This window comes from Argopecten irradians, chromosome 6, assembly GCF_041381155.1.
Source record: "Argopecten irradians isolate NY chromosome 6, Ai_NY, whole genome shotgun sequence".
Lineage (NCBI taxonomy): Eukaryota > Metazoa > Mollusca > Bivalvia > Pectinida > Pectinidae > Argopecten > Argopecten irradians.
Window position 1 is genome coordinate 4,814,177 of NC_091139.1, and position 126,592 is coordinate 4,940,768.

Below are 126,592 nucleotides of genomic sequence, written 5' to 3' on the forward strand. Positions count from 1 at the left end.
TTCGAGAGTTGCGAAAATCGTCAGAATTCCTCTAGTGAGACATTCTTAATGCAGCAACTGTTCCGGATATGAAGTCAATAGCTTTTATTTATGTTTACCCTTTTGAACTGTTCGTATCTTATACATAACAGTTAAGTCATGACCCTGGCTGTTAATTTCTTCAAACACAACAAACATAAAAACATACGGTTTCAGCGAGACTTTGCAAGATAATTTCATGCATATTTCATGTAACGGTATTAGCTTAGCTCGGTGGTGTCTTCTGACCGGAAATGAAGGGCAAACATTTTATGGACGACTGACCTAAATAGCCCAATAAAATATGATAAGATGAAACTTAATGGATTTACATTAAGATGAGATAGACTTTAACCAAGATTAACCCACTTCTGGTATTCATACAAGGGCTAAGCCTTTATTATCATTAAATCTTCAGAGATATAGATGCCCAGCAAAGCCAGGCTTAATATATCAAAAAAGATATATCGATGATGTTCACTCCTATGGGACTTTCAGTACGTACCAGTTTCATACAATTCACTAATTCTACTTGAAGAAGAAAATAATGGTGATATCTTTATCAAAAGAAAATAAAATACTAAGAGGAATAGTATTGATATAAAGAAATAATGTGTAATTAAAGTTTTAGATAACATTAGCTCATCCTCAGAAAGACACTAACAAAAACATTTCACCATAAAAACCATTACTTTTGACATGAACAAAGGGAAGTAACACTGATACATAGTGCCATATAATGGTATCAGGCGAGCAAGTCCTATATTGAAAGCACAGTAGAACTTAAGATGAGTATTCAATAAAAGACTTTTGTAACTGCTATCAGTGATAATTGGGAATCAGCACAAAAGACTTATCATGATTCAATATCAAATGATTTATTTGAGAAAACTATAAAGAGGTCAGATCTGAAACATTTTCATCATAATTACAAAAAATACAAAAAACAAGATATTGTGAACCATGATTTATCTCTTTATTTAGTAAAGTTGACTAATACATTTCATTCTTGTTGTTTATAATCATAACGGAACCATTGATAAAAAAATGCCAATGCTCACCATTAACAATCTCGTGAAAAATGCCTAGTTATTACTACACAATTTAAACTGGCAATTTAATTTATTAATGGCATGGTCATTTGGTGAAATAAATATGTACTAAATTTTAGCATTTTGACTAAAGAATTCTCTAAACGATCATCAGTACCACTCAAAGACTATGTTGCTATCACAGCGGTAACTATATGGAATGAACTTCCAGAGCATGTGGTATTAGCAATTTATGTCAACTAGTTAAATATTCAACAATCAGAGAAAATCATAATGTTGTAGAACATAATGCATTTTGTCTATGCTCAACTCTCATTAGAGTTGCTTCCCTTCACGTAGGCTCTCGTGAGCATCAGTATCAAGCTACCATTGCCGTTCTCCGTTATGATCACTTTTCAAGTTGACGTTAAGTGGCGGTGTTGTGTCTCTCGAAGAAGTTATTTCGAGTATCTACAGAGAGTGGGACGACTGGTTCGCCCGTTGTCAGTATATTGTGATAAACAAGCAATTTGACATTATTATATAGATATCCCATGGTAAGCTACACAGTGGACTAGCGGAATACGTGACTCTCGAGAATGTTTAATTATATTCGTTAAACTATTTTGAAATTTTGATTGTTAACATTATCGCCGTCTTATATTTGCGTATGTATTAATGTTATATCAAGGCGTTATGGGGAAAAACGACTGACTGTAGAAAAACTGATTTCGCTATGAATTTTTTTATGAAACTCATTTTTTTATGAAACTCACCTTACCAAATTTTCCAAAAAATATAAAATATCTTGTGAAGACTCGTTTATGATTTACGTTATGGAGCATTACTGCAAAAAGGGTGGATTGTACTCAAATAATAGGAAATCTTTTTTCTTTGATATCATTGTGCCGTCGTCTCAGCCAATCAGAGACGGCTGTACAAACGACATCATTTTTACGTTTTGTAATGATATATAATTTTAAAGCCAATAAAAATATTCGTTTCAAAGAATTTCAAAAGAAAAAGATGGGGAAAATGTTTATTTCTATAATTTGTTTTTTTTATAAATTGGACAATTAGCCCAGCTGATACAACTCGCTCGCTCTACATAAGAGAAGGAAACATCACCCATCTCTATTTTACCTGCCTACGTTAAAAGTGATGCTTGTGTGCGAAAAAAAGATAATATACTTTTACTTCAAAATGGTATATCTAGGGCATGCTTTGCTTTCCTCACCGAAAACCAAAGGTTTTGTCCTTTAGATCACAATTTGATTGTTTTGTGATAATGACATGAATTATGATATATGGTATATTGATATTCGCATCAATATGACAGGCCAAAAGAGATATGGTTTTCGTACAAATAATGATATTGTTATACTGAAGTTTATTCAGTGGGCAATCTATCCGTCACGATGTGTTTGTTAAAAGAGCGTGGAATTTGATATGGTTGCTGACCAATTTCTATGAAACAATGTTAATTATGCTTATAATGATATACTTTCTGTATGAACAGATCGTAAATGTTTGTTACGAACTTCATAAAGATAACCCAGGGAAACTATTGTTCGTATTTTCCACCATTCCATGTTGTTAGGACTTCATACAATCAAACAAACGTCACATATCGGAGTGACGCTAATGAACTAATTAAGCATACATCCGTATTACTCGTCCTTACTATAACATGAAACAATAGGAAGAAGCACGTCACGTCCACCAGCGTTAGCCATAATCGGTGATCCCATTATCCCTTTAAAATTCGATACCGGTAAAGAAGTCTTTGCATTGTTTATTTACCAACAACACTCCTCAAATGTAGAATCCATTAGCAATATCACATCTGTCATTTAAGTATCCACCGGTTTTACTTCTGACAAGCGTTGTTAGCAATCATAATAATTTTTTACGGCTGCAGTTGCTACCAGGTAAAATAGCCTCATCGCATGTTTTACACCTAGCAGACAGGTCGTTAGCATTTCTATATTCTTTGAAAATTGCTCTACGCTGCCCAGGTGAGTCGTTGGTAATTACGAGCGATACAATTTATTTACATGTATCACACGTGACAGGTAAGTCATTAGTATTTAAATCTACATTATCACACCTGAGAGATGGGATGTATGTAGTTATTTTTTATCTACTTGGCTTACTCTATCTGGCTGTGAAGGCATCACTCCAGGTAAACACATTCTTTCAGCCGCCACAAGCTCGCCCGCTGTCGGCAGTCACTCGACTGTCCTCGCTCCTATCACATAGGAAGTGACATGCCGGAGATTGTGACGCGGACGAAACAGCTACACAGTATAACAGTATTACGAACACTAAAATGATAAGTGGAAGAAGCAATTTGTAATTGGGATGATCCTTAACAAGTTTAACAAATCATAACGTGAATGTTTAAAATCCATCGATCGATGTGTTGAAAACCTTTTTGTATTTGGTTGTTGATCGATTTTGTTGCTATTTCAAGTTGTCTAATCGAAGGGATGTACTGTGTGTGTTTCATTAGATTTAGGTGAGTATTGCATCTCAATCAAATTTACTTTATCATACGTGTATAAAATAATAACATGTGTTACTATAGCGATGTATATTTTGCTCATTTCTTTCATATTTTGATATGGTTTTTTTCTGTTCTTAAAAAATTTGACTTTTAAATACAATATACAGTGGATTAGATAAGATTCTATTAATCAACTATACTGTACAGGTCTAGTATCTAATCACTACAATGCTGATTGATCTAGTGTCGGCTCTGGTTCCACATCTTCTCATCATAACTTCAAATCTTCGCATCATCTATGTATGCATCTACTTTATACTACACCCCATTGTTTACCCTACATTTCATGGACGGTGATTTTTATTCTTAATTTAATAGTGATAAGCTATAGTAGTCAGTTATAGATATGCGTGAACGAAGCAGACTTAACCGCCAACCTAATCCAGGGTGACAAATTATTAGTACAAAGCCACTTAGAAACACTTAGGCCTATGTTTCCGCATCATGTTTGTATGTCTCAACTTTTACAGTAGAGATCACATTAATTGCTTGTACATACCTTACAATGCTTGTACATACCGTACAATGCTTGTACATACCGTACAAGTGATTGTACATACCGTACAATGCTTGTACATACCGTACAATGCTTGTACATACCGTACAATGCTTGTACATACCGTACAAGTGATTTTACTTCTTTGCCTTTAGTTTACTTTTTTAACCATAGACTGCCGTTGTCAGTATCATGTAACCGGGTGGGGTGTGTTGCTTGGTGTCTCCGATGGCATGCTTCAGTGATATAGCACTATAAAAAGGGTAAGAGTTCCACTAACACCCACCTAGCACTACGTACACACTACACACCGTATACATGGGTGGCCGTATAACCCGAACACCCACCTAGCACTACGTACACACTACACACCGTATACATGGGTGGCCGTATAACCCGAACACCCACCTAGCACTACGTACACACTACACACCGTATACATGGGTGGCCGTATAACCCGAACACCCACCTAGCACTACGTACACACTACACACCGTATACATGGGTGGCCGTCCTTACGTCCTTTTAAAGACGTTTGTGTGTCTCGGCCAGGGGACAGAACCCAGACCCTACCTCAAAGTGGCGAACTCTCAACAGAAGGCCAAAAGTGAGATGGTGTCAAGGGAGACGTCAGGAAAAACAAAGTTAGTTAGGGAGAAGAGAAAAGATAAGATACTAAATTTAGTCGTTTTTTACGATCATGCAGTAGGGGCATCAGGTACAATTCTAATGCCCTATATGCAGGACCTTTGCGTGATTTAATTGTCTTTAAACGGTTGTAGGAATATAAAGGTGAGACCAGTTCTTGTGGAAGTGGAAAGCCGGAAAACTCACGAGGTTTAAAACCAGTGATTCGGTGGCTGTTTTGTAATGAGTTCAGGGACATCATGGTCACATTATAAATGCTCACTAAAAGGTCACAGACTGGACGGAGAAAGATGGCACATGACCAGCAGTTCCTAAGGACATGACAACGTATTCATAGACTGTATAATTTCGTTTTGACTAATTCACGTACCACGCGATACCCGATAACGTTTATAAGGACTACTGTTTCTATTGGTGATGATTTCCCATGTGCTTTATGATTTTGACATTTGAGGTGATAATATCCCCAATACGCCAAGGTTACTAATACAGTCCTTTATTATCACTATAAATCGATAGTGATAGTAACCCCTCGAGATTGAGGATGGGGTGATATATTATGTAATATATCTTGCACATAGAGACATATAAAGGTTAAAATAACATCATTTGTGTTCTGGTCTACTGCTTTTGCAATTATTCTTAAACCTCATTTTCATCGGAAAAGAAATCTTTCATTCCATTCTAAAATTAGAATTCGAATTAATCGTAGTGGATTGTCCACGCTGCATCTTGCCTGAGGGCTCGACTTTCTAAAACATTCGTTAGACTCCATTAATTACAATCTCACCTGGTATGGTGTCGCACAGTTTGTATTTTATTTCCGGTAATACAGCCAGACAAGCAATGGCTGTGTTAGTGTCTCAGGAGGCCATGAATTCTACGGTAGTTATTGCTAGATTATACACAAGTCCCCGAGCAATGGTAAAGGTTTACGAGCCAAAATCCACAGAATATGTTCCGGGACAAGTGGGAATTTTACACACTATCAATGTCTTTTAATGATCGTCTTAATGAAAACAACATTCCATGAAATCTATATATAGAACGCAGGCGTATTAATTGTCGTTAAAAAGGAAGGAGAAAATTATATTTTTACAATGAAACATTGCTTGATTTTTGTTCAATGATTATAACTTAAAGATGCTCCACCGCCGATAGAACAAAAATTATACTCATCATTTGAACAATAATTGGTGCATGCGCAATCGTTACTTTATTCCATATAGAACAAAATGCCAAGGGATTTTTTCGGGACGTAGTTAATTATTTTTAATAATTCATCTTCAATCAGTAAAACTAGAAACTCAAACGTTTCAATGGTGTAAAGTAAGTAACTTTTGTAACCGTAGAAAAATACTAATTCGTCTGCTCCTATTTTTCATTGAGAAAAATACTATTTGTCAGCAATGGAGCATCTTTACTAACATTTGTGTGCTGTCAACCCAGTCAAAATAACTACCGCGACTAAATCGATAGACACCAAAGTAAGAGACTTGAATTTTATTTTCTTTATTTATCACTACCACCCCGTTAACCCCAATCAAAAGGAACAAATAAATATTAGAAACATATTTAGTCCTAACGATCTGCGCCACAGGTTAAGTTAGAATATTGTACCTATTGCCCATTGAATGATCGTAAAAGGCGACTAAATTTGGGTCATATGGTGCCTTGGGTATGTGACGTGCGAGGTACGTGTTTTGGGAGACTGTTATATTCGTGTTGTGTCTTTTTGTATAGTGGTACTCTTGCCCTTTCGCTGAAGGATGCTGCTGAATACACAACGAAACATACCCATCCAGTCACATTATACTAACGACGGGAGAGCCAGTCGTTCCGCTCCCTGGTGAGCACTAAGCAGGAACAGAAACTTTTAATAGACTATGGTGTATGTCGTCCAGGGGACAGATGTCAAAGCCTACCTCACATGGGCGAGCGTTCAACTGAAGGCTAAATGTGTGATGTTGTCATGGTAGACATTTAGGAAAAGAAAGTTGGTAGTTGGTAGTGAGTAGTTTAGTAGAAAGTTAGAAAGAAGAGTAAATATAATATTCTAGTCATTCAATAGGGTAGCAGGTATACAATTCTAACTCCCAACCTGCTGTCAGTGACTGTAAAATAGCACCATAAAATGGACAAAAGATTCACCATTACAAAACATCAACATGCAAGGGAGGCCGTCCTTAAATGATCCTTGTTGGTAATTAAGTCAAACTATAATAAAAAATATTCAATTAATTCATTTTTCTAGCAAGCATTGTCTATATTTTACAATATATACTATTTTAAATTCCATACAATTATATTTACTCTTGCTATGCTTGTTCACTATTTGCAATTACTGTTCAAACAAACAAACAAACAATCACTATTTGCAATTACTATAAGAGTTTGTTTGCCATGACGGCATGGCTATAAACGCGCCCCATAGAATATATTTTCAGAAGAATTGCTCCATACAAGCATGGTTAATAAAAGCGAAATTCAATCCCTATATGGTTGTTAAACATCTATTACATATTCAATCGTTAATCCCTTTGTTTGATATGTCTCCAGTTTGTTTTGCAGTTGAAAATTACTCTAAACCGACAAAGGAATTTTGACAGAATATTTTAACGATTATCACCTTCACCATTAAGAGATATATTGATAGCCGGGACCTTTCTACATGCCCCTCCTTTTTGTACACGTCGTTTTCATATCTGTTGCGGTGGTTCGTCTCACGTTGTCATTTATTTGATGATGCTATCTTTGAAAACAGAAATAGAACAATACAACAATATGGAAATAGTTCAGAACATAAAATATTCGATACTAATTGTTCTCGTGGGGGTCCGAAAGTCAATAAAACCCAGCATCACCTATTGGCCTAAATTGGTGAAATCGACACATTAATTGAATACTCCCACACACATGTGCTTTACACATGATCAGATCACACGTGTTCTATAATACATTGTAATGATAAACAAATAAGGAAAAAAGGAATTGTCTCACAATATGAGGACTGTGGCAGTCGAGTGGTTTAGGGGTTACGGCATAATGCCTATATCTCTCAACCTCTTGTTTGGAGTTCGAATCCCACTTGACCGCTGGTTGGTAGTTAGTTTTTCGTCGGGAACTCCGACTTCCCATCCGTTTTAAAACCTAAATATCCTTAAATGACTGGCTGTTCATAGGACGTTAAAATGACACTAATCCACTATATAACAGAAGCCAACACTAAGGATCTTTTTTTCTGAATCCGAGGATTGCATGTGTTTTTCATCTTCCTTCCTTGAACCTTATTTTGACAGATATCACTGACAACACGTTACTATAGTCCTATGGAGGAAATCGACAACTTTTCTGTCACATCATCACGGAGATATTTTCCTTTCAGATAAAACGGCGTTCAGTGTCGGACATTGGGAGTTTTAAAATCGTTTTATTGGGAAATTAATCACACGGCAGTATGAGTACATTATTTGTCGGAAAGGAAACTCCACTTTATTACAACACTCAGGTAATCCTACACGAATATTTAGCACGGGGTTGTCGATAACGTTAGTGTAGATAATATGCCATCCCTTATGATAATGGAGACATATCCATTCCGTGAACGTCTACAATACAACCATGCAACCTCTCGTTTGGTGACACATAGATCATAGAGACATTTAGGTCGCATATCTTCAATAAATAAGTTTATACTCACTCCAAGACATCTGTTTTAACTGAAATCACAGTTAATTTAAGATAGTGAAAAAAGATATCAAATCTACCCTTCATATCAATAGTCATGTTCTTCTACTTTTCAATTTTACGCTATTCTGTATTCAGAAAATACGACATTTTGATCGTTCTAGATTTTAAAAGTAACACTTTGAGACGAAAGAGATCTCTTCCAATTAAGACCAGTGATTACCGTAATGTATGCATTGCATTAGATGAATAGCTCTTCACACACAGGTACGACAAATAGTTTTTTAAATGTGATAGTGATGACGTCATGACAATCATGACACATAATTGCTCCTTAAATATCAAGAATGATTGAATTCTAGACGATTTTGGATGTCATTAGAAAGATACGTTTTTTAAATTTTATTTTGTTGTCAATGATTAAATCGTCATTGTTTATTTATTTACCTAGATTTATTATAACATCATAATTGGAAGGAAATGAGATTATGTAGTTCTTAAAAATGAACTTTTTAGAATGACTGCACTTGTTAATTCTGTCTTTAAATTTTACTATGTATAACAAATGAATTTTCGAATGATTTCTTTATTGCGATTTCATCATAAAAAAGAATGAGTGAATTTTTGAATGTTTTTTTTAATTTCACTTTGTAGAATGACTTGGTTTTTCAATGCATTATTTTGGAGGATAGATGGATTGTGAATTGGTCAGACATTTAGAGACATCATTATCGACGTCGCTTGTTTTGTGGATTCTTTTATCAAAGACAGAAAATTTCCATTGAAGACTATTTACCGATTCGGATTTCTCTGTGTGGGAAACCCAGTTTATTTCCCTTGTTAAATTTTATATTTAAGAATGAAAAAATCATGAAGGCATGGTAACTCTTTTGTTAACAATGACCTCTGTTGGAGGTCAGGGTAGGGCGCTGGTACACAATGGACGTGTAATGCAGGCGAGGTTGTTTACTGGTTAAGAACGTGTTTGTTATTAACTCATGTTTATCGAGCCTTTGTTGCCCATTTATGTAGAATTGCTGTGTCATTTTCTTTATTAACGTCATTCTCGCAGGCTTGGCACGAATAATATCAAGAATACTCCTCATTGCAAAATGATATGGTAACATAAAAAGCAATTAATCTGAATATCGTAAAACTTACGGAATACTCTACTGCAAATAATCTTTGCTTATGACGAGTTTGCGAGCATTCGTTGCACACGTCACTTTCACATACAGGAAATAAATAGTGTAAGGCATGAACTTGTGTTTTGTTTTTAACATTCGAGGTTTTGGCGGATGTCCTTCACATTACTACTATGTATATGGTCTGAAATAAATGTTTATTTAAATGAGATTTAATAAAAACGAACCCATGAAGCGTTTATCGACGTTGAAATTCCGGGCGAGTGTCTCTGACAACATGTCTCAGCCAGGTAGCATTATGAAAAGGGCAAGAGTTCACTATGAAAAAAGAATCAAATCCAGAACATAATACATTCTCCCAAAACACGCAAACACTTCATCAACCCAATTTAAGTCTGTCCAAATGCATTTTTGCCAAACTTTGTTTTATGTCGTGAGACATGGTCGTATTTTCAATTATCTCAAAGAGATCGGGATTTTAAACCAAATATGAACGTTTTCTCATCTTATCATTGTATCAACTCAACTATTCATCGTTTCATCAACATGAGTTACCTCATGTGTTTTAGCCAAAACTATTTTATCCCATGCAACTTTTTTTATCAAATCAACATTTACTACTTGTATTTTAGTTCTTTCTTGTCTTTTTCTTATCCTGATATTTTAGAGACAGCTTTTGTTTTTACCCTGATATTAATGCCTGCCTTGTAGTTTGGCCCTAAATGACCTTTTGCCACCTAGACACATCTACTGAAAACATCATATCGTCATAGCATACACATGCAAGTAGTTGTATTTTGATTTTATGGGGAAATGACTGTAGAAAGGAAACTTATTCTAATAGCTCTTCCAACTTATGTCGTCGCCGTCAAGAAATTTGGAGGTAGTAATTTGATTGGTCAATTTGAAGGTCAGAACGTGACCCCGAATAGAAAGTTCCTAAAAGCTCTTTAGACTTGAGTTTGTGTAAGGATCTGACTTGAGTTGGCAATTATGTAAGGATTCAGTGAATCATGTTTTCAATTTTCCTTCTATTAATGCCGGAGGTTCTTTGCGTTAGAGGCAAAAGGATTCAGTATTTCAATCTAAATGAATACTGTGAGAAGTAAGTATTCCTTCTATTAATACATGAGATACTAGAGGTTAGTAGCATGTCCTTACAAAATGCAAAGTCACTGTTTCAGAACTATCGTCACTCAATCCTTTGTATGGTTTTTATACAACTTATCACAACTTTCGTTATAAAATCATTCTTGTGCAATGAGAGTGATAATATGAAGATAGAAACCCACGTGGAAATAGATGGGTCAATATGAAAGCCTATTTATATGGCTTTGTTACCTAGAATAGACTACATAAATCAGACAGAACAGTACTGGGTTAGGTAACGGGATATGCATTTTTTATTGTATTAGAATGGTAATTGTGTTATGCTATACATCAGTATACAATTAAACTCTATAGTACTATACGCAAACACCATTGTCTATGCTCTGATCGATGAGCTCACAGCTAGATTTAAGCTTCGTCTCTTCCCAACAGTAATTGTTGCGTGTCATTGTCGGAAACTGAGTTATCGACTAGTGACGCAACGATTGGTCCGTTATATTTTTTATCTGCAATCTCATGAGTTTTCTCGCTGGAATTAGAGCCAGGATCGTTCTGGACTTGTTTTATTTTTCGTCATTGAGACGTAACTTCCTGTACATTTGAACAAATCAGAAACTGGCTAGATCATAGTCTGATTTGAAATTTTGCTTTACATCATGACTTTTGTATTGATTTCTGAATTGGTTATGTATTCTATTATTTTATCCAGGTATATATACACAAATATATGTTTCATATAGACAGCAGCGTTTATAATTCAGTCGACACATTAAAATAAAATCGAAGTTTTTTCTAAATACACAAACGTTGTTTTCGTGTATTTTGTAACACATGCGGAAGTAAATTTGTAGAGGGTGTTAGCTTGGTTCACTAGTTGGTGTATTACACATGAAAGATTACGTTTCGGAAGCGATAAGAACACTTCTTTCCTATGGATACTTGACATCTGTTTGTACTGATGGTAGAGCGTGACCTTTTACTATAGAAATGGAATGATTGACACTAGACATTATATAATGTGATACCAAGGCTTACCAGCAATCATATTCCGAAGTATTTAATTTATCAGATATGTGTTTGGACAAATAATATTATATCTCACTAGAGTTTTAATGTATGTAGAGCTAAGGTAGGATTATTTACTTACCATCACAAAAACAAACAAACAAACCCAACAATAATAAATGACGACTTTTGACAGAAATAATGACATTTTAAAAGTAAAAATTGTTATTTCAGTATAGAGATTATAAGGAAGTATATTTTATTTGTTTTTTTTTTTAATATAATTTCACTATTTTATGTTATGTTGGTGTTTGGTATTCGATATAAACATCTTAGATGTTGGTCTGGGTGTCGTGTGTTGGTATGGACGGAGGACAGAGCACCTTGCCAATATCTGACCCAGATGTGTAGGTCAATAAGATGTTTGATTAACTCGTGACATACAATATACGTTAGTATGCTAAGAGGGTACATTTACGCCTTACCGATATCCCCATGTCTGCTTTATTACATTGCATAACAAATTATTTCCTCATTATTTACAATAGTAAATGTCATCCTGACACGTCATTTAATTAATGACTGTTAAATAAGATGTTATATTATTTTTTATTTGTTTTATTATTTGCAAGATATGTTATGTATTGTTATGACGTTACCAAACCTAACGGGGATCGCGATGGCCGAGTGGATAAGATGTCCTGACATATTACCAAAAGCCCTCCAGCTCTGCGTCGCGAGTTCTAACACCTTGTTGAGCAGTTATTAGGTACTGACCGCTGGTCGGTGTTTTTTCTCCGGATACTTTCGTCCACCAAAATACCTGGCACGTCCTTACATGATCCTGTTTATTTTAGGATATTAAACTAATAAAAATAAAACCCATCAAACCAAACAAATTATATTAATAAAACTTAAGACGCTATCCTTTCAACAACACACGGTTCTGCTAATTGACAAGTTTTATTATTTGCAAGATCATTTATGTATTTCATTCAATCCAGAATGATTTGATTATTATGATTCACACTTCATTGCTTTGCACATCTAGGACCTAGCATTGAAGACTCGTGAAACTATCAATCTGCTTTTAATCGGCCAGTAATATTATAGGGACATGTAAGGAAATGGCTTCACAATCAAACAAGAACTCGAAAATTCAGTTTTGAAGCTATTTTAATATTATATTTTAACTCATCATATCTGCCTCTTTACTATGACTGTGTGTAGTGTAAAAGCAATAGGTCGGTATTGTTTAAAGAGACATGGGTTGATGTGTGATGACGGACTAGAGTAATAGGAATAACAGTATACTCTATGTCCTGTAAAACGTTACTCTTTAAAAGATAAGTTCTAGAGCTATATAGTAATTTATCGATAATCTTTCTCGTTAACTTGATTAGTGATTTACTTGTATCGATAATCTGTCTCGGTTACTTGACTAATAATCTAGTTAAGTGTTTCACTCTCACCAATAAGTGGCTTTGTTAAAAGATATTCTTTCTTGTCATCAAGCTCTTACGGTTAAGATTATGGGAGTTTTCCTGTGACATCTTGTTTCTTCTTATATGTAATCTACACAAACCTTAATGTGTTTTACCTTTTCAGTTTGTGTTATATATATAGTAGCAATGTCCGTATTTAATTATTAATATACTTTGTATCATTGACTTAATCATTTCATTTTCAAATCATAATTTTATTCGTCAAAACTATCTTTGTTTTCTTAATCTGTGTTCATAATCATGCTCGGAACATGGAAACTATTCGACAGGTCAAAATATTATATAAATTGGGGCAAATTTCTTCAAAATAAACAAGACTTCAAGCTAAAAGAGTTCGCGTGAATTGATGTTCAGAAATTATGTGTGATTCGTACTTGCATTTATCAATTATAGATTTTAAGACTTGGCAATACGAAGTTCTGGTGAGGGTAGTGGTAAGCGATTACATTATCGTCTTATCAGCATTTAGAAGATTAATATTGCTATGGACACAAATATTCCCAGAGGAGACATTATAAGGACACCTGTCGATATATAGTATTGAAGCGACTGTGACCGTATCGATTCAAGCCTATTTCAGGGCGAGGCATTAAAGGTACAGGCACATAACACTGACAGTGTAGTTTATATCACAAACACAAAACAATTCATGCTTTCCTTGAATAATAAATTCTCGGAATGGCGTCGTCTACAATTTCAGAATAATCGCGAAGAATACAAAATTTTATGGTACACTAACTATCTTGTAATAGGAGTGGGTTAATTTCAATAGCGTTGAAGGTGTGTGAAAGGTGGAATTCATACTCTACAGTTATAAAAACAGGATACACAGTATAAATTTCACTTTATGGTAAATTATTAATCATGTGTATACTGTATTGTACCAAGTAATCAATAGTTATGAATCCATTTCTTTTTTGCGTAACAAGTTATCAGCAGGTGCGAAATTTTCGCGAAAATAGCGTGGTTGACAGTAGTCATCATTTAGAAGAATAATAAATAAATAAATTTTCATACAAAATGATTTTACCAGAAAAAGACTAGTTGTGAAAGGTCGTCTTCGGCGGCATGCTTCAGTGATATAGCACTATAAAAAGGGCAACAGTTCCACTATACAAGAAGACACAACACGAACACACCGCAGTCTCCCAGTACACTCACCTCGCACAACATACACGCAACACACCGCATACATGGGAGGCCGTCCTTACATGACCATAGCTGTTAATAGGACGTTAATAAATCAAACAAACAAACAAACAAAATGAAAGGTCGAGCAGTAATCTTATTTCCAGAAACAAGTACGTTTAAGGACGAAGAATAGCCGTGAGTGTTTTTTCTCTAAACATTTAAATGTCTTTAATATCAATAAATTCTTAATTCCACATTATTAGTCTCATACCTTGTATAGTAATCTACTTTTTTATTTTAACAATTGTAGCGTTATTGCAAATATTCATCTTCGATTTTAGTTAAACGGTTCACTTTATATAATGCTAGTATACCTGTTCTTGTTCTTATATCAATTTTAATCAATATTAAAACCTCTTGCATAATATTTGATTATAATCAATATTAGTCTTGTCTCGCCATGATATAGAGTCTGCAATCAGGTACTCATTATTCCCATGCTGGTTGTTTATGTAGGATGTAAAGTAAATGCCTTGATGCGTAAATGATATATAAGTGTTATAAACATTTTGCAGTAATTTGATAAAAAAATATGTTAAGTATAAGATGCTGATAAATGTAAGGTTAATTAAATAAAAAAAACACAATGATTTTGATTTTGAGAAGTAAACATGACAAGCCTTGTTAATTATCCAACTTCTGTCAGCGTCAGGGTGTCGACCAAGTGAAAATGTGAACGGTTTTGATTTTGAGAATTAAACATCACAATCCTTGTACACATATCTCGCTTCTGTCAGCGTCATGGTGTCGGACATGCTATATTTAAAATACATGTATCACTAATATCGCTCGGTCTCTGCGACCAAGTTCAAAAAATATGAACGTTAACGTATTGTGTTCTCATTGGTTAATGCTGTGATGACATTAATGTGACTTCAGGCAAAGTAATGTTACCTTACTGCATTCGATTGCATAGGATCCACGTACATGTACCATGTGCGATATGATTTTAGATGTTAATCAAACGAAATAATAACCAAATGAGAGAAGTACCCAAAGAGAAATCATACACTGTGTAATCCGGTCATAGAGCCACAAGCAAACTACAAAGTGACGTCTCCTCCTCATCCTCGATGGATTTGATTTGATAAGTTAAACGTCTTATTAATGGTTCGAGCTATTGAAGGGCCTGCCAGCCGATTTCGATTGTGGAGGAAAGCCGGAGTACGAAGAGAAAAAAACTACCGACCTATAGATAATCGGAGAAGAAAAAACCAGCCAGCGATCAGTACCTGTCAACTGCGCGACATGTGACTCGAACTCGCGATCCATAGGTAGAGCATTTGTGGTAATAAGTCGGGACATATATAACCACACGGCCACTCTGGTCCCTTCCTAGATATATACGGTAAACTGTACAAAATGTATTGTCTTGCTTAATTCATTCCTTTTAAATAGATACGATGAACTATATTCGGCAAGAAAATAATACAAACAATTGTTTCTTCATTTGTCTTTTTAATGACGTCAAATTCAAGGAAATAAAAGGAAAGAAGGCTTAATTTCCATATATAATTAATTACTATTGTTGGTTATGATTTACGTACTTGAATATATATAGCCAGGATGTGCAAGGTATTTGCGGTAAATGACCACTAAAGTTGAAAGAGGAAAACCTCGATTTGACGTTACGTGCCACGTAAGCTTCGACTGACGACCCTAAGGTATTAAAGGCTGATGGCAGAATGTGGGACATCATAATATAAACAATTCAACCAACGATAATTATAACACATATTAATTAAATACCAAATCGATGATATTCATGATATCTTTATCCCGAATAAAAACTATTGACTGTCGTTATCTCGAAAGAAAAAATATTGACAGAATCCGTTGTTTTGTTGTTACGGTGTATTTTGTTAAATGCACAATTGACCATTATTTGAATCATCGTGTCCTTGATCTTTGAAAGTGAATACAGTTTATTAATACAATTTATATAGTAAAAGTCAATGTTTTCAATAGAACCTCTCAGAGCTGGTATTCAGTGTCCATTTAGCGAAATGACATGGAACAATAATATTTCTAATGTCTCAGGTCAAGGTTTTAGTAACCCATTCATAATATTGCTAAGGGTCATATACGGTGGTTAGAATTATGTCTGTTCATAGATAAAGGTGACAAAATTTGAGATTTTATCTTTTTCCGTATTCCCAACTTCGTTTTCTTAACGTCTCCCTTGACACAAGGATTTATAAGAGAAGGATTCGTCATTGTCTCTTTACAATACTAAAAACCATGCGAGACGCCTTTGAACCGGAAATTTTAAAAAAATTCTCTACAAATACTTGTCTTGTGGAGTCAATTGAAACACTAATCTAAAGTTAATTAAATTTCACAACATTTATATCTTCTTTAACGATGGAAGTGTTAGGAGAAATATCTTAAATTTTCGTTAAAAGAATACGACAGCCCATGAAATGACAGCACGCTTCAGAAAGTAAAACGGTGACCCTCGCAACCGCAAGCTACACCAAAGGCTGTGCCGGCGGATATCAAAGGGAAATAAGTCGTCGCCCAATGTTACGGTCAGTGCACAAACACAAAAGCTCCTGCACCGCACTTTCCCCAAACCCATTGTGACTTATCCTTCTCATATACGTCCTTGCTTGAAACAACGTCCAGTTTGGCCTTGAGACGAGCGTTCGCATCTGTCGGGGAGTGTCTCTGGGTACTGTCCTCTGGCCAAGACAAACTATAGTAAAAGTGGTAGCTTCTGCATAGCATAAAGGGAGTGGGACGACTGGTTTGTCCGTTGTCAGTATAATGTGGGCTAAGTTGGTGTTGCTTCAGCAAAAGAGCGATATAAAAGGGGCAAGAGTTCCACTATCGCAGAGAGACACATAACAAAACCACACGTATATTCATACACACAACAGAAACTGTCCTTAATTTACCTTGTCTGATAATAGGACAGTAAGTCTAATAATCCGAACTATCTGGTTACATATCCAGTGTTGTTTTGTGTTATATTTGCCGAAGTTCCAGAGTGAGTGAATTTGTCGTTAACGCCACATTTCACAATAGTGTTTCAGCATTGATATGAAATGATAAAATTTGATAGGTATGAATTGAATTTAAATGATTAAATTCACTAGATTTTAGATTGTTATTTTATGTTATTGAAATCAGAATATATTCAAAATGAGTAGTAAATTATTTTATCTCCATTATTCAATCCTGTTTTTATTTCGTGAAATACTAAAATTGTATGGACTTTTTTTCTCTCAAGATATTGCTATGCCGTTGAATCAGACAACAGATTCAACCTTATAAACTTCTTTGTTTTTATATTATGATAACATAACTGTTAACACAATGCTTGTTACAAGAAAGATCGAATTTTGCAACAGTAGTGTTAATTTAAAGAATTGAAATTGGATTGTTTTTCAAAAACTTTTGCATAGTTCAATTGCTGCTTTTGAAAACGAAATGTGAACGATAAATGCAATTCCAGTTGTCAATGAGTTATTCAATTAAGAATAGAGATTGACAATGATATTTTTTTAAGTAACACCGTGAATAAGTATTTCATATTAGTTATAAGGAATAAGATACCGAAGCAGTTTCCTAGATTTATATGACTTATCCATCCTGGTAGGACAAATTACCAAATTATATGGCTCAGTCATTCGTACGCGGTCCACAAAAGGAAATCAATATTTTCATGAAACGTACACAATTAACAATAATATGCTATGACATTATTTTGATCAAAATAAACTTAAATGAAAAACTAGTTCTATCAGCTAGCGACATACTTTATGAAGCTGACGGTATATTAGGTGTCTGAGATGAATCTAAAGAGAAGAATGTCTACCTAGTGCATACATATTGCTAAAGATTGTTTCACAGGAAAACAATTATGATTATCAAATTGACCAAAATCTCTTTTATGAATCAGTGATATCTAGGTACATTCAGGGCAAAATGAAGACCCTTTCCCTATTTTTTTTTAAATTTGCTGCATATTCCTAATTGTGTTTAAATATTTCCCCCCCCCCAAAAAAAGGAAAAAAAAATAAAATATACATGTTTAAGAAAGATGAAATGTAATGTTTTCCAAATTCAAAAGGTACAGGACCCTGAAATTATTGAGTAAGAAAATCACTGTGATCGTATTTTATGTAATTTAGTAAGAGCATGTTCAGATAAATATCATGATCTTATTGGAATATGTTCTGATACGATATATGACTTAACGTTTTGGTTCTGTTTCATAACTTGATAACTCGATTTCAATTTCACATTGTGTCCTTACCCGAATGTTACCTAGATTTGTATTGTTGGTATGCTAGTAGTGCAAATAATTCCCCTCTTCCAATATATCTTGTTATATCCATCTAGCTCATTTACATGTAACTGAACACAGTTTGTATTGTTATTCACTTTTGTTATTTCAGTGGTTCTCGTTAATTTTGAAAATCATCCAAACAAATAATAAACATTATGTTTACAAATTGAACGTTAGAATTCAAAAGATTGCTGTAAAATCGATTGCATAATGGCGTTGATCGCAGTCAGATACCGTAAAATAAAGATATTTTCATGACAGTGACCTGATTATATAGATCTATATCTCTGGATAGCTAGTTCATTATATAATAATAAGCGCTCTCGCTACATTAACGACAGCATGTAAAAATCCTTTAAAATTACGTTTCTGATTAGACATACGGTGAAGTTACCATTAACGGTATTGATGCATCGATCGGTTCCACTCGTCCAATACTACACGTAGCTGCTTAACATTCTGTATACGCAAAACCGTCACCTATATAATCATTACGACTAGTCTAACATTGTACCTTCCGTCAGTACAGTTACGGGTATCCACGTGAGTAGTTATATCGTGTGTACGTTACGGTAGTGACCAGCATAGGTGATGCTTAACTCGGTATGTAAACAGCATACGAGGTCTCTAATTAACGTTTAAGGTGAGGGATTAAATGTAGGCCTTTGAGAGTTAACCGAATTCAATAGTGACTGTGGAAGCTATTGTTCTCGGCTTGTATCATCTGTCAACTTGAAAGGTGAAGTTTCAAATACTGCTTTTATACGGCATGAAAAATTCATTACTCCACAACTCGATATGAAAAGTGGTTTATACAGTGAAGATTCAGTAAATAAAAATGATTGGGAGGAACCTTACACATTGTAACACAAAATCTGTATGGAGACCTCTGTAACAACTCTGTGCGTGGCAATAGATAGTTTCTCGCCTTTATTGAGCATTTTCTGAATCCAGGAACATAAGTAATTGCTTTACAAGTCAGGCTTGGTAAATGTTTATTTTATGTTTCAGGGATACAAAGAACCTTAATCGCATGGATTAAAACTCGAAGTGTCGTGGAATCAAATAGAAAATGGTGATGTGTGATAATGGCGGATAGCAAAACTACACAAATGCACTGGGATGGAATGTTCCCGATTGTGCTGCATAATTAATGAGAGCGAGCTGAACCTGTCAACATGTTAATCGAGTGTCAAACCACAGCAAGTATATCATCTAACCTAATTTAGAAATGATGGGATAGACAAAACATATCAATTTCCGGTGTCCTTGGTGGTCGGTATTGATAATGGCGGACACCTTCCCGAACACGACCGAAGTTGCAAATACCGAGGAATCTGCGACCCCGTGGCCGGCCATTTTAATGTTTACAGCTGGGGTAACAGGGAATGTATTGGCCCTGATAGTTCTCATCAAATCACCAAAGGAACAACGTCGGTCCGTTTTCTACCGACTTGTAGGAGTTCTTGCCCTTACGGACCTTCTCGGAATCTGTGCAACGTCACCAGTAACGTTTATGGTGTACGCCAATCAGATTCGCTTGAGAGAAAGACCCCAAATTTGTAATTATAGTTCTTTTATGATGATATTTTTCGGATTTGCGACTGTATTCGTGGTGGCAGTGATGGGTGTTGAACGATATTTAGCATTGATGCACCCGTTCTTGTATAGTGAAAAAGTTACCACTTCAAAAGTAACGCAGACGTTGATAGGATTCTTTGTGGCAGCGTTGATCCTGGGATCACTGCCTTTACTCGGACTTGGGTCCAATATAGTCCACTACCCGGACACATGGTGCTTCTTTAACTTCAATGGTGATACAATTGAAGACAGTATATATGCCTTTCTTTATTCATGCGTAGGTATATTGATGATATTGATGCTGATATTTACCAATTTGATCGTAACGTGTCTACTGATCAAGATGAGACGGTCGTCTGCTCTGCCCCATTACAGCAGTAATCGGGGAGCACCGGAACAGGAACTCCAAATGATCGTGTTTCTCTCTGGGATTACTTTTACTTTTGTAGCTTGCTGGTCACCTCTAATGGTAAGTCTTCAGACAGCAATGACTATCTTACTTAAGGAATATCACATTTAAACCGATTCGATAAAGTGCACACAAACGTTTAAATAACATGTTCCATTTTTTAAATTTGCTTCACTGTCAGTAGTATGCATCATTCTACGTTGTTAACTCTAGTGCACTACAATGTGAACTCTGGTGCACTAGCTAGTTAACTCTAGTGCACTACAATGTGAACTCTGGTGCACTAGCTAGCGAACCGGAGTTAACTTTACTGGTGCACTCCAGTGCACTTCACCACAAAGTTTAGCTTGCTCCCAACTGTAGCTCATTTTCTGTCCAGTATTTAACGCAGGGGAACATATAATCTTTATGAATGTAACAACCTTACAGACTACAGTTTAAATAATAAGTCGCACATTGATATTTTCACGGTTGTCCATTTTCGTGATATGTACGTGAAATCATGTCACGAGATTGTTATTTTCGCGATAATGATACCTTTACACTGCTAGAACACGCTATTATGCGAAGTGGGAGTGAAAAAAAACAACTTTATAAATAGAAACATGATTAAAATTATACAGAATATACGATGTACGTTTGGAAACAATGCATAAGCATTACATACTATCCTCCAACAAGACAACAAAACTATTACATTATGTATATAAGCACTAAAAAATCACTTAAAATCCATATATTAAACACCTTTTCTGAGTTAAATTTCTAGGGTACAAAATGTTTTGGATACTTAAAATGATGTTAAGGTACTATACCCTCCAAAGAAACTGCATCGCCAATTGTTTTATGTAAAATTCAAACATAAACATAGTCTATTGCATACCTTATTTTATCAATATTAATCATTGAATGGTTGATTAAAAAATCAATCAATGGTTAATTGAATAAACGTCAATCAATATCTCTGTAGCAAGTATGTGTCAATGTGGTGTTAAAGAGAATAGTAAGATATAGCGTTGTAGTTAAAACGATAACCTGGTCATTTCAACTCGGGATATGATTGGAAGAATACACATGAAGCAAATATTTCGTTGAATGACCCTTGTCCGCTTATAGAATGTGACGTATGAGAGGATTAATCATTTGCTTCTATATCAGGCTACTTGAAAAGGTTAATCGGACAAACAAGACGGTCCTTTTGAAAGAAGACATTGACTGAAAAGGTTATCGATCTGCTCTGCCTCTTTGATAAAGGACGTTGTTTCTCTTCTCGTGTTATTCATTGAAAGGATTTGAAATCGTCAGATGAGATTCATTTATTCTTATGGAAAATGGGATAATAATGTCTACTGAGGCGATTGTTGGTGATTCAGGTGTCTTTGGTAGATGTAAATTATTTGAGATCATCATCATCTGGCGAGTACCATCATTAAAAAAATGATCATGTCACCTTATATAACAAACATGAGTGGAAGTCCATATATATTGATTCGTGTCCAAATATAATAAGACTAATGTCACGTCACAATAAGATTAATCGTTTGCGTGTATGTTTTTAATCTTACGGTATAAATTAGGATCAAATCATGTCATGGATTAGAATATGCAGATAAACTTCAGCTTATTTCGAAAACCAATTTTCTTTTCAAACTTTGATGAATATCTTTTCAATTAAAGCTTGTTTGCCCAACAGATAGGGCGTTGGAATTGTACTTGCTACCCCTATTGATGATCAAAGACAATTAAGTTTAGAATTATGCTTTTTTCTTCTTCCTAACGTCTCCTTTTACACTGCCTCTATTTTGACCTTCGGTTGAGCGCTCGCTCGTGTGAAGTATGCTATGGGTTCTGTCCCCTGGCCGAGACATACCATAGTCTATAAAAGTGGTAGTTTCTGTTCCTGCTTTCACTCAGCATTAAGGGAGTGGGGCAAGTGGTTCACCCGTAGTCAATATAAGATTGTTAGGATATATTCTTGGTGTCTTCGGCGGCATGCTTCTGGGCATGAGCCTGGCTTTTATAGGAAGTAAAATATAACTAATAAACCAAAATTAAAGTTGGTAAATATGTAATTATATAGCATATGTCATCTGCAATTACTTGATGTTTTAAAAATAATACTATGCATCTATCATATCAATGTAAATGCAGTCCATGTAAAATCATCATTAGTAAAAAATATAGTTTCTATAAAACCTTCTTAAATTCTGGTTGATTAACTCAAACAGTAAAAGTCTATATTGTTTGATACAAGTAAATACTATAAGAACATAATAAACACTGACCTTCACATAATGATTTTCCAATCAATGAATGTAATTCCTCATTTATGTCTTTAATAACCAATGCTTTGGTGTCCCTTGCTTCCCTCTCGTAGTTCGCATATTGTCTATTGGTTTATGAAACACGATTCCATTAATAAATCAATGAAGAGACACTTACAAAGGAATAACACGAATGCATGTTAAATCGATAAAAAACGGTTGAACAAAAAAAGGTTTAGGGAGGAAATTCGGAAGATTCTCCATATACACAACTAAAATGTACATACATGAACTTCGTAAATTAGCGAGTAGCAGAAGATAACACAATTACAAATCTATAAATCTATCTACTCAAAAAACGATCATGTGCTGACTATTGTATCCCGTTTTTGTGGTGTTTTTTTTATCAAAATCCTCTATACAATCACCAAACAAAGACTACATTACCGTTGTTTATTTTTCATGTTAGAAATAATAAGTATCGATCATAAAATAGGATAAAAGAGTTGTTAATATAATGTTAATGGTTTCATTAACAGAACATTTGTCATAAATGAAATACATTGTATATCAAAGTCACTTATATCCATTGCAGCGGTTGCTTTACAGTTATCTAATCGACATGGGCAAACGAGACATTAACCGCACCACAAATATTTTACATATAATTTGATATGGAACGATCTGTTTCCCTGTTATGTTAAGGTCTGATATGCAATCCGTTTTATGAATGAAATAACAACATGGATATACTAAAGGAGACCATGGTTTGGTCTCATGGATTCAGCAATATTAGAAAATCTTGTCAGCAAACAACTTCTGTAGCTCATACCGGTAATTCGATTGTTCTATTTAGTTCAAGTCAATAAACGATTCATTATACAGTACAAAAGTTATATTAAAAGTCGAAAGCGCTATAATCGAAGGACTTGTGAACGCGATGAACTTCTCAAGTCTGTTTTACTAGTTAAGCGTTGACTATGAATAGTTTATGCGTAGTTGATTCCCAAACGACGGATGAACTCCTCGTATATCGGGAGTCGGGAGAAATCACTGTGTCGGTGGATACGGGAAACCGAAGAGTAGCAACACAGACGTATTGATTGGTCAGTAAAACACCGTATGTAAATATCGATATATCTGTCTCTCAGAATAAGCCTTTAATGACTGTCAGCGAAACAATTAGAGCCTGTGTAATAACTATTGTTTAATTACCATTCATAGACTACAGAGTGCCGCTATATTAAGTGTATTGTTTCTCAAACTTCAGTGACACCGACATTTGCACGTAGAATTACGATCAGTATTATGCCGATCTTATCCTTATTGTCACCGCGTAAATATTCTGCCATCTTGAATACCTTGAACACTTGTACTCCGCCATCTTTGTGTTAACTAGACGCGAAATATAAACAGAAATACACTTTTGTACTTCATTTAAGCATTGATGTCACTATTTTTTAATTTTCATCGGGTTATGAAAAAAATGTTTCCAAACTGTGTGAATCCGTGTAGTAACATCAACGCTTATAATCAATTTTATAAACTGTTTAATAACATTAAGTATTTTAAATGGACCATTTAGTGATTTTTCAAGGGATTATTTTTTTTCAAATCAATACGCAATGTCAGTGTCTGTATTTTGATGTCAGGATAGCGTCGGGGTTTCGCGCCATTCTCGGACTTGTTTTTTCATAGTGATATACAAAAAATATTGACCAATCAGAAAGCCAAATTTAGTATGAAAAAAAAAAGTATAAAACAATGCAAAAGATAATTTTTTATTTAATTCATGATAATTGTGCAACCTAAATATCTGTTCATTGAAACTATGTGCCATAACTGGGAAAATGTCGACATTCTGTTTTTCTTCGGTAATCTTTCGAAAACCTAGTTCATATAATGGAACTTATTTACCCGATAACGTTTGTGCGGTAACTTTATCTCCAGTGGTGATGGAATGTAACTCTTTAGAATCTTCCCGCTGAAATGACGTTTGCGCGGAATAATATAGACACAGAAGTCCCAAACCAACGTTATTAGGTATCACATGGTACGTGAATAAGTCTCTTTAATGTACATATACACAATGAGCGGACAAAAATCTATCCGACATTTCAACAAATTATACAGTATTGTATCTCTCTTTATAACTCTCAACCTGATTAAAATACAGAGCCTTTTCATTATTTAGATTGATAAGAGGATCTGAGAAATTTCCATTAGGGGTTATGTCCAGGTAACTTTTAGAAATGACCAATCAAATTGCTGCTGGCAAATTCTGCCAGTGAATTTTAGGGGACGAAATTGTTTGAAAAAGCTATCAGAATTATGTTCGTGTACGAAGTCATCTCGCCCAAAGAGCACAACATAGCTAATTGTATATTTATACTGGGGCGAAATGACGCTTTCAATTGATGTAGCAAGGTGTATTTGATATGAAGTACACGTGGTATAAAGGTCATCTTGATGTGACCCCTAATGGGATATTGTCAGATCCTCTATTGAACGGAGTGGTTATGAGGATCTGTGTTTTAATCAGATTGTATAACACTCAGCTTTCTCCTAACATCTGTTAGTGAAGTATGTATATGATAGGGGTTTCACTGATGTTTTTAACTAATCACGTCGTAGCTAGGTTTCCGAAGTACGTACACCTCTGAATACATCACATTCAATAACGACAAAAGTCTAAAACACAACTTTTCTTAAAGATGCTCCACCGCCGACAGAGCAATAAATGATATTCATCATTTGAACAATAATTGGAGTTTAATCGTGTATATATATGTCTAATTAACACAAAAAATAATATAAAATAATTGATTTCGCCTTTGGTGCATGAGCAATCACTGCTTCATTCCATATAGGATATAGTGACACGGAATTTTTTCGGGATGCAATTATTTATTTTACATATTTTTTTATGTGAAGTAAAATTAGAAGCTCACACTTTTCATTGGTGGTAATGGTGTAAAGTAAGTAACTTTTTAAACTAAAGAAAATGCTAAATCGTCTGCTACTGTTTTTGATAGTGAAAAAATACCATTTGTCATCCCATTCAATAACGACAAAGTCTAAAACACAACTTCTTTAAGGGTACCAAAAGCTTCCTTTTACAACTTTATATCTTGAAATTTACTCTTTGTTACGTGGTAATATCACTCAGATGTTCTTTGTACTTTGTCTGGTGGTTCTTACGACGATGTAGTGGTAATCAGTGCACCGGATAATTTGTGTAGGGGTGGGTAATTGTACCCGCACTTTTGAAAATGAAGGGTACATCTCAGACTTTTGTGCGAGATTTCTTGGAAAAATACACAAAAAAGAAGCACAGTTGATGCAGACTATTCTTACTAAAAAAATAAATTCTATTTCTGGACGTAAGCGCTCATAATACATGTAGTTGGGTTGCGTAATACAAATATTTGTAATGGTAATCAGCAATTTGTAACGGGTAATACAAATATTTGTAATGGTTATCAGTAACAACACTTTCAGGGGTGATTTACATATTCTAATGGGTGTTTTACCCATTGTACTCGTCTGAACTGGATCACTGACCGTTCGTTGTACTTTATCTGGTGTTGTTGACGACTTTCCCTGACAAAGATGTTCATGACAAATACCGTATAATCGGATATTTACCGTGGCCAAACAGAAAATTAAATGTAAACTATATTGATTTTTGTGATCTGGCTTTCATAGTCTATGATTAACCATTTTTATATAATTCGCAGATCATACCCATGTCTGCTAAATCGCAAAAATATCCCTCCGAATATCTTTGGCTATGCAGTAAGTTGGAAAGACCTTATCTGATTTTATCCGAATTTAATTTATTTTTTGATAACTTGCTTTAGTTTATGCATTTGAATGGCTAACAATATACTTGTTTTTTATATGAATTATAAGTTAATGTTTTCGTTGTTGCAGCTCGTGGTTTTACTAAAGCAGACTGAGATGACAAACTTTGCTGTAGATATAGACCTGATAGTGATCAGATGTGCTGCCTTTAATCAAATATTAGATCCTTGGATTTACATTCTGTTACGGAGAGATTTTGTGTTCAGAATCATAGCAGGTCTTCGTAAGTCAATATGTAAATGTTCAAACGATCATCACACTTCAGACAACTCAAATGATGTGATTGACCGATTTGATATCACATCCTCCACGAGTCAGAATGTGAGCGGACACACCAACGGGTCCTATCTCGACTCGACCCACAGCAGTAGCATTACGCTGAACGGCGTGAACGGCGGGACGTCTATTGCCACAATCAGCAATGGCTCACTTGTGACTTCAAACGGAACTTGTCAGTTGGATCAAAAAGTGAAGGAAAACGGGTCTATAACGAAACCTCCACATGACGACTGTAAAACTAATGGCGGGTTTAGTCATAGTGACACAGAGGAAACTTTAACGATTGGTGAGCTCTCCAACGGCACACTCATTTGTTCTCAGCTTTGACACATGTTTTCGTATAATATCTCCAAGGACGGTTACCGAAGCAGAAAAATGGAGTTCTAGTCAGGAACGGCAAAATATGTGATACCGAATATATTCGTTGGTCGAGAATGTACATTTCATTGTCAACGCGGGTCTTATAGAATGACATCCACTTCATCAACACAGGTTTATCAAAGAAGATCTTCTAATGTAAATACAATCATTCTATCATCTTCATCATTTTTCATCAAAGTGACACTTAAATTGCGTATGTTTGTACATTTTTGATTATTGTTGTAGTAAAACAACGAGGTGTACTGGATACACGACCATTATTTACTATCTTTGAAGTTCATTTATGTATCGATATTCTGTTCTAAAAATATAACAAGTTATTGTAAACAAGTTTATTTTTCTCATATACGATATTTGACGTCTTTGTTAATTTCAACATATGTGTGAACACATTAACTTCAACAGAAGTATGAATACATTAATTTCAACATATGTGTGAATACATTAATTTCAACATATATATGTAAATACATTAATTTCAACATTTGTGTGAATACATGAATTCGCGACCAAAGGGCTGTAAGTATATTCACATGTTGTAATTACGTTTATATGATTATTCACGATTCATTTGAAATTGTGTTTGACGTCTCTCCCGAAAATATGTTAAAATTTTTATATCGCGGAAATACGGTAATTTACAGAATATGATTTTATACGACGAACTATGTGGTTCGCGAAAAACAAAGAATTCCATACTTTTGAACTATTGTCTGGAAATTAGAATTCGATAGTATATGTATAAATAAACTGGAGTGAACTTCCAAAGCTAGCTTTGATTGGTCAGAGATTTAACATGCATTAGTATTAATTCAGAAAATTAGCGAGAATAAAAAATATCTCAAAAGCATTTTCTTTTCGAAAACTAGGCTTTCTTTGAAGTCGCGAATTGTAAATTAAATGTCCTAATTTTTTATCTATAATTGCTAGTATCGGTAAATCAAATGCCTTTGCTTTTGAAGCCGTTTTGTATTCATAACTATTAAAAAGAATCGTGAAAAAATCTTTATAAGTACAATTAAGTTTTTCCTTTAAGATATGTCAAGATAAGCTAGACTAGTAATTCGATTCCTCCGTACTTGAAATTGCTTCTCACTTTGTGGTATGATATGGCCAGACTAAGGTCTAGTATTTGGTGCAATTTTATTTTAAAAAGAAATGTTACTATAATAAGTATGAGAAAAAATAATCAAATATGACTGTGTCAAGTGAAAAGGAATTCCCCAACTCTCGTGTAAGATTTTGGCAAGCCAATAACTTACAGTCTGGTTTGAGGTATCCCTATCCAGTTGAAATCCCGATGATTCATTATACCGCAGTCTCTCAAAACACACACCCGCACTTCATACACGCAACACGTTGCACACATGGTAAGTCGTTTTTACATGACCCTGGTTATTAAGGATGTATTCATCTAAGGTTTCAGTCCCGTTGAAGTCTCGTTTTGTCATAGATCGAAGAAGTTTTGAAATTTTAAAATTCTATTTATCAATATTTGTAGCAAGTTGCCAGTTTCAAATTTATCAAAACAATTACATTCCTAATCTAACTAGATTTTTTTATACGAGGATTTTAAGAAATTACCGATTTGGCGGAAATTTAAGTATTGAGCATTAATGTGTGAAATGATACATTATTGTCACTATAGTTTTACAATTAATGACAATTTGAACCACTTAAATTTTTTGACTTTATAATATTGAAAAACTTACAATTATTTTAAATGGGGGGGGGGGGAGTAAGCACACGGACCTCACCATTTTTCTGCCTGATTTAGAAAGAGAAACATTTTCCCTATCGGTATGAAATTATTTACAAAATTGATACCACAACTTTTCTAATCGGGTTAAATTTGGCAAAAATGTCTGAAAAATATACATTTTCGTAATTCAAAATTAAGGGGTAGAGGTAGCATATGTTGCTATTCTGATAAAACATATGAATCTTATTAATCTTTAGTTGTATATTTTAAAAGAATATCACTGGAAAATGAATTCTGCAAACATCCATACATATCAAACACCTCATTAGAAAATCATGGCTTAAATCTCTCGTGTAAATGGTCAAAATGGCAAAATTCCCATAAAATCAAGTATTTTGTAAACTAGGAATCTTTGAGTGACGATAGCTCAAAAACGAGAACACGGACATATGTTTTTTTCTTCCATTTTCTTTTTTGTTAACAACTAATCAAACAAACAAACAAACAAATTATTTGTACATACTATATCATGCAACATTGTAATGCAATGTATTCCATGTCGAACAAAGCAGGTATTTCCATAGCTTGTATAAAACTGTATATAATTTACATTTAAAATGTACAGTGTATGATCTTCTGAAAAATATTTTGGTTGCCTGTATAAAGATTCCTTTTAAAATCATTAATTACAAGACATAAAACAATCAACTATGAATAAGTAAGATATCAAAATTGTGATGGTATGTTATTCGTTAATCATGGTATCTACCTTATTTTTCAACTAGTCGCGTTCTATGTTAACATGGTGATATTTGCCTTTCAAAATGAATAGAGTAATGACTCAGCGATTTCTATATCTTTGTATATTACAGAGTCATTTCCCTTACGGATAGGTATTGTGACGTCATTATTTTGTAAGCAACGTGTTCATTGAAACGTTTAACTTGACACTCATAAAAAACATAATTAATCAAGTAACTTGGGCAGATATGCAAATTCAAAATTACCGTATTAAACAAATTATTCTTTGGTGGATGATTTCCTTCACTGTAATGAAAATTGTATATCATAGGTATATTATCTCATAGAATTGTATGTAATGAACGTAACATGTTATTGAAAAATGAATGTGATTAATGTTATATGTTATGAAGCCTGTGATGGAATTTATCTCGTATATACAAATATATTTATTTTTAATATATCTTTTTAAAGATGCTCCACCGCTGACAGAGCATAATCGATACTGATCATCTGAACAATAACTGACGTATAATCGTGTATATTTGTGTCTAATTTACAGAAAAATACATATAAAATAAGTCAGTTTGCTCTTGGTGTATGCACAATCAGCACATAATTCCATATAGACCATAGTGGCATGGATTTTTTTCGGAACATAATTATTTATTTTCAATAGTTGAATTGTGAATTAAGATAAGAACCTCAAACTTTTCAGCGATGGGAAAGGTAAAAAGTAACTTTTGTAACTGCGAAAAAATACTAATTCGTCTGCTCTTGTTTTTGAAAGAGAAAATTTGTCAGCGGTGTAACATTGTTAAAATTCACCTCAAGACGTAAGGGCAGATGTGGTCGTTTAATGAATGGTCAGTTTTGGTTGATGATTTGATGAAAGAAGTATGAGAAAAACATCACTTGTGACCAGCATCTGGCAACATTCCAGTATGGAGTGTGAGAAAACATTTCAGTATGGGCCTCAAACATAACACTACAGATGAACGTGGAGAAACACCAGTAGATTTCAACATTATTTTATTCCTAATCAGAAAAGTAATGAAAGTATTTTGTTCAATAATAGACTTTGAGTATATCAAAACATTCGAGATACACTATCATTACCATATTTTACTGCGCATGATGTCCTTATATTCACGTTCTGAACTTATGTCGGTTGGAACATATTTTCGTTTTCATGATCGCATACAAAAGCCCCAAACGATTGTTTTCACTGTATTTGTATCCTTGATTCAAAAGAATTTATTCTTCCAAAGCGTTGTTTTAAAACAAATTCATATATTTATATATATACAGTATGATAAAATTGATAACATTCCATCTTTATATACTAATTAATAAATATCATCATGACTGAAAGGGATTTTTATTTGTTTTAACTGATTACTACGATCGTACTATACAATTATGAATAAATCAATACAAATGTCGCTTCTTTTACGATTTTTCTGTCTCTTTGCCATCTTCCGGCACATACATCATGAATTTACAGTTCTGTTTTTTTACAAATGGTACAAAACGTTTCATTTTTATTGCTATAAGCAGAAAGCTTGAAGTTCCTCATTCTTTAAGACTTTTTTACGTCACGACGTAATTGGACAAATATTCGAAGATTACAACTTTGTATTCGTTTATATAATTCCAAAGAGTGTTGTACGTCATATATGGTAATAAAAGTTAATAAAATAGAGTTTATTACATAACTCACCTGATATTTAAGGGATTCACCCATGTTATATATTTGCTTTTATCACTGGTGTAAAACAACATGAAGTGCTTTCCTTTAACTTGACATCCATCGCGACGTCATGACTTAAAATCACTATACAAAGACGTCACATCAGAATTCGATACCGCCGTGAAATAATGGCGGTCTCTGCTTGGATTTTGCAAAACATTTTGACGTTGAAATCTTTAGGTCGCCTGAGACGAAGTCTCATGGTGCACTATTCTTATCGCCTTTTGTCCATCGTTGTCCATCGTCTGTCGTCCGTCGTTCGACGATAAATAATTTAAATTTTCGACTTCTTCTCCAAAACCGCTGAAGCTATTTCATTGAAAATTTGCACAAACCATCTAAAGCTTTTGTTTATGGCCAATCAAAATTGTGAATTTTATTACCTCACCCCACAGGAAGCTGTGGGAGGGACAAAAAGGAGTAAATTGACTAAAATTTCAAAAATCTTCTCCTCCACTCACAGATGCGGTAGAATCAAATACATTTCATGGCTAGAAAGGTCCCAATGCTCTCTACAAAAATTGTGAATTATATGCCCCTGGGGTCTCGGGTTTTCCCCTGTGGAGTGGGTTAAGTTTACAGTAGTTTCTGTAGGGAAAACACATTTTTGATCAATATTTGGTCATTTGTAATAGAAGATTAGTCCAACATTGTCAGAATTATCCCTATGAAATGGCCATTGAATCCTATTTACAAATTTACCATGACCTCATGAGCCTTATGGGCGGGGCCCAAAGGGGTCAAATTTACTTAAACTTCAAAAATCAGAAATTCTGGAACTGGTAGAATCAAATCTTGATAAATGGAAAGTTCATATGGTCTTTTACAAAAATTGTGAAGTATTTGACCCTGGGGTCCCAAGTTTCTCCCTGGGGAGGGGGTCAAGTTTACCATTGTTTATAAAGGAAAAAAATTGTGAATTATTTGACCCTGGGGTCCCAAGTTTCTCCCTTGGTAGGGGTCAAGTTTACCATAGTTTATATAGGAAAAACTCATTTATGAACATAATTTTCTTAGTTTCATAGGAAATTAGTCAAACTGGGTTAGAGTTATTAACCTGAAATAGCATTTTAACATCATATCCATATTGGTCCTATCCGACGCCCAGGGGCCAGAGGGGTAGGGCAAAAAGGGGTCAAAATGGCTAAAATTTCAAAAATCTTCTTTTGAATTCGCAGATTTGATGGAACCAGATACTCTTCATAGATTGGAAGGTTTTAAGGCTCGTTACAAGAATTTTGAATTTCATAACCCTGGGATCTCAGATTTTTCCCTAGGGAGGGGGTCAAATTTACTAAAGTTTATATAGGAAAACACATTAATGAATATTATTTGCTTAGTTTTCATAGGCAATGTGTCAAACTGGGTTAGAATTATATGCCTTAGAAAGAATTTTAACATCTTATCAATATTGGTCCTAGCTGACCCCAATTGGACAGAGGGACGGGGCCAAAAGGGGTCAAAATGGCTAAAATTTCAAAAATCTTTCTTCTAAATTCACAGATTCGATGAAACGAAATAATCTTCATAGATTAAAAAGTGAAATTCATTAAATCACTGACTGACTTCAAAGGCCTGATGTGCCAGTATATAGTGTTTGTATGTCTTTGTTCTGTATCCGAACTCAGGTGACCGTTAAGGCCCATGGGCCTCTTGTTCTTCGAAATGTAGGTTTGTCTAGTTATTTGATGAAAGGTTTCTTTTTGTGTTTTCTGTGTATGAGATTTTTATGACGCGAGTCTTTAAGTTTTGCTAGCCAAAGCTCGCAAAAATACAGACTTTTTAGACTCATTTTTGTAAAATCTCATACAGAAATGCTATATCATCACTTTAGGTTGAGAAAAATTGGTGACATCGGAGCTGGAGTTGAGAACGTATTGTCAGAAGAAAATGGCTTTAAGTTCACTGTTCCTTTATCTTAGAAGGGTTACTCATATATGGATGCATAGCAGAGCTAGCAACATTTTAATCTTGATTTTTTTATTTACTCGTTTTCTACGCTTGACACACCATCATAGTACATGGACTATATTTATGTAATAGAGTACAAATGGTATTAGGTATCAATGATCCGGTCTATTTCACGTCTGAACATGGCACAAACCTAATAACAATGCAACTAATTTTCCATAAACAATTGCATAATTGCATGAAAACCGATATCAACTGAAAGGAATAATTAAAGCTCATCCTTTATTGTAAATACAGAGCCATTATCTACAATTGCTCTGTTTTATTTTGAAATGTAAAACCACTTAGAAGTTAAATTATGAATTGATAGAATTGGCAGACTTCCAGTAAAATGTAGAATTAAATGGTGGACCACAACTTCATGTCCTTTTATACCGTATACATTTCACTGCCTTGTAAATTTGAATATAACGATTTTTGGCAGTACTGCTAGAATTCATTTTTAGCTCCTATGTATCTGCTAATGTGTAAAATAAACCTGTGCATTGTACGTATATTAATTTATAAAATGTTGGTAACCTTGGATGGTGATTAGTATATTGCTTTAAAAGCTCTTCCTGATTTAATCAATATGAAAATGGCGGCACGTATAACTTAAAAATGCAGGATTACTATTATTCTTCAGTCATTTTTAACAACTCAAACTGGTGTTGTTTACATTTGCAGCATCAACAAAGATGAATCTCGTTGTGATCTGGTGACAAAACGGTGTGACCTTCTAAGTGTTATTGATTATGTGAGCCTTTAAAATTGACTTTGCTAATTGACAGACGATACATGTATTTGTGCGAGGGAGGAAATGATTTCAAAGCTAATTGGATTTTGCTTTTAAATGATGCACGATTCTGTCAACGTCTTAGACAGAACATCATAACTGTAGCGTAATCAAATAATGGAAACAAGCATGTCTTTTTACGAACGTGTTGTTTACAATGTGTATCCAAAGTAAGCCTGCCAGAAGGTAAGTAAATGTGTAATAAATAAGTAACGAGCTGATTTTATCTTAAAATCAACTTTGATAAAGAAGCGCAATGTTGGCATAGAAGTAGATTTTTGCTTGTCGTTGCTGATATCTATTCAATAAATTATATTTGATAGTAAGCTTCATGTTAATAAAAATATAAAATGTCCTTTGTATATTTTTTACTGTATACTCTGTCAAACTGGGCAATGTCTTATCCAGCTCCCTGTCTTTAATTGTACGATATGTTCCTTCTTCTTAATTTCTAGTTGATTTTAATACCTGTATTATCAGGAAACATTCATCTACCGACCAAATATAATGTTCCAAATATCAATCTGATTAGACATGCTGTACTGTTTATCAACGCGGGTCTTTGTTATATTTGTACTGTTCTGCCACTTTTGTCGTATTATTTCTCTTCTTTTTGTTCACCTTATTTCAACCTTTCCGCCCGCTTGGTGTACATGCGATTTTTTACTCATTAACAAAGTGGTTGTAGTAAGGGTGATGTGAGCCTTGTTTACTGAGCAGGTGATCACAGCTGTGCCATCGGCAATCAATGGTAGCATCACGGTGTCTATTGTCACGTTAACATCATGTAGCAATGAGTTCGTGTAAATCCATCCGCTCTATTCTTCTAAAAGGAATATACAAATTAATGAACGAAACGTCGCATTATTCTTTCTCAAATCGATTTGTAAACAAGTAGGTGGTGGGGATGAATGCCATGCTTAATTAAAGATATCTAAACATCTCATTAGTTCATATACATCAGTGGCGTAGGAAGCGGGGGGGGGGGGGGGGGGGGGGGGGCAAGCGCCCCCCTTCCCCAGGACGGGGGGGGGGCAAACATGTCTTTTTGCCCCCCATTTTCGCCGACTGAAATGTTCTAAAAATACATACATGTATTTGAAAGAAAAAAGGGTCCTCTGCACATTTTTCATACTTCATGCTAAAAAAATTTTCGCTGCGCGGCGCATTTCCTAAAACGTTCAAGCACATAAATGTTCAAACCTTTAATAGTAGAAATTCAATACACATGAACTACACTTGAAATGTTCATTAAGGGACTCTACGTACTACATTTGTATTTCAAAAAATGTCTCTTAAAAGATTACTTTGTTTAAAAGTCTTAGCAAGACAATTAATACATTATTATTTTGAGTTACAAAACAATGTGCCGATGGTGTGAAGCCGGTATGTTCAGATCGAGCAGGGTTGCACAATGATATGACGACACAATTATCACAATTATCATTTCTAAATGCAGGTTACTTTAAATCGAAAAATTACCATGGTAAGAACGCTTTGAAATCATTTAAATACATCGTAAAACTCATCTCAGCCATTCTAAATCGTAATTTTTCCCCGGGGGAGACCCCCGGACCCCCAAACACCAAAATCTCGCGCCTTCGGGCGCTCGCAAATTCATCAAAATATATCGTAAAACTCTGCTTAGCAATTATAAATCGTAATATTTCTCCCCGAGGGAGACCCCCGAAACCCCTAAACACCAAAATCTCGCACTTTCGGGCGCTCGCAAAATCATCAAAATACATTGTAAAACTCATCTCAGCCATTCTAAATCGTAATATTTTCCCCGGGGTCGACCCCCAGACCCCCAAATCTCGCGCATTCGGCGCTCAGACACTAATTTGGCCAATTTGCGTATTCGTTAATTTCTTTTTAGCGACCCCACTGTCTATAAATGTGAACAAAGATTACATTTAAAGATATATGAAAAAGGTATATAAAGTATATATGGGTGTGTGTTGAATTAATCTCCTCTTGTAGGTGCGGCGGGGGCGGGGGAGGGGGTTACAAAATATAAATTATTATAAAGATTACGAGGGAGTTTCACGATATCTGATTTCATTTTATTCCATGAATACATGAAAACGTAGCTTGCATATGTATTCGGGTATGTGTGGGGTAGTTCTCGCTTGTGGGACATCATGGCGGCCGAGGCGCCGACTGAGCGGGCTGAAGCGCAAGGAATTATTTGATTGGTCATTAGGTCAGTTTAATTGACAGGTCGGATCTATGTATTCCACTGGATTAGGGTAAATCATAAAAATTGACCTTAATCGTTTTAAAGCGCAATTTACTCTTTTCATAAACTGTGAATCTCATATATAGCTTCGCGGTTTATTAAGAATACATTCTGATATTTTTGTTTTATATACATAGGATTCAAATATTCAGGTTAAATATTTTATCTATGGTGTATCCATCTATCGGTTTGTTGACTGTTGTGTTATAACATTCGCATTCGTTAGTAAAAATCTACTCTACATGCATAAACGTCTCATGAGCTGAAATAATAAACGTCAGTATTGTTAACGAAATGATACACTGAATACGATGCCTATAAATTATCTCCCCTTAGTGTAAAGCTTTACTGTAACAGTTTATATGACGGACATATTAAAATGGTTATAACTGGATGTTCACACCTTTTCCTCGTCTTTCACTTTGTTTCATTGTTAACACATGATACTTTACAGACATCGACTAAATTGTAATATATATTTCCTATTATATTGAAATTTAAGACTTAAATAATGTATTACAGAAAAAAGTAGGTCATTCATATAGTGCGAGTGATGCCAGTTACTTATTAAATTTTAATCACGTAGCTAATGATATAAACAAATGAGTACTGATTGAAATCTTGTGCTCTTAAATGCATCATTATTCCACTTTAAATAATGTTTTACGAAGATGGGAATTTCTTTTCCTTTTCCTCATAAATACAGGATATACTCTGGTCGGATCCGAGGTTAACGACATGTCAGAAAGCGAGACATTGTCTGTCTTGTTTCGTTATATTTTTTTGTGGAATTAAATTACATATTAGACGATCTACCTACTAATCAATAACGGAACAAATACCTGTGCATTTAATGGTCGTTATTTGAAGTTGAATTACATCTTAATGGATCTAGGTATTTGTATAAAACTTCATTATCATCTGTCTATATCCATTAGCAATGTCATTACTGCATCAAAGCGAAGCTAGCTATGTAACTATGCGTCTATAGAATTAAACGATAAGTAATTAACACAGATAATGTCCCGACGATTATGTAATGGTTGGAGTATACCTTTTAGGTCAAAATGACCTATTTGTGGAGCTATGTCTTAAACACTTCGGTAAAAGGATTAATGAAATGGGGAAATATGTCTGTTTTTTTATAACTATCCTAATGTTCATTTCATAGTGTTTGTGGAGCTATGTCTTAAACACTTCGGTAAAAGGATTAATGAAATGGGGAAATTTGTCTGCTTTTTTATAACTATCCCAATGTTCATTTCATAGTGTTTGTGGAGCTATGTCTTAAACACTTCGGTAAAAGGATTAATGAAATGGGGAAATTTGTCTGCTTTTTTTATAACTATCCCTATGTTCATTTCATTGTGTTTGTGGAGCTATGTCTTAAACACTTCGGTAAAAGGATTAATGAAATGGGGAAATTTGTCTGCTTTTTTTATAACTATCCCTATGTTCATTTCATAGTGTGACCTAATCTACATATGGCGTTGGAACTCGCTCTTCTGAAACACCTTTAATGTTTTTAATTAAACTATGTTCATGTTTATTTTTACACAGATTTGATAACCCATAACGAATGCCTTTGACTACCACAAACCACTGTGTTTTAATATTTCGTGTAAGCATTATTTTAACATATCTGCCGATACATAACTTCGCAATCAATAAGTCTTACTGATAACCACGCATTGTACAACTATTTAAAAAAACATTTGAAATTACGCTCAAGCTGGTACACGAATCTACGCGATAATTTGAAACGAATTTATTAGGTTTCCATGCATACTTTCTTTTGTGTTTGTGTCAATTTTTGTTCGTGTTTCTATGGAAGATGCCATTTTTATCCACTGTTGTTCACATTAAGTCAAGCCAAGTACATTCAAAATTTCATATTTGCTGTGTTATCAGATGGAGCTGCAGTGATGCTGCACATCATTCTAAGATAATACATTCATTATGTTTAGAACAACAGTATCAGCGTTTGCGATGATTTTTACCAGTCAGTCTCGCTTTAGTAAAATCTCATGATATAAGCTTGAACACATTGACAGACATTCAAACTCTTAGTCCTGGAATCAGGGTTTGTAAATTCGTGTCCTTTGTGAGGTTCTGATGGCAGATTTTATCAGTAAACTGCACACAATTCTCAGACAGTTCATGTGATTGTATTATTGCATACACAGTTCTGACTCTATACACATACATAGAGCAACGATTCCAACTTCCTAACGATTACATAATACTCCACAAGGTGTGTTAAAAATGAGACACTGATCATTTAAATCAATATAGATACAGTATTGTATCTAATTACCTAAGAATCGAAGAGTGCTAGAGAGACACAATTTCAAACTTACATGTACCGAAGGAATAAAACAAAAGTACGGCTCGGAACGTTGATTATTAAAACTATTGAAAAAAGTATATCGCGGACCAAAATTTTCGCAATTTGATTAAAAAAAATTATATGTTAGTGATTTTAAATTTTCTCGATATGAATTTTATAGGTAGGTATCATTCAATCATTTCTCATGATTTCGCGGATCAAATTTTCGCCATCATAGCAATGTGCCGCAAAATCCCGAAAATATCATCCCCGCGAAAATATCCGGTTATACGGTACATAAAAACTATTTTTACCTCAATACGAATTTTTGAATTACATTGTCTGCTTTAATAAAGTTTAGTCGTTACCAACTGTCTATTATTTGTAAAACGTATACACTTTAACATGATCATAGTTTAATTAAAGGAATTCTATACTAGATACGTATAACATTGATATGAATTTTAAATATTACATATATTTAATATTTTGCAATATCATATCAAATATAAAAAGATTATCAAATGAACTTGTTTATGTAGATTTTTTGACATACGAACCTTCATACCGGCCCTGACCTGAATAGGAACACGTGTTGTCTGCAAGAGATGTGGCTATGCATTATAATCTCTTTCAATCTTATCACCATAATACTTAATATGAAGATTAACCCTATTGAAGGTATTTCTTCTGAACATACAAAATGTTTTGTGGTGTTTTGGACAAAGTCAGAATTGAGAATTTAAATTTTTGAATTTTCCATGAAATCCAACTAGAATTACTACAATTTTATACTATTTTCATAAATGATTGTTTAATGATTTTTTTTTTATTTTTCGTAACCACAAATTTATATATACACACGTATATTTGACCTTTTAACGAGGGGATGCATTCTACATTTGCAAGTATCGTTGTTGCGTAACATTCAATTATTTGAATTAAAAAATACGTTTTAATTGTGAAATATATCGACTATCCAAAATCGATACAGATATCCCGGCAACATGTTACTAACGAAAGTTATTCAAATGGAAAATTCGTGATGAAAATGAAACAACAGTTTGATAATTTCATTAAGGTATTTTTTGGATATTACTATTTAACTATCCTTCAAAGTTATATCTGTTGATATTTTTTCCATTTGGAAAAAATCCTGTCCGTGGTTGAGTATTTGGAAAAGTGAAAGAAATGAGAGAAACCGGGAATTTATCACTGATATACAAAGATATATGATTGATCATTAAACATTTGGGAACTAGTGGCAAGCATTTTCAGATCACGATACCACTAACAAGGTCTCCGAACTATTATATACTCCTAATGATGCAAATATACATTATGCTGCTCATGACAGATGCGTTGAAAGTTACTGATCTTATTAAGAACTAATCATTATACATAAAATCGATAACCATGTAGCATAGGCAAATGCAACATGTTTCCATGGTGACGTTAGTCTTCCTAATTAACGGAGGTATATGCATGTACATCATGTTGATTTTCATGACAATGAACTAATACGATTCAAGAAAAGCTACAAATCTCGAAAGCATCGTCAATGTTTAGATATCTGCATACTGAAGGGGTTACAAATGGCTGCTGTGCTAGAACCAATCGGTAGGGATATTCCTCATTAAAACTGAATTAATTAAGTAAAATTACACACAAAAAATGTTACCTTATTTAATTCTATATAAAAATGCATGCAATTAGCATATATAGGAATTTACTGAGTGTTCATTTCATATAAGAGTTTATGAAACAACTCTAAGACGTTTTTATTCTTTGGGGTCTTGGCAAGCCAAAATCAATATTTCGAGAACACAACTTTACAAAAAAGAGAAGCGCTCCTGGTTAAATTAAACTAGTTACATATACAATATTACATGAGCGAAGTCACTGGATATCATACGGATTATGTGATAAATGGCATTATTTTCTGTTAAGATAACGTGAGGCCAATGAATAATCCAATTTTCAAGTTTATATAGTATCGTGTCGATAAACATGGATTTTATAGACATATTATTCATATATCTAAGTGCACATAACCTTAAATTCCATTCTATTCTAGCAGCTTCGCCATTGAAGCTCATCAAATCAGCATCAGCACATTAGACAATTCATTAGTTTTCCAGAGTTAAAGACATCTTAAAATTGTAAAATTTACATAACGTATGAAATACGAGATGTTTTAAAACTTGTCAATCTGCTTCCTATAGAAATCTATATCGTGACGGCGTATAAACATAAATACTGAGAATCCTACAGGGAAATCATAGTGGCTTTATGTTATAGAGATCCCAGACGTGCGATGACGGGATGCTTCTTCACCGGCTGTATCGATTGAACCCGCCACACTGTAGGTATCTATAGTTCATACTTATCAGAATGTAGGTATAAATAGATGTCCGCTGAAGAACTGATGAAATCATAAAATATTTACTGGTAGCCGTCTTATGTCTAGCTCGAAACGACTCGACAAGAAACGCTCACTTTCAACGAACATGATTTGTGCAAAGCAAACTTGGAATCCTACATTTTTATTTATTTCAATCACAAAATGAACAAAGGCATCCGATTTGTTTAAAATATCTTTCAAAATGGTACAGTAGAGTGAATAATCCATCTGATTTGTATTTGTTTCTAGTACTATCCCCTAGTTCTTGGTTTGTATCATGCTTGCTAATTGCAGGTGCTACAAAGTGATTGTGCTTTCGTTATCGGAATGTCAGCTTATATTTTCCCAATAAAGTTACTTAAAAATTACATCAATTTAAGTTAAGTGATGCTCAACTTTAAAATTTTCTTAACAATAGACAAATCTATTGACTGATGTATTGCATGCATTTTACGAAGCAATCCGGTCAGGTTTCATAATCGAAGCATGGTATGTCCATAAATAATTAACTTGCTCCAATGTAACTACACCGTTTTACACATTAGAGGGTTCTCTGCCCTTACAGGTAGGTATTGATAGTGTTGTATTTTTTTCTAAAAAAACCACGTTGATTTACCGAAAAATGACGCTGTGTTCGTAAACACATGACGTCACAATCAATACAGGTCGACATTGCCACAAGGGCAGATAACTAAGTAATATGAATACAAACTTTACTTTGGTTTACCAACGAGTCATAAAAAACGAACTCTCCTTCATTTTGAGTTTAGTTGTACTCTAATTATCAAATTTTATTACAATTTGTTTATGTACTTTATGTGAAAAAACATTAATGAGATTCTTATCCAACTATAGTCCTGCACACAACCACTATACGGAAACAAATACACACGAGTGTCGAATTATATTTATGTCATCCATTATATTTTTAAAATGTGTACAACCATGTTTGGAATAATATAATAGATTCAACTGCGGAGGCAATAAGTCTATAGTTTATGAAGCATCCATAACTCGTGTGATGCGCAGAGTCATGACTTTGATGGATTCGCTTATATCCTGTTATTTCAAGTGGCCCTTTTATAATATCTCATTACATTCATGTATTCTATTCTGTTATATCACGAGAATATTGTGCGTTCGAACACACTATGCTGTTATGTCGATACCACAATTTTGACTAACAATAATTCTAAAATACTTTCTTCAGATTGTAAAGTATAATTATGTATATAAAATATTTTTACGCAATCAGTGAAAGCGGATGATTTGTCGTGGAAAACCCAGAAAGGCTTACTACATTTTTTAGTTTAGATTTTATTAGATTTAAAATTTTGATAATCATATTTCCTATATTTTATTTATGTTTGGTAATATGCAATTATAGGTATTGTATGATATTTCTATTCTTTATTTGCAGTAATTTAAACTTGTACAATCCGGAAACCTATCTATACCGGCCAAATATGCTGGTCCCGGTGACAACATGTTTGAATATGCCCTACTGCAATTACCATCAACAGTCGTGAACAAGCAATCGACTTCCGTTTGAAAGAATTTTTTTACACAACACCGGGTATTATACTACTGACACAACTTATATGTACGAATATTTATAAATGTGAACCATATCGATGTCACTTTAAACTTTAGGTGATGGTTTTTTATGAGAATTACCATGAAATAGTTAATACCTGTAAATAAAACCTGTGCCATATGTTACTGAACATATTGATTCACGTGTCATGATACATTGTAGCTAGTGTTGATGGATCAGAAAAAAGTATTTGGTTTAAAAAAAGAGCTCAAGTCACACGACATTTGTAACCAGATAAGTAACGTAAAATAAAACACTGAAAACAAATACAGACAAAAATGTTTATTTTTCACACTCATACACATCTGTCGCCACCCATACAAAGTAAACAATTTGTAGAACTCACATTATTTGTAGATGAAAGTGTTTGTAGGTCAGTTCAACAATTAATCAGAGCACCAATGATTCTTCAATATTGAACTATTGTCATGTATTTCTGCTGTTAAAATAATTAGCTAAAATATTCTGTATTTGCACATTACACAGTTATCTGCCCCTGCGGGTAGGAATTGATTGTGACATAATGTGTTTGCGAGCGTAACGTCATTTTGTAGAAAACGATGTGATTTGCGCCCATTAAGAAATGACATCACAATGGCTGCCTCCTTGCAAGAGAGCAAACTCTATAATATGCAATCACGGGATATCTTCATATTTCCTTGGAACTTTGCTTTACACTGCTGTAAATCAAAAAAAGTATTTCCTTGGTCCATACATAACGCAGTATCACACATTTAACTTAGAACATATATTGTTTTGTTGATTCATACATATATTGATTCATATTTTTAATCAGACATTTAACTTTAAAAAAATATATAGATCTCTCTACAAAAATAAACGCTTTCAGAAATTAATGCAAATACTTCAGTTAAAAGATCTCTTAATTGAATAACTAGAACAGACAATCGAAACTCCAGTTATAATTAATATCCTTTCTGAAAAGGTATCGACAATGATGGTTGGTAGGAGTTTCCTGTTTTCATGGATTTAAAAAAAAAAAACAATTACATTTATATAGTTTCATTGTTAAAAACAGATACTTCGAAGTCAGATCTTCAAGAGAAAGCGTAATCTGATTGACCTTAGACAAAAATGATGTGTACTTTGTTTCTCTTTCAAATCCAGCATTCTGATGTGCATATATTCAAAGGTATCGCAGCATACATTCTTAATTGATGCGACAAATGGAAATATACAAATAGAACAAGATAGAAAAATGGCATAGCAAGAGATAGAAAAATGGCGAAGCATAAAACATTTCATGTAAACATAATAAGGATATTGTTGATACTTCTCTCAATCTTTGAATATAAAACAATAATTAACATTTTATAATTATATTTACAAATGGACAAATACACAGAAGTCACAACCTTTGTACAACTTGTAGATTATGATAGATCGTAAAGACAAAATGCCCAACCGCTCAGAAAACAACACATGGACATATCAAGAGGAATGATCTGATTGATTCTATAGATGATGAAGCAATATACATCTTGGTAATTTTATAATTCAGATTTACCATAAAGCACACAGATGTAAGACGTAAAGAGCTTATTTTTCTGTGATCGTTTGAATAGTGTCGCTCTTAAGGTATTTTTCTTTAAAATATCAATTTTAATTTACAATCTACTTGTTAATGAACTCTTTCGGTCTGTTTTAAGACGACTTGACGCGATTGGTTGGGCTGGTCTGAGATTGATAGTCCTATTTACAACAGGGGAATCCAGAGAAAAACCACCAACCAATTGTCAGTACTTGGCAACTGCCCCAAAAGGTGAAGGGCTTGTGGTAATATGTCAGGACATCTTACCATCCGGCAATCGCCGTTCGACTGTTTGGTTTTAGATACTAGACATATCATTACATTGCATGTATTATAAAATAAATAATAGCACTAAGGTTTTACAATATGGCGCCGACCCAAGTATTATGTGTGTACAAATATGTTATAGACATGTATATACACACTACAAATCGTATTTAACAATCATATCATTGTAAAAATTGCCGCCTTAACATATCCGTTAACATTATCGATTCAGGCAGGGTCAAAAACCATATCAGACAATTTATAACGTTTGAAGCTTATTTAAGTCATTTAAAATCGGTTTAACAGGGGCATTTTGACTAAAAATAAGCTTGAATCTTTTTCGGTAAATTTTAGAGTTTGACAAGTGTTAAAAGTCATTTACGCGAGTTTCCGGACTCATAGGGAGCTAATTTTGTGAAATAGGGAACATTGGTCAAAAAATCCCCTTATATAATAGCATAGAATCGTGTTTAATGTATCTCCTTAGGATCTTCGCCCCTGGTCACAACTGACAAGCGAGGTTCACAGAGATTTTTGGGATTTCTTTCCGAATCGTTCATTATACATTATACAATCATTTAAATTCAAAAAGATGAGTTGAATAGAACACTCCACTAAAAAATATCAACTACTGTACATCATCTGAAAGGCTTCAGAAGATCAGCCACTAGTCTAATGAAAGAGTAAGCGAATTATCACCGACTCCCTTTACTGTTGTGTTCTTTCATCATCATCAGATTTCACCTCATTCATACAGAGCCTTTGTAGCAATAAATGTTGGACAAGACGGTCGTACAAAAATTGATTTTTCCGGTAACAAAATACACTGTTTCAAATGTCTCTGACTGAAAAGGTCGACAACATTAATTTTCGTCATCTTACTCGACACGATTCAATTCCGCAGATAAAACACTAAAACCTAACAGCCACCTAGCTTGGATTTCTTCGTGTGGTTGTTTAAAAAGAAAATCAAATGTAAAGCATGTCCTGAAATGAATGTTGATGTCAAAATTCTTTTCCGCGATTTAGCTATTCGGGTCGACTCAAACTTAGAGATTTCTTGGAAATTAAGCCAAAACAGGCGGACAGTACAGTAATAATTAGAGTCATTTTCACTTATCAGCACGTGCTGAAAATCATTGTTTCGATTTTCGTCCAATCAGAACGAATTTCATTCTAAGAAGTCACATTCAAATCATGGTAAGCATTTTATACGAACATGATTCTCGCCATTCAAATTGAAATTAACATCTCGCATGAATGATTCCCACCAATGAAATTAGGCCTTTTATCAACGAATTCACACTTAGAAATCACACTCACGTGACATTAATTTTAGTATTGGTTTCATAGAAAATGCTACGCAAGATCCATGAAAGTCATTTGAAGCAATTTAACGATGAACTGCCAAGTGCGAGTCGTGGCTCTTGGTGCAGCAGATCTGTTTGTTTATCACAAACAATAATTTGGATCATACTGGATAATACATGCAAAGATAAGACACGGTTCCTCTGCGTGCAGCAAGTACGCTTCCTTTGATGCTTGCGTTTCCGGTCAGGCGAATATAGAACAAGACTGAACAGGTGAAGCAAGGATGAAGAGCTGATTCGGATGATCGACTTTAAGTGTTACCGTATATCCCTCGGGACTCTATGTATTCCGCAATGACGTCATAAATAAATCGATATTGGTCCTGGTAAAAATAACAAAATTGGTATTTTAATCACAATATCAGTACATCCCAGGGGTGTAATGTAAAATGTATGGAACGGAGTAGCATTTTGTATACAGTAGGACGAAGTATCCATATAACATTATCGCAAACAATTGTGTGGATTTATCAGGGGAGATGGCATTGAATGGTCCTATATATGTACTTAATGGGAAGTATCATGTTACAAATTTCATCAGTCAAAAAAAAATTTCAAAACTTAAAATTAAGATGTCAGCACACATGATGATAATACTATGCCAAAATATAGGTATTAGCTTCCACAATATTTGTATTTACGAGATGCTATTACAGTAGTATACTGACGTGGCTAAACTTACACAAAGTTCAAAAAACCGCCATTTTCTTTCAATAACCTTGACCAGAAGGATATGCCATCACTCCTCGAAAATTGTGTAGCTTTGAAATCCCGAACAATAAAATAATTTTCCATATTTCATTATTAGTTGTTCTGGTTATTGGGGAAACGTTGAATTTGAAAAGATCCCGATTCAATCTAATCCCTACACAACATAAACCTACCTCATTCCCAACAAACTCCGGTCTTCGTACGTGGAGCCTTCTAAGAGTGTGGTAAATATCCACCTGTTGTTCCAACCGTAGACCGTCCAGGGCAAGACTAACCGCACAGAAGACACCACTACACAGGGCCCCGTCACTGTTCAAAGACAATAGATATTCGATTAAAGTATTAATCTATTTATCTAACAATATATATTGAACTTACATAACATAATTGTAGGTAATTATTATATTTGTTTATGAAGGTTTTGATATACATTAGACAAAAATCCTAGTAACCTATCACTTGGTAAAAACGACTTCAGAAACGAAATGTTTACACAGAGTTAATGTATTGAACAATTTATCGCTTGACTTAAAGGAAATATCATACATAATTACAATTAGCAAAGATGGATTAGATAATGTCGGCAAAAATAATACATACATTGAATGTTCCGATGAGCGCATTAACCGTTGTACGCTTCAGTACGCTCGTCTTATTTAATGAACATTGGATCAAACTTACCGAACATGCGATATTAATAGTGAACCAACAACGGTATAAGAATAATAAGACTGGTGGTATTAATATCGATTACCAATGTTGAGTTCATACCGTTATAATCTACCTAGACACAGAATAATTATCGTAACACTATTGTAAAATAAAACACGATGAAAAACAATGCAATGCAAAGAGTGACAAAATTTCTGCATGTAACTAAAACATTTAACAGAATATTACGGGGAATCTAACAATCTGTTTATATGTCGTTTTAGTGAGTATAACGTCTAATAATATACATGTACAGCTCAAGGAGTTAATATGCTTTGATACCGCCGGAGAGTCGGAAAGAGAAACACAGACATCCGCGTTATGAGGTTGTAATCGTAGGTTTCAGAAAATCCACTACAAAATATACAACATGTATTTGAAAGAGTATTTTTCATTACACTAGATACACTAGATCTATTTACAAAATGATAAAATAAAAAGCATCCAGGTGGAGTCACAATCAATGAACATGAAGTTGTTTTGTTATGCTTAAATGGGGGAAACAATAATTAGATAATTAAACATTCACTGTACGTAGAGGTAAATAGGCCGGGTACATGTCCCCTGATAGCGACGTACATTTTGTAGTTCTGCCCGGGGCTAAACCAGTAATTAACTACCCTACATAATTAATCTCCAAAGACCATACTTCCAACTGTACAGAAATCAATTCAATCAACAAAGAATGGAACAGTCATTATTCTGGCTCACTAAAGACGAAGCTTTCCCACGGTACTTTACGTTTTCCCCCCCATTTCATATTACAGAGTTACTTTCCTTGCAATAGATATTCCTGTTGACGTCATTTTTTTGTGAGCGAATCTCACGTTTTCTTTGAAAAGCAGGATTTTACAGTTGCAAACACTTCCAGTATCTACTTGCATGGGCAGATAACTCTATGATATGCAACTACAGTATATACTGTTATTGATCATGTCGGTCCTGTAGACGGTTTGACTGTAGATTTCTCATCAATATTAATGGCAGGGTCGTGATTAGATATATGGGAAGAAATTAAATATTTCATAGCTAAGATATATATATTCGAACGAAAACTCATATCGTTACCTTGTTACATATGTACCATAACAACGTTTCACGTAAAGGTTACCAGTGAAAGATACAAAAATTACACAGAGATTATTATTCAATTCGACATACTAAACAAGCGGTCAGAAGGTAAAAAAAGTGAACAAAATGAAGAAGGAAATCTTTTCACATCTCTTAGAGATCGCGATCAATTTTTTAAAAGTCTATTGAATTCATAACACATAACATAACATTCTTATTACATTAAAGAAACTTGCTTGCTGATACAAAGATAAGTTTAACGTTTAGTTTGTTCACAGTATGGTGAATAATTGCAAATTGGAAAATAAATTAACACGAAATTAAGATATAATTATAATTTGGAACAGTTTCATAAAAGTCACATCGAAATTAGCTCATTCTAATGTTTTGTTTCATACCTTAACCAATCGGCTTTTACTTTTTAGTGTAAATATAAACGAGATTGATGATTCTTTTGAGTCCGAATGTGTAAAGCTTAACGCCATCACTTCCTAAACAATTAAAAATACCTTAAGATATGGTAATTACTATAACACGAATAATCTTTCATATATCCTGATGTCGTCCAAATTACCGTGCAGTATTTGACTATCACTGCGCAATGCGGCAAAACAACGAAATGAATCTTCATTTTAACATATATTTCCACAGGGATTTTTTTATTTGGTCTGGTTTCGTGTTGTACTTCCTGTTAAAATCCATATAAATAAATATCATAACGTTATGGTTGAGGTCTATGAATTTATCCTTTGCTTTGAAAACATAGAAGGCCTTTAAATAATGAATGGCCATAGCCATAAATAAGCTGGCCTGGACCGATGATTTATTCTCCCACAAATAAAGCCTACCAGCGCCACTCAATCCCCTCCTCCACACGCACACACACGCCATAGTTGTATCAAAAAGTTTTTAAAATACACAGGAATAAACTGGCTATTCATAAACTTGTGCACAAGTACTTTTGAATACCCAGTTATGATATCATATTCATTCTTGTAATGTAAATGTCTTCATTTGTCAAAATGGATATAAACAATTTTAGATTATAACACAAGTTAAAATGCTTTGAATTAATTAATTGTAAATATCAACATTTATTCTCTGTTAAGTATATGTGATTATGAATACAGTATTGATTTGGTGTCAATATCAAGAAAAAATTACAATGTAACTGGTAGGTGGCTGATATATTGATAGAATATTTTCAATGTGGCATAAAACATGTAAGGAATACCATATCTGTTGGTGAGATATCAGATAGACACACTATTTATGTAACGTGTCTGTGTGAGCGATGTCAAACAAAGGGAAAGGAAGTTCATGAATTATATTAAAGCACATTGTCAATGACAAAAAAGCTATATAGAACATGTGTATTGACTATACGAATGGTTACAAAGTATAACGCTTCACGATCAATTCTGCATTATCAGACATTTTTTTCATGATATGAAAGATAAATGAACGTATGCCAAACAGGAAAAGGCTTTAGATAAACAGTGTATAAAAGGTTTAATCAAAACAGCTTGAATAGCCTTTATTCATAAAGTCAAATGAATTTCAAAATATTATAGAAGACTGAGGTTTTGAAATACTAATACAACGTTGACCGAGTAAGATTGGCTCCACATTCCGGCGATTGTGACGTCAAAAGGTCACGTCGAAATATGAAGTCATAATCACCAGAAGATGGACAAATCGACGTAAATATTTTGTATATGTAGAGATTACAGAATGCACACGAAGGTAAAAGACAGAAATTCAATACTAGTAGTCACATGAAGTGTGAATGAAAACACACATCACTTCGTACTTGGCCATACTCCACATACTATTTTATAAACCAAATGTAAGTGTACTTCGTATTACTGATTTGTACTATATTCAGATATTTTGAAACATTAATATAAGATTACTTGTGTATTAACCAATAGGAAATAAAGGATACAGGATATAGGAATATACTTACGTGCACTGAACTGCTACTGTGTGACAGAGACACTTCCGTTTCCATGCTTCCATCAAATCCACGAGTTCCAGCAACGTTTCTATGGAAACTGGTTTGTATTGACCGGAACTCCAACCACCCATGTGAAAAGATTTCACAGCTCGAGCTTGGCCAAATCCCTGCAATGAATGAGCATGACATTGTGACAGAGAAAGTTATGATTTGTGGAGCTGATGTATGTTCGACTCGCATATTTATCGTGGTTTCAAACATCACTTCCTCTTCCGGAATGCCTGGTCCTTTAATAATATAACTTTTCCTTAAGCCGTTAAAATCCTGGCAAACATGGTTTTAGTCGCCTTACACGAAACAAAGAAACCTAACAGGAGAAAGCAATACATGGTTAGGAACATAGGCACCAACACCAATTTTGAATTTCATTAATTGAAAATTAGTAAATCCATGTCAGTATTAATTATTTACTTCATAATTATTTGTATATCGTTTGCTTTAGAAAAGAATGCGTTGTTTTGTGTTATGTTAAACTTCCTTTCAATATCTAATTGAGGCTATGATTATCACCCAATGCATAATAAAATTACACCTCCTTCACAATAAAAGGTTAAGTCTGTATTGTATGTACCTTTTTGACGACGTCATATGTTTTCTCCGTAATGTCCTTCCCCACGTCCTTGACCTCTGTAGTTGTGATGGTCAGTGTGCCATAGCTCACAGATTCGCCCATTGATGGCCACCACACACCGCTCGCCTGAGGAACAGCAACACACTCCTATTATACAGCATTGATACAATATATTTGTATATTGTAACATGCATAGAGTGCATGCGATAAAACATCTAATACCGTACATGAACAGTAACCCAAAAACTATGACATCTAATTTGAGCGATCTGATTAAAATACAGAGCCTTATTATCACGAAGTTGGATAAGAGGCCTCTATTAAACGGATTGGTTATAAAGATCTGTATTTCAATCAGATTGCTAATTTGAAGTAATATCATCGATAAAGAACTATTCAAAGGAAAATTTAACTACTAATTTTAATGGAAAATCTTATGTGTAAATATAAAGTGTAATTGTGCCCCCTTCTACGCACAGATTTATCCCAAAGGCTATCAAAAGCCTTTTACTCATACACAAACAACTATAAAACATTTCTTTGTATTTCATCAATAGCACTAAAGCCACAAGTTGACACCCCATTTGTTATCAAAAACTTATTCAGTCTACATCCATGACACATGATTAGTAATGAATATGATCGTAAATTATTTACTGTATCATTAGAAAAGATGTTGATATTCAAATCAAATTGAATGGAAGTAAAGTAAAAAAAAAAAAACCACAAGATACTTTAAGATTTTTTCTAATAATAAGACGTTTATTTTGTCATAAGTAATTTGGTAAATGTATTATGCAATATTAACTTTACACATTCATATAATTCCAAATTTTCACATTGGGCTATACTGTTTCACAAAAAATATTTAAATGATGATCCACCGCCGACAGAGCATAAATGATACTCTCATTTGAACGCTAGCTGGTGTTTAATCATTATTTATTTGTCTAATAAACCCCCCAAAAAATCAAATAATATATTTTTCTTTTGCTGCATCCGCAGTCAGAACTTCATTCCATATAGAACATATTGCCACGGATTTTTTTTCGTGATGCAATTAATTATTGTTTATATTTAACTTTAAGTAAAGTTAGAAGCTCACACTTTTCAATGGTGATAATGTTGTAGAGTAAGTAACTTTTGTAACCGAAGAAAAATACTCAATCGTGTACCCCTGTTTTTGATAGAGAAAATCTTTAAACTTTTGGCAGAAATACGACGCAGGTTGGGACAAGAAAGGATCAATTTTATCGTAAACGTAAATTTATTTTTGGACTTAACATTTTTGGAGTAAATAGATTAAAGTTAATCTGTACTATTCGACAAATTACAAGTGACATAAAACATAAAACGTAAAAAGACAATATCGACTTTCATGTATTGGCATCACCTTCTGTAATCTATATCCGGTAACAATAGGTTCCGGTCTAGAAATCATCATCGATTACACAAGGCAACTATTCTACATGACAATAAATATTTTCTAAAAACATTGATGCTCATAAAAAAACTAAATTAGTGTCGCCTTCATTTTCTAAAGCTTCTCTTCGATTCCAGGTCACGTTCCATAAACACCAGCAAATTACCCGATTTTACAATAATGATATAGATTGATTATGTATGGGTATGTATTAAGTTGTGGGCGGTTTTACCTCGACTTCTTGGTCGGGTGAGTTGAGAACAATGACGGAATAACAGTCGTGGTCATAGATGAGTCGCCAGAAGTCCACAATGGTACCAGGTAATGGTGCCTGTGTCACTATGTATTTCCCCTGGGCTTTGCACGACTGAAACGATACCAAACCATGAATAATGCAAATCTAGATCTGTTGTTGAAAGAACATGGTGTACTGTCATTAACAGGTGTAAATAAAATACGTTTGTATTGCTTGATGTATATAAACGGTTACGCTTTCGCAATATTTGTTCATGAATCGATAAATCGAATACTATTGACATCAATAAATAACATTTATATATATTCTAGACATTGTACACTAGCTTTCATCATCAACTACATCATTATCTTTATCATCATCCATCATCATCATCATCATCATCATCATCATCATTCATCATCATCATATATCATCATCTTTATCATCATCATCATCATCGTCACCAGTATCATCATCCCCGTCATCATCTTTATCATCATCATCATCATCATCATCATTATACTAGCTTTCATCATCAACTACATATTCATCAACATTATCATCACCATCATCATCATAATCATCACATCATCATCATCATCATCACCATCATCAATGTCGTCATCATTATCCTCATCATCACCATCATCATCTTATCATCTTTATCATCATCATTGCACTAACTTTCATCATCATTATACTAGCTTTCATCATCAACTACATATTCATCATCATTATCATCATTATCATATCATCATCACCATCATCATATCATCATCACATCATTATCATCACCAGCATCATCATCAATGCCGTCATAGTTATCATCATCATCACCATCATCATCTTATCATCTTTATCATGATCATTACACTAACTTTCATCACCATTATCATTCTCATCATATCATCATCACCAACACCATCATCATATCATCTTTATCATCATCATCATAATCATCGACTTCTAGTTAATGTAGCTTCACTGTATATATTATAATACGTTATTTTCTACACATATTTAATATTATAATAATACATACCGGCACTATAGTAGCATTGATATAATCAGTAGTCCCCTCGATATATGTGTTCAGGTATGGTCGGAACCTGTCAACTGGAAACGCAAACATAAAATACATTATTATGACGTAATTGTATATTAATGTATCCATATCCATAAATTTATGCTTGTTTTTTCATTTTAACGTCACATTAACAGACACATGCTTTAAAGGACGTGCCAAGTTGATAGATGGAGGAAAGCCAGAGTACCCAGGGAAAACCACCAACCACCGACCCAGAGTTTGTGTTAATATATCTTAACCACTCGACCGTCGCAGCCTCACATAGATGATATTATATCGTATTCAAATTACTTTTTTGAATAACAAAACTACGCAACAGTGAAATAATCTACATAACCATCATGCATATATTCCGGATTTGCATGTTACAGAGTTATCTGCACTTGCGGGTAGGTATTGATAATGACGTCATGTGTTTGCGAGCGTAACGTCATACGTTTCGGAGAAAACGACGTGAATTGCGCTCACAAAATAATGACGTCAGAATCGATACCTACTCGCAAGGGAGCTAACTCTGTAATATGCAAAGACGGAATAGTTATACAGAAACAGGCATATTTACGTTAGAAATAATAATCACTTCCTTTACCAATCCTAAATAAGGTATAGATTTATTGTAAAGTAAAGCGAACAACTTCATAAAAACATATTTTTAAACATAGAATCTGAATGTACATGTATTTGATGAAAATAGAATAATAATAATCAGAAATTACTTTCATTAGACGCTATAAAAGGCACTTTCGAACTATTAAATCTTTTATTTCAACAAAAGATCTTTCTTGTAGAATTTTAATGATATCTAATCACTATTGATGCATTACATATAACCATAAACTAATGATCAGGTTTATATAACAGAACAGAACAGAATAAATGGTGAGATGTCAACTAGGATTTTGTCATTTCTATTATTAACAATAAGAGTTTATGTATTAAAGTAGAGATCAAAGGAAACACAATAGCAATCTCCTTTCATCGACATATCCATCGACATGGTATTAATAAGTATTCGAGAATCCCTTGTTAGACCTTTATGTATCGTAATGAAACATATTACAATTCTAATTGATACAACCAGGAAAAAATTCAGAAGAAATGAACATCACACCAACTTTATTGAAATGCAGCAACAGGATGGAATAGATATATTCAAAGACGAATGGTGCATGTGTATATAGAGATAAGCAGACAAGTGACGACATCACTGCGTTATGCACAGAAAACACGAGCTATGGATCAAATAAACTTCAATCCTGGTATCAGACGTACCCATTAGGTAGCATTTATTTGATTTCCCTCAGTGTACGCGTTCTGTCCTTTTTACATTATACTTAATCGGGTTATGGTAAAAATGAACAACTCTAACTACTATCGTACATATTGTAATGTCACGCATTTTACATCATAACAGGATAACGACCAACAATAAACCATGTAGGAATGTGCTACTATGAATAACCTTACTGTCAACCGGAATAAAAACGTGTAGGTTTATTATTAAATACGTTCAAATCGATTATTTGTTTGTATACCAACACGTAATGCAGTATGGCTAATGGATTGTAACTCGCGTTTGCGATTTAAAAGTTATAAAATTGATTCTCCGGGTTTTTTTCCGTTCTAGCGCTTTGATGCCATCAACACACGTTTATTAATTTAGAGGTGCAATGTTTTTATTTTTTCGAGGATGTTACATGTTTGATGCTTCCAAAACATTCAATTATATAACTTACTGTGCTACGATATACTACAAAAGTCCTCGGTTTTCCGTGTAATGCTTGCATGATTAATTACAAACATTTAAACATGAGCTTCAGTGCTAACCCAAAATGCAATCAAAATATTAAAAATTCAACATTTACATTCAAAATATGACAACCTAAATTTCCCCCAAACACTAAATTATACAACTTTCTGTGCTACGATATACGCACAGAAGTCCTCGGTTTTCCGATTGGTGTCTGGATGATTAATTACAAACATTTAAACATGAGCTTCAGTGCTAACCCAAAATGCAATCAAAATATTAAAAATTCAACATTTACATTCAAAATATGACAACCTAAATTTCCCCCAAACACTAAATTATACAACTTTCTGTGCTACGATATACGCACAGAAGTCCTCGGTTTTCCGATTGGTGTCTGGATGATTAATCATAAACTCTTAAACATGAGCCTCAGTGCTAACCCCAGATGCGATCAAAATATTCAAAATTCAAATTCACATTCAAAATATGACAACCTAACTTCTCCTATCTTACTTATATACGACAAAGCTCTTATTTCAGATCGTATCTTACTTTTTAGAAAGCAAACGCATGAAGGGAAATAACTCTAATACAAAAGTAACACGTTCATGGTCCTATTTCAATCGCATTCGAGTGGTTGAGTTCAATAAATGGAACAAATGCTTGTCAATATGTATGATTACCTGCCAGGATTTCGCTTGACCTGTTTTTCCCGGAGTTTTCCTCCGCTGTAGCAGCTGTGAAGTCCTCGTCAGTATACACGGGTTTATTGGATTGTAGAAGCTGTTGGTGCAAGCGTTAAACACTTATTTTCAGGATTCATATTGTTTGAGATGAGACATTCTGTATTTGCATATTGCAGAGTTATATGCCCTTGCGGCTAGGTATTGATTGTGACGCCTTTGCGAGTGTAACGTCATACGTTTAGGAAAAAACGACGTGAATTGCGCCCACAAAATAATGACGTCACAATGGATACCTACCTGCAAGGGAGGTACCTCTCATGCTTTAAAAATCAAAGAAATACATACAAACAAAAAACGCAGAAAAAAAAAATAAATATGAATACATACCTCGAACTCTTTTGTTATAAAATGTAACTTTTTATTAACACAGTCATTGTAACGCTTGATAAAATCGGATTTCTTAATGGTGGATTCGATGTAGTTAAACGCCTCTAGGAGAGCGATGTGGAGCAGACGATATTGTTCCTACAAAGAGGAAGAGAAGAAATCATGTATGGAAAGAAAAAATAGCAGCAACACAGAAAGATACCTATCAAAATTGTCATAAACTACTATGTTCATAATAATGGTTTACAAAATATACATACGATGTTCTGAACCATGAGCATTCTATTATCCCTCATTCTCCTCACGAACTCAGCTACATCCAGTCGTTTCTTACTGCATCCATGTTTATATAGTGAATGTAGGCCAATAAATGTCCCCGTCCGTCCTACTCCTGCGCTGTAAAACAAAACATAAAACATTGAGAGGTTTCAGAGGTATTTCAACATCTTCAATTTGGTTTTTACATAATGTAATTCGTAAGCCCCTCTCCCTCCCCAAGAAAGAATTTGTTTATCTTCCTGTTCATAAGTAGTTGACTCATTTCAGTACAGGCATTGGCTTACACCTATTCACAGCAGTTCTAATCATATATCAATCCCTGACCCCAAGGTAAGGGGTTGTTATAAGAATTGTGACTCCCTTACCCAGGATATCTAGTGGAGATACAGGTATAACAACTTCTAAATATCCTTTGTCAACAATATTACGATGAGAAACATAACGTATCGTTTCTATCGTTCGTTTTAGTTGTTTTAATCATAATCTCTTCTTTTTAAATCATAATAAACGCTTACTTTTAATCAACTCCTGAACATATAAATGGAAAAATAATTGTATTTCCTAAAAACCTGAAGCAAAGTTATTATGTAATTGCATATTACAGAGTTGTCTGCCCTTGCGGGAAAGTATTGAATGTTACGTCATGTGTTTGACAGCATAACTTTTAGGAGAAAACGTCATCAATTGAACTCACAAAATAATGACGTCAACTTGAATACCTACCCGCAAAGAAGCTAATTATGTAATATCCAAAAACGAAATAGAAATAGTCACCTGCAGTGTACAAGGAGTGGCACTCCCTCAGTCCTCTTTTGATCGCCCTGTAGAACTCGCATGAAGAAGGCTACTAACTCCAGAGTATCCGGAACTCCGTGGTCTGGCCATCCAGTAAAGTGGTAATGTGTTACCTGCCTGGTCTCGTTAAGCTAAAACAAAGGTATTTTAAATGTTTATGTGAGGTTTTACATCGTAGTTTCACTCACATATATCTATTTATCATTCATGTCTCCATTGTATGAATCTCAAAGGACGACATTCGGGGTTTTATATTATCTCTTCATCCCGACTTACCTTTTTATTTACTTAATTCTCTTTTTTAATTATACAACATTTGTAAAATTAGCAAACGTTTTGTATAATACTAGTCAAATATATATTCCCGTATATGAACTTATGAAATTTGGCACACAGGAAGGTTCGTTTTAACTCAAAAAGAGATTTAATTACTTGGGTAAGTTCAAAATGTACTATTTACATTAAGGAAAATATTACTCCATGTGATGAATGATATAACAAAAGTTTGTACGAAATTGCCAATCCTTGTTTAGTCTTACCTCTGAGTGTGTCACCATGAAAGTCCTGATAGTATACATTGCCATCTCTGTCTTATTAATACGTGTGATGGTCATATTGTGGTATGTAACAGGCTGGATTGTCGGCCAGTAACACTCACACTTCACCTGTTATACAAACAATACATTGTGGATGGGTAAAATCGTCATATTATCATTTTTAATATTTTGACCATTGCAACAATTCAAAATGTTTGTGATCAAAATTGCAATTAATCTCAAAATCAAAAGAATTTTATATACAGTGTAGCTGTTTAACATTGTTGGAGTCGCATTGCATTCTCCTTTAAAATAATACCGGTACTTCATAGTTTTTATAATAGTTGGTTATGACAGAGACACAAATAGTACGTACTAAATATCTGTTTAATATAAGTTTACAAGTTACATGTTTATTTCGAAATGTAACTATAACTACTCAAATGATTCTACCAGACTAACTTTCAAAATGTCTAATTGAAAGCACAATCTGTACATTTTTGCTGGTGACGAATACATGCCTTGTAATAGCCCTTTCTGTGACCTTGACCTTTCTGACCTGTAATAGTACACATACCTTCCCATCCTCTACGAGGTTAGCCAGCATTATAATGCTCTCCACTTTCTCCTGCCAAACCATTCTCCATATGTCACCAATAGTATGACGATTAGGGCCTAAAAGGGAAAGGATGATTATGAAGGCAAAAACTTCCCTCTGCTCCAACCATTAAATTATGCGTTGTAAGAACACGTTAAAAATATTTTATTAGATACGCTCTGATTTTCAACTACTTTCATTTAATACATGGTCACGTGGCGTTCAAAATATAGTATATTGACTTGATGTTTCCATTGTTAGAAACACCGAGTCAATATCTCTTTGTGATCTTCATTGAACAAACGCTGCATTCTTCAGGGTGCCGTTCATTGAACAACGCTTTTCTTATAATTACTATTTATATTATTGGAGATTGTTTTTGACATTTTTTAAGAAACGACATATCTAATATAAAATATCAAGACCTTTGATTCGGTACATATGGTGCTACAGTGTACATCGCCCTTGTAGAATTTTAAATAATGACCTTTATTTATTCTACTCTGGCTATATAACAACAAATGGACCTCAACAAAGGTTAATTAATTCCAAACTATTATTATACCAGTATAAATCTAACCTTGTGTAGCTATATACGCCTTTGGTGATTCAACGCTCTGTAAAATAAAAATACATATGGAATCAATATTATCCAACATTCACATTCTTAGATAACAAATTAATTAAAATATCGTCTTAACATTTAATATTATAAACTGCAGCAAATAATTTTTTGCATAAGAAAGGAATAAAGTATTTTTTTTTACTTTTATTATCCAAATAAGACTACTATTTTCATATATTGTAACTATTATCTATGCTGTCGTTACGTTTGACATACGTTCTTGTTTCATCTTACATCTATATAGTTGGCATTAATGTAATCCGAGTCTGGTTCACATGGTAGTTTGTCCAGGACCACGCGGGAATGATCATCTGTAATACAAAGTTGGTATTAGTGTAACGAATCATCCTCTTATAAAAATGATGGAACCAGTTTTATTGTTTTATTGACGAATTGCATTGTAAGTATGAAAAAACTTAAATGCAAATTCATGGTCTCCAAATTTTCTTTTTTGATATTCTTAATCGGAAATAACACTTTTTAAATTATACACTTACATGGAAATGTGGTAAGAAATCTGTTCTTCAATTTGTTTTGCTTTTTCTGGCCTTCAACATGTGTATATGCTGGACGGTTTCGTAATTCCTGAAGAAAAATGGATAAACGAAAACAGTAAGAATTATATTTTTATTTTGTTTAAAACAAATTCCAGAAGTCTAAACGGACTTATTATTGCGCATTAGCAGATATTGTGTAGCGATATGAAAATCATTTAGTATTTGTTTATTTCCATTTCAAATTATATTTAATGTGGTATTTAATCTTATGATTTATAGCCGACTATAAAATTTATACTACGAATAAATATTTTAATTGCAGAAAGAACAATGAAAATTTTCAACAACTGTATTTGTGTTGCATAAATACCAATAATAATGACACATAGACTTTAATAAAAGGAAAGATGAAGGGAGACAACTCACGTCGAACTCGTCTGTGTAGCGTGTGTGATCATCCTCCATCTCCTGGACGTACTCGGCGTAGTTGTTGAGAGATACCCCGGATAACTGGGAGCCCACATTGTAATACATACTGGTTATACTGTTCACGTAGGTAGAACTCTCACCACTAAACCTGGCTGTGTTGGCATCAACATCGGGGTCCACATAACCTAAAAACATTTAGATCAATGTTGAAATGCATAAATATGGAGTTACGTCATTCTGATTTTGTAGTTAATCATATTTTAGTTTATTATTGCTTTTTTTGTTTTTTGTTTTTGATTTTCGTTTTATTGTTTGTTTTTGTTTTAATTACTCATTTTGGTAAGATCATTGATCTATCTAGAAACACTTTCATATTCCCAAACTTACCGTTGTTGATATTGGCGTTTTGGTACGTATTGTTCTGTATGTTAGCATAATTATTCTCTGAATCCCTTGGTAGCTCTTCTTCCTGTTTCTTTCGTACACGCATCTTTCTCCTCCATTGTCTACAGAAGATATGTATTTTTAGAAAATTTTATAATTCCAAAACTAGAGATAATTGTAATTAGAAAAATGTATATCTGATAGAGCAAATATGAAGGACAAAATTCTGCCAATGATCAAAACGAACTTGTAAATCACCATAGACATTTAATCTTATAACATGAATGAGCTCGTCATCTCTCTTACCTGGCGATGCAGACGAGAACGATGATCCCGACGATACAGACGAGAGCGAGAGAACCAGCTATGATAGCGCTCTGGACTATAACCTCGGTGTCGTCAGTAACTGTCTTTCGTCCGCCTGTAATTCACAAAAGATAAAATCTAATTAACAATAATTTAATTAAAGGGACAATTCGCTCAGGCTAATTCTTATACATAACCAAGAAGCAAAATATGGCATAAATGTATTGTTCTACATTTCTTATGAAACATATAACATAAAATATTGACAAATTCCACGTCATTGTTTAGCATTTTAATTAATATCGTTGAAATATCAAATCGTTGATCAATACGATTAAGCAGGTACAATATGGACGCTGTACCCGTACCCGAGCCAAAGTCACGCACGTTAAACAAATAAACTACATAACCACTGAGAAGGTGATAAAATGATTTTTAGGCAAGACAATTCACCTAATAAGGTAAACACACTACTGTTTGAGCGATTTGAGCAGTTCTAGACAAAAGTTGCATTACTCTACGAGCAAGGGACAGGGTTCGGCATACAAGAAGTTTGACCACAATGTGTAATGGCGGACAGCGAGCGAGTTTGAACATCTACACACATGTCACAGCCATGGGCTTTTCAGGCATATCACAGTAAAACCGACTGATCTAATTTCCATAAGAACTGGTTTTTCCGATATATGTACAAATTTTAATGTTCTCTTAGACTGAATTGTCCCTTTAACAATATATTAATTAAATACAAAGTAGGTTTGGTGTATTATACTTAAGATCAACACTAACATTGCAGTATCTTAAAAGTATGATATATAAGTAGTAAAACCTGTCTTAGCGACAGTTCGTTTAAAAATACCAATTACTGTATTAAAACCATTTTTAGAGTTCCATTTAGTCAATTTTAACACAATACGACCTGTATATAAAGGTCACTTGGTTATATAGATAATTTTTATTGGTCCCTTGGGTGGTCTTGATTGTATCGACGTCATGCTCTCTGTGGGATCGTAACATTTTTTCGAACATGTGCAGCAAAGAGACTGTTTTGCTTAAGATGCTACAGATGCTTATTTTTTCATCCGATCAAATCTGATATACTTACAGTTAGGCGCGATGAAGCCCTGGTCACAGCCGAGTTCACACACCCCAGTAACATGGTGACAGACGGTTCCATTCTTACACTGGCCGCACATACGAGTACACTTGAGTCCATAGGTTCCACGCGGACAAGCTACATGAGATCGGAAACAACATTCTTTTAAAATCATTTTAGATATATTTGGTACCACTTGATTTTCCTAATTTATTTGTCAATTAATAAGAAAAATATCTAAATTCTTCAATGAAAATCACCCCAAAAAATGTATGTTTTATTATTTCATTTCTCACATCAATTTAGAATTTTGATATACTTTCTATCTATACTACATTAAATGTAAAAAGTATTTTACAACAATTTAAATGTTTAGCTTTGCAGTGATATAAAAAATACATTTGCATTCTATGCATCTATGGTTTGCTTGGACAGTAAAAAATGAGATGGTCTTTTATGTCCTATTATGTTATCCACCAGGATGACCTGTATGGTCGGTAATTATTTCAATACTTATAAAACATACCTTTTTCACATCGGGTACCATTCCAACCTTCAGTACATCCTTCCAAACACAAACCGTTCCCATGGTGACAGGTGGCGCCTTTAGCACATGATCCACAGGTTGAGCTACAGTCACTCCCGTAAGTTCCGGCCGGACACACTGTAGATTTTATCATTGTAATTTATCAACATTATTATAGATAACGTTGGTTTATATTTGCTAATATGATATTAATATTGGTATAACATATAGATGCAAAATGTTAGTAATTTTCCAATTGCTTTATAGATATACTCGAAATATAATATTTAGAAGAATAAGTGCACATGTGTGAGTTAGTACAGTCAAGCATGCCAAAATAGGACCTCTTCAAGAGAGAGTTAATTTTAAGTGAAAGAAATTAAAAACTTGTGATATAGAGAGTGCAATAACCGTAACGCAAAATAATACTTACATACGAACCTAACACAATGTTATTCAATATTTCCCGAACTTACTCTGGTCACATCTAGGATTTCTCCAACCCGCCACGCATCCTTTCACGCATAATCCAGTCACGTGATTACACTTTCTGTCACGACATTGGTCACATGACCTTCCGCAATTGTCACCAAACCGGCCACGTCCGCATGCTATATCAAAGGACATACCAATATGGATGATACATCGTTAGATGTTAGTCATAACGTCTGGCGTGTAGTGTCTTAGGGGAATGCTTGTGTTTTTTCTAGTTTTATAGTATTTGACTTTATCTTATTTTATCTTTATTTAATTCATTTATTTATTTTTGCTCGAAAAAAAATCTAATTTTCTAATTATTCTATGTCTATGATAGATATATAAACGTTGATCATTGTGAAAATTAATGTAATTCTATAACATTAAATAAAAAGTTTGTCTTACGTTGAAGGCACGAGGGGCCTGTCCAACCTGCTTTACAAGCTCCGTTACAACTTCCGTTTACGTGATGACACACTTCCGTTTTACATGTGCTACATTTTTTGGAACAATTAATTCCGTAGGTTCCTTTAGGGCAATCTGAGAGGTGAGTAGAGGAATGAATAAAACAATTTAAATGAATATTATTCTACCCACTAAAGTGATTTGTGTCATCCATGTTTTACGTAGAAGTGCAGGAAAGGTTTTCTCTGTTAATCTTTTATATGGGGAAGTGTAATGTGAATTATTGGTGGCGAATATCAGTTGTATTTTGTTATATCTAGTTACTGTCTCCAAACATCCCGTTGTGTTGATGATTACATGTTAATTAAAGAGATACCTTAAATCAAGAAAATAACCACAACCGAAATGGCTATAAGACGTGCTTATGAATATCAATATCTGAGTAAGTACCCGACACCTGGTGAGGTCATAGATATACAGAGAACCATGCAAGAAATCCAAATATAATCAATATCAATTGTTATCCATATCGCAAACTTGTAACTATATCATATGACATGTACAGTACAATTTATAAATATTTTGATTTGATTTGACATTTTCTTAACATTTATCTTTATACGTCGTTATAGAGTTGATGAGTTGTGTCCAATATACGAATTAGAATGAAACATAAATTATTAGAAGAAATATGAAACTTTATAAAAACTAGATAAGGAATTCAATCAAATCATTAACAGTTATACAACAAAATATATATTAGAAGAATTAAGAACAGAAAGAGTATTACTCACTTTCAGTACAATACGGTTTGGCGTAACCTGGCTCACAACCGTTCGGACATTGGCCGGTGTTAAAATGGCACTGGTCACCATCCCGGCACTGTCCACACCTCTTGTCACACTTAGTCCCGAACGTCCCTCGTGGACACCCTGTTTGATATAAAGTGTATATTTTATTATTAGCATCTTAAGTGATGAAGACTTTGCATGATATATGGATTCTTTTGTAAAGAATATCACCTATTTGAGCGACTCATGTTATTCTGCAGGCGACCTTCTTAAGACGTGAAGGCTGATAATGCAAGGTCGTATTCGATGTTGGTATTATTATAAGGTAAGTAACACACACTTGTTTTAGATTGAATTACCACTTCACTTTCAATACAGTACTTCTAATACTATACAATATATTGTAATAAGGATAAGAAATATATCTATATGAAGTCGAAATAATAGTCATTATTGGGATATTAACGCCATAAATCTAAACCTAACTTACGTTCATCACATCTGACCCCGTGCCATCCTCTGTCACATCGGCCAGGACAGAATCCGGATACTTTGTCACAGTCTGTGTTATTGGCACAGTTATCACATCTCCCAAGGCAGGTCTGGCCGTACCGGAAGGCAGGACAGGCTGGAAAAACAGTACGATCAGCATTATTATATTTATTGGGGTTTATTGATATGTACAGAATACTGGTACTCATATCGTCAAACAAAATCTACGGACGTTAATTCAGTTTCAACAGATGGAATTGACAAAAAGTTATAACTAATCATTCCGTTAAAGGTTTACCAAAACTAATTATGTGTCTTTAATTAAAGCATATTTTTTTTACTTTTTTTAAATTTCTCAATTTCAGTTGAAGTCCTTCTTTTTTAACAAACTGAAATTTTATTCTTCAATACGATACCTACTTTTTTAGTTTTGTGGTATAATGTTTTTTAGGGGATGGAGGAAGTAACAAGGACGAAAAGTTTATAGTAAAAACCGGAAATCGTCGATGTTTAAGCATTTGCTTTGCTCTATATCATGATAAAAGGATACTTACGATCTTCACAAGCAGGTCCATCAAAGCCCGGTTCACAGCCATCAGGACAGGTTCCAAACATTGTCTCACACACATCGCCATTACGACACCTACCACAGGTTTGATTGCATCCACTGCCATATTTACCATCCGGGCAACCTATGACGTAATAGAGTATCCATATAGACAAAATACGTAATGACTTTTAGTTAGTTTTTTGTTTCATTTTGCTTTATTGTTGTGAATTTCCTTTCAAGACCTCATACATATTTAAACGAAGATTCTGTGAGAGTATGCGTTGCAAAAGATGTTATCAATGCATTTTTACAGTTGTATAAATCATAGAATTTCTTGTTACTTCAACATTTAAAATGTCTAATTATACAAATACCAAAACACTTACTGATATCACAACGGTCTCCCATCCAGCCTTCCCGGCATTCTCTACCGGGACAAATCCCCGTATTTTGGTCACATGTTCCATTTTTACAGTGGCAGAATTGATTACACTTTTCACCGAATGTTCCTTCAGTACACGCTAAAATACAATGTTGTTACCATTAATAGACAATTGAAAACTCTTTTATGTTCCCGATTCCTAGATTATAACACATTATTTTTCCTGATTGCTGAATTGATAATCAACGATTTCAAATAAAGAATTAAAAAAAAATATTTATAAAACTTGTATACAAATCACACAGTTGACCAAATGATCTTATTGTGAAACACCTCGTTTGTTAAATAAAAGTTGACATGCTTGCTTAGTCTTATAACCCATTTTCACCATCTGATTTTCATATTTTGGATTTAATTTCTGCATAGCATATTGCGTGGGATTGTCGTCGATGAGCCTGAGACTCTTGTTCTTACGAAGCACACACTGATAATCCATGCATTATTTCGTCTGGAATCTTTTGGCATTTTCGTCTTCCCTTCCTAGTACCTACCATAAACTTCCACTTCGCACACTTCCAGATTCGCCCAGCAGGAATAGGTTGTTGTTGGACAGTTCATCGGGTCTACAAGGGGTCTCTCGTTATAAACAATAACGTAACGCCCTCTAGTGGTGCAATTCTTCAGGTCTAAAATGTCTGGTGGCGCAATAATGCCATCAGGCTGAAACATATCACATTATTATTTTGATGAACAATTGGCGAAGACGAAATAAGCCAAAAATTTATATATGCAACATCTTGAATCCACAGTTTTTAAAAGTAAATCAACTTTTCCGTATGAGGCCAGATATTAGTATGAGTGTAAGTATAAGGAATTCAAATCATCAATGTCATTTGATATGAATTGCCCTTCAAAAGTTGTGCTACACATGCGTTTTTAAGAGAGTTTTCTTGGAGATAAATTGTCAGTACATTTTACCATATGTAACAGAGTTTTTGGAGTGCAGTGTATTTTTTCATAAACATTTCATAAAGTCTATAACAAGAATACTAATACCGCATGCAAAATGTATCTAATTTTAGGAAGGGTAAATACCTTCAAGATGTCTTTGTAGCAAAGAGCATTGTTGTCGAAGTCGAGGGGGGTAGATGTGACGTAAACGCGCACTCCCTCTCTTCTCGGGGTATTGACAGGCACTGTTCAAATATGATACAACGATACAAAATATATCACATGAACAGAACGTCAAAGTGTATATAGTAAGCCTTCAGCGTTGACCATGTCTAACATTATGTACACAACGTACTATTGTAATGCATATATTTTGATTTATGAAATGACTTACCAATATTCAAATGGAAATGTTAAGCACCGTATTAGTTTGACAACAATTAACAGCATGTTTTTAGTCAGACCAAATAGCTTTACCTTTCACATTGAATCATATAGTAGATAAATGTAAAGTTAATCGAAGTTAATGAGCTTTAATTTTAACTGAAATTGTCTGGGATCAAATAACTATTTTCGGAGATGGCTAAAATCGACTTTGCCTAATAGTAAATCAATTTACTTTAACAACATTGTTAAAATTGAAAATACTATGTCGCATTATATATGGTACAGTTTCATTATTTTCCAAAAGCCCATGATTGATTTGTGACTTACAGTCGTTCCTAAAGTAGATCTTGATCCTGTTGAGACTGACGTTCTTTCCGAGGTCGACGTACCACCAGGCTATAAAGGGGTACTTGGTGTCCACTGCCCGGGAACAGGCGTAAGTGGACCCATCCTGCCTCCTGTCACCATCCACCACCAGGCTCGATGTGATTGTCGTGTCTCCATTCTGGTCCGTCTGCTTCCCGAGAGCGACATTTTCTAGGAATGAAAATTATCTATGATACATTCCACTATATAAACAGTTAAGCCTTAACTATATATTGGATATAATGAGTTCATCAATTACAAGATGGAAGGATGTTACGATTTTTGTAAAAATATGGTATAAATATCTCAAAGAACTGCTGGAAAAACTTACTATACTCTTTCTTGAATGGTTGATTATATTAAAGGAGACTACAACAACTTGATCTAAACTATTTAAAACTTTCTATCGTTGATCGAAATTTCGCAGTCAGTTTGAGTGAGTTTTAAGACCCATGTCTTGTAATTAGGCTTTATACGAAGTTTTAATATACAAAGAAACTTACTGATTTGACAAACAGGTTCGCCGATGTATCCGTCCTCACATCCGGCGAAACACTCCCCTGTGGTGGGATTACAGGCGGCCCCAAATGCGCAGTGACACTGGTACTGACACAGATCTCCAAAAGATCCAACAGGACAAGTATCTGGAGAAAACAAAGACGTAAGCTTTCAAAAGTTTGATAAGACAAAATATCATAGAAGCGAAAAGTGTCAATATATTGGCAATGAAGTTTGATAAGACAAAATATCATAGAAACGAAAAGTGTCAATATATTGGCAATGGTGTACAAGATTTTCTTAAAGAAATAACCTTCAGCTTAAGTTGTTTCCTTATATCAATACCTTGAATCACTGACAAGTCCAAGAAGGAAAGCAAAACAATTGTATTTTTCACAGCTCTAATGATAAACGTGTTTGATATATGTGTTTGATGTCCTTTATATGTTTATTATGTTACCCTTTCCATGTATAGTATAGAGTGTACTTGGATAGAGCAGATTGGATACCTAGGAATTCATGTTGTTCACTGTATTGAAGACTACCACTACATGATGTATATATATATATACAATGTATATTGTAAACTGATTTGACACATGCCACACCATTACCTCTCCATGTAAGTGGACCATACCAAATATACAATTTAGAGAAACATATCGAAAGAGGCTTCAAAATGTCCACTGTCAATGCATTTACTGATTTTGCAAAAGCAATGTTAAAGTTGAAAACTGGTTGTACGAACAGTTATGGACACTATTTCAGGTTAACCTTGAAATTTGAATGCTCTACGTTTATGAGATTGACCTACGGATATATGTAGGTGTACTGTCATGTTCATTTCATATGTATGTTATATTTACATATAATCAGGACATCGAAATATATAACAAACTGTTCATTTCGTTGGCCGTTATATAGGTCAAACGTCGAGAATAATTTCATAAAAATGGAGGGAGAGAAAAAAATATGGAAGGAGAATAATAATATACATGGATGTATTGGATTAATATATGTAAACTTTGAGTGGTGGTGTAGGAATGTGATGTTGTGTCAGTTACATTTAATGTTACAATTTATCAACCTAACGGACACACATTTAACACAAGGTTAGAAGAGTGTTTGTTTAATTTGCCGGATATATTAAAAGATGTCCCATTGGATTCTGGCTTTGATCCGCGTTGTCGAACTAGGATTTGTTTTGACGGAAATTCCGTGTCAGTATTATAGCCTAGAGCATTACACGGTGATCTAAGCATTCTGTAAGAGACCTTTCAGGTTTAAACCGTTTGATTACAACTTCTTGGGGTACGACAGGTCATCTGAACAAGTATTCTTAAAGAACAATCTGCATTTGATCAAAATTGGATTTGAAAACCATTTTATAATTACAAAGGTGATGATTTATAGTCATATTCTCTCAGTATTTTCTGCGTAATATATTACCATCTAACTGCTTTACATTGTATATCACTAACGAGTGTCGTTTATATTCTATAGATAATCAATCCATAAATAATAATATCTTTTGATATGAAGAATTTTTAATCTTAAAATGAAATAGATTGTGTTATCTTACAGGCCCGACTTAGAACACACCTAAAGTTAAAAACGAATTGGAGTCACTTTTACTTAACTTATATAAACAAATTTTAATGTCGGTGCTTTTGGGTTCACGAATTCCCGTGAATTCGGGAATTCACGAATTCCCGTGAATTTTGTCTCTCGCTAAATCAGAGCAAAGGAGTCAAGTTTCGATATATATCGGTATCATCTATTATGTTTTCAAGGTAATTACAACAATAAACAAAATAACAATTTATTGGCACTCTGACAAATCGATTTATGCACATAATGCTAATAAATCGTTTGGCTTGTTTTATATCAATATTTATATGCCATAATACCACTGATAATATCAACTGGATCAATAATTCGATAGTATGTACATTACAATCAATCAAGCGTGAAGTCAACATCCGCGTCGGTTGACTGACACCCTGAATGTGTCATTCTTTCGTGTTATCAGGAAGTAACGGTATTGTAGTTCGGTATCTCTCTTGTTTCTACATTGTAAACTTTTATTCCCTCTGGCAAATGTAGGCGTGGCTGCCCACGTGTCTCCCCCGGGGTACAGTACTAATCTGTAGCGCTTACCAACACAATACTACACAGTGGCTTACTGAGTTTTGTTATTAATCCATTCCCAAATGCATATGTGATTTCTACCTATTTTATCTAATATTTAACTTACTTCAGAAATCTAATTATCGAATTAGTAAAATAAACAATTTCATTGTTAAACCGGTTATTGTTGATAATATATATATCTATAATAAAACGTTTTTATGTCCAGTGATGTAATATTCTCAATATCTTCATACTGAACTGCAAATGGTTAATGAAGTGTAATTAAATCCACACATTAAAGCAATAACAGATATTAATGGAGAGATTGGTAAACACTTTGACCAGATTTACTATTGTTTTAAAAGTTCAATTAAACAAATAACATGTTTCTATATATGCACCTTTTGATGAATATTGCGACCGGTCCCTGCATGGTATATTTCAGTCAAGATTTGACATTTTGAGAAATTGATGAAGACAGTGATACTACATTATTATACATAGTAATTAAACGAATGCGGTACCATTCGTATGGTTCTTTGAATAAATAATATAACAGATGCGTGAATGTGATAATGTGGCTTAGTTTTGACGCTCATTCTTATGATGGACGTCTTCAAATAAGTAGAGATGGCATCCTATTATGGAATCCAAAGTCTAAAGTCTAGTTGTCAATAGCATTTTGGGTTATCCTACACTGGTTACTATCGAATTTAGCAACGTTCATGTGGCAATGAACTTTAGAGTGATGCTAGTCGTGACAGGTGTAGGGATCTTGATGTAGTGTTACTAAAGTAGATGTATCGTATATGTTTTTGTTATATTTTGTATATACACCTGCAGCAACTAGAAAAAAACTGAAATGTTTTTGTCTTCCCATAATGGAGAAAGAATGATGAATGAAGAGAATCAGATGTACATGTGTATAAACGAAACAAAACATGATGCATGAACGATAGAATTAATGTGTGTACACGAAATAAACAAAAAATTGATATTTTATTGTCGTTCATGTGATAAAAATAGTGTTTATAGTTCATGGCAGCGTTCACGATAAGACATCTTACTATCATAATTGATGGCATAGTGTTCATGTGGGATTGTAATGGAAATGTCTGAGTTTGGTTGTAAAATGACTGAATACCGTTGGCTCTGAATATGTCTAAATGGTTGACTAGGAACAATTCTAGAGGTTCGTCATGGCAATGTCTTGAGGTTGGTTTTGATTGTCAGAGGGATATTTATGAGAATGTCAGGTATGGTTGCAAGCATGTCAGAGGACTGATGTGTTTAAGTTGAAATACTTTGGCATCAGATGAACAACTTAAGGACTAATCGTATAGTCGAAATTCGTGAGCAGCTGACCTCACTCTTTAGTAATGTCTAATCGTGTATCAAATTGAAGACTGTGCATATTATACGTCATACACCTAGTGCCCTATCTTATGCGGTTACCCACTGTATTCCATACTAGTAAACGCTAAATGTCTGGTACTTTCGTTTGGAAACAGAAATTCCGAGACTTAAAACTTTCAAACTAGGAATCGGTAGATGTGTTTTTAGATTATCATTTAGGTATAGGAATTATAAGACCAAAAACATTAAGTTTTCTGTTGTTATTAATAATTTTTCAATAATGTAAGCTTATAGTAATATACCACAACGCATGCCGTTTCAATTATGAACTATGGAAGGAATGATTTGAAATACACAAGTGTTGTCAAACTTTTAATCAACTATTTGAAAAAATATATAAGATTTTAGGTACGATATGATTGTAAGATATATCATTGCATTTTCACAATTTATACTTAGTGAATTCATAATTTTTTTAGTAAAATGTGCTGCCTTAAGTTATAAATGACCTTTTTATCATCGATTTTCTGACGATAACTTCGAACGACTAGGGCTGCATGATCATAGAACAATACTGTCTATTAATTCCTTAGCTAAATAAAAAATGAAAAACTTCTTGATAATTTCAAACATTACTGACATGCATATATTGAAGATTATCAGAATTATAAATGAATATGATTTCATTAGACCTGAACATAATTGATTGTGATCATTGTTGATGATATTGTTATATGTGGTATACGAGGAATTTACTATATTGATATTTGTTTACCTTGTATAGAAATGAAAGGAATGTTTGATGAACGAAACTTCACGTGCTTAGGGATATATCATTGTTTGTAGTGATATGTACATCACGACATGCGAAGACCGATGCAATAAAGAAATTAATTGTTTCTTATAAATCTCTAATACGAATAAAAGTTATATTTTATGAAAATTACAAACTACGCGAACGTGTTTATCATGACGTTTAAACAAGACTAAAGGCAGAATAAACAGGATGTAGCACTAATTAATGAAATGTTTAACTGAGAAAGAAAAATATATTTAAATCCACAATTTTCTTTCATACCACGTGGGCGAGGTAAAACACTCATTGTTGTTCACATACATCAGGCAAAAAATAACGAAAGAATTACTTGTTAACATCTAGAATAGATAAGGCATCGTTAAATAAATTTTTTTTACCAAAACAGGTCATTTATGTCATTAGGATAAAAGAAAAAAAAGATATATTTGTTTACTTACTAGCCATGGTGTATCTGACCATCCAGGATATAAACATCCACCATTTGAACATGTCCAGTAATCTGGACTCTGGTACTGGGTCTCACCCGACATTGTCACAATATCACACAAATAAAATCTCTCACAAAATAGTCACAGTTAAACAGTCTTTACGTTTCCATAGTGTTTACATTTTTGACATCAATGTTCCTTGACGAAATTATAAAGTGATGAAAAACACGGAAGTGTTACACTACAAGTAAGAAATGGCTTTCCCGCGAGCCAGAGGTAGACTGCCGTGGCCCGGGGGTAGTACGCACAGGTACGTTAGACGTTTACCTGTAAGTGTGTGTACCTAGGACAGGTAAATATCACTGTCATTACATCAAACTATGTTCATCCATCATAAGGCATCCCGCACTTGTCCAGTTCGTACTTGGATTGATCATAGAACAATACTGTCTATTAATTTCTTAGCTAAATAAAAAATGAAAAACTTCTTAATAATTTCAAACATTACTGACATGCATATATTGAAGATTATCAGAATTATAAGTGAATATGATTTAATTAGACCTGAACATAATTGATTGTGATCATTGTTGATGATATTGTTATATGTGGTATACGAGGAATTTACTATATTGATATTTGTTTACCTTGTATAGAAATGAAAGGAATGTTTGATGAACGATACTTCACGTGCTTAGGGATATATCATTGTTTGTAGTGATATGTACATCACGACATGCGAAGACCGATGCAATAAAGAAATTAATTGTTTCTTATAAATCTCTAATACGAATAAAAGTTATATTTTATGAAAATTACAAACTACGCGAACGTGTTTATCATGACGTTTAAACAAGACTAAAGGCAGAATAAACAGGATGTAGCACTAATTAATGAAATGTTTAACTGAGAAAGAAAAATATATTTAAATCCACAATTTTCTTTCATACCACGTGGGCGAGGTAAAACACTCATTGTTGTTCACATACATCAGGCAAAAAATAACGAAAGAATTACTTGTTAACATCTAGAATAGATAAGGCATCGTTAAATAAAATTTTTTTACCAAAACAGGTCATTTATGTCATTAGGATAAAAGAAAAAAAAGATATATTTGTTTACTTACTAGCCATGGTGTATCTGACCATCCAGGATATAAACATCCACCATTTGAACATGTCCAGTACTGGACTCTGGTACTGGGTCTCACCCGACATTGTCACAATATCACACAAATAAAATCTCTCACAAAATAGTCACAGTTAAACAGTCTTTACGTTTCCATAGTGTTTACATTTTTGACATCAATGTTCCTTGACGAAATTATAAAGTGATGAAAAACACGGAAGTGTTACACTACAAGTAAGAAATGGCTTTCCCGCGAGCCAGAGGTAGACTGCCGTGGCCCGGGGGTAGTACGCACAGGTACGTTAGACGTTTACCTGTAAGTGTGTGTACCTAGGACAGGTAAATAGCACTGTCATTACATCAAACTATGTTCATCCATCATAAGGCATCCCACACTTGTCCAGTTCGTACTTGGACTCACCGTGACGTCATTTTGGTCATCAGAGGAGGTTGTGTATTTCTTTGTCACCTTGAATGACCTCATTAATATTTTCTCCAATTCCACATACTCAAAACAGATTACTGTTTAATGTACAAATACATTAGTTTCGTTTCGTGATCGAAGGTAACGCCTTTTTGTAACGCCATTCATATTTTTTTAGGATTTAGGATTTCCTAGAAAATATTACTTTTCCACATCAAGGGAAGAATTTCGCAAAGATAAATAAAACACCAATTTTTCGTTTTAATATTCTCCAAATCGAACAAAAGCATCCCCAAATAGTTGATTTTTCAATTTTAATGGAACTGAATCTCATTTCATTAAACATATAATGTAAGTTATCCCAACAACACATTATAGCCTGTACCATCCTATATTGTTACTAATACATACTACTGTACCAACAGTATAATTAGACTTAAAGCCACATGTCTGACTACATCTCCGACCGACCCTCTGGTCACCTGTCCACTGACCACATCATTATTTTAACCTTATTTGGGCGTACATGTAGGATGTACGTTTAAATACTTAGTGTATACATATGACTCGTATAGGTCGGTCAGAAAACAGTAGACGTTATAAATACGCTATATACTTACTAGTATCGTTCTAGCGGGGAGTGACCTTATCTGGACCGTCTCAAGATGACAACATGTACTGTACATTTGTCACCAGTAATAATTGTGACCATTGTCACCAGTTTTATTTGTCTATCTGGTATTTTAGTAAGAAGTAGACTTTGGATCATTTGAAATGAAAATTATAGTATGGATATTTATTAACATGTGAAGTTTGAATCTAAATCTTACAACAAAAAAGCATTATTGTACTATTTCATGTCAGTTTACATTGCGCATTTCTTTAGATGATTATCTAGAAGATTAAAGTTTATTAAAGAATTAACCTGGATACAATTCCACTTTTATTGATGTACTATTTTCTATATCAGCCAATCAAATGCGACGTTATAAACGGTGACATCACTTTAAGGGATGATAACATAATTGATTAAGCCAATCAAATTGCTTGTTACAAGCAAGGTTAAATTATACATAATATCTCTATTTTACATATTCTATTTCAATATATGTTCGACACTACATTTGTCTCAAAGAGGTTATAAATGTGTGCAGACCATGCTTGAAAATCTCCAGTGGCCGTGAACATGCTGGCTACCAACTTATTCACAACCGTCAACTTGTATAATGTTCGCACTTTTTTGGCTAAAAGTCATGGTTAAAATAGGGAAATTACATTGATATAACAAATGTTTTATCGCACATCACTATGGGCTAATTTTTGATGAAGTTTATTTATATAAGATGATATTATTTTATAAGGTTGTCATTTTTCAATTATCAATATTGCGTCGAGTTATCACAGGCAAAAGTGCCACACATGTAAATCATGCGTGACAATTTTCAGCTCATTCACATACGTATGGATACGCGTGATTTGCATGTCCATATGACATAATATACATGCGTTTTACGCATATGGTATGCATGTCTCACATATGTTGCTTCACATGATTTACGCATATCAGAGGCACACATGTATCTCACGTGATATTAATAAAAAAAATTCATTTATGACATACGGGAGTGCTCTTTCCAGCTCATTTACGCATGAAAATCATGTGTTTCACACGTGTATTTCATTTGTGGCAATTTTATCTGTGTAATGTGGTGCATGCACAAAGTTATTTTTATCTTAATATTTTTATAATAAAAAGTAAGCTTCGTGGTGCTGATTTATGTGATCGTACATATTTGTAATATAATTATATAGTTGTTTTTTAGCTCCAGGTCGACTAACTGTTACTCTAACGGAAACTTGAGTTAGTTTCATAAAATGATTACCAACCATAATTATCTTTATGGTCATTTATAGATTTTAAATTAAAAGCATTTCTCTATTAGCGTTTGTTTTATTTGTTTGTTGCTGTTTGCTTGTTTGCGGTTTTTTTGCGTTAGATCACGTGCGCTGGATGCATTTTCTGTAAACCGCTCTTATAGCAACTGCTGTGAATACGTGAATTCATCACTGCGCGAACGTGTTTAAAATCAGTTTTGCGTAAAAATAAGAACGTTTACACTAATCAAATTTTAAACAGTTATTTTCAAATTTTATAATCAAATACTGACTCCCGAAATACGAAAGATATCAAATATTGTTAAGATAAAAAGGCAACTCTTCGTTCTTAAAGATTGCAACAACAAGTTTTATTTCTTCCGTCATTTCAAGACTATTGATTACATTAAATGTATTCAACTATATATCCTTCAACAAAAACATACACAATATAACACGTAAAACTTTCGTTTTATACAAGTTTTATACTTTCATATATCACATCGTTTCTCTAAGATGAGGTTCACCTCCATGTGCCATGTGGCAATGATTTACGATCACTTTAAATGTTAACGCTTGGTTAACGAAGAAAGAATTTTAAAAAAATCATGACCCATAACCAAATTTCATTTTTTCTTCTTCAAAATTTGATACAATATGGTACCAAAGTTCAGACATATTGCTAAATTTGCATATATGAATATACAAGTTTAAAAATCCCACATGAACATAAATGAGCTATCATTGTGAGTTGTGTTTAATATAAACAAAAAAATAGTAAACCTTTCATAACCCACTCTCAAGTTCGATATACAGCATGGTATTCACATCGCATGTCATCAAATTGACACAAAAACGTGTTTGACAGAATTAAAATTAATTCATTCAACAGTAAAACAATCAAAGTGTCATTATATGCAGGGTTAAGCTACAATAACCAGTCTGTATATACCCTTAATTAGCGTAATGTTAATCATTGTTATAATGATCACGTGTACACTGAATTTCACAGGTCACTATGAAAAGCATACACAATTTATTTGGTGTCGTGACACCTTATTCACATCAAATACAATGTGGCATTTAACTTGCTGTCGTGACACCTGAATCATATACAATACAACGTTAAATAGTCTTGACACCTTATTTATATACAATGTAATGTTTAACAAATATTAACAAATATGTTAGCATAAAATGCATATATCAGTCCAAAAATATTATTAACGAAAACAAATATATAATATTCTACAGAGCTACACGTTCTTTGCTCCAGAGATTGTATGATTATAAAGTTATACGAGTACCAATTTATCACTTAGTAGCAACAAAAGACTTTAATAACAAAAGATTGTTTCTACCCAATCATATTTGCTGTGTGTATAGCATTACTCACAATTGAGATATCAGTGAGATATATGGGAATCAACTTCATTTTCGGTAACAACAATATATTCCCATTTAGTTGAATTTAAAATCAAAAGGCAACTGATAAACTATTTTTCACCAAAGGCATTGTGAAATAAAATGTGAAAAGAAATTCAGCCACAATGACCTAAAAGATCAATGACACATCACTGAACTATTTTTTTCGAATCATGGCTTCAACAATATTCAGGGTGCACAAATGCTTTAATCCAACGTTGGTGTACAATGTATAATTGCATGGAATATCATCATGTCATCGACAACATTTAACACATCTGCCACCCATGGGAAAGTCCTGGACATGCTGTCAGGACAGTGAGACATTGTGGTAAATAATTTTACCAGCTTCCTATAATTCTCGATTGGCTAGTCTTCTCCTTGTTCAGCTAACGGCATCAATTAATAAACCAGTGCGTTTTTGAAATATACACTATCCATACTAATACGTGTAGCAGTAAGCCAGCAAGGTATTTAAATTACACTATACATAACAATATGCATTACAAGTATGCATTACATTATGCGTCAACTATGTCATTTCATTATTAACGTTTTGTGACATATGTCCTTTTAAAGGAGGATAAAATCAATTATCAGCTATAACAGATTGCGAGGAATATATAATAAAAGGGACATTGATGGACTCTGCAGTTACTACATTTTGCTATCACAGTGTGAAAACATGACGTGTTCATTTTATCGTTTCCTTGAAAACCCTGTCAAGGCGTAGAAGGGGAAACAACTCTTGTTGAAATAGCTGCAGTATGCTCAGTCTAGGCACCAAGTAAGCAAGTGTAAGTTTGTATTACGATTTCCAATTGATAATCACCAGAGTACAGGCAAAATTTACAAATAAACAATTTAATATCCCACATCTCACATAAGTTTATAGAAGATGGCTGCCACACACCAGAAGAAGAAGACTGCCACGTCAGAAGATGGAATGTTTTTGATGTGCAGTTTGGAGTTTGGTCACATGCTGATAGATCTTTAGGGCGGGGCCAAGTCTGAGTGACAACCCGGTAAGGACGTCACTTCTTTTCATCAGCAAGAGTGACTGACCGTCAATCTCCTATAATAAAGTGACCAATAATTAGATGTAGGAAGGCATTCATCCCTGAACGATCTCGATTATTTTCGTAAATTTAGTGCAGTAAGTTGTGGGTTGACATGCAAATGTATCTTTTTGAATATAAGATGACGTTATGTAAATAGATACAAGAGGGAACTGTTTTATCAAAACGACAATGTAAAGAATTCTTTTAATGAACTATACATTTTCGAAGCTATATTCAAGTGACTGGTTTGATATATCAATATTTCGTTCTTATGCACCATTCAAGTATATTATCATAGCTTATCCGTTTCGAGAGAGTTGGCCACAACAAAAGCAAGCTATCATTGCGTCTTCTGGAAGGTGTTCCAATATCACCCGCTTCATCACACATGTTAAAGAAGGCGTATCAGTATATTATGCCACACTTTTTATGTATCTACCATACCTGTTCTAATGTATTTTCTGTTTAATTAAGGCGTGAATAATATCGCCCAATTTACCATTTTTGTAATTAAAGGCTTATCTTCTCGTACCTGTTCCCGGAAAGCGTCCGCCTGCTCCTTGAATCCGATGGATTCGAAAAAAATGACCACTTCTTCTATTGACCACCGCGAGGCGTCTGGGTAGTGGCTGGCGTCCGGCCTGGATACTGCAGCCTTGGCAAGTTTTACAAATACTGGGAGCCTGGCAACAAACATTAACGAATCATTGACAGTTTACTAATACAGCTGTAGTTACCATCTCCACCACATCTTATCGATACTAGTTACCACCGTAAATAAAGATTTCTTAATGAAAAAAATTACTGTATGATAACATAACTGCATTTACCAAACTATAAATGCTATCTAATATGTGACCATTATGACATTACAAAAGTTGCTATTAAAACGTCAAAGTCAATTGAATACTGGAAAAAGACTACTTCGCCACAAGAATTAAATCCTCCATATCAAAAGACTTCCTGCTTTATCTGCACATTTCATGATATGAAACGTCCAAAATGTAAAGCGAATAAAAAGCATTAAAGCAATTTGATGTATGGTAAATACAAATGCAAGAGCTTAATTAGCAAAACTCGTTTAGAAATGCATTCACGCGCAATATGATGTATCTCTGCAAATGTATGACGTCAAAATAGGCAATAAATTCTATAAAAAGATAGATTAACGCTTATTACTACGGTTTTCAGTTTTCTGAAAGATATTTATATTGTTATTCTCTTTGTCAGATATTTGGCAGTTTTTGGTCATTACCAAAAAGGAAAGTCAAACGTTTCCATAAAATAAATGCCTATTGTTTACAGCTTTGGAACTCGTAATATCTATAAAGCCGGAACTCACAATGGCACAGAATAAGTGTGACGAGACAGAGATATTCGACCTCAATAACGTAAGCCTATGATGACGAGCAGGGGATTACGTTTATAACGACAGATTAAAGAAACCTGCTTTACTTCTTCCACGCACCTGTTCTCCTGGGTTTCGGGGTCATGTACCGGAGAATCGCAAGGTGTTGGTAAACCTGACGTTGTGCTGCAACCGGCTAAAATCAACACAAGAGGAAATTGGATTTTACACATGTCTATTTTAGGAAGTTTTATTTTTGTATTTCGAAAACAATGTAATATATAATTGCATTTAATACTCTTCACCAGGAATTATTCGTTTTTTATTAATAGGCCTCTACTCTAGTATATCAAACATTATAATATGCATCTGGTTAAGAAGATGGTTCTTAACGTACATGCCGTTCGATGCTCATGCCTATCAATATAAGTCCCCTGCCGATGGAACCAGATGCGACTATAGTGTTGGTCTCTGTCTGACAGTCTGTCAATGGTAACTTATGAGGAACTTTAAATAGAATTTCGGGTCAAAGGGTCAACTAAAAAGGTCACTGTTACTAAAACATATTGTTTTGACAATTGTTGGTTTCTAAACAAAACCTTGAGAACGAGCTGATAAAGAGGACGATTTAGGATTTTAATGTGGGGTCAAAAGATCAACTAGAGATCAGTCACTAAAACTTTTGTTTTGGCAAATGTCGCGTTATAGATGAGAACTTGAGAATGGGTTGACATATACAATTGAAGCTGATACTTGGGATTAAATCTGAGGTTAAGAGGTCCTCTACAAAGGTCACTGTTACTAACATAGTTTGAGGTCACTGCAATGATTTGTGAGGGTCGACGAGGACATTAAAAATTATGTTACTTCAGAAATGCTCAGAATACTTGTTTGGTATAAAAACAACTATTCTGACTAATACCTAACTAGAAGGAATTACCACAGCAATATCTTAAAAGCGCAATGATCCTATAACCGAGTTATTTTTCGGAAATATATATCCACATATACATGTATATAGGATATTAAATGTGTGTTCAATTCAAACGAGAGTTTGAGAAACTAGTCTAAGAAGTTTTTTTTTTTTTTTTTTTTGCAAGCCTAAGCAAGCAAAATTTAAACCTTCGAGACGAGCTTTATAAAATTTCAAAATGTAATGAATACTTTACATGTAAGCACGTTTTATGACATAACAATTACAACCAACATTAAAAAGAATATATGTCAAAATGCATTGCAGAAATCCAGCTGAGGCCGCCATTTTATACCGCCATTGCCGACAATATTGACGTCACGTCATTATTTTTCTTGATGTCATTTCATCGTTTCTGTCATGACGTCACAATGAGTTTCCAGCGAATGAGAATCTCTCAATGTCGTATTACACTAGTGACATTGCAAAAATATTACAAGGGCAAAATCACTGAATATCAGGCGCATTATGTGATACAATGATATAAGAACTCTAAAGAGTTTTCAGTTCCGGCACAATGACTAATGACCAATTGCTGCTACCATACATTTTTGTTTTTATTATTTCCATTCATATATAAAATAATTCATTATATTGATTTGTGCTGGTTCTCCTGTGTTAGCATTTGTAGGTATTAAACCTTTCGCTATTGCCAATATCCTGATATGAATATGCACGACGATATAGCAGTGATTTTAACGAGGTATGTATAGCCAAATGTCTATTTCATGTCGACAAAAATAGTCCTCGTTCCTTTGTACACTGAGCCGTGACGTCAATATAGAATATTTTGATGTTCACTGTAAGTGGCCACATAAAGGTCATAAGGTTTCTTGCTCTCAGATGTGTGTATTTATTTCATTTTTATGTTATGCTTAACCCGTACGTAAACTTCAAACGAATACATTTCTCACGTTTAAGTATTTCGCTTAAAAATACAAAAAATAAGGTACATATATAAATTATGCCTTATTTATAACTGGGAATGACCAGCGGATTAAATCGTTCAGTATACAAAACATAAATGTCCACACATGTGTTGAAATATCAGCAGCTTGCATATAAATCATCAATAAACACTCGTACTAGATGAAAGCAACTGAACAGGTAGATGTTTATGAGTTACATTTTTTTGTCGCTGGTAGTTATTTACATTTTACAAATATCATCTCATATGATATATAGTATTGCAGTGCATATATGAATGTATACGACCACACTAAACAGGCAAACGTTTGTTAATTATTCATTAAACGTGACGTCAACAGGATGTTTATATCCATATAATAAAATTCGTGAGCACGTATAGGCTCCAATAGCCATCAATTTCAGTAAACCCATCCTGTCGAGTCTAATTACACCCCAATATATTTCGTCAATAAGCTACAGGGCCTAGATTAAATACCAGGATTAGGTTTGTTTACTTTGTGTGCTAGTTGTTGTGCCTTTATACACGCATTACTAACCGACTACACACAGACATATTTTATAATAATCAGATTTAAGATCCGTGACCAGAACACTTACGTGCATTATATGGCGGATCGATATGGTTTACTTCCGGTTTCGTGTCGACACATGGAGTTTCTATGTCTGCCATGGCAACGCCCTGATCTGTACATTCCGAACATATCCATTTTCCTAAAATAAAATACAGCTATGAGATAACAGCCTATGTAACATGTACGTGAATTTGAATGATTCTAAAACAAAGAAGCATTCTCTGGTGATTATGCAGACAATTTCGACCATGTCATGGAAGCATAAAATGTTAACTTTTGAAAATTGTTTTGATGCTCATCTCGCTTCAAACTTAATCTCTATACCTCTTCATTCGACCGTTTCTCGGCAGAAAAAAAAATAAAAAAAAATTCTTCGTCACCAATAGACTGAAGTTTTAAAAGGCCATTTCCTCAACAATTCAGTTGTTATCTGTCTAGCCCATGTTTCCATTCAATTACCAGAAAACGATTTGTCTAAGGTATAACATCATTGTGTTAGTCTGCTCTTAAGTATATTTGATTTCGATCAAGAAATGCTATACACGTAAACAAAGTAAATTCATTTTAAGAATGCTATCTCGGTGATGTAGTTTTTTCTCAATAACGAATTTAACAACATTACTCCAATATTTGCTACAATGTTTCAAAGAGAAGCATAAGTAGGAATGGAAACAGTTGTCGACGATCATTTTTAAGAACACTTTACTTTGGGTATACGCATAAAAGGAAATTTCAAATAAATAGCAATGCAATCAACTTTTGTTTGTTTACTTGATGAAATTAACGTCCTATAAACAGCCAGAGTCATGTAAGGATGGCCACCCATGTATGCGGGTATGAGCGGGTATGAAGTTTGGGTTTGTGTTTTTTGAGACTGCGGTATATTCGTGTTGTGTCTACTTATATATCGGAACTCTTGCTCTTTCTCAGTGCTTACTGTTATATCACTGAAGCATGCCGACGAAGACACAGCCAAAAAAACGACAGGATCTATCTGAGAGAGAGAGCCAAGACATCATTTTTTTTTAAAATTAAACAGGGAGAAGTATCATGTGAAATATTGCAACAACTTCAACTAATTTATATTGATAAAAATATTTTAAATTTTACCAAATTGCAAAGATAAATACAATACGGTAGATTAAACAACAATGGCGTTTATTTCTTGATTTTCTTAGAGACATGAGCTACAGCATACAAGTTAAAATGTTTGTTATGAAACGTGGTTATAGATGATATACCTCAAGAAGTTATCTAGAAAAGGTTGAAAGGCGCTACCTATTTCAAGAAGCATCGCAACAAATTCGATTACTCACAAGAATGATACACGTGCCATTATTCCGAAAAAAGAGGGAACACTCCATAACTATTGCACACTGTTTATTAGTGTTTTATCAAAACTGGAGAGGCCATAAATTATCTCTTGGTCAACAATAAAATGAACGCAATGAATGCAAGTTATCGTTCCAAATGTGTTATTATATATATTCGTGAAGTTCTAAAAATGTATTTCCTTCAGTAGCAAAAATCGAATAAAAATGTAAAACCGTGTCGTTAAATGGTCATATTTGTCTTGGGACACGTTTTGCTTTCGCAAAAAATATAGGATTCGCTCAATCTCCAAAAAAAAGCGTCAACGTCATATTACAAAAAACACGCCAAATAGAAGATATAGCATCAAGTAGACTGACATCCTGTATCATGCCCTCAATATATTGCAATAAGAATACGCATGTTAAATTATGCATACTCGTACGAGACATACATCGAGTCAATGGCATCCATTGTCGATACGTGGAATCCTATTACAACATGTAAACCCGTCTTGGTGGCAAGTATGCGTGTATTTGAATGAAAGTAGTATCACTTGACGTTCGATAATATGGCTTCATTCAGAAGATTTATCAAAGTGATATAATCAAAGACAAAACCTAACAGACCTGTTTTATGTCGACTGCGTTACACTTGAAAAATACATACTGGGTCAAGTATTTTAAAGATGCTCCATCGCCGACAGAGCATAAATGATATTCATCACTTGAACAATGATTGGTGTTTAATCGTGTGTACATATATGTCTAATTAGCACAGAAAATAAATATTAGGTAATTTATTTTGCCTTTGGTGCATGCAGTCAGTACTTCATTCCATATAGGATATAGTGTCACGGAATTTTTTCGGGATGCAATTACGTATTTTTTGTAATTTTAACTTGAAGTAAAATTAGAATCTCACACTTTTCAATGGTGGTAATGGTGTAAAGTAAGTAACTGTGGCTGTGGCTGCCATCTTGGATTTCAGATCGACGGACGAAACATGATGACTATAGGTCATCCTGACCTAAAAATACCATTTGTCAGCGATGGAGCATCTTTAACAAACTTCAAAGGGTCCTTATGATAGACGAGTTGTAACAGCATGCAAAAATAAATACATGTAATGTAAAGCCATACTTTAGCCTTAAATTGATGTTACGAATTGTCTGTACAAGCGTGTTCGTTGTTGTGCAGCAATTTTGTTACTCCGTCACAAACAGAGGCCAGTAAGTGGCAGATAATAATTTATACAAGGAAATACAAAAATGTATATGATGTCACATGTACAAATAAAATCGACTACAAATGTACTTATATTTGAAATTGTTATAATATGTGTCACAACGGGTCGAATGTTTTACATTATTTCTATCAATAATATAAAACACAAAATGTTAGGTAAAATAAACAGTAGAAATCATCAATAGTCACAAACAAACATTAATTTACTCAAAAACATAAGAAACAAACTTTGAACACAAAAAATGTTAATAATATTCGTTGTAAATATATCTAAAAAGTAATTATTTAAAATTACTTTTATATCCCAGGATAATTTTGAACAAATGTAGCATTAAATTGTAATCTTCTTTGTTTAAAATTGTGTACTAGCTTTACTTAACAGTAGATGTAAATGGTTTCTGGCATTAAAGACAAAGTTCATTTTGGGGAATTATTTACCATCCTAGCGATCACTCAGAATAAGTGAATGACTTCTAATTCCAACATGCTGAAAATTAACCTTGGAAATCTTGCTTATTTTCACTTTAAGGTTTAATGAATTGATATTAACAAGTCATGTGAGCAACAGATAAAACACTAGCGTATATCAATTTTATTAAAGGGTCAATTTGAGCGTATGACGTTTTATATTTTAAGACTGACCTGATGGTTTCTCTAGCACCTGTGGTGTGTGGCAGTTCATGTGATACCCCTTGTCGCACGCATCACAAAATAGCATAGAATCCTATCAAAATAGAACATAAAGGTTAGTACAGCATAACAAAATGTTATCAATAAAATATATTCATCATAAACATTTTCAAAAAGTAACGCTACTTCTGAACGCAACAGATGCGGCGCTTTATGATGTATTCATACCTGGCAAAACACATAAAAATAAAAGCGAATTCTACCAAACACCGTTTCATTTTTATAAATAATGAATGGAAGTCATCAATACGTGGAAAACATGTCTTGATGTAAAACGATTCCGAAACATTTAACGTAATACATTTCTGCACACATTGCAGAAGTATGTTGGTTATCTCAAAATCCAACCGTCCGAGAGATAAAATTATTTCTGTTTTTTTACAGATGGCCGAAGATGAGCGATTTCAATGATTTTATTTTACACCCAGACATACAGATCCAAGACTGATATCTAATTTCAAATTACAGGTATTCGTTATTTTGTACAATGTTGCGTAGAGATAGACGTAACCTATATAATGATTTTTTCCTCATTTGATTCCGTGCCGAGTTCGTAAGTCGATATAATTGTTTAATCTATAACGACAGTAAACATATTTTATGCAAATTATCTTGAATTACATATAATGAATTGTATATATGTTTCTGTATTTACTTAAAATGAGTTCGGGCAAGGACATAAATTGACGTCATGGTATTTATGATCGATTAAAACTATTTGAATATCAGTACTGTCCACCATTATCTGACATGTAACACGTGTATAAAACATCAATATATCTAAGCTATATTTCCAAGTCAGCGAACTTAGAAGTATTGTAGCATATAGAATATTGATCTTGATATTAATTATAGCTATCACCTCCACATCACCTTCAGAGTTAAAATCGACTCTGGTGCTAGTGATAAATCGATGGTAGTGTATTCGTATTTTCTTCAAGTCCTTGGATACGATGACGTAGATCATCCTATAATGTGACTTTAACACAGACATCCTCATATCGATAGCATGTGGCAGCGGAGACATTGGCTAATACCGACGTCACAATCAAGGGGAATTTATGGAATCAACACTGATTTGAAACAATGTACTTTGACAGGTTGTTTCATCCTTTTAAGGCAAGGAAAATCTTAAAGGCCAATTACCTTTCAGAAACGCCATTTGATTTTATAATGTGAATGTAAAACGACAATTTTGAATTTTCATTCTACACTTATTATCACCTGCTGATCAATTTAATTAAAACAAATAAAGTCTTTATTTTCATAACGCGGGTCGTCTTCTCGCCGTGGTCTTAATTACCGCGCTTTACTTGACTATCACTGCACCAGATTACGCAGGAAATGTTTAGTATTGTAACCTCATCTTAAGCCATCGACATCTTATATTACTACTGTTTTAAAAAGCTTACTTTTGGTTTCAAAAAGATAATGGACCTTTAAGAAAGCATTTCCCATATACTGATAATAACTGATGAACTCAAATGACCATGCATAACAAATAAATATGCATTAGTAATGTTTCTTATCATCATATTTCAATCTCCAGCTTTCATCCTATGCTTAACAGTGAACTGAGAATAAGTGCAACTATAAAATCGATGTAACAAATGTTTGAATTGCCAGGCGACATAAAAATGTATCGGTCACATTTTATCCTTTCCATATCGATAGGCTATTACAATGTGATTATCTTTATATTTTTATAAATTTTCCGGTGCGTAAAACAAAACGAAAGTTCATTTTCAGTTCATTTGCAAGAACGCCGGTTATTGAGAGAAAAACTTAAAGCTGGAACTGCACACGTACACTTTAAAACATTAATCGAGTTTTAGGAATTGTTCGTCTTTGAAGTTATGCACTAACTATCATTCCAAAGTTATTCTTACTTAAGCGACTTTCAAGTTTGTAGTTACTACTAAAGCTACTAATATAATTCTATTACGAATTGCAATGATGTCATAAATTTTAATTACATATTTCATATCCACTAAAGAGCGATGTTCTGGTTAGTTTTCTGTTAGTATTTTAGGGATTTATGGGACCAGGAAGTATTGTTGATTGTGTGAATAAAAAGATTATAGGATTTTAAAAGCAGTCCGCTCCTTCATCAAGATACATAACACACAAACACATTGTATAAAATTAACGATATGAAATACAAAGAGACAAAGGAAACAGATATATTACAATAATGTTGAAGGCAATCAGCCTTTTAACGAGGGAGGCCGAGGCCAAGACGGATTTTAGCGACACTTTGTCATAATCGTCTAAAGAACGCTAGGATTCAAACCGTTGAAACGGTTTTTTAGGCTTGTACATCTAACAACCTATTTCAATGATCACGGAAGTAGTGGGTGGCACCGTGCTTACTAATGAAGGACCAGTCTGTATTTGTATTGTGTATGATACTAATACAAAACAACAGGATTTAGTGACGACTATTGGGCAGGTATCATAGAATATAAGAATATCGTTTTAATGAATGAGCGCAATAAGGTCAATATCCATGCGTTTCTACAGTAGTAGCACGCATGTCAAGCTCGTAAAGGTTGAATACGTCAGCTTCACTATTCTACCATATATCTTCGAAAACGAATCATTTGATAAGTTGCTACAAATCTCCGCTTCCCAATGCCAGACTTTTGAGACGTTCACTTCTTTATGATACAATCGTTACGAAGTGTAACACTTTGTACACTTAGATTAACTACGAAGTGACCTAAACACTTTATGATACAAAAACGAAGTGACCTATGATAACACTTTATGATACAAAACGATAGAAGTGACCTAAACACTTTATGATACAAACGTACGAAGTGACCTAAACATTAATGATACAAACGTACGAAGTGACCTTAACACTTTATGATACAAACGTACGAAGTGACCTAAACACTTTATGATACAAACGTACGAAGTGACCTAAACACTTTATGATACAAACGTACGAAGTGAACTAAACACAAGTCGACCGTTTTCAGTACGAAAGTCCGAAACGTCGATGGTTTTGAGCAATAAAACATATATGAACTATGAATTATGTCAGTATGACATGGAAGATAGTTCTATTTGTAATATGATTACCATGTAGTCATTAATGTTCGCGTATTGAAATTTCGTAATTTTAACTAAAAACGAAAAAATTAAGTTGAACCCGTTTTTATCAGCTAAATAATCAATTCTACAAGTAAGAATTAAGAGTGTCCTATGCAAAATATTCTATTCTTCTACCAGTTGAAACTTACTTAATTCGAGTTTATTTGATTTCATCAAAAGGAAAAATCGTAAGAATTAATCCCCGCGACTTCTAATTCGAACAGACATGTTCAATAAGTCAGAACTCATGTGTCGCAAGAGGTTTTTTTAAAAATAACAATTATGATGACGAGCTTTATGGACTTTTCGCCTTAGAAAATCATAGTGAATGATTCAAATGTGCCATAGTTATACCAAATATTGCATGAAAGCAAAGATGTGATTTACTATAAGACCAGGTAGTTGTCAATTCCATGTTTGGTTTTTTTCGCAATAATTTCTGATAAAGTGTCCATCAACAAAAAACGGCTCTGATAATATTTACACCAATTGGATAAGTCTGAGCGGCTCAAAGTACATCCGACGCCCCTTTCTATAACCACCGACGACTTAGGCGTTCCCTACCGAGCGCCCACCTCCTGCCGCCATACTTACAGGGTCTCCTGAGTCGAGACAGAGGCAGCATGTCTTGCAGTCCATACACTGCCATGGATACTGGCTGGCCCGCTGTGCCAACACCTCTGAATATTCCATACATGTTGGATGAGCTTGAAATAGATAACATTCGATTAAGTCGATATTATAAAAATGACATTCAATTTATATTTGACATTTACATGACATAAATGTCGGTAGAAATAGAAATTACATCAAATCTTAATCGAGTTTATGACATTAATTTTTCAACGGGATTACTAAAAGCAGAAAACACATTCTATCAAATCCAAGTTCTGTGGTAAAGAAATCACATTCATTTTCTATGGAGAATAAAACAATGATATGACATTCAATTTCTAGTAAAGAGTATTCAGTAAAACAGTCTTCGACTTAGCATAGTCATCTTATATTTTTCCTACTCTAAATACGATCACACTATCAGATTGAAGACTAGTGGGAACAAAATACATGATAAATGTCTTAAGATACTGTGAAATGAATAGGAAGGAAACATGTTTTACAAACACTAAAACACCATTAAAGTGGCAAGCGTTTTTCATTGGGATTCTGAGATGACTGTTTGGGACTCTTTCAGGATAACTGTTTCTAACCTGGGGGGCAATAAGTTGAATTAAACATAGATACATATGTTAATGCTATAGCTGTAGTTATGTACAAATGAACTAAAACTACCATAAAACTGAATTATTTTAAACATCTTTAACCGTCACAATCAATACCTAGATGAAATAAAATATGTTGATCAAGTCCGAAACCTGACTATAATATCAGAGGCGGTCTAAACTTCGAAAGAGAACATCTCTATGAAGATTGAATTGCTATATATGTAGATAATTCAACGTTAATCCGATAAATGAAAAGTTGTTAAGAATATTTTTCAAATATTTCTGATATTTTCCTTGTGCATGCAAAATGCGACAGCAGGCTTTCATACTAACGCGAGTGCGTTTGATATCTTTTATTGAACTCAAAACAAACATTTAAGGTTAATTGATCAACAGGCAATATTGCAAAGGCGAATTATACTCGAAAGGTATTTTCGGCAACACATCTATAGTGTCTATATTAGTAAGCTACGTGCCGAACCCCGTCAATAAAGGCAGAAACGAAATCGCTATTTAAGCCCAATACGATCGATTTATAGTGCGGAGACAGAAAACGAGTTTCATTTCCTCCACTAATCGTTTAATGCTACGCGTACCATTCCTCCCGTCACATCCCGTTAACATTATGTTTATCGTCTATTCAATCTGTATTCAGATCTAATTCTATCTACGGAAATATCAGCGAGCCGCTTAACCTAAATATTCAAGCTTCAGCTCAACCAAATCAGTCTTGATCTGGTTTGAACTTCCTTTAACGTATATTCCGTTATGCATGTTACAATCATTTCCGTTGTAGGTTGGTAACAATTGTGACGTTTGTTTTACTGTCGATAATGGCGTTGTCGGGAGGGAGAGGGCGAAAATGGCGTTGTCGGGAGGGAGAGGGCGAAAATGGCGTTGTCGGGAGGGAAAGGGCGAAAATGGCGTTGTCGGGAGGGAGAGGGGGAAGTAATATGACGTCATGTTCACAAAAACACAACGTAACAATAAATACCTACCCGCAAGTGCATATAACTCGGTGATATACAAATTCTGAATAACTACAAAAGGACATTTAGAATTTATATGGCAACTTTCTAGTATGTATTTCTTATTTGTCATTATTTGTTTGATTCGTGAAAAATGAGAGCAGAGCCACGAGCCAAACGTTTGTCTTAAAACTTCGTAACAACAATTACTAAACTCTACACGGCAGTCTTCTAACGAAGCCTTCATTAACGAAGACGTATCCATTTCCCGTAACACGCACACTTTACGGTGATAATTGGACGACAAACACGTGTTTTGTCTTCAATGTTTAAGACAGCAGAGTAGGAACCAATTCCACCATGAACAGAGGAAAGCAGCAATAGATGTGTTCGTGAAACTTACATCCGCTTCATTACAGCTGATCTGGCAGAGATAAGATCATGCTTCGACAATTTTGTTAAAATGGAAATTCAACATAAGTCTAAAATGTCATCCATTTATTTATCGATCTGACAAATTCGCAAAATCAATACGTGCGGTAATAGATATCAATCATAAGGATGCCATATCTAATAGCATGTCTCATTTGTCGTCCAGGAAACTGCATGTTTAGTACCGTCTGGGGCAGTTACCGGTCTAAAGGTCAAAGTTTAACTTCAACGACATAACCATTAACGTTAATCTATATTCAATCTATATCAGCGATGTTATCAGTGCTGTTATCAGGAACAAACAGAAACGTATTTTTGGTTTCCTTGATAGTCTGTGCAACAGAAAAATGGGAAATGGTTTATAGATTTATTAATGACTTGTGAAGATCAACGGATAATGTCGCTTTAATGTCAGATTCTCAGTGAATCATGTAGTTATTAAAATATTGCCCAACCTATGGCGTTTTTTAGTTTGACTTAAAGTTGGATTAACAGTTTCATCAAATATGAACTATGTGTATAACATTAATGTAATTTAAATATTTGTTTTCTTCACTATATTCTTGATCATCTACTTAATACAACATGAAATTTATCGTGTGGAAAGTTTTGTTGGTTTCTGTTACCATGCTAAAAATCACGAATTCTTCATTGGCTTGCTACGGATATCTCGAGACACAAAATAATTCGAAAGTTCTATATCACAAAAGATCGTCATGTTGTACAATAGTTCATGTTAAGTTAATGCAATGTAACATTATCCTTAAGTTCTTAAAACGAAATAATCTCAAAATAGTTTTAATGTTGTACAGCGATAAAAAATTACGCGTAATACGAGAAAGTCATTTGGCCGCAAGTAAGTACAACATAGATAATGTTTGAAAGGAAAATGTGCGTAACATTTGCGTGAATGGTTTACCGGCAGAAATCTTGAAATTAACCCATCACAGTATTGGTGAAACGGATTTCAGAAACTAATTCCTACTTTTCAATCTTATTCCAAAACCAGAAATTCATTGAAAACTTCTTTTCTGACCGCCTGGGTATTTATTGTACATTAGCTGATTGGGCTTATGCGAATAGATCAGATTAAACTTTTCGAACAAAACGCGCGAATATATATTTTTAAAAAATCGCTCTACAAACGAAACCACGTATTACTCTCAAAATAGAATCAATGAAATTTGGGAGACTATATCTAATGCTTGAAATATTTGTACGGAGACTATAGAAAAATACGAAGGACAAAGCAAGGTGCTTCTTCTGTATTGTTGATATATCCGATCTAAGAAATCGGGTTCCAACATTCTTTTTCATTCCATGTTAGTTATACAAGAAATGCTTTATCAACATACGAAGAGTAGTAGGTATGTGAGTGGGAGGGGGATGGGAGGGTCACGTTTCGGCTTACCTCTAGCTCCACAGTCTTTACAGACGAGAAGTTCCTCTGGTTGACCGAGCCGATTCTGTCTTGACGTTTGTTTACAATAGTCACACCACAACGCAGCAGCCGGGACTGTTGCTGCCACATTCCAAGTAACCGGGGGCTCGTAGCTATAGAATCTCTTCAGTTTCTGAAAAGACAAAAACAAATATCTGACTTGAGAAATCTGATATTTTTTAAGTATATAGAATGCTATTAGAATAACATATTTCCTAAAACAATAATGAAAGATTAAAACGCCATTAAAATACATTCATGAAGTAAACATTTCGTTTCTTTCACGACGGAATAAAACATATCATCATATCATGTTACATACATCGACGTTTCACAATAATTCGGACATGAAATGCATGCAGACAAAAGCAAACGCCAAATTGGTTCTCTTTCAATTTTTCATTCGTTATTTATATATCACTATTTGACATGCATGCTGAGAAAACGTATTTCAAATATCATTTCAAATACTGTCGGTAACTATTTCTTCTCACTGACTGTACTGAACTATAAATAAATATATGATTAATACAACTAATACATCTATTCTTCAAACAGATGTTGCCATATGTATATAATATTCATCTGTAGCACATATTACTATTACCTTCGATTTAATTGGAATATGTTGATATTTTTTCTCGGTGACTCGGCAGTGTTATTTGAGATAGAAATTGTTCTGCTGTATGTAAATTGGTTAGACGTATACTCATTAAGCTATTCGCGTCGCTGGTGAAAGCCGAGAACAATTTATTTGCGGCCGTGCAAGGCTTGTATACCACGTAGCTTATTATGGCTCTGGTAATGTTTGACAGTGATCCCGGATACCAACCTCAAATGACGCTTAAACAGGATTATTATGCTACAAATGCAAATGTCCGTTGTGTTACGAATGCAAATGTCCGTATGTATTGGAAATAATGCACATTTCGTAATCTAGACAACCTTATCATTTACAGACACCATAACTCTAGCCGACAAACATTGTCCTAAATCTGAGAAAGATTTTTTTTTATAAAAGTATTGTTTTGCCCAGCCTTAACGTTCTTGTGTTTCTATTACTTACAGTAGTCGGACCAGAAACTGGTCCAAGCTTCACAAACATTCCTTAATTTAGGAACCTCTATTGGTTGAAATTCTCTATAGAAAATCTTTGTATCAGGTAAGACATCTGAAGTTAAGGAACATTATTTTCTTATGTAATAGTGGGGAATATTAATTTAAGGAGTTGCTTTAAGTTAAGGAATATGATAACAGTGATTGACGGAAAATTGAGTTAGTCTGTCACCATTTTGAACATCCTCGATACTCCAGGGGTTCCGATCACTTAAGATCTCTACACCCTGGACTATCTCAAATTAAAGCTGAAGTCAGGTCAGCGGAAATCATCTGAACCAATCATAGGCCTGCAAAGATTTCCTTTGAAGACTAGAGAGAGCAACGCCCAACTTTAAAGCCACAAAGTCAACCACAGTGCGCCGTTATATTGCACTTTTGGCGTATACCAAACGACTAAATTACCTGTTCTGTTACGTTGCCTCCAGTTTTACTATGAGATAGTCCAGGGATGTAGAGATCTCAGGGGTGTAGAGATCTCAGGGGTGTGGAGACCGTAAGTGATCGGAACCCCTGGAGTATCGAGGATGCATTTTGAACACCCTACGTCTTATTAACATTGGAGATCATTTTAGAAATGTCTTCCTAATATGCGACATGTAACGTGTGAAGGGTGGACTGTGTGTTTTGGGAGACTGGTATGTTTTAGTGCTTTATAGTAGCCATAGTAGAATTTTCATCCTTTTTTATATTTTGCCTCATTTACTCATTTAAGCATTCTGACAGAGATGCCGAGCAGCACACCTCACTCAGTCACATTATCACCAAGATAATGAGGTATACACAGAGACAAACAAAGCACCACTGTACTGGCCTGTGACATATCATGTAATATGTATGTATGAACTTATGGTGCATGAATATTAACTATTTGGAATAATTTATCAAATGTTCCGAGGCTATCTGTCCTTCACAGGAGTGACGATTTTGTATCAAGTCTCGCTTGAGTGTTTTGTTATTTACAAACAATCGTGCATATAGACATTAAAATAACACTGACGTACGACCTAGAAATCTTTATAAACCACGTGTACTTTGATAGGATAACTAATGTTTTCTACCGTACACGATACACTTGGGTTTAAAACAAGCATTGAATCTATTTTTTTGTTATTAGCATTTGTAAATGAACGCATAAAATTAAACACTAACGTACGTTAGCGGAGTCGTTTTATTTCGTTGTCGACACGACTATTTAAAGTACGCAATGCTGTTATTTTTACCAAATTGAATCAAACCGATGATATTGTCTGAACAATTAACGAGCCAGACTCGGCAGATGTAAATACTCGAACAAAAATATTACAAAAAAAACAACCAATTACATGAAAACAGATTCGGCGCCATAACAAAGTGATCAACGGATACCGAGAGCAGTCACGTACATAAGAGATTAGGAAAATTTAAAACGCCACTAGAAATTACATTTTGTATCATTTACTCCGAATAATGTTTTCAAAACATACATGGTATTTATACCGTTGATGCCAAAGGTGAAATAGATGTACAAGACTTTCTATTTAGATTTTAAATTGAGCTTTTCTCGATTCTGTTAAACCTCGCATGGGGATGACGTTTGGCAATGCTGAATACAATACATCCTATTGTTATTGGAAGAACAATAAATACACGCTATTGTTTTTGAGAGAACAATCCAAAACAATTCTATAAACCTTTCAACACCAGTTATAAGTTTTGTTCACAATGCTTCCTTAATAATCTCGATGACTTCAGATATAAAGGCATTTGGAACTAATACCGATCACTTTTTATAAATGACAAATAGGGTTTTTTTAACTGCACTACTTCTTTGCTAAGAGAAACAAAAATAACTGTGTGATAATAGTACGAAAGTTTCACGGTAAAAACTACCTGACATACTGACAATTCAATCTTGGTTGGGGAAGAAAGTAAAACGAAACCACTAAAGTGAATGCAATTATTCCTCTCGGTTTATTGGCTACAATTTATTCGGATGGCATACATTTAAATGGCATATTAACTCGTTTAAAGAAATGTTTTCGACAGTTAATTATTCTATCTCCATTTTCCTTTTTTTTTAATTTCAACTAAACCTGCAAAAGTTCTATTACATAGAAATAACAACTTCAGCTGATAAATGAGACTAGTGGAATGGGTTAAACTTCACGTACGTGTACAAAAGGGCTACCGAGTTTATAAATATTGCATCAAATTATCAACTTTCAAAGTAACTTTGGTGTAAATACCAATTTTCAAATTACGAAGTGTAATCAATCGTTTTTAGGACAAACTTCACTACCAACGTCAATGGTATGACGTTCTAACGAGGTATTGTTGCTACAAGAAAATGTATGCATTGATGATAGACGTGGACCGTTATGACATAATATGCTTATATGCTCAGTACGCCCGAATGTAATCAAATAAAACAAACTGATGTCATGATTTACATTTGTTTAAGAGCTTTATCTCTTCTCAGCAGTGATATATCAGGACTAACTATAACTGTGAATCAGTCTGCCGTTTTACCGTCGTTTTAAACAGAGGTCACAAAACCCAGCGTAGTTGCAAGTACGTGTTGCCTTCGTACAAAAACACAGACAAAACGTGAACACATATACGCATTCAGAAGTATACAGAGAGGCGTAGTAGTTTTCGTGAATCCAAAACGCTCACTGCGCCCGAACTGCCTTCAGACCATGGGTTATGCACGTGCCAAAGGCGCGGGTACACCGTTTGGTCAACGCGCATTTAGGTCTTTCTTCCGAGATCATTTGCTTTAAAGACTACGCGCTGAACACGTGCGTGAAGCGGAAGTGGTAAATGCGTGTTCCGTAGTTCTAGCTGCGATGACGTAGCTCTGAACGACGGACGGAAGATTTCTGACAGATGGTCGTCGTCAGAGTACGATTCCGTCCCACTGACTGTAGTGTTGCAAAACAACGTTTGTCATGTAAATTTGTAATTAAATTCAACAATATCAAACGTGTTTAACATAAATTGATAATTTATTTACCCACCACCATGTCTAAATAATGTTTCTAAGCACGTTTGAATGGCTCACATCTCCGACACGGCTCACTTGGCCGCCATGATGCTTCTCGTTAGAAAGTCTCGCGCTCCAAATATGGTAACTAATACCATATATGCAATGATCTACAATTCTTTACTACGAAAGAAATATGATGTCACAGAGTTTTTAATATGAATTTTAGAAAAATAATCATTAAATTTCCAAAAATACTTACATTTGTTCAGTTTCACAATGTTTATTCGTTGTTTGTTGGCTTTTCATAAACTTCAAAACATTTTACCTGTTGAGTTTTCATTTCGTCACAGTTTCCGCTAAATCAAACATGGCGGTGTATTTGAACAGAATTTTACGGGTGTTGTGTTTACCTAAGATTTTACCACTAATAGTTGATGAAACATTATAATCGAAAGGTTTGTGAATTGAATATTTGTCATAGTTGTCAGAACAATACAGTTACATATGGATATTATCCGATGAATATATTTTATCAGCCTCAAAGTGCCCGATGTGGGACACATCGGGACTTGCAACAATACGGGCAACGGGGAGGAATTGATACCCTGCATGTTCATGTACATTTTTATTGTACGTGGAACGTGCCAACGACGTGCGTGGTCTACATTTACAACGCACTGAGAGAGTACTGATTCCTTAGATGAATATGACATCCACTTAAAATGGATGACATTTTCAGGTAAAACAACACCTTAATCGACGTAAGAAAATCGAGAGGTGTTATTATTATAAATATTTATGATATCGTTTGAAAAACGTATGTTGCACGTACTGACAACTTCCCTGCGTACGTGAGCGTGTCTAATAATGTGGCAGTCCTACGCAAATCGTACGTTGAAACCATGTTCAACCCCGACTTAATATAAAGATTTCGAGCCTATGATCATCCACCAGCGAAACACCTCTGTAAAAAATACAATAGAAACGACAGAATAATTCGGACAAAATATTAAGCATTACGTAATTACGCATGTGCGTCTGTTTTGACATATAAATATGTCAATTTTATCACTAGTGGCCTAGTTTGGTATACATCTCGATTCTGTCGTCTGATAAAACGATAACGCTCCTGTATTTGGATAGGATTGGTCTATTTTTAGACTCAAATGGCAGGAGTGCCTTAGTAGTGTCAAGCTGGTGTCGTAATGTACTAGTAATTTTAGTTTCCGTGTAACAATAGCGTCAAACCCTGATGATTTTCTATAAAAACGTGGTCATGACGTAATGTTTCGTATTTAAAGATACATATGTCTAAAGACGGATGGATTCACAACAGCCATATTCAATTTATTTCGAAATAAAATAACATACCAAACTCAAACCTTTTCATTTTATTTAAAATATCACAAATGAAAAGTTTACCTCTTCATTTCTGCATCAAAAGCCTTGGACAATTACACAAATATATTTCTAAATGAATCAGCATGAATCCTAAGTCTACATTTCTCTTTTTTTTTCATCAAATATAGACACTCAATAATTTTATTTCTTATGCATCAATGTCAGGAAGACTTACTTCATTAAAATGCCATTATGTAATTGGATATTAAATTTAACCGTATATCGTTGTTTAAAATGAGTTAAAGCAATCCCGGGAGAGTTTGATTAATTCACTATAAACTCTTCAAATATTAATACAAAAATATCGATCTCAGTAAAATATTGATTTTCGGAACGCGGAACCGAAGAGTAGCGAAAGCAATAGTCGGCTTTCAACAAAATAATACTTACTACGAGTAAACCGGATCGGTGGATCGGCGATCAGAGGAACGTGGAGACAGCTCCATTTACATGCCTGCTATAGAGAGATCGATCTCCAGCATTAACAAATCAACTAAGAAATGGGCCACACAGCAAGACGGATGCTTAACTGGAAGCAAACAGGATTAAAGGAACGGCTCATAGTTCCTTTTATGATAATTTGACGATTTCAGCTGAATAAATCGCCATGTGACATAAAAATTCTCGTAGCAGTCGTCGAGATATGGTCTCCGCTAGTCAACACAGACTGTGTCGACATTAACAAATGTGCAAGTATACGTTTGCCTTCGTTTTGCTCAATATATAAATGTTCATGTGTAAAGCTAATATTCAACCCCATTCAAATCTTTGAATTTCATTTGATTTTCTTTTTAAATAACATATCCCTTCCACGACCATCAATTAGTGGTAAATTGATGTGTATGTTTAAGAATGCTAATTTTAAACTTTATTAAAACATTAATTTCTAATCTCTGTTTAGACAACAAACCCATTTTTAGACAAAGACATTAAAACATCATTATGCTAAACAAGATGGGGAGGTATATTTATAGGAAGTCATTTTTACATAACGATTACCAAGATAGAGTGCGTGATGTTCTATGTGAACCACTAAATATATGTTAGAGCCGACTAAATACAGTAACAACACAGAGAGATACACATATAACACTAGTACAGCTTATTTTGCTTGCGATGAAATTTCGTTTATTTCACTTATTACGCTTATTTCACTTATTTTGCTTATTTCACGAGCGATAAGAAATCATGAAAATCAATCTTGTAGACCCAATGAAAACAAAACATCGCCAAATTAAATCGACCAGAGAGCAAGACTTCCCAGATTGATCTTGACGCCGATCAAAGAATGATCTATGTATGAAAATGGAAAGAGGGATCTTTCAAAATCCGATCTTTTTTTAAATAACATAACATTTCATTACTTACATCACCAACACGAAAAGTAATGAGATAAGATACTCGGACTTTAAAACTCGCACTCTGAAACATACTTGCTATGTGAAAGTGATATCAAATAACAATATTAAATAGAAATAGTTTGCGAGTGAGAAAGGACAAAATTTTATAGGTTAGATTACTGCAACAGAACTGGATACTAGTTAAATATCGTGGAATAAGGCATCAGTGAGTAGATTAAGCTTGGCATTAATGTACAACGCTATCGGCGTGACCAAATTTTGTTTCTATTAAACTTCCATAGGTTAGATAGCTTATTTTCAATACTTTGAAAGTTAAATTACATTTCTATCAGTAGTATCGAATTTCAAAACAATTCAAAGTACTCCCACGCAATCCCTGCATGTCTTTTTATTATAAAACTTTGAAAATGCCGCCAGTATCTTCTATAGTCCGGCTAATACATGATGGTATAGCGCTCCCTTAATGCTAGAATATTTTAACAGAATTCTGGAGAAGAACAGGCATAAAAACCCATCTCCGCTCTTTGTGGCGGATTGATAACAAGAACCGAACAGGTAGGTATTAGTGAGAGTCGAAATAGCTTTAGGATCATATTCGACATTGATCCACGCGTCTGAATACGGCTATGAGCCACGATCTTACTTAAATATATTAATTAAGATACAATAATAATATAAGGATATAACCGCTGTCAACAACAATCTTCACGTGAAATCCGATTATCTATTTAAACTTGTCGGCGGTTAGTCTGACACTATCTGGCTAATTCTACAGACACTGGATCCAAAGTCAACATCATCTCCCTTGACGTCTAGACTGACTAAAACCGTGATTTCAAATAGACATGTTAAGTATGCGACTTAACACAAACGAGATCAATCGTTTCGTTTCAAACAATTGACGAGCTGTACCAAGGGAAAAGACATGACTTAAGGTAAATGTTCGTTCTTGAAAACCATGCACAAAGGTTTTGTATTTGATATATTGTCCCCGTGAAGGTCTGGTAGGAAATGGAATGACATTACAACCTCAACGTGTATTACACTGAGTGCAAATCAATAGATTTTACAATAGATATAACAATTCTGAAATATGTGATGCCATATATACCCATCAGGTAATACTACATCACTCTTAATTCCGAAAATGAAATTTGATGAGGTAGATCGACACATATCAAACATTTATGCGTGTATGCATTTATGTATTTTATGGCTTTCTCTAATCATCCCATCAGCATCTCATGCTCCTTATCGGTAATGCTGCCGGTTATAGGGAAGTATTCACTAAATTAGCAATGAATCTTCGCCAATCCATTCATCTCGTGCAGAAACCTTAAGTTTTTAGTAAGCCTATCGATCCACGAATTGGAGATTTCACACTTAACAAACGTGTTACTTTCCTTGTTGATTTCATGTAAAAACATTGGTTTGTCTCCAAGTGTCAATAGAGTAGTGTCAATATTTACTTCCTGAAATATCTTGTAGAATGGACTCAATCGGTTTAGTTTAAACATTGGGCTTGTCGTACTTGAATAGCTATTAGAGCGTTAGACAAAAATCAGCATCGTCTCTTCATCATTTATTTCATTATTCGTGGGAATTGTTGGCTGTTTATATCACAAAGATAATGAGTAGTGTTCAGTGGAACCGTGAAAGTTGAAATCACGATATCGCTGTGAAAAATAATTACTAATTGACAATCATTATTTTTTCTTTGTTTTGATACTAAATCTGGCTATCTGATTGGCCGACTCTTGTTTTTCATACCACTAAAATTGATTTTTCTTTGTTTTCATACCAAATCTAGCTTTCTGATTGGCCAATATATTTTTTTTTTTTGCATATAACTATGGAAAAAAATCGAGAATGGCGATAAACCCCGACGTTTTCGTGATGTCACAATAGAGACATTGACGTTGCGTATTGATTCGGAAAAAAGAATCCCTTGAAAAACCACTATAATGTTACATTTAAACATACTTCATTTTATCAAATAGAGTATAAAATTTTATCAAATAGAGTATAAAATTAATTATAAGAATTGATGTCACTATTTTCTAATTTCATCGGGTAATAAAAACAAAATTGTTTGCAAACTTTTGTGAGAATCCGCTACGCGGATTCACACAGTTCGCAAACATTTTTTTTTTCCATACTCCGATAAAATTAAAAAATAGTGACATCAATGCTTAAATGAAAAAGATACGAAAATGGCGCGAAAACCTGAAGTTATCGTGACGTCACAATAGAAACATTGACGTTGTGCATTGATTTGGAAAAATAATTCCCTAGAAAACCTAATGGAAATCATATGTGTAAACTATTTCATTTATTTGATGTAACTATTTTTTCAATTTCATCAGGGTATGAAATAAGTTTGCAAACTTTTGTGAGAATCCGCTGCGCTAACAAAATTTCTTTCATACCGCGATAAATTAAAATATAGTGACATCGATGCTGAATATACGCGAAGTTAAGAAACCGCGAAAATAAGTTATTTTACAGTAAAATAGAAAGAAAACTGATTATGATATGATATAACATCTCTAGAAAATACGAAAGAATTCAGATATTCTTTACATACATCAAAGCTGCAGTGATTTTTACGTACATGTGGGAGAAAAAACTTTTTTCCCTAGAGACCTTTTACTGCATTTTTTTTTTTTTTTCAATTTTATGTACAATGTAAATATTTTTCAAAATAAAGAAAAACTCTAAAAAATACATATTTCAATAAAACTAGACTACAGTGTAATTTTAAGGCCGAATAAAAGCCCCTTAGAAATTTTGCTGTATTTTCCCAATTTTATGTAAATATTTTCCAAAATGAAGATATTTCAAGAAAAATACAATGTAAATTTTTCCAAATTGAAAAGGTACAGACCCCTGAAATTATTGAGTAAGAAAATCACTAACGCTTAAATGATACTTTAATGCTCATACACAATGATATAGCATTATTAAAAGGCAAGGATTATCATTTAAAGAAAAAGCCATCCTCGATACTCCAGGGGTTCCAATTACTTACGATCTCTACACCCCTGGACTATCGCATAGTGAAATTGAAGGCAGCTCAGCGGAAAACATTTGACCAATCACAGGCTAGCAAAGATTTCCTTCGTCAAAGCCACACAGTCATCCACAGTGTACCGTTATACGGCTCTTTTGATGAACATCAAATGACTAAATTACCTGTTATATTATGTTGCCTCCAGTTTTACTATGAGATAGTCCAGGGGTGTAGAGATCGTTAATGATCGGAACCCCTGGAATATCGAGGATGAGAAAAAGCATAATGTGGCGTTTTGCACAGTATGTCAAGAAATTGAAGCCAGTAATAGTAGAGTCATAGAGATGCAACGATAACATATTTAGTTGTAGAACATATGTCTTGAGAAATCGAATTATCAATTGAATTCAAACTTAATTGAACGTAACAAAACTGCACATATAGCGCGCTAAATATCCGTAAGGCTTCATTCCATTTTTTGCCATATACATTTAACAATCCCATTAGATTAATAGTAGAGTGAATAGCCAAATTGTAATATAAGCCGATATCTAATACAGTTTTTATGTACATTCAGACTCTCAAATGCATGTATCAGCGTCCCCATAACAGGGAAACACCCACTGATAATAGCGAATGCTTTCCGAGTGCCACACCCTTAGTCGATATGTAAATAATCCAACACGGATTTACCAAATACACAGAACGCTTATACACAGAAACGTTTGACAATAAAACCAATATTAAATGTAGAGAGTGTACAGATGATGCCAGTCGAAACATGGCTTATGGTTCCGACATCACACTTGCACTGCTAGAGACGTCATTACTTGTCCATATACTTTCTCTTTATTTTAACTTTTAGAACTGTCTTCCTTCTTAACTCCATCGCCGACAGAGCACAATCGATACTCATCATTGGAACAATAAGTGTTTAATCGTGTATGTACGAATGTATATGTATAATTCACACAAAACATAATATAAAACAATTTAGTTTTGCTTTTGGTGTTTGCGCAATCAACACTTCATACCATAGAATACCAGGGATTTTTTTCGGAACGCAATTAATTATTTTCAATATTTTATCTTGAAGTACAATGTTGTTCATGGTGTAAAGTAAGTACTGAAGAAAAATACTAATTCTTCTGCTCCTAGTTTGAGAGAAAAATAGTTTGTCAGCGGTGGAGCGTCTTTAAGCAAATATAAAGCAAACTTTCTGTCACATTTCTAATATATTTCTGCCCTAGAAGAAGATATGGTCAAATCATCCATACTTGCCCTGACAGGCACATTCACTCGAAAGACTTCGTTATCGATAACGATTATCTAGGTACGTTATTTTCCGCGTGACTTATTCCAATTAAGTAACTCAATACATGTACAACATAAGTGAATTCTGAAAAGGGTATACTTTTTGCATAAAACGGCAAATAATTCATGATATCATAGCTAGTAAATGATTTCGATTTTTCTACATCTGTTTTATTATTAAGGAAATAAACAATATCGGAAATCGACATACAGAATTTGCAGCCTGTGTGTTTTGATAAGGTGATATGTTTTACAATTCAATTCAATTCAACTTTATTGCTTCCTTACATCCATACAAAAGGGATCGATAGCAAAACATACATGTACATAACACACAGTAGATCAAAACAACTTAAACATTTATCAAGCCAGTTTTCCTCAGTTCAAATTACTTTTTAACAAAGAGGCCTAAATCCTGCAGAAGTTTTAGATTATTAGAAGACAAGGGTCGTATCAAATTTTCAAAATCTCTTAAATGGTGGTTAATTACATCTTTTACATGTCACACATGTAATAATTCATATCCAAGCCTGGTAAGATACATTTGCCCCCTTCTTCCTTGCACACCCTTCCCTTCCGTATGCTGTATAAGGAATAGAAAGTTACTGTGAATATTGACTATTTCAAGATTGTATATTTTAATTGAAGGAAGTTGAAAAGCATAACACAATCTACTACAGCTTGCTTCAATATCTTATTTTAATTTGGAAGCCAGTTGTATCGGGGTTCACATATCTTGTAACAAAAAGGTAAACACCGAGACTCCTTTAAATATGACAGGTAGCAACGTCGCTAGCCAGGGGTATTTAGTCCGATACTCTCCTGTTGAAGGAGAGTGTCGCTAGCCAGGGATATTTAGTCCGATTCTCTCCTGTTGAAGGAGAGTGTCGGACTAAATATCCTTGGTTAGCGAAGTAGGACAGGTAGAAATGCCCAAAACGGAACATCTATTTCAGAGTTACACATTGGGAGAGTTTTACGGGTTACTCTAAATGTTTTCTCATTCCATTTTTTTTTTTTTTTTTTTGGGGGGGGGGGGGGGGGGGGGTTTTTGTAGAAAGAATATATAATTGTAAAAAGGTATTATGTAATACTATTAATTAATTTTCCTGTAAATGTTTCTTTTGGTTAACACCGGTACTCTTCTTTTTACGTTTGATGTACCGTCATTTTGTGAACATCCTTTCTTTAGCGTTGTCTATGAATAAACAATAAACAATAACTGCCATCCGGAGACGCACATACGCATAAATAGTTTTAGGTTTGTATATTTACAGCATAAACAAATCGTATATGAAGTTTTTGTCGAACTTTAAGGTTTTGCAGCTATTATATAAAATGGACTGTCATTAATCATCATACACGTTAACGCTATCGTGTTCTTGTGATAATGGTAAATAGAGCTTTATCGCGTAAAGAACAACAGGCTCAGTCACACCCAGACATTTATCGAACATTTGCTGACGTCAGTAAAATACGGTGTTGACGTTTATCGAACGTATGCTGACGTCAGTAAAATACGGTGTTGACGTTTATCGAACGTATGCTGACGTCAGTAAAATACGGTGTTGACGTTTATCGAACGTATGCTGACGTCAGCACGGTGATGTAAGTCAGACATAAGAGTTAAGCACGCTGTTGTACAGAGGAATATACTGTAGTTTTATCGCGACTGTCAAAAATTGTTTGTCAATGTGCGAATTTTCCTGTCGTATGTGTAAGGACCATACGTTTCATAAGAGCATGCGTACGTTCAAGCTCAGAAATTATTGGGTCGCCAAAACCCAGTCACATATATACATTGCTCATACATGAATCATCAATGTGTTCTCGACATACAAAAACCACAAAAACAAAAATATCACATTATATGTATCAACACGTAAATATGAGAACATTTGTTTATTGATTTTCGTAAATGTCTTGAAAATCACGTATGCATGAAACTATTTCAAATGTTAGTAAAAAACAATTCAAAATGCAAATTATCACGCAGGTTTAGATTTGTCGAAACACGTCATTATCTATTTTCTGAATTTTTCGGATTTTTAAAAGTTTAAATGATGGTATATTTTTATAACACAAGGCTTTGAAGGCAAGTATATCTACATGGCATCAACCGATAGCATTACTTTGTGGTACATCGGATCCTGAAGTATTTAGTTTTGTGAATGGCCTTTAGGCAATTTTAACATATAATTATAACTTTGCTCTGTTTAAAGTCGTTTTCATAACCTTCCAATACAACAGCTTGCGGTGATTAAAGTGGTTTCATAACCAGTGACGTATTACACTTACGTCAAAAATTTTCGCAATTCCTTGAAATTACGTCATTCTAAAACAAGATATACGTGATGAAAAATTTACGATGGTCGAAATATGTGCAAAAAAGTTATTCACACAAAATCAATCAAGCGGAATATCTGGGTTTTTTGTTTTTTTTTGTTTTGTGTGTGTGTGTGTGTTTTAATGTTTCAATTTCAAACGCATGTGATCTCAAAGACCAGCTTCCGTGAGCGAATACACGTAATCTAACCTTTGGGAGCACTGATTCTGTTTTTCAAAACTAAACGTTATTGTGCTATATGACACTGTACAACGAAAAAAACCCGATTACTAGTAGGTTGAATGTGTTTTAACGTATTTATGTTTCTGTATCAGAGTAACTCCGTGACATCGCCGAACGTAGCAAACTATTAACGGCAGCATAAGGCGTTCCATTTAAATAAAACTCAAAGATAACAAAATCATTAAAAGAAATTTTTTTATTAGATTTTGATATAGCCCAATTAAAGTAGACTTTATTTGAACATTTTATTTGGATAATTGGAAACAATTTGCTACGTTAAATTCTACAAAGTATCGAACAAAGTGGATATAGCGACAGTGATAGTAACCCCTGGAGTATCATGGATACACGTTGCAGTAAGTGTCATTTTATATTACTTACTTTCACTGTCTTGACTGTGAACAATATTTAAAAGTCATTTAATCTTTAGGCAACTCACTATCCATTTTTGGGACGAGTGCACTCAAAAATTATGGAATATGAATATTTTCAAACAAGTCTTTCGTCCGAAATAGTATATATAAAGGTTCTACACAATATATCTATCCAAGCATATAGTACGTGTATTTGCATCGTAACTAGCGAAACGTTGACTTAGTAGTAAAAATGTACTATTTTTTTCTCTCTTCGTTATGACGAAATGAAATGAATGCATTTGCATATTTAGGCAAGCACATCGCACAATACAACAAAATATCTGAATTCCTAAATGATGACAATCTATAGTCCAAAGGGAAGTATGCATACTTGGTTTCATTTTCGATTGTGTTATTTATACAATGTATATGGTAGAAGGTGGAAATATGAATATATTGGTTTTTGTTTAGATTCTGTGGGCGACGTAAAAACCAATACATCATAGGAGACTACATAGCATGATAAAGCATTTTTATCGCTTAATAATTAAGATTTGTACAAAATAGGCAACACGAACCCTAGTGATTTTGAATATACTTTGTCGAAAAATAGAATCAAGTACAATCGTAAATTGTAAAAAAAAAAAAAAAAACGGGTTATCTTTTGAAAAGGTATTTCTTAAACAAATATACGCTATCGTATCGAACGCGTTTCCTGTTAATCACCGGAAATACATTCATGACACGAGTGTATCAGTTTAGCACATGTGTACACATGTGTAAAGGAGAGATCTAGACGCGTGGTACACATATTTTTACTCTGAACAGAACTACCGTCTGCTAGGAGACACGAAATATTCGTTACGCTTTGCTGTCGTTTTTTTATACTTCAGTACTTTACGTATAAATATATACTTTATGTATGGGAAAGTTCACGCGACAGTTAATTAAACTATTTATATTTTAAAACTTTACGAGGTCAGAAATGTGTGCCGTTTACATAAACGCTATCTACAGTACTGTAGTACCTAAGTACATATACTTTGTTGTGTAAGCTATACGTGTCAATTCTAAGACAAATATCCATGAAAAAATGCAATGATACAAATTCTGAAATATTCTCGTAATGACGTAATTATATAATCACGTAAAACTATCGTAAATATCAAAACCATCACGTCAACAACAAAATATTCATGATTACATTTTAAACATTATGATAAGATGTTTATTTTATTCCGTGTAGATACGCTGATGATGTAATATCTAACAATGATTATCGGCCGGATAAAGTCTGAACGTCTTAACATTGACGCACGCGTGGATTAATCACATTCCGTAAAAAAAATGCAAGGACGTCAGTACTCTCGTTTGCTAAAATCATCTAAATTGGAACTTTGTAACTACTTCGAAGACTAGATGTGTCGATGAACTTGAACAGTTTAGTTCCCCTAAAACGAATAAATAAAATGAAGCAGTGTTTAAAGCGAATGTTTCTTTATTTGTTTTTTCTTTTTTTATGTAAACTAAGATCTGCTAAAGTTAAAACTATATCTAGTTTCTATTGGTTCTTCACATTTTGAACCACCGTAATAAGTCGGTGGTTGAAAAAAAACACGAAAGTGCATTAACCCCATTGGTTGACCTAAAAACAATGGCACGGAAGCGCATTTACGGAACTCGGGCGTATACGATATTGGAAAGTTCACCGAGTATGAACATTTTATCGATTGATATAGAAGTGTGTAGTGGATTAAATAATATGTGGAGATATCGGATGGCGGGGAGAGAAGTGGGAATATGTGAAGTAAATATATCGCTGGAAGGCTGCATATGTATTTCGCAATGGATTTGGAATGATTAGTATGTGTCATTTCATACTTTTTAATTACTTTATTTCATTGACATCGCGCCAAGTAAAATGAACCGATTGTAACAGAAAAACATGTTCTATAAGCAGAGATGTTTCATTTAAGGAAAAAAAAATCAAAATAGAGTTCGTAAACCTGTAATATCAATGACTTTTCTGTTTATCCTCACTTTTACTCTAATCACGGCGTAAATCATATCGAAAAATTCACGCCGTCCAGAGGTCAAGGTCAAGGATAGCAAAACTATAAAATTATTTACAATATATATACCTACATAGATGTCCTGAGCATTTCAACAGGGACGATCTGTTTATTCACTTCAATCAATAAATGATATCACGTAGTAATTTTCTGTGAGTGAAATGATTTCATTTTATCGATTTAGTTACGTTTTAGAATAAACGAATTATAGCGCACAGACTCTTTCCTGAACGGAATGTGAGAACCGTCACGTGCGGAATACTTTCTGAATCGTTCAGGTAAAAATTGGGTTTTATAGGAAGAATCAAATTATAAATTAAATCAATTTCGTGACGGAGTTTGGACTCGTTCTATTACATGTATAAATACGGTATGTTACATTTTACTGCTACTTTTATTATCAATCATAAGTTAACTTTATTATATTTATTCGACAGTGCAATAACTGTATATTATGTAAATAGAGATTATTTTAGCCAATGCTGGTTTTCCAGCGGATTAGAATTTTCGCTTTAACTGCGAAAAAAATTATGATCTGAACATCGAAAACATTCGAATCAAAGTTTTCTCCATTCAAGTCCATCCCGATCATATTTTTTTTCTTTTCAATCCTGAAATTGAACATTTGTGAAGAAAATCATAAATTAGAAACAAAAGTAATCAAAACAAAAGTTATGAAAGTTTTCCTTGCAAGTTTTTTTTCCCTAGATTACTTTAAAAAAATTGGAAAATTATACAGAGAAAAAATATAAAGATATATATATTTATATCATTAAATAACAAATATATCAATATTTCATTAAAGAAATAAATTTTATGATTTAAAAGAAAATAATAAAAACGTCCCAAACCTTCTTTTTTGGAGGTCTTCCCCTTTTGGTGTTGACGGAAACGCATCTCTTCAGCATAGCTTTCATATTACACGCCTTATTTCCAAGTCGAGAAGTGATATAATTTCCATTGGGAAGTTTTTCAAGTCTTCCAGCGTCCACTTCTCTCTGCAACATTACATGGAGGGGGACTTTAAATTCTTCCCTCCCCAGTTTTTGTGACACGAGCCATCGTTCTATGTCCCTTACTGAAACTCCGCGTTCTCTATCCACTAAATCACCACGTCCCTCTGTCAGTGCATGAACCGCGTCCGTCAACATTTCAACAGCCGCTTTAGAATTTAACACCTGTCCACCTAGATGACTTTTTCTACACTTTGCCGCGTTTCTATAACTTATATCACCTTTATAGTCAACTTTCACAACAATTTGTGCGTCCACAAGTTTTTCAAGAAGCTCTTCCGTCTCTGTAAATCTCAATCCGTATTTTCGCTTCGCCATGTGACATATCCGCGGTAAGTCGGGCCTTGCCTTTCGTTGGCGGAGTTGGTCTATCGCTAACAAGATCCATTCTTTACTCTGCAAAGCTGACATAACTCCATATAAACGTTAAGCTGATGACAATCATTGAAAATGTCATAAAATTACCAGCGCTGTATGTTTCCTTGTGGGGAAAACTTTCGACATGGCAGCAGCGCTTTACGCATGTGCCCAGACGCACAATATTGCATTATGGGATAAATGGTTCTCTCTGCACTCGTACGCTATGAGTTGTATTAAAAAATAGATTTGACTGAAATGCAATTAAACCCTAATCACGTTGAACATGCTTATCGGAAATGTCTGATACGAAACCGAGTAAAGCCTAAGTGTTATAAATAACATCATTGAAAATATTACACATGTGAACAGCGCGTCAAATAATTTTGCTCGCGCAAGCGTGACAGAGATCTACACGATATCGTGTGTATTTTATCGAAGCGCTCCTGGGTATATCATATGTATATATGCCTACACATACAATATTGACGTGTTTCTCATCTTAAAGGGATAACATACTGAAGCAGTTACACATGATGACGTCAACAAAAATACACATAAATAAACATTTAAAAGTAAATGCTTTTTAAAAGTGATTGTTGTTTAGTTTTGATATTTTGATTTGTTTTATGTTATGATAAAAAGAACATATTAAGTATGTAAAAAGAACATTTAATGCTTTTAGATATCATAAACGCAACTTCTGTTATTAAAATAACTGAAAAAGGCATTTAACAAATGATTGGTTTTTAAACTATTTAGCTCTAACCCTGAGCCGTATTTTTAAAATGTAATTAACTATCGCATGGTAATTAAATAACTAAATGTCATATTTCGACATTTTAATTAAATATTCACCATATTATGTTTTTTTAATCCATTATATTGCTGCATGTACACGAACATGACATACAATAGTCTGAATCATACCGCCTTTTATATGTATATATGAATAGCCGTGTCACGATACAGTTGTATACACATGTTGACATTCAAGTTGGCATATGTGTGTGCATTGAAGAGTTTTTTGTTTGAATCATAATCAAATGCGCGTATAGTTTAAGACGTAACTTTTTCTAACCTGATTGTTTGAATAATGATTCTTAATCCACGTTTTGATATATGACCGAGATACACGTGTGCATACAAAGTGTGTTACAAAAAATAAATGACGTGTCAAATTTTGTGAACACACATATATTTACTTAATTATCTTAGATAGCATGCGAAAGTTGACGAGATCGTGAAAACACTTTTACCGAATTTGGATGCAATATCTCGCGCACTATCACTAAACATGAGTTGGGCGGAATATCCGGTAGAAATCCGCGACCTTGAGGAACGGCGGTCGATGAAATATGTGTGTCACCTAATATAGCAACGTACGTGTGTATTTACTCGCTAAGGACACATTGCGATAAACCTTTAAAGAGTTATTCAAAACATGGATATATTAATGGTGCTTGTGATATTTTTTGTTTGTCGGATATTAACACTTGATAAAACGTGCGAATTAGCTGCGCGCGCTTACTAATTATGATTATTAATGACGTTGTTAATTAGGCTTATCAAACTGTGACGTGACCAATGTGAACTCGTGATAAATTCCGTACAGGATATAATATGTATATTGCACCAGGATGCATATTGTCTATAAACATATTTATATACAATCTGGCCAGCCGTAATTGAAAACAGCATTATTTATAAAGTACAAGTTAAAGTAGTCTTACTATGCTGAGTCACGTTCACATAAAAATATAAATGTGTTAAAAACATTATTTTTTTCTAATTTGTTTTTATAGCTGAGTTGATAGCATTGGTAGACATTCCTTCAATCAAAATTCCCCATAGGAAAGCATTACAGAAGTTAAGGGGAAACTTAAGTTAAGGAGCCTTCCTTAAAATCTGTAATATTTTTCTATAGAGAATATTAAGCCAATGAATTCCTTAAATTTAAGTAATATTCGTGATAATGGACCCAGTATTCCTCTTTACCCGATCCTCAGTTGACTAAATATACACTTTCTATAAACCATAAGTAAGGGTAAAAAGCTGACATTCTTTTGTGTCAATATAAACATTCCTGTTAAAATGGGTATACCAGTTGTTGACTTAAGGCGTGTTTTAGATTGATTCCAAAATTGAATTTTATTTCATCAGAAAAAAAAGACGATTAGAACATTTTCTAGTTTTACTTTCATTTCAGATTACTTTACTAATCAGTACACTCCGATATACGATATAAAACTAGAGATAAAACTGTGACATCACATAATCAGCTACGGCGGAGTTATACCTCAGGGCCCAGTTTTACCAACAATCCTTAACTTTATTAAAGATTGTAAAAGAAACTTAATTTTGAAATGCTTACCTATTGGATAAATTTATTTAGATAACCCCTTAAAGTTGATGAGTGTGGATTATACAGAGAAATAGTAATACCACAACAGTTTTGAATTTCAAATATTCTTGTTGAACATTATACGACAAGAAGTACATTATGTATGTATTATGTATAACATATATGTTTTGAGCATTACAGTAAACTATAAGGATATAAAACATTAATAGGGGTAGCTGATATACATATACACATATATATTACTATAGAAGTTTGATTTCTACCAACAACTAGTTAAAGGCCTACTACCTTTCAGGAACAAATTTTAAAAGGTTTCTTAAAAACATTAATAACATATAAAAATACATATCGATGGCCTAAGATGAGGTAACAACACCAAACATATTCAGGATTTCTTGCGTAATATATGATAACCTTGGAGATTCATTTCGCTGTTTTGCCGTCTGGCGCAGTGATAGCCAACTATCGCGCGGTTTTTTGGACGACGGCGGGAAAAATTATTTTGATTTATTTAAATTTATATTTATTTTGGATTACTTTTTTTTTTTTGATGATGATGATGATGATGATGATGAGTGTAGTATTAACGGTAAGTTAATCACTTTTACGACTATACAAAATTGTCGATCTCGTTTTACATTCCCATTTTAAAAAATAAAAGCTGTTTCAGAAAGGTAGCGGGCCTTTAATACAGAGTGCTAGAAAAAGAAAAAAAATAAGACGCGTTGTTTTTGGACAGCTTAACTTTTAATAGTTTATATTGAATTAATAATGCACTTTGGGACATAGTTTTAGCCCCCTCATCCCCTCCTCTGTTTTAGGTCTGCATGTTGATAAGTTTTAATGTCTCAAGAATGAACAACAAGCACAAGCAAATTTCGTAGCAATGGAGAAAGTAATACTTCTGCCATATTAAAAGATGTAATATCTAAAAAAAAAACAAAAAAACTCGTCGCTAAATTCATATGAATTGCAATTGGAATGAAATACAATATTTTGAGGGATCAACCTACCTGTTACAATTTACACCTAAAAAAGCTTTAGGAAAATATGAAGTCATGGACAAACACTACTTGTACACAAGACAGATCATTCATTGTAATTCGGGAATAATATAGACTATGGCCTAACACTTTTAAATTAAAAACAATATCTGAAGTGTTTGTGTTTAGTTTCTTGTGTGTATATTTTCCCTTTGACAAATGACATAATCACGGTCTTTCGTTATATTTTACAGATATTCATGTTTTTGACATTAGTAAAAAAACACGCGATCGCTATTTTCATGTATTAAGCTAAAAATAAACGCTTTGAACTTCTCTGGAAATGAAAAACTAGATGGAAGAGCCAGAAATAAAAAAAAATGAGATTTCTATTTTTGTTTCAAGAAATCCATCATAACCATAAATCAACAGAATGCCGACGACAGTGAGATACTCTGGTGACTTCCTAAGTCATTTTCTGTCACTTAATCATATAAAAGGCATTCATCATGTTTCATCTGGTAATGTTGTTTTTAATTTGAATAGTAATAAGATAAATAGACTACAAAATGTTTAGTCTATAGTTTAGTGTCTCTGGATTACATCAATGAATGGTCTGTCTTGTGTATAACTAGTTTTTCTACATAATTTAAAGTAACTTCATATTTTAAATACCCATAGGTAATATGGCAGTGTTATATAAAGCATTCTCAGTCCCCTGGAGTTTGTTTTAGTTGTCTCACGTTACAAATTGGGATTTTTTCGTGACTCAATGTAAATCACTTTAATGTGAATATTTATCAACAAATATCATTGCAATATTTCATACACAGAAATTTAAAGATGCTCCACCGCCGACAAATGGTCTTTTTCACTATCAAAAACAAGAGCAGACGATTTTGTATTTTTCTTCAGTTACAAAAGTTACTTACTTTACACCATTACCACCATGGGCAAGTTTGAGTTTCTAATTTTTTCTTCAAGTTAAAAATATGAAAAATAATTAATTGCATCCCGAAAAAATTCCTTGGCACTATATCCTATATGTAATGAAGTACTGATTGCGTATGTACCTAAGGCAAAATAAATCATTTTGTGTTATTTTTTGTGCTAATTAGACATATATATACACGATTAAACACCAATTATTGTTCATATAATGAATATCATTTATGCGCTGTCAGCGGTGGAGCATCTTTAAGGTAAGGTACAGTACTTCAACGACAAAAAATTATTCTTTCATGACTCAATTTTAAGTCACTACTGTGAATATTTATAAAAATATCATTGCAATATTATATACACAGAAAGTTAAGGAAAGGTATATTATATCAACGACAAGAAATTATTCTTTCATAACTCAATGTTAAGTCACTATTGTGAATATTTATTAAAAAATATCATTGCAATATTGTATACAAATGTACACATAAAAAGAAAGGTACATGTTCTCAACGAGAAGATCGAGGTGAATTACAATACGGTGTCGATTTCCTATATATGTAGGTTACACAAATGTGTGTGTGTTACACATGTGTGACAATTTGCTGATAGCTCAAGTCTACTGACCTAGTTATTTGTACTCGGTTGTTGATATTATATTTTAGTAGCTCATAAAACAAATAGATTTTCCTTCAGCTCTGAATAGTGTGCATAAATTATCAGTAGGTTAAACAGGTATACCTTTTAGTAATAGTTATCGATTACACTATTGAAAACTTTCGGTTTTATTAAGATTTCTGCACGCAATGGTCTTACGATGGCAAGGGTAACGAAAACTCGTTCTTACTCGTTAGATTCTGTATTCTTGGAAGTCTCAACCAAGTTCAACGAATAATCTTTACATATCGTTTATCAAGAAAACACAAGCTAAACGATATGTTTTGTTTTTCATTTTATAGTATTATATATACCTTTCGAACATAATTAAAAATGCTACATTAATATTCAATTTTTTTATTTATTCAACATACAGTATAACTTTCCAGAACACCAAAGGTTTGACTTTGTAACTGACAAATCTGGTCAAAGGAAATGGAATTATCAACCTATCATAAAACATGGTAGGATGTCTTTGATTCGGTTAAGATTCAAACCAGGTTTGTTTTCACAAAGTGTAAAAATACCCTATACAGACTAATGCTCTCCCTTATGCAAGTCATTTAGTGTAAACGTATTTTTATTGAAAACGAGTATTAGGCAAGATATCATTTATTTCAGTTTCCTTGAGGTTGTGTCCCTTTGATTGTACATACTTGTTGATGACAGCTGTTAACTTTCTTTTCTTTTTCAGATTATTTTTTTCCTCTTCGAAAAGTTTTTCATATTGTAAATTTGATAGACAAAAAGGTAACTTGTCAGATATTCAAAATGATTTTTTCAAGTCCCTTTCCTTTTTTCCACTAAATCGTAACCCTTAAATAATATTATATTCATAAACTCCATTTCAATGCCTGAATGCATGAATATATTAATTCGATATCCCTATAAGCTGAGTGAGAGCCATGTTGAGTGAGGCCAACAATATCGGTCAAGCATTTGATCCAAGGACGCCCAAACCCTGGCAACTCTTATCAAAATATAGATGTATACATAAATTAAAAAAACCCACTAGACTTCCTTGCTGGACCTAGCAACGAAGTCTAGTGTTTTTTTTTCTTTTTTATTTATATATGTACCTTCACAAGATACATTTTTTTGTTGATGTGTTTTCTAGAAATATATTTATATATAGACTAGTTACTGGGTACAAATGTACTTACATTTTCTATTTGTACAGTGAGAAGAAACGCGGCTGAATTACCATCAACAAGATATAGGAGTTGTAAAGCCCATATTAGTACTCCAAATCGCTATATCATCAGTATAAATCACTTTTTCCTGCAGTTAGTGTCCAAGAATATGGCATGAACTGAATTGTCTGTAGATACCGACTTCAGAAATATTTATTGCATGTTTTATAAATAAAACAATAAAATAGCTGATCGTTTTCTTCAAAGCAATAACACAGCAAAACAAATCATGTTTCTTAAAATAAACTTTATTAGACCATTAAATACCTTTGATTTAAACACATTTTATTGCCATAAGTAGTAAGGAAATTGGGCACAAGTTATATAGAGCATATATAATTAGGTTTTGGTTTGTTTAGTTTAACGTCCTAATTAACAGCCAGGGTCGTGCCAGGTTTGTTGGTGGTGGAAAGCCGGAGTACCCGGAGAAAAGCCAGCGGTCAGTCCCTGGCAACTGCCCCACATGGGATTCGAACTCGCATCCCAGAGGTGGAGGGCTTGTGGTAATATGTCGGGACATCTTAACCACACGGCCACCGCGGCCCCTAGAGCATATATAAAGCCCGTGCCCAAGGAATGAAATATCTATATCACATATTGAAGATGACATATACTATAGTAGTATTTACAATACATATTGTATGAGAGAGATAGCTAGTTAGAGAGGGGAGATATATTTTATAAACATATGCTCAAAGTGATATAATAATTAAACAACTAATCAAATTTTAATCAAGTCCTCATATAAAGACGACAGTATTTAACTTTCAACCCCCTTTTAAATCTTTCTACTCAAATGATCATAAGATCCATTCCTTAGTCTGACTGTTCACCTACTCGAGTTTTTCTGCGAATTTCATTTTCTCTTCTGTCTTCAACATTGGAGAGTTTTTGTACAAAGAGATAATTTCAAAAATAAATATTTGAATTCTCAGATGTCAGGAGCAATACAGATGAAGAAGAATATAAGATGGTAGGAAAGGGGTTTTACGTGAATCTATGAGTAACTTAATATTAATTAAATTTCTTGAATACTTATATGCAAAAAGTAACAAATTTACAAATGGTGGGATACTATGAATTTAGCTGTCGAAAAAAAGACTTTTTGGTGAATACATGAATTACAACTAAAAACGAAATACTGCAAATCTTTGGGGGCGAAATAACATTTTTGATCTGTAACAAGTTTAGCACTTAGAATTTAGAAATGACTACGCAGTGGACTTAAATGATTTCATAGTTTGGTATGTTGTATGTTTAGGTTACGATTTCCGAAAAAGAAAAAATCATGTACAACAAGTAAATTTTGGTTTCTAATAGCATATTTAAACAAAGAGAATGTCTCACTGCGCCGGATGTCAATAAGCAACTGATTTCATAAAATTTCGTAAAAGGAAAAACTATATATGTATGACGATTCTAGTAAGCAATGAAGCTCTCTGTCAGAGTCATGCGATGATAAAATGTAATATGCTTGAACGACTGTATCAAATAAATTCGCAGTCAAATCAAACTCTCAACCAATGAACACTTGTTTAAAGTTTAGGCCTCATGTTTTATAAATTCAGTTTTATTCATTGTCATAACCAATAAACTGCTTAAAATGGTTTAGAGTTGTTTACATGTATACCATATTGTCGTGACGCTTTGAACATAACCGGATTTACTTTCCCTCTTAAATATTTGAACTTGCAAATAAGTAAATTTTAAAGTTTTAATGTGATATTAAAAAATACGAAAGAAACTATCATTGCAATCTCAAAGCGAAGTCGACGTTACCCCCAGGTAATTCTGTATGATAGATTATTACATTGTACATTGTCAGGTCGGTTTTTGAGGCTTTATTGCTTTTCGCATAATATTGGTTGATCCCGTACGCTATATTGGAGGTAACTGAGAATCTGGTAAATACTGGAATCAGGTAAATGTTTAGGATTGTATTTAATGCCCAATCCTCGATAGATTTCGTAATCTTTTGATGTATATATCATGGTATCTATTGATATGATTGTTTAACATACGACTTTCCTCCTAGAAAAGACCGGCCATGAACATCTGTTTATACAATGGTGCGAATGGTCACCGTTTTCGTTTATAAATACGACTTTCTTTGACTTTCTGACGACTTACCTGGCTTTTCATATATCTTTCATCGTTTGTCTCTACAACGTGTTCCTTTGTCACCTTTATCATTGTCTTTTATGCCGCTTGTTACGACGTCACTCTCTGAGGTGGTTGTGTTGGTGCAGTTGTTGACAGTTTAAAGCACGAACGATGTGTGACCACCAGGCTAAATAATACTTGTCATCTTTCACTGATGACTTTCACACCAATGACAGTGATTTCCTACAACAGTTATGTAAGAGGTTATGTTGCTAAGGTGATGATTGCTGAAGAGAGTCATATTCCTCAAAGAAGAACAATCTAGCAGCATCGAGCATGCTGTTTCGGGAAATAAGTTTATTAAACAAATGCATTTTCTGTATTTGAAATTTCCCGACGCTCATGAGTCTTCACCATTGTCCTCCGATGGATGCAGTATGAAATCTACGGGGATGGTTTGACCTACCTGTAGTCTTCCCTATAACCCATTGTTACAATGGTTTCTGCGTTTAGTGTTGAAAGTTTGAAGCACGACTGTTTTTTTGACGGTCTTGATATTAAGTATCGTCTTTAACTGTCTTTCACACTAAAGGTGATTGTGGTTCGCTAATCGAGGCTTGATAGCGTAACGTTGAGTAAAAATGAGAAACATACCTTTGTCTATAAGATAATAGGTTGGTGGCATCGAACAAGCTTTTGCATATGAGTGAACTTATCTAATCAGTAAGCAAAATGCAACTTAAAAAGACATATGGAAATATTAAAACTGAATGACATGTATTACTCACAATATTTATTTGAATAACACTGATAAGTAGAAGCTTCAATTTACTAAGTATTTGTTTATCATGGAAGTTTTTGCACATTAAAGAGTTGTCTTGCATTGCGTGTAGGTACATCCAAGATACTCCAGGGTAACTACCACTGACGCTATCTCTATACTTGGAATACATTTTATTGACATAGCAAAATTGAAGCAATTCTGGAGGAAATCAAAGGGACCAATCACAGGCCTACATACAGAAAGTGACCAGACCAATCACAGGCCCACATAATTTTCTTTAATATTACAGAATGTGACGCCCAACTACAAAGTCATACAATGTACCGTTATTCGATTCTTCTGATGTTCAAAAGACCTACAACCTGTCTCGTCAGTTATTGATACATATACTTTAGTTTTGTTATGGCAGAGTCCAGGTGTGGATGTAACGATAGTGATAGTACAACATTATCGGGACGCAGTAAACAAAACTTGACAATTAATTTTACTCGGAAATAAAAACAAAATATAAAACGTGCTTGGTTGATTTTAAAATGCAGCATTATGACGAACTGTACGGTCGACATAGTGAACAGAAGCAATGTACTTTGTTACAATTTACCGAATTATATAATGGATCACAAAGAATTGAAAGAATACAATGAATCATTGTTTTTTGGTAATCTAAAGACTGTCTACGGTTAATATCCTGTTCCATTTCATCTCTTAGAGTCCATTTGATAATTTCAATTCTAATCGAGCGCATTGAATGTGACAGCCATCGTTAGATGCCGTAAACCTACCACGGATTATCTACATAGCACTCCCAGAATGACCGGTCATGGACCTCTGCTTGTATAACGGCTGGGAGTGATAAACATCTTCGTTTTTATACACACATCGGTTTGTCTTTTGCCCACTCACCTGGCTGTCCAGTTGTTTGGCATCTTTTTTCTGTAGTGTTCCCTTGAAGCTTTTTTGTCGTCTTTTCCATGCCGTTTTATACAATTTATTGTGAATGTTGATTATTCTATAGTTTGAAGCACGAACGATGTTTGACCATCGGGTGAATTAACATCTTCAACAATGTTTGGCATTCAAACGAACGCTGATCAACTCATATTACAGTTCTATTACTTGTTATATTTCTAAGGAGATGAAAGTAAAAGTTATATTTCATGCTGATTTCACTGTAACGATATGTCGCTAAAACATTTGATATTTGAACATGGACATGTAACTTGATGATTTAGCTCCCCAAAAGCAAAAGTCGGCCTATAAGAGAGCCGAAATATAGGGATCATATATTCCTGGTTTTGAATTAAGCGCCTTCAATCACCGCCAAGTTCAGTACCTTTGGGTTATGTCGGAATTCCGAATCATATCACGTATGCATTATTTTCTTTGTAGATCCAGTTTGCTGAGGTCGACCACATGTTTTGTTTGCGAAAAATTGTTGACATTTTGTATATAAAAATTACACAATAAAATATGTTTAAATCAAAATCCTTTGAAACCTCTTAACCACGAAGGCAAGTACCCACAAATATTTCATATTTTACCGTAGCATAATGTGTCAAAATCTATATTTGTTTTATTATAACACACATCCGTCGCTATGTCATTGACAGGGTTACATGTATGACGCCCACACGGGATTTCTAAGTCAATTCTGGATTTTCCATTCTATGATATACGAACTGTAAAGTATATGTTGTATAGATCTAACATGGTTGATGCCTATCTGGTGCTAAAGGACAGATTTCTACCTAGGCTAGTGATATGAACGTAACACTAATATACTTTTAGCACTTGTGATTTAAAAAAAAATACTTTTATCGAACTCAAAATATATGATATTTGTATTTTAACTGTCAAAATCAGTTGAAAAATCAACTGATTTGTATTTCAACTGTCAAAATCAATGAAATGGTATTTTTCAAAAGTGATTCCAAAGAAATCACCAGGGGCCTGTCTCTGAAAATACAATAGTTTTTTCGTAACAATATCACACACGTGTTCCTTTCTGATATGGGATTGTTATCTATGTTCAGCTATAGAACCACTGTTATAGTCACTGACAATGGTGTTAGTATTGAACATGTATATGACCGCTTTATAAATTTAGATAACCGAGTTACCCGTAACGATAATCAGCCTTGGGAGATAATTAAGTCATTCGATCGAGTAATCTCCACACATTATACGCCATTGCGTTCCGTATCCCCATGGCAACGTCTCGCATATTTCCGCTTTGCGAGTTCAGCACCAATCTATGGCTATTACTGGTATTTCTTATATTGCTCCAGTTTAATACAAGTTAGCGCAAATGTTTTAAATATATCCTGAGCAAAGGGGGGCATTCGCATGATAATATATCAGCGCAACATGTCTGACGAGTCAAGCGTACATAATAGTGGAGGAGATAAGTGCAGAAATATAGCCAAATTGTGCACATTATGATAAATGCATGATACTTAGCACGTATGTACTTTAAAGATGCTCCACCGCTGACAAATGGTATTTTTTCACTTTCAAAAACATGAGCAGACGATTTCGTATCGTTCTTCAGTTACAAAAGTTACTTACTTTACACCATTACCACCACTGAAAAGTTTGAGCTTCTTTTTTTACTTAAAGTTAAAAATATGAAAAATAATTAATTGCATCCCGAAAAAATTCCGTGTCACTATATCCTATATGGAAGGAAGTACTGATTGCGCACGCACCAAAGGCGAAATAAATTATTTTATATAATATTTTGTGTTAATTAGACATATATATATACATGATCAAACACCAATTTTTGTTCAACTGATGAATATCATTTATGCTTTGTCGGCGGTGGAGCATCTTTAAGCCCAATAAAATATATTTGGTCTCTGAGTCATCACAAATTAGCACTGTGACGTCACTGGCGGCCACTTTCTAAGATTTCCGTCAAAATTAATCAAAACCCTCAATAAAGATTATTGCTAAGCACTTGGCACTTTTTTGTTTTTTTTTTTTTTCACTTAATTAATTCCCAATTTATGTTTTAATGAATAATACAATATTTGCGATATTAATTGTAAATATTTGTAAAATTCAAATAATTGGGCGTCGAAATCCACTGAAACCCCCAATCAAATTGTTTTTCGGTCTTTCAATTCTAATCTTTCTCAAATAATATATGCATAATTACCACATTGATGATAATAATTCATTTTTGATAATAACATTTTAGGGAATTCTATAGGACACCATTACCTGCCATTTCCTAAGATTACTGCTCAAACTACTGAAACCTGTTATAGATCAATACTTGACCATTTTCGAATTCTATGAAGTCTATCGAAATTGATTCTTTCTGAAACGATGCTTGAAAAACAATTAATTGATTACAAATTAAATATTGATTTTATAAATGCATGTGGTACATCAGGGAAATTTAATATGAAAGCATTGTCATTTTACACGATGCTGCCAAAATCGTCATACTAATGACGGTCAACTTTATTCTTAACCTATCTAGCTTTTACCTCCTAAAACATTGGTCTGATTAAAAGGCAAATTGGCCGCATGTTTTCAAATCAATTGCATTTCATGTGTGCAAATTGGAGTGAAAGGTCAATGTGATTATTGAGAAATATCATACAAGTCTTAGTAATCCTTTCACCAAATTGTAAATTGAATTTTACAAAGAATAAAGATCTCTCCTTCTTCAAATCAACATAATTATGTACATGAAAGTAATTTTGTCGGCTAGGGAGGGGGAAACAAAAGTCATATGAGTTCAATCACTCAAAAAGCAGTATTTACAAAAATACATGTAATTAATTAAAGATGCTCCACCGCTGACAAATAGTGTTTTTTCACTAACAAAAACAGGAGGAGACGATTTGATATTTTTCTTCAGTTACAAAAGTTACTTACTTTACACCAATACCACCATTGAAAAGTTTGAAGTTCTAATTATACTTCAAGTTAAAAATATAAAAAATAATTATTTGCATCCCGAAAAAATTCCGTGGCACTATATCCTATATGGAATGAAGTATTGATTGCGCATGCACCAAAGGCAAAAGAAATTATTTTATATTATTTTTTGTGTTAATTAGACATATATATACATGATTAAACACCAATTATTGTTCAAATGAAGAATACCATTTATGCTCTGTCGGCGGTGGAGTATCTTTAAAGAACAATTACACGAACTGTTTTGGAACCTTAATAAACTGCAAACGCAAATATCACTTACCTAATAGGTCTTTAGATGTTTAGACCTGCAAAATAATTTCCATTGGCGTTTCCTTCAAATGGAGGGCAGTGACTTAATTTTGGGATTTGTCAAAATTTACTATTCAAAATAAGATCTAGAACTATTTAAGAAGCTGTAAAAAAATGATTCAAGAAGGGCTCCACATAATTGTATATGAACATTTCTATGACATCAGAAGTTCTGAACCAGATCCATAACGTGTTCTTGAACACATTACACTAAAGAATACACTACTAAAATTGACACAGAATTCTTCCAGAATATGTGAAGAACAAATTGTGCTTTGAACTTTTTAAGACTCCAGGTCGAAGAAGAGCTTATTCAGCAGGTGGTCTTTATACAGAGTTGGTTGCTAAGACAGATTTGATTCATATTTAAGTGTCCCACAAATGTAAAATATATAAGCGCTCACCATCGATTACAGTAACGCACATCTGTGAAACTGTACATAATAGCTATTTGGGGACAACCGGTGTGGTATTAATTTTAATAAATAACTGCAGTTACATTCCATTTATGTTATATATGTCTAGACATAATGTTAGGAATTCACAATATGTTTCCGACACTTACGTCGATAAATTGATTTCCCAACATGGAAGGTAATATTTCGAAGTAATACTTATAACAATAATATAGTTGTACCGCTACTTCTTATCTAAACGGTTTGACATCAGGAAAATGTTGAAAGTCTAAGCAAGAATTTAAAGAAAAGTTTAACTAACATTAATGGTGTTTTATTGCTAGTGTTTGAGTATAAGGCATATGTATGCTTATCATAAGTAAAAACAAATAATGTCTGAATGGAAGTAATGTAAACAAATAGAGCTGATTATCACGGGCATTTATAATAATAGGTAAATATGAGGATCTATAACTTGTAGAACTTTGATTATTATGACTTGGAATATTATATATTATTTATATTATGTAAATATTTATTTTCCAACATATCAGTATATTTGAAAATAACAGTGTACATTTGAAAATACTCGTCGTAATATTGACATAAATTACCTTTATTTTACATAATAATTAACAATGCTCGGTTTACCTATAAGTGCCACATCCACTTCTCAGAACATACGATGGGTGAGAAAACACTCTTTCGTTTGAAAGATTTCTCTTCAACTTTCATAAATTCATAAAGCATAATTCATAAATGAACAATGAAGGAAAACAATTACATGTACATGAACACCCACCGAAACATCAAATGATTTATAGGTTCAAAAACAAGCAAATGTTATTGTTAAACTTTTTTTGAGAATTCTAAAAATCTCCAATAACACTGATTTTCACTATCTTAAAAACTGAAAAGAACTGTTTGAAAAAGATAGATTTCCATAGCTGCAAGCCGTTTGGGTAAATGTTAAGTTCTAAGAATGCCAATTTAAATTGAAATATCTCAGCAGAAATGCAAAATGATACTGCTTTTTGTGGACCTTTTAATTCCTCAACAATAATGGTAGGGCTTTTTTTTAGGGTGTTTTCCGTTAATGTCGGGGAAAAAAAGAATTCTGGGCTCAGATTAAATTACATGTACTGAAATATTAAAGAGCGACAAAAATGGTAAAACAATAGTACGGATGGCCTCACATGTAGGCACATTACTCACTCTAACTAGGGCAACTGGAAGGTTTTCAAAGAGAATAATTCAGTATGTTTAATGAAGAACACGTATCATTTGCAGTATATCTTACTTATTTTGCCCTGCGGCAGGTAGAGCGTGAGAACTGTATATGCTGCCTCCATTGCATGATCGTAAAAGGCGACTAGGTTTAGGTTCTTATCTTTTCTATTCTTTCTAACTAACTTTCTTCTTCCTAACGTCTCCCTTGACACCACCTCGCATTTGTGCTTTGGCCTTTGGTTGAGCGATCGCCCCTGTGAAGTAGCTCTTGATTATATACCCTGGCTGTGACACTTCTTTTGAAAGTGGTAAAGTTTCTGCTTCTGTTTAGCGCTCAGCATACAGGGAGTGGGACAACTGGTTGGCCCAGAGGCATTTGGCTCTAAAAACATTTTTCTCTCTGAAATACAGTATTTCTATTGAAAGCTATCAGGTTTGATTAATTAAGCTGCGAAAATAATAACTCTAGTATGCAAATACAGAATAGCAAAATGCCTTTGCCTAGTACTCTTGGACTGTAAAAATAGCCTCAAATAATCACTAACATTTCCTTTTTACGTAGAGTGAATTTAATAACGTAATACATAAGATCCTGGTGTCATATTCATTATACTGCATTATCCTCTTTCGTCTTCTTTTCTGCGCAAATTTCTTATTCCGCAGGTTGTCCTGTTTTTCTATCATTTTAGCATTACACTGCTTTCCGTTCCGTATAATTGAATGTCTTTTCCATACATATACAAAGCTATTCTGATATTGAGTATGAATTCGGATATCGGAGCATCTGTCCTTTTCACAGTCTTGCTTGCACATGATGGATGTTGTGGTCATTTTTGGAATATTTCAAATATTTCATTAAGTGGTGTTTATAAATATGTAACTTTGAACATGTGTATCCGTTACTACTGTAAGAATAGCATTTCTGTCCATATATCTGTAAATAACCTGGCTTGTCAGGAGTTTACCGTAAACACTTGAAAAGTTCTTGTTTCTTCAGCTGTATGCCATCCAACTTGTTATCAGTTGTGAAATATCCGTCCATGTTTAT

General features: G+C 33.9%; 3 protein-coding genes across 6 annotated transcripts; 1 reads left to right on the top strand and 2 right to left on the bottom strand.

Annotated features, from left to right (window-relative positions):
* The first annotated feature begins 3,279 nt into the window (after positions 1–3,279).
* LOC138324765 (prostaglandin E2 receptor EP4 subtype-like) lies at positions 3,280–27,743 on the top strand. Of its 2 annotated transcripts, none has more exons than XM_069269893.1 (3): positions 3,280–3,570; positions 19,714–20,752; positions 26,893–27,743. In XM_069269893.1, the coding sequence occupies exons 2-3, from the start codon at positions 19,991–19,993 to the stop codon at positions 27,427–27,429; spliced, it is 1,299 nt and encodes a 432-aa protein (XP_069125994.1). In that variant the 5' UTR covers positions 3,280–3,570; positions 19,714–19,990; the 3' UTR covers positions 27,430–27,743. The 2 variants fall into 2 exon arrangements, with proteins under 2 accessions (XP_069125994.1, XP_069125995.1); XM_069269894.1 differs by lacking the exon at positions 3,280–3,570 and adding an exon at positions 19,231–19,345.
* Positions 27,744–43,264: 15,521 nt separating this feature from the next.
* LOC138324766 (receptor-type tyrosine-protein phosphatase kappa-like) lies at positions 43,265–73,207 on the bottom strand. Of its 3 annotated transcripts, none has more exons than XM_069269896.1 (31): positions 72,958–73,207; positions 68,220–68,360; positions 67,678–67,887; positions 67,108–67,208; positions 66,564–66,732; positions 66,017–66,151; positions 65,635–65,772; positions 65,079–65,216; positions 64,592–64,729; positions 63,798–63,932; positions 63,392–63,526; positions 62,916–63,053; positions 62,399–62,527; positions 61,294–61,408; positions 60,991–61,109; positions 60,601–60,788; positions 60,175–60,262; positions 59,912–59,988; positions 59,633–59,669; positions 59,032–59,129; positions 58,458–58,583; positions 57,898–58,049; positions 57,105–57,240; positions 56,845–56,982; positions 56,455–56,554; positions 53,974–54,047; positions 52,926–53,060; positions 51,271–51,396; positions 50,649–50,806; positions 47,071–47,206; positions 43,265–46,509 (listed from the first exon to the last, which is right to left on the bottom strand). In XM_069269896.1, exons 1-31 carry the CDS (start codon positions 73,007–73,009, stop codon positions 46,438–46,440), a joined length of 3,834 nt encoding a protein of 1,277 aa, XP_069125997.1. In that variant the 5' UTR covers positions 73,010–73,207; the 3' UTR covers positions 43,265–46,437. The 3 variants fall into 3 exon arrangements, with proteins under 3 accessions (XP_069125997.1, XP_069125996.1, XP_069125998.1); XM_069269895.1 differs by having other exon boundaries at positions 51,271–51,417; XM_069269897.1 differs by lacking the exons at positions 63,392–63,526; positions 63,798–63,932 and having other exon boundaries at positions 51,271–51,417.
* A 3,514-nt stretch (positions 73,208–76,721) lies between these two features.
* On the bottom strand, positions 76,722–110,972 carry LOC138324767 (histone acetyltransferase KAT6A-like). The gene is made up of 8 exons (XM_069269899.1): positions 110,123–110,972; positions 93,069–93,231; positions 89,629–89,741; positions 85,885–85,966; positions 82,710–82,823; positions 80,330–80,405; positions 79,394–79,544; positions 76,722–78,875 (listed from the first exon to the last, which is right to left on the bottom strand). The coding sequence occupies exons 1-8, from the start codon at positions 110,693–110,695 to the stop codon at positions 78,735–78,737; spliced, it is 1,413 nt and encodes a 470-aa protein (XP_069126000.1). The 5' UTR covers positions 110,696–110,972; the 3' UTR covers positions 76,722–78,734.
* Between the last annotated feature and the right edge of the window lie 15,620 nt (positions 110,973–126,592).

What these genes read in the sequence shown, in the direction of transcription:
- LOC138324767 (XM_069269899.1), bottom strand. Translation starts at nt 110,695, where the DNA reads ATGTCAGCTTTGCAGAGTAAAGAATGGATCTTGTTAGCGATAGACCAA. An exon ending in GTCTCGACTCAGGAGACCCT is followed by an intron (nt 85,967 to 89,628) that starts GTAAGTATGGCG and finishes CTATTTTGATAG; the next exon opens with GATTCTATGCTATTTTGTGA. An exon ending in CGGACGCTTTCCGGGAACAG is followed by an intron (nt 78,876 to 79,393) that starts GTACGAGAAGAT and finishes ACTTTATTATAG; the next exon opens with GAGATTGACGGTCAGTCACT.
- LOC138324766 (XM_069269895.1), bottom strand. Translation starts at nt 73,009, where the DNA reads ATGTTCAAATGGTGGATGTTTATATCCTGGATGGTCAGATACACCATG. An exon ending in AAATCCTAGATGTGACCAGA is followed by an intron (nt 63,054 to 63,391) that starts GTAAGTTCGGGA and finishes TAAAATCTACAG; the next exon opens with TGTGTCCGGCCGGAACTTAC. An exon ending in CACCCGACCAAGAAGTCGAG is followed by an intron (nt 51,418 to 52,925) that starts GTAAAACCGCCC and finishes GCTGTATAATAG; the next exon opens with GAGTGTGTTGCTGTTCCTCA.
- LOC138324765 (XM_069269893.1), top strand. Translation starts at nt 19,991, where the DNA reads ATGGCGGACACCTTCCCGAACACGACCGAAGTTGCAAATACCGAGGAA. An exon ending in CTTGCTGGTCACCTCTAATG is followed by an intron (nt 20,753 to 26,892) that starts GTAAGTCTTCAG and finishes TCGTTGTTGCAG; the next exon opens with CTCGTGGTTTTACTAAAGCA.